Here is a 114472-nt window from a genome sequence, read left to right as displayed (position 1 = left end):
AATTGTATGACTATGCGACCTCAGCGAAGGTCACACAGTCTGCTGTATATTTTGACTTCATTCAAGGCAGCCTAATCTTTTCATTGAAGCAGCTGAGTCAAATAGAAACTGAAAGCAGTGGACACGTCGGAAAAATAAATGAAAATTCCGTTCCAGTACCAGAAGAAACTTGCATGCCACAATTGCAACAGTGAAGCTTAAAACAAAATGTACTAAATGCTCTGTTAAAATTTATACCTAATGTTAAAAACAGCAGTATTTATAGGCCAATGAATGATTCAAATATATCAAACATACAGACAAATGTATACAAAATCATTTTATTGCCTTGTCAGGCTTAAAGCACTTCATTCAATTCATTAAAGTAAATTAAATTTGTTACAGTAAAAAAAAGCAAATATCCCATAGGGAGCACCATACATTCCTTCCACGTGAATGAAAATCAGCACAACTGAGAAAAACAACCCATACAAAAGTACGTAAAGAAGCAACATAAAGCAAATATGACGTGTGCATAGTAAATGATACATACAGAGAAAGATGACTTTGAAATATAAACTACTATGACATATCAGCATTTGGCAAAATATAAAAAACACGTTTCTTCCTCCCCTACTTGTTTTACTTGTTCTTCAAAGAACAACAAGGATTTGCTAAAGACAGTTCCCACAGGGAGTTGTACAAAAGTATAATGCAAAGATGCATATTTCACAGTGTGTTATGTACACAATTCAATCTGGTGACCAGTACTCCTTAAAACCGTCTCAAGAAAGTCCGATCAACACACACAACTTAGTTATGTCTACATACAAACAGGTTGAAATCTTCAGCCTTATATCAGTGTTTGAGTGGTTTTCGCAGTGAAGAACCTTGCATTAGTAACTCCATGATACCTTTCAACTCTTCACACTTCATTCCCCTCAACTGTGGCTGGCACATAGATGATGTTCTGCAGAAAAAAATTAAAGAAAAGGGGGAAATATTAAAGTGTTTTTTCTCTCTGGCAAAAAAAATAAACATGAGTCAAAAACAGGACCTTGTGCCCTGAGGCTGTGCTCTGAAAATACATTAAAACTGTAAACACGCGCTGCAGTCATGTACACAAAAGGATGTCTTACTTCAATAAGGGTCATCACAGAAATATAGAAATTTCAGGAAGGGATTAGTTTCAATAAACATAGGTGGAATTCAATGGAAATATTTTGGCAAAGCTAAAATATAAGTCTTTGAATGACTACTATTTTAGGTTTTTGTTATTTCTCTTCATTAAACTTGCTTATTAAACAGGTTTTTATTTTTTCTATATAGTATATGTGCTGTGAAATTCACATCCATCACGGTTTAATCAAAGAAAAGGTTGAAACATTATTTAAAAAATGTAATTATATTATAAAAATATAAATGTTTCTGCGACGACAATGTCAACGTTATGTGGCCCAAAATTGACTTCCAGTTGACATCCGCAAAGAATCAATAACTGTTGAAACGTTTGAATTTAATACAACAATAAAATATTGCTAGTTAATATTAATATAAATATAAATTGAACGTAAAATAAATTGTTCTATTATAACGTAACACAGACTAGAAGTTAAATTTGGCCCAGACACGTGCGTGTCTGTGTCTACGATTTTTTTTACCTGTCTTTGTTTTCGTCTTCTAAGCACTCTAGAAGTTACAAGCAGGCCAGCAGCCAGTATTATCACCACTGCCAGTATGGGAATACCAATATGAACAGATATATCTGGATGTTGAGATGATTTTTCTTGTGGTTGGGTTTCATGTACAGTCACTGCAAGGGAAAAAAAGACCATGTTTGAGAAATTATATATAAAAATAAATAGCGTTTTGGACCCACTACTCTCTCTACCGAGGAGACCAGCATATGTTTTAAAAAATCTAAATTTTGTCATCATTTATTCACCCCTTTGTCATTTCAAACCTGTATGTCTTTCTATCATCTGCAGAATACAAAAGAAAATATTTTTTAAATGTTGATAACGGCACCCATTCACTTGCATTGGTTTTGTGTCCACACAATAGAATCAAATGGGTTCCGGCACTGTTCATTTACCAACTTTCTTCAAAATATCTGCTTTTGTGTTCTGTGGAAGTCATACAGATTTGAAATGACGACAGAATTTTTGTTTTCGAACTATCACTTTAAAAGCAGGTTCTCTTCATTGAATTAAATGATCAAGGTCAGCCAGCTACAATAGAGAGGGGATCAAGCTGGTTGACCAGCTTTACCAGATGGACCACCACTCAACCAGTATTACCCAAACATGACCAGAAGGGAAATGTTTAGGCATGTCCACATATATAACTAACATTAACATGTTTTTTTCAACACAGATATTCAATTTTAGTTCTGTATTGAAGTTCTAGTACAATTTATTAGAGAAGAGATTTCAATTACATGTGAGAACAGAATGATTCTAATCTTGTGATAAGTTATTTTCTGAATGTCTTTAGCCGTTACTTTCAGTTCCGCTACACTGGCACCAAAATCAATTTCCTTTGGTTGTCATTACTGTTCTGCTTTTAGCTGCTAGTTTCCAATTCAGTGGCTCCCACATACGTCATAAACTGAAGCAATCATTTTATACTATAGCTAACAAAATAAGCGCTTTCTTGGTTAGGGCCTGCCAAACAAAAAAGGAAGCAGACCTATATTGTACAACAACAGGAAGCTTCCTTTCTAGTTTTGCACCACTGATCGGCTGGTAACATTTTAGTATCAATTTGTGAATACTAAAGTAATACAGAAAGATAAAGATAAAGTTCTGGATAGATTTTATTGAGAACAATAGTCTTACCTGTAAGATTAACTTCCAAAGATTTCTTTGAAGTGATTCCCTCAACAACCTTGGTTAAAACATGACAGGTGTACACGCCTGAATCCACAAAAGACACATTATGGAGCAGCAGGGAGCAATTGCTCTTCTCCTTATGCAGAAATAACTCCGTCCTGTTTATGTAGTGTTCATCTATTGGACTCTTGTAATTCTCGTTTTGGGTATAAAAGCTCACTACTCTTTCGCCAATCTGCCATACTAGTGACGTAGGCAGGACAGAACATGCACAAGGTAAAAGCACGTCGTCTCGAACTTTGGCATTTTCAGTATATTGCACATCTGTAGATTCTCCCGCTGCAAGAGCCCCTACAATTGTAAAATAAAGAATAATTAAAAACAGTGAGTAAATGAAACAACAGTCATGGTACCAAAATTAAAATGTAAAAATGCTGTTTGTTCAATTTGACCTTTTAGAAAACAAAATGGAACAAGGAGAAGAAAAAGTGCTATGCATTGTCATGCATTATCATCCTAATGCTTTGACTTAATAAATGAAATTGATATTGAACTTTTCATATTTAGTAAATTGGTTGATTAAAAAATGAAAAGAATAATTTAATACAAATCTGAATATAACCATGTACAAGTAAAAATTATTAAATAACATTTTATCTTGAGACTTATAGCTTCTTTTTTGGCCCATAGACATGTGATTGTAAAACCATAAACCAACTCAAGCAGTGAAGTATCCTTAACATTCACAAAAACAAGTTGAAATGACTAACATGGATGACATATTTACTACAGGGACAATCCCCTGGAGCTGGTTAAATTCTTTCTCAAGAGTACATTGGTTTGGTTCCTTGTGGCTCTCAGAACCTTCTTAAATGTATCCCTTACATATAGCCACCAAGACAACAACAAATTGATTGAAGGTTTGTTTGCTATTTCTACAAATTTTACATTGCAAACTACATGTTTTACAAAAGGTCCCAAATCGATCCTCTTCACTGTCTAAATAAGATTACCCTGCAGAAAGTTTGCCAAAGTATGTCTGCGTGCGATTGCTCCGCCAAATAGTTTGCTGTTATCTATTACACCATCATTTAGCTTTGTATCAAAATAGGTTAAAACATTCAAGAACACTCACATGAGACGAGCAGAACTATCAATGTCATGTTCTCCATGTCAGTCCTGGAGGAAAGAAAATGACGTTTTTTCAGTGCGCTTTGCAGAAGTACCCAAGTTCTTAAACTATAAATGAGGTTTAAAGTGCAAGCTTAGCCTATATCTGAGACGTGACTATATCAACACGCCTTTGACAAGCAACACATTATCATTGGTCAGTGAAATAAGTCAGAGAACTTTATAAGTTCCTTTCGTTCACGTCACATGAGAAAACGAGACCACATAACTTTCCATTGCGATGTGCGATCTAATCATGCACACTTCAAGGTTTTCATTTTAATATTGTATCAAAACAAACACACATTGGTGAATCCATTGAGTCCTACTAATAAATGCATAGCCTACATATAAAAACATTTAATAACATAAACTTAAACCTAATTTAAAACAAACGTCGAGGTAGTAAAGGGGTACTAATTCAAATAGTCATACGAATAGTAACCACTGCTTACCATTTTATTTTATTTTTTGCAGTAAAACCAAATGTACTATGGTCCCATCGCAAATAGCATAGTTATAGCAAAACTATGGCAATACAAATGGTAATCAATCTTCCAAAAACATGGTTACTATACATCCATTATAATAAAATCACAATTTCATACGAATAGAATAGAAAACAAGCAATACTCTACTTTTCTATGTCTCTACTCTCTAATCTACCTACCTTTATATTTCCGCTTTGCAGAAGATGTTCGCCCAAGCGATGGCCCGGTACTGAATGAAGAGATGAACAGCGTAACTTACGTGTTAAACACACGCCTACGAGGTTTCACACAAAGTGTTTCTTCGGGCGTGACTCGATCTTTGTTTTTTCTTATAAAGGGTTTAACGGGTGGTAGCAAACGTGACGATATTGGCAGACATGCAAATTTATTTGCGCTTGACCTTTTCTTTATATAAGAGTGAAAGTAGTGAAAGTGAACTGCAGGAGAGTCAACAAACCGCAAGTAAAAGCACTGCTGCATTCATTCCACTAGATGGCGCACGAACACTTTAAGAGCCGTAATGTTGTTGCTGTTTGTGAGAGACTGTCCACGAGACACCACTGCCAACTAGCCCCAGTCCCCACTACATACTTTTGTACTTTGTAAGGTTTGTTTTAAGAACAGTTTTGTCTGATGGTTTCCTTTACAAATTTACAATTATAGACATAGCTATTTGAACCTTATTTAGTCTATTGGTTCTCATCCGAGACAACATTCACCAATAGAAGTAAGCACAAAAAGACCCAATAGAGACCCCCTTAGAAAGAACATCATACAATTCCCTAAACTATTAAATTAATTAGAGTTAGATTTTTTTTTTTTCAAAAAGCTTCATCCTCAAAATGAAATGTCTCTCACCATTTACTCACTCTGGTCTTTTGTCATTTCAAACCTGCGTCATTTTCTTTCTTCTGCAGCACAAAATAATATATCTTGAAGAATGTTAGTTACCAGACATCTTTTTTTGACAGCTTTTGTATGGAGACAAAACCAAGTTTATTAGTTTAACCAGGTTATAAGTGCCCTACAAAATATAATAGGAACTTCTTCATAGATTCACATGTGTATAGATGGGTTTATTGGGCTTACAGGCTGTGTTTGGTTATAATGAAACCAGTTAGGCCAATTTTATGTTGATATTTTGTTGTATATTGTATTAATGAATTTAAGATGACTCGACTGTTCTTAATTTTTTGCGGAGATCTATCAGAAGTAAAGTTTGGGCCACATAACATTTGTTTATGTTCTTGATGCTAAAACGGTCTAAACTGCACTCTAAAAAATACTGTGTTCTCTTCAACCCAACCATTGTAAATTAACCTATGCTGAGTTGTTTCAACCTGTTATTGAATCAAATATAAAGTTCCTTTTTGACCAACGCTGGGTTGAAAATAAGCATTTTTAAGGTGTGAAACACTTGTCTGTAGTAACACCTAAGCATTACTTAATGTGAATATGTAGGTCAGGGTAGAGAGATAGTCTCTAGTTAGACAGTGATCTTTAGTCCCTTTGCTCAAACACAGACAAGCTAACAGAAGATTTAACCCATAACAGGTCTGGAATGTGCCCTACACAGAGTCCTGTTATTTCTCAACAGGTTGACTGAGGGTGCTAATTTCAAAAGGGGATAGAAATTTCCATTTCGTTCATTTAATAAGCTGTTAACGCATGTAGTGGGATTTTCTGCATCTGTCGTTTTAAGAATATTATGTCCTTAAAAACTGTGTTTAGAGGTGAACATAAAAGTCCCTGAAACAATGGCAGGTTTAAATACATTTGAAAACAGATTGATGGTTTTGCAATAATCCATCCAGTTCCCCTGGACTTTCAATTGATGTAGTGGTTTCCTCTTCGGTCACTTTCAATCTGGATCTCTGTCCTCCTCCTCTGTCTCCAGACGTCTGGTCAGCTGACTTTCGCTGGAGCAGCTGTGTGCAGTCAGTCGCTCTCCGTCTATCGCGCATTCTCATAAAGCAAACCAGCACAGACGACAGGGGATCGGAGCCGAAAATCCCGACGCAAAACCCTGATCCGCTCAGGACATTCATCCATCAGAAAACGCGACCATGGATCGTACGGTATTCCCGCTGTTAATGCTGACGACGTTAGCGCTCGCCATCGAGGTAAGAATCGCGAACCTGTAAATGAGAAGGTTGGTTCTCCTCTTGGTTTAAAGGACGGCCTGGGAGCTAGAAAAAACCGCAAACCGAGATATGCAGACAGACATTTTGAGCGCTGCGTGATTTAGCGGCTCCATCAGTTTTCTCTGTGATGTGGTGTCTACAGCCCAATGGTTTTTATTTAGCAATAAAGGTTTAGAAAGCAATTTTATTAAGCGTTGGGTGGGGGCTTCTGGTGCAGCATTGATGCCTTGGTTTAGCCTATGTAATGGGCATAAGGGACGAACTGTACAGTGAATGGATTCATACGCAGAAAACGAAGCATCATTCTTGCTTTTTTTATGCCACATATGCAAAGAAAGGGAATTGCAAATGTCCAAATGCTCTACAGAAAAACACTGTAGCCTCACATTACAGATAGATACGTGGCGTATCTTTGTAAAGATTGCACGATGGAAGTGATCTGGTGATGCTATGCGCCTGCACAGTATGTTCTTTAGATAATCTAAATATGGACCACAGGAATATCAACGACGTTTGCCTGAGATGCAGATGCGGATGAAAGCATGTAAACATTAGTGACTGACAGCTCTTGAAATGTGGCAAGGGGTGCTTTGTTAAACAACGCAATGCTTCACAACAAGCCAGTATACAGATATGTTCAATGCACAAAGGAAGGAATTATAAACCTTTGGTCGACCTGCAACATTGCGATCCATGTTGGGTGAATAAATGCTGTGGCAGCAATCCACCGACGACCCTATTGAACCTTAGCATCAGAAGAAAAACTCGTTCCTCTGAGATGCCTTTTGCGTAACTGATATGCATACACGTGTTTTATAAAGAAATCTGTTGTTTTAAATCGACCTTGCTAATGAAACGTAACGTGGGGATGGTTGGATGCTGAGGGGTTTTAGTGAGGAGTGTTAAAAAAGATGTTGGTTGACAGAAGCAAGATGGCGTCAGCTAACTGCGGCGTTTCCATTTTTTGGATCCAAACGCCAATGCACTTTATACCGCTGCCATCAAAAACGGGCTATGAAGCGCGTAATAGGTGCCCCTTCAAACAAATGCTCGGTGAAAGGATGCTTAATCTGTGGAAAAGCCCATCGTTAACCACACAATGTCAAAATAGTGTTTGACTATATGAGAAATTTGCAATTTGTAACCCACTTATTTAACCTACTGATTTTTGTCGTTTGTGTTGCAATGAAGCATACACCCTAAATAAATAGCCAAATAATAAATAGTAATAAAATGGGATAGTGCTGCTTAGATATAAGGACCAGAAGTTGGTTATTAGTTTAGTTGTTAATAATTTCATACAAAAGCTTAGAGAACAGGGGGTTATCAATGCAATAGCTGATAAACTTGACATTTGACAGCATCAGGGCTCAAATATTTCCTGGTAACAAAGCTGTAATGTTTTTATGATTAGTGTCAGGAGGAGTAAATAAAATATGGCAAGTAAAGGGCCTTTTGGTGCCGCGTTAAGCTTGATGGTGTCTCCCGTTTTTATGCACGTTTGTGTATGAGCAGTTATGATGTTTAAAATGGTTTTAAAAATTATGTGTAGCCCTTTTTCTTTTCATATTAAAGTCTTTTCATGTCATGCTATTAACTCTTTAGTAACACCTTATACTTATTGTTCGCACAGATGTTTGTTTATTCATAGGATGTTATTCTATTACCTTTAAGGGGTGTTTTTAAAGTGTGGCCCCCTTAAAGCAAGGGGCTAAAAACGTCCATATACGGTATAAGGTTTATGATAATAATGTCAATAGGGACATAAGGCCCTCAGTAGATATTCATTAAATGTGTCACTTGTATGTTGTGTGCCAAAATAAGCTTCGTGTGTTTGTGTTATCACCTCTTTATAGTCACCATAACCATGAACAAGCTGTCCTACTGAATGGTCTCATGCTCGGTTTAGCTATAACGGGTAAATCTGCTTTCTGTCAGCCTCCAACTGTAAAGAGCTCCCTCTGTTTGAAATGGAAATGCCAGTGGAACAAGTAAACACTGTTAACGTTTTAAATGACATCTTCTAAGAAGTGCAAAATAACTACCTTCTTAAAAGTTTTAAGGGATACTTTACTACCCAATCAAAATTTGTCCATGTTTTACTCACCTTCAAGTTATTCTAACTGCATATGGTTTTCTTCTTGAAGAAAAATGCTGTCGGAGTTATAATACCACGTATCATTTTACTTCCAAGCGGTAGAATGGGAGTGAATGGGTGTTGACTTTTTGAAGCTCTCAAAAGTGCATCCATCGATTAAAGAACTGCTCGCCACGGCTCCGTAGTCTTAACAAAGGTCTTCTGAAGCGAATCAATGTGTTTGTTTAAGAGAAAAATCCATGTTGACAGCGCTATTAACGTTGATTTCGTTGTCTAGCTTCCGTCATCTCGCGAATGTGGGTGAGCCAGAGGCTTGTTTTTCCGGCAAAAGACTGTGATGAAAGCTTCCACCAGAGTAGACGCTATTCTCTTAGGACAAAGCGAAAAATGCAGCTTTCATCACCGGAACTACCTTTACTATTTTAAATCTGACTGCATTATTCCTCAAGAAGAAAACCATATTCAGTTATGATGCCTTGAAGATGAGTAAAACATGGAGAAATTTTGATTTGGTTAATTTAGGCCACAGTAAATGGCTGTTTGCACTGCAGGATGTTTCAATAGATCTAATGTTGATCTTGAGCTGTTGTGACACTGTTTTGGGAATTGATATTCGCAAATGGTTAGCTTTCACAAATGTCAATGTTAAAGCATTTTATTAGGTGAATATAGAGGGTCTGAGCTGAAGAATCCCATTTTTATGTACCATTGTAGGTTTACATTATTGATTTAAAGTTTTGAAAGGATTATCTTGTTTTGAACATGTTTGTTATGAAGAACTTACTTTTCATTTACAGTTTTCTGTCTAAAAGGACCAACATAGAGATGTTATTTATTCCACTAACCACCAAGTTATGTGTTAAAAGCTTAGTCCAAATAAATGTATAAATTCTAAACAAATGAACAATTCATCATTAATTCGTCCCTTTATCCATGTAATGGGGAATATTCCAGACAGCTTTTTATAGCAGCACTTCCACTGATTGTTAGCGGGACAAAAGAGGGAAAACACATCAGTCCCATAATTCCTCACCCTGAATTCAACAGAGTGGGTGGGTCGTGTAGTAGGGAATCTTTTGTGACAGTCAGGGTCGAGGCCAGGCCAAAGAAACACAAGGGAGGACCGCCATTATTATGTCTCTCTCTCTCTCTCTCTTTTAAATATCAATGTTTCATCTCATCTCAAAATGTCATTTTTGATTCTCTTTCATTCATTTCTATCACTTTTTAGTATCTCTTTTCATTTTCATTTCCACTTCACTTCAAGAGATTAGATTGTATTTAAGGCTTTACGACTTATCTGAATATGACTGAATTCATATTTATTACATAACAGACATTGTGGCTCTTTAGCTGATTGATGTTCGTGCATCACTTGGATTTTCAAAAGTACCATGAAGTTTGTTAACATTCAGTTTTATTGAATTTGAGGTGCCAGTGTGTTTCTGACAGTGTGGCAGAATAAGTCACGTGGTTTTGATCATCTGTGTTTTATACAAGTGGAGATACACTGAATATCCATAAGCAACCAACCAACTGCTTTAATTCATTTCAGACACAAAAGATGGATTTTATCATACTGATTTTGAAAGCAACTATTCAATAGTTCAAAAGACAAAACTCGACAGCATGTTTCAATTATCTCCATAAATTGCTTGTTTTTCGGTCAAAATCAAACACAGTTGGCCTTGAATGATGGAAGGCCATTCTCAGATACTTGGCTTAAAGATTTGTTTGGATTTGTTACCAGTGGTCTGCTAATTAAAGCCCAGAATATAACAGATTCATCATACATTAATCCAGACGCATTATAAGATATTATCTTTCTCATGGACGTCAGTGTGTTGCATGATTGGTTCCTCATGTTGCTCGATGATTGTGCTGTTGGCAGGTGCCGTCGGATGACTCAGTGGGCTTGTTGGCGGAGCCCCAGGTGGCCATGTTCTGTGGGAAACTCAACATGCACATCAACGTCCAGAGTGGCAAGTGGGAACCAGATCTGACTGGCACCAAGAGCTGCATTGGCACCAAAGAGGGCATCCTTCATTACTGCCAAGAGGTAATGATATAAAAAAGACATATACAAAGAAGACAAATTCATTTTAATGGGTTCCGCTGTGGTATGTGTGGTGGCTGTCAATAGCTGACACAGATTAGAAAACATTGCATTCGATTACTGTAGGAATTACAGGTCAGTTGTATAATGGCAGTTGATGTATTTATCAAACAAGGTGCTTCTGGATTATACAAAACATTTTAAGTTTATTGAAATACAAAGTGGTGTATACCTGTTTTAATGTTGATATGATATTTTAATGAGATTTGGTTGATAGGGTTTGCAAACAGCATATAACCGGTGATCTTGCATGATACCCATAGGTTTACCCAGACTTGCAGATTACAAATGTAGTGGAGGCCAACATGCCTGTCAGCATCCAGAACTGGTGTAAAATGGGTCGACGCCAATGCCGCAGTCACACGCACATTGTGGTTCCCTACCGCTGCTTGGGTATGTGTGTCTGTAAATGTATGTGTGTGTGTATCTTTTGCCAGTCTTCTAGGACATTAGAGTAATGTATTTATAATGCCTGATTTTGTTCCACTTTTCTCCATCAGATAAGATGAGATTTATTCAAAAAGAATAATGCTATCTACATTGTCTCAGGTTTTTTTTCCCCATTAAAGATGCATATCGGCTGAGATGTTTTTGAGCACCTAGTGAACGCATGAGTAAGCATCGCGCATGTTTGTGTGTTTGTATTAGTTGGAGAGTTTGTAAGCGACGCCCTGCTCGTCCCAGATAAGTGCAAGTTCCTGCACCAGGAGCGCATGGACATGTGCGAGAGTCACCTGCATTGGCACACAGTGGCCAAAGAGGTCAGAGGTCACCATGCATGACACTTCCTTACACCCATCTTTTCACATTTTTACACATATTTTCAAATTTCATTGCAGTCTCACTACAAGTGAATAGAATGTGTAATTATTTTGGATTTCACTTATAACTCTGTGCTGTATAAATCTTTCTCCTCTCTCGCTTTCTGGCTCTTTTGTTCCCCGTGGCTGTGCCTCTGCAGTCCTGTGGCGATCGCTCCATGAATCTTCACGACTACGGTATGCTTCTGCCATGTGGCATCGACCGTTTCCGTGGCGTCGAGTTTGTTTGCTGTCCTATGGAGGAGCAGAAGGAGACGGACAGCGAGGAGCCGGAGGAGGGCAACTCGGATGTATGGTGGGGCGGCGCGGGGGCCGAGAACTCTGACAGCAGGTTAACAAACGTGATTTTTTCTAGCGGGCATGGTTACGGAAATTTCTTTCAGTTTCGTTTGAGAACAAAGAGAGATTTGACTACGTCATCCGTAGCCTCTCGTGGGAATGGCCGGTTGCCGCTGAGGTCTTTTGTTAAATGTTGTGTTTCCACGGTAACAGGTAATTCTCTGATTGGTGGATCTCTGCTCAGGATTATGGGTAGAGGCTTTTTTCTCAAACATGATTTTAAAAAGCTCTTATGTTGCACAAGTTAGTTTTGTACATTGTAGCCTGCAAGCAAATATTTTGGAACCTAAATAGTGCATTGTAAGTCTTGATACGTTTTGATTTATGTTGCAATATCTTTATTATCCCAGTGTGCTGAGAGAGCAAGCCACAACCAAGCCTGAGCCTGCCATGACCGAGGATGATGAGGATATGAATAATGAGGAAGAGGAGGCCTGGGACAACGATGAGGATGGTGACGGCGAAGACGATGAAGATGATGAAGATGAGGAAGATGACAATAACGAAGACACCACAGAAGAACAAGACACCAGCGAGCAGACCTCCAACGTTGCCATGACGACCACCACCACTACCACAACAGAGTCTATAGAGGAGGTAGTGCGAGGTGAGATTTGTTTGAGCTGTTTCATTTTACAGGAAGATCTCATTCAAGTACATGTTTTGTATTTACAGTACACATAGTGGACATGTATATTCTCACAAGCTTTTCTCAAAGGAAACTGAAACACATACAGTACGTGTTTATGTACTAAAACCCTTGCATCACTTGTGAATAGCAATGAGATCACACTGCATCTAAAGATGTGTTAAGCGTCACAACACAGTTCCTGAAAACACACAGATTTTATCTTCATTGGAGCAGGTACATTTGCTTTACAGTAAACAAACTGTGAAACATGATCATCTGACCATGTTAATAAATCCACTGAGTGTCTCTCCCTATCAGCGGTGTGCTGGGCCCCGGCTCGGACGGGGCCGTGCCTTGCCAAGCTTCCCCGTTGGTATTTTGTGGCGGAGACAGGCCGATGCACCCCCTTCACCTTCGGGGGCTGCGGGGGAAACCGTAATAACTTTGAATCAGAGGAGTACTGCATGTCTGTCTGCAGCAGCAGTGTCTGTAAGTGCAGGCGTCTCCCGATAGAACGTTCATCTTTCCGCTAACCAGCACGTCCTCTTATTCTTGCCCACGCTGCTTTAATTGTGCTAAACTAGCAAGATCACCTCAGCAGATGGCTGGATGCTTTAGCCCGCATGGATTATAGGTCCTGTGAGGTGATCATGCCGACAGTTTATCTAGTTTGTTCAGTTTTACTTTCTGGAAGCTTTACAGAACACACTGGAACTTTTCCACAACTCTCTGTCAGTGTTTTTCTTTCACTGCGCTATTACTGCATCAATGCTCATAAATGAAATACGCCATCTCGAGTTGAAATATGAAATCGCATGTTACTTTTCGTGGTTACTCTATGTGGATTGCAGCTGAATGAAGTAAAACTGGCATTTCCAGTCAAATCGAACGAATATCTTAAATTACAGGATATTATTATAAGTTTACCATTTTTAATTGATAACTGTGACATAGTTTGGTTTTTTGTAATTTACCTCTTGATATTTGATATCTGATTCACGTATTGAAATGAACCAAAAATAATGATATGTGTCCCTGGACAACAAAACCAGTCTTGTAGGTCAATTTTTCGAAATTTAGATGTTTGCATAATCTGAAAGCGGAATAAATAAGATTTCTGCTGATGTATTGAAGTTGTTCAAATAGGACAATATCTGGCTGAGATACAACCTTTTAAAACTCTGGAATTTGAGAGTTCGAAAAAATCGAAATATTGAGAAAATTGCCTTTAAAGTTGTTAATCAGGGGCACTGTGGCAGGCCATCCACTCACAAAAATATATTTTTTATACATTTAGGGTAGGAAATTTACAAAATATCTTCATGGAGCTTCATGATCTTTACTTGGCATAAAAGAAAAATCGATAATTTTGACCAATACAATGTATTTTTGTATTTTACTTAAAAAGTTCTCATGCTACTTAAGACTACTAAAAGTTCTCATGCTACTTGGTTTTGTGATCCAGGCTAACATATATGTGAAACTGGACCACAAAACCAGTAAGTTTTTGTAATAGCCAAATGACATTGTATGGGTCAAAATCGTACATATTTTCTTTTATGCCAAAGATCATTAGGATATTAAGGAAAGAGAAGAGATTTTGTAACTTTTCTACCGTAATTAGATTAAATTGAGTTTTTATTAGTGAAATGTTATGCTGATGAAATTTTTCCAATCAGATTCCAGATTTTCAAATAGTTGAATCTCGGCCAAATAACATATCCTAACAAACCATACATCAATGAAAGGTTTTCAGACTGGTTTTGTTGTCCAGGGTCACATATGAATAAATAATGAGAATGATGAAAATGAGTTTTTGAGATTATCACTTAAAGATTAAGAATTGCATTTACAATTTACAAACACTGCTTTTCATTCTGTAGTTCTGTCAGTTTATGGTGTTGGTGAACAATTTGAGATTTTGAGGAGACACTGACTAGTATGATGGCAAAAATGTTTGCTTGTGTCTGTTTTTTGTCTGTCATTTCTGACCTTCCGAGAGTACCTGCATTTGAGGAAGTTCACTTCTTAACTTGCTGAATACTGCAGTACTGTATGTACCTCCCCCGCTCTCTCTCTAACTCCATTTCTCTGTTTATCTCTGTGTGTGGGTTAGTAATCCGCAATGTAGTCGTCTCCGTTCAGTCCAGTCTGTGGCAGTGGTTCAGTGGGCAGCTTCTGCTCGGTTAAGCACAATGCTGGGCTCTGTGGGAAAGTGACAAGCAGAGCAGCCCTCATCCTGACAGGGCATATTCCTCACAGCCATCCTGGCTGTTCCCGCATGCTGGCTGTCAGACGCTGTAACGGCAGCCTTGCTCAAAACAACCCCCATAAACTCACAGAAACAAATTTATTTAGACGCCTATGTGAAAATGTTATGACAGTCTTTAGGTTTCTACATCATGAGTATCAAACCAACTGGCTTTTATTTTTCAGTAAAATGGCACAAGCTTTTCAAACATTTCATGAAGAATGTAAATGAGGTTTAAAATGTTAAAACAATAAATATTATAAACTGTTTAAAAACTTGAAATATATCTGTAGTTGGTAAGCATAAAAACAGAATTGCTCAAACACATAGCATTGTAATACATGAAGCATTTGTTTGTAAAAATTTGATTCATTTTATTTTTTTTAATGCAGTGATAGTTATGCAGCATTAAGTGGGGCTGGTGTCCAAATACTTTTTCTAAAGTCACTTTGTATAAACAGAAACCAAACAACCAGTGTTCATAGATGGTCCTCAAGCATGACGTCTTTCAACTCTCAGTGCACAACCTTTGGCAAAAGCATTCTCAAACACCATTCTCTCTTTGCTAACCTACTTTAGCACCCAAACTAACTATTCTTTCCTGAAGGAAATTTATCTCTTTATCATACGGGATATTTTAAGTCATTATGATGCCCCCTCTCTCCAGTGCCCACCATGGCCCCGAGCCCTGCTGATGCTGTTGATCGCTACCTGGAAGCTCCGGGAGATGTGAATGAGCACACCCACTTCCAGAAAGCAAAGGAGAGCCTGGAGGCTAAACATAGAGAGAAGATGTCAGAGGTGGGATCATGGGTGTTTTAATGTAGTGCTATATTTGCACTGGTGGGACAGAAATATTCTTTATGCAAATGTCCGAAAAAAGTATTGTTATTTCAGTAACTTTCAGGTTGTATTTAGGCATTTATGCATCGTATTTTATTTATCTCATGGTACTTTTCTGTTCATTAGGTAATAAGATTCCAATTTTTTTATGTAAGAAGTTAAAGCCATGCTTTCCAGCTTTTACAACTGTATTTTTGTACTTTTTACAAGAATATTGTAAAAAAGGAATGCACATACTGACCATTTTTAAGAATTTTTTGTTTTTCAGAATTTTATTTTTATAGGTATGTGTTAAGGTAATATGATCATTTTTGTTTAATTATGTGAAATACTAAAAATATTTCTACCAACTTTCAACATAAGAAAAAATGCATTTGAATTTATATGCAGAAAATGAAAACTAGTGAAACAGTTCAAAATAACAAAATAATTACTGGAAAAGATGCTCTGTATGTATTCAGACCTTAGATTTTGCAAAGAAAACAAGTTCATATTCACTATTAAATGAAATATTTGTACATGCATTTAGGAAAAGTTAAAAAAAAAAAGTGTATATGTGATAACCTGGACTATATCATAGTGTTTAGTGTTTATAATTCAATTGTTGATCCATTTCTTTTTTAGGTGATGAGAGAATGGGAGGAGGCAGAGAGGCAGGCCAAAAATCTTCCTCGTGCTGATAAGAAAACTATAATTCAGGTGAGCCGTCAGCTGTTGTGATCGATGGGAATAAAATATGTCAGATGCATAACAGGTTTTATTGTTATGTCAGATGCTGACTCATAACAGGTTTCATTATTAATATCACGTAGTGGTTTCTGACATGGTTATACAAAAACACTTAACATGGGCTGAGGTTTAAGTGCATTTAAGTGTAGAGGTAAAGTATACAGTTAGAATTAAATTGGGGATTGTGGTTTATTCTTTCGTGCATGTGTGCCTGTTTCTATAGCGCTTCCAGGAGAGGGTGGAGGCTTTGGAGAAGGAGGCGGCTAGTGAGAGACAGCAGCTGGTGGAGACTCATATGGCACGAGTGGAAGCTCTCCTGAATGACCGCCGCCGCCAGGCCCTGGAAAGCTACCTTAGCGCTCTGCAATCTGATCAGCCACGGGTATACACACACTAATACACAGGCATTGTCATTATAATCCGTGCACATATTTCAGGTGTGTGGTTTTTATTTAGCCCCGCCAGATCCTCAGTCTGTTGAAGAAGTACATACGGGCGGAGCAAAAAGACAGACAGCACACCCTCAAACACTTCGAGCATGTGCGGGAGGTGGATCCCAAGAAGGCATCCCAGATTCGCCCCTTCGTAAGCTTCTCTGTTTTTTTGCTAAAATTATAGATTATGTGACAGAAAATGTACATAAATTCAATTTGACCCCCGGTGGTTACAGGTGATGACCCACTTGCGTGTCATCGAAGAGCGTATGAACCAATCCTTGAGCTATCTCTACAAGGTTCCACAAGTGGCTAGTGAAATTCAGGACCAAGTGGGTGAGTCCAGAATGGTTTGTTTTATTTTAAACCCATACAATTTCTTTATTTTGCAAAACACAAAAGAAGATATTTGGAAGAATATTGGTAACTGAATAACGGCGGTACCCATTCACATCTATTGTATGGACACAAAACCAATGCAAGTGAATGGGTACCTCCGTTGTTCAGTGGTCTTCTTTTGTGTTCTGCAGAGAAAAAAGTCACACAGGTATGATATTAGGGTGAGTAAATGATGACAGAATTCATTCAATTTAATTTTGGGGTAAACTATCCCTTTAAATTGGCTTGACAAATTAGTAACCACAAATACATAGAAGCTCATACAGGGCTCTAGACTAACCAAGTTATTCAGTTGGTGGCATGATGGATGGGTGAGGTAAGAAAAAAGAATCGCTAAAACTTAATTGAAATATATTTAATACATTAATAAACAATTAGAAATTAACACAAATCATTGTTTTTTAATTGAATTATTTGTATTGTATATGCTAACTCTCTTTCAACACTTTAGCATATTTAAAGCACATCTTTCTTAAAGCTTTCTGAACTCCCATAAGAGAAGACAATTCCGTTAATATCAGTGAGTGTTTTGGGGCTCATCCTTTGTTGTTTGATGAACATTATAAACAGAGATCACAGTATATTGGAACACACATGTTTTGTTTCCCAACTGTTTGGTCATAAAACTGAATACCTTTACAAGGTTTCTTGTTAATATGGGGATTTTGACGTTATTTTGTGTTTATATGGCGTGAAAGAGAACCCGTTTAGTATTTTGTGCTCTGACTATCTGGGCGTGTGCATTTCTCAAACAACTCTCGAGACCTGAAGGCTTTTAGTGATTATAGGCCCTTTTCACATGACGTCACTCATCTTCCACTCTGCCGTGAAGCCGTGTATCGTTACTTCCGCGAGCTCCTCAGAATGGTGTTTACCAACTCCCATGCACAGTTGCCACAAGATGTACAACTTCTTCCAGACAAATTTTCACTTATGACAAGATCAAAGCTAGTTAAAGGATACAAATACTATGTTGAACAGTATCTGTTTGATTATGAAGGTAAGTGTTTTTGTTTGCAAAACGGAAGTTCTTCTTCTTCTTGTTTGTTGCAAGACAGATGTCATGATACACTGCTTTGCGAGAATGCAGAAGTTAAGTGACGTCATTGTGAAAATGGCCTATTCTTCATGAAAGCTGCATTGATACACGTTTGGCTTCTATCAATAGCGACTTACAAATAAATAGTATTTAGCGTGATGTATAATGTTTTGTATATTTTGCAGTATTGTTAGAGCGCTAATATACAATAGTTTAGTGCTTAACGTTTAAACACATGTTTCCTGCATTAGCGCTTCACATGCATACAATACTCGCTACACATTTCGTTATGTTGCTGTTTTGTACCTTAGCAGGGGAAATTCTTGTATTTTGCATATTTATTTCAGTTGCATGCTTTACTCATCTACTCTTTCAGTCCTTCGCCTCTTACCCGCGAGGGGAGACGAATATCTGTTACTGAATGCGCCGCTTACTTAATATAACATCTCTGCCCTTTAATTTTATAATACGCAAAAATGATATATTGATCAGTTTGGCAGTCGCACCGGTGTGACCATTGAGAAAAACTTGTCGAACTGGTAGGAAAAATCGTTGCAAAATACGACCATTTAGTCGCAGTCTAGAGCCCTGTCATGACATCCTAGAAATGTTTTGCCAATTACCCAGAACACTAAATCAACTCTAGCATCCATTTAAAACCTATAATTTATGGGATACTACGGTCTCTTTCTCCAGCACTGCTGGTGCAGCGTGACCAGGCAGAAGTCACCCAGCAGCTCTCCTCCCTCCAGAGTAAGATGAGGGTAAGCTATGGGAACGACGCCCTGATGCCGGACCTGCCTGATAGCACCACTCCCCTGGACAACCTGCCACCAGGGCAAGATGGCCTGGGCTTCATACATCCCGAAAGCTTCAACCAGGCCAACACTGACAACCATGGTAAACATTTACTATCAAAACTGGAGATCACAAAAGCTTAAAGATGGTCATGATGACCACAAACCGATACTGAGCATGATATGAAGCTACCCTGATGGAGCTTATTTTGGTATTTTGACTAGCTCACTGTACATTATCCCAAATACCACTCACTAAAGGCAGCAGGCTACTTCAAAAATGTACGTTAATTGATTGTAAGTCAAATAATTACAAAAATAATTGATTTGTTGTGATTTAATTTCTGGAGAAATGCTAGAAATGTGTAGCTGTGTGGAGATTTGTTGTCTTGAACAACACACATTTATTCAGTTTAGAGGTCATCATATAAAACAATTTGTGATCAGTCATTCTGTGGTCAGTTAAGTACTCTAGAGACCCATACAATCCATATGTAAAATAAAGATTTATGCTTTGGACTGACGGTAGACTAAACAGCTTTTATCTTGTTTAGTTGAACCCGTAGATGCTCGTCCAATTCCAGATAGGGGTCTACCCACAAGACCTGGTAAGCTTGTGCTTTTCATTTTCTGCCTGTTGTTTTCTGTTCTCATATATCTCATAAATCTTTTCACATGTCTGTGTTTTCAGAGATTCCAAAAGTGCGTCTGGACATTGAAGAAAGACACAATGCTGGTTATGACGTCCGTGATAAGAGACTGGTACATTCACACATCCTTTATACAATGCACATGTGCTCTCCCATGTTCACCCCCCTCCCCCCAAAAAAATCTGTCATCCATTATTCACCCTCATGTTCAAAGCCTGTATTTGACTTTTTCATCTTTGAAACACAAAATAAAATATTTTGATTGTTTCGGTGTTCTGCAGCTTTGGAATGACATAAGGGGGTATAAATGATAAGAGTATTCATTTTTGGGTGACCAATCCCTTTAAATACAGACAAAATATCAAGATATATTATAGACGTTTTATGTATCTAATGCATTTGTCAGTGTTATTTTAATCACTTTTTGTATACCATAAACAATTTGGCACAGTTGGTGTTGCTTTCTGTTGAAACCAATGCAGAGACACTGATTGTACATATTCCACAATGTTGAAGAGAAACTAATTACTATATTTGTGCTCAAGCAGATGTTCCTTTCGGAAGACATGGGCTCTAACAAGGGAGCTATCATTGGACTGATGGTGGGCGGAGTTGTGATCGCTACTGTCATTGTCATCACCCTTGTTATGCTAAGGAAGAAGCAGTACACCTCCATTCATCATGGGGTCATTGAGGTGAGACCGACCACATGTACATCCGTTATCTAATAGTTTGGTTTTACGTACGCTTTAAATTACCTTGTATTTTTATTTCAGGTGGATGCGGCAGTGACTCCCGAGGAGCGTCACCTCACTAAGATGCAGCAGAATGGCTATGAGAACCCCACCTACAAGTTCTTTGAGCAGATGCAGAACTAAAGCACCACTTCAGTATCCTGCACTCCCACCAACACCATCACCCAAATGCATCAGGACAGACAACACAGACTGATCCCTCACCTGCATCATTGGTCAGCTCTGTCACCATGGAGATACGAGTGGCTTCCATCACCTGATCGTTTCATCCTTCTGAATGAGCGTTGGTCTGCACAGAAAATTGATGTGTCAAGTGTTGCCCATCCAGCCATATGTCAGTCTGATGGTCCATCTGTGCTCTCCCATGCCGTGACATGCTCGCTTCTGTCCATCACAGAACTGTCCGGTGAATCAGTTCGGTGTCTTCTGCTATCTTTATTTTGCTGTTTTCATCTATTCTATTCATATTCCTTGGTACTTGCCATCTTCATTCCTTGTCTGTTTTTGACTCCATATGTATTTTTAATACACTTTTTAGTTATTTTTTCCTCCTCTTTCCTGGGCACTCAGAAGATGCAGTGCTGTTATTGGCTGTATAAAACGAACCCAACAACCACGTCCAGAATAACATTGTCATCGTTAAACTTTCCATTTCAGGAGAAATGCGTCATTCCACGTTTTTCTGTATAAAAGCAAAAACGAAAAAAAATCTAAAATGTACAAAACACTTATGGAGATAAGAAATGAATGTCCGTTTTTATTTTGTGTGTAATATGTATTGAACTAAGGCGAAAACTAGCTGTACCTATGTAGTGCATGGCAATTATAACAGAGAGGGATCCAGACACAAACTTTGACCTCTCTCTCATGTAGAGATTTTAGCTGGATTGTACATTTAAGTGTCTTCTTGTGCTCACATAATTTGAAATAAGTGAAAAATATGCTTGGCTTCATGATCAGAGACATGCTTTAATTGAAGTTTTTTGGACCATGCCAGACACACTTGAATGGTTGCATGGGGCTGCAAAAGATGTATGTATTGTATTATGATGTGTAATATTAGCCCACATTTTAGCATCCTTCACTTTGCATTTTTAAGGGGTTCGCACCCTCAGGAAGTTTTATTCCATGTCAGGATTTGGTAAGGGGCTGGAAATCGAGAAGGGAAAGTGTGATGCGGTGGGATTTTGCTTTAGAAATATCACAATTTTGGATTGTTATCCACGTTCCCCTTTGTATTCCCCAGTGTCTGTGATATTCACGAACACATTTTGGGACAGAACCACCTTATTCCTCTGTTGTATTGTTTCACTTAAGTAATTCATCGCACCTTAAAGGCAAGATCAGGTGACCCACAGGAAGAATGTCAGTGTGGACAATAGGTGTGAAATATTAGCTAAAGCAGTTCAGCCTGCATTTGTTTGAAAGAATCTCTAAAAATGTATGAAGGAGGAAACAGAAGAAAACTGTTGTAAAATACATTAAGATAGCCATTAGATGATTCAAATGTTATGCAGTTAGTCCGAAGTGCACACTGCTCATTATTTTCCTGTATAGAATTATAATATAAATCTGGTGTTGTGCTGATTAGTGGATACTCTTAAGGTGAGTGTCTGTGGTCAGTTGGGAACAGAGAAAGCTCTTTCTGTAACCTTTTCCTTAAGTATCTATTCAAATAATTGGCTTAAAAGGGGGGAAGCTTTCTAAACTGTAACCCGTGAATAAAGTTTTGAATGTACATACAAAATCCTTGTGATGTGGTGTTTAATAGCCAAAGTGTGTTAACATTTCACTTCATGATAAAATCTTTGCATAAAGAAATTCAAAAACCAACTGTCTCTTTATTGCCCTCCGGTGGCCAGTAAAAAGTACCTCACCTTGAGGGAATCAGACACTCCAAATAAAAAAGAAAAGATCTTTTACAAAGGGAAAATATCAAAATACACTGCCCACGTGGCTATCAAAAAGAGAGTATATACAATGGAAATATAGTCAATGCTACCCTGCAGTCAGAGAACAAGCATACAAAAACTGAAAGCTCATACATAGTCATCTATACTTTTTCTCTCTCATGCAATCATTCACTCAAAGCATTTTAAGGACACACAAACATACATACACAAGCGCACATCTGCTTACAAACCCGCTTTCTCCCACCCTGCCCAAAGTCAAATCTTTAACCCGGTTTCCTCCCGTCTTAACCCTTTCTCCCGATTGGCTGGGAGCAACAAGCCACGCCTCAACAACAGTCTTTCTCTAAAGACGCTGCAGCCAAAGTGACTGTTGTGACAGGCTGCCCCGTGGCGGTGGACAGTGTGACTGTGTTGACGGATTGGCCGAGGCCGTGCAGTTGTACCCGGGCTAGTTTCTTCTGTTCGCACTCGGTCACCAGGTTGTTGAGCTCTGCCGCGCTGTATCCAATCAGAGTCCTCAGGTCACACACAAACTTGTAGACAAAGCGCTTGCCCTGCACTTTGCTGATCATGTCGCCATCATAGTAGTACCTATAATAAGGAAGTAGTCAGTGAAAGGATAAACAGATGAGTTCTCTTTTTTTATGTCAACTTTTCTTATACATTGAAATATAAATTGGTTAACAATGGTTTTAAATTATTGCTACAGATAATGAAAGCATAGATGCATTATTTACTGTCCAATAATAACATTTTATAATAACATTTTAGTGATTACATCATGTTCAAACAAATTATTTTCATAGTGAACTGGCTATTTAAGTTTAGAAATTCTTCTGACTTGTGAATACAAATAAAATATCAGTTACATGCATGTGGATGTAGTATAACATCGAATTGATAGAGCTCTTTGAAAAGCAAGAAAAGATTAGGTATATCGCTTCAAAATCCTATAATTTTGCTGGAAATCTCAATGGGTGGTAACAGGAGATGATGTACTCTCACCTGAGAGCTCTGCTTAGCTTCTCGTAGTTCATGGTGGGCTTGTTCTTGCGCTGACCCCATTTTTGAGCTACCAGCTCAGGCTGATTGAGTTTGAACTCGCCTTCTTCTCCCACCCAGGAAATACAGTCCCGGGAGTCTTTATCCGTAAGAAGCTCCAAGAGAAACTGCCACAACTGGATTTGGCCGTTATTACCTAAGGAAACAAAACACAATAATACAAAAACGTTTTTTAGACAAAAGTTGTGTTTAAGTGAGGGTTGGCCACAATTAAAAATGTAAAAGGTGACTTTTCTGTTGAGTTTGTGAATCAGAAGTTAATTAAATTATTTATATATTTTTTGTGTGTTTTTGGAAACACCCAATAAAGTGTGTGATAAAAAACATGTTTATGAGAAACTTATGAAGTTTATTCAATTTAATTCTACATAAGCTATTCATATTGTACTTTAAAATATAAATCTGCAATATCAATGTGTGTTGCAATGACAATGTTTGTGTACTGTGTACCTGTGCGGTTGCCAGGAGAGCTGCGCTCCTCTCCAGAGATACGGGGGGCTCGGGGAGTTTTGTTGTGCTTCAGAACCTTAATAGCTGTGGGCGTGGCCTGTTGCACAGGAGCAGGAATGATCTGCATAGCTGGAAATTAGCAAGAAACTGTTAATCACAAGACAAACACATAGCTCTTTTTATGAAAAACTGAAATAAAAGCAAGTGTCCCCTGGAGACATAAAAGCCTTCTGAGCAGCAGTCATGTGTAGAACTCGTTATCAAAAAACGGTTTTAATTGATGATACTTGAAAAAGTATAATCATTGGAAAAACAGATAAAATGCAAGATCCACTCACGTTGATCAATGGTGACTGTAGCGTCCTGATCCTGACTCGCAAGTACATCTGCACACAACATTAGAGAGATGGTGTATAACGGCTAAACAAATTTAGTATTAAAGATGGTTCATTGAAAACTACTAGTGCTGTCAATCGTTTAAAAAAATCGGATTAACACATATTTCTTTTGTGATTAATCGTGATTAATCGCACATAACATGAATGTTTTAAATATACTTTTACACTCTAATAATTTCACATTTGATCTACAAATTAAAGTAGAAACATTCGATTTCTTTAAAAACATTATTTTATGAATGAAAGCCAACATTCTGATATCAGAACTGCACCATTAAATCAATTATTCTTTTTTTTATTTTAAGAGCACATCTGCGTACAAACCTCCTGTCTCCCATCCTGCCCCAAGTCAAATCTTTAACCCAGTTTCCTCCAATCGTACATGTGCGCTTACTAACATCAATTATAGCCGTTCAACATTGAAGTTCAGAATAATTCAGAGCTTACAGCTATACAGGAATTGAATTTAGTTCTCAAACAGTTCAGTCTTTAATGCTTTATTCTGAATTAAATACAGAATTAAAGCTACCAAACACATTGATTTCCTCTTTTCTTTTGTTCTTTGATTAACATTAGTGACAGGAGTCACAGCAGCATGTTTAAAAATACGGCCCCTTTTAGCTGCCGCTCTAGGCAGAACTGACGCACTTTCTCATGTTCACTACTCTCTGCGTTCATTAAGGATTTTATTTAGCACATTGAAATCTGTGCTTACGAACATACTAGATAAAAAGCAGGCTGGTGCGCTGTCTAGAAGATTCTGACAGAGATTCACTGACGCAGCTTTTAGCCTGTGACTGTATACACCAGACTGGAAAGGGCTGTGACGGTGGCAGTTTTTTACCACTGCGGTGGTAATAGACAATCAACCGCGGTGGTGCGTTGGTTGAGAAATATATATTATTTATACAAATCATATTCATATTATTATATTTGCGTGTAGCAACCACATGACGAATGGAAGAGAAATACATAACTTATTTAAATACTTGAAATTGTTAAATACTTGAAATAGAAATTTGAAATCTGAAATAAATGAGGATGAAACATCCGTCAATGTCTAACGTGCAAATCCATCAGTGAAACGGCACATCACGGCATATAAAACATTTAAATAAACATCCGTTAATAATGAAAACTCAAATGATATAAGAAAGCTAATAAAAAAGCTCTTGTTGCAGTGAATACTTCATTCAGTTAGGTAACCCTTAAAGTCCTTAACAATTCCATTTGAAACAAACGGTTTAAACCTACCTTGGCTTTCCTATTCAGATTGCCATAAAAACTAAAAATTTTCCAATTCGTTGATGGGAAATTTACATGTGGACATTGTCCAGATAAATATGTACAGCTGCACTAAATCCGCATTCAGAATATGTGCACAGGAGCACAAATGAATAGATAGATGTCTCTCCGCAACCCGGCAAAACCTGCGCGCGCTCCGACACTAAGCAAGCGGCTCATAGCCAGTTTTTATGTATCTGTTCATTTAACAACAAGATCCATTGGAAAATGCGCAGAATAACATTGGTTTTGCCGTGAAGGCCCGCGCTCGAACGCACCAACGGAAACGTATGCCAATAATTTCTGTTATTGTAAGACCTTTTAAGTAAAACCATCCACAACTGAAAGGCTACAATTAGCAATCGTTGTGGCATCTGTCATATTTATTACACCTATAGTTGTCAGAGTGATGTGCACTACCGCCGGTGGCAGTTCACCACAGTCATGGCACTTTACCACCACGGTGGGCTGGCTGACCCAGGCCACCGTCACAGCCGTAGATTGGACCGCTGTCGCGTTGCATTGTGCTGCATCCGACATCTAGAAGCTGTCTATCTACACATCAAGGTAACTATTTCAAATCACGCGTAAGTGGTTCAAAAGCCTTTACATGAATAATAGTGTGATTATATAATGTAAGGCTAGACAAAGGATGACAAAATAAACGGATGTTGCCTTAATTTCTTTAACGCGTAAATCTGAAATAAAACGTATCGCAAGCGTTAACGTTGACAGCACAACACATTCAACTCATTCTTTGTATCCTCTCTGAAACTTACACTTGCGTAGCAACTCCAGGTGGCTCCACAGTATCTCTCCGCTGGGCACTCTCTGGAGGAACTCATCCTGGCTGAAAGCACAGAGCTGGCGACCGGGAATATGAATACCTCCCACCTCCATTTCCTCAATCCCAAACTCTTTCATCACCCAGACTGCCCAGTGGATCACCTGATCTGCTGTCCACTGCACCGGGTCTGACAAACAGATATCCAACAGAGCTGGTTACATAGCTAAACACTCTTAGTTGCTAAGAATGTAAAATAGGAATTGATCTAACAATAAAATCAATATTTACAGAACTTTAAACTCGATTATAATTAGAAATACACACCATAGGGGATGCTCAGTCGAACCTGCTCCTTGCGGTAGCCTTCCAGTGCTGCTGCCCAGCGGGTCACCTGTTCTGAGGTCTCATCTGCCATGGCAGCTCGCTCCACAGCGATCACCTGCCCATCCTCTACTAGGTGGCCCTCTTCCCCTGCAGCCGCATCTGGATCGATCACAACCTCCACGGTCTCCACTGGTTTCACGATCTCAAGAATATTTAATTTCTCTTCCCCTAAAACAAAGCAAAGGTGCACCAGTAAGTTGGATTTGCAAATACTTCTATTGCTGTAAATACTAATGTTTATCTAAAAGCCACTAGTTGATATTTATCCAATTGCAATACTATTCACAATTATAAAATGTTACCCTGTTTCGTAACAATCTGCACACTGAGCTGTACTGTGCCATCTGTCTTCACTCCTTGATCGAACAGGCTGTGGTCAGGATGTAACTAAATGAGGAAACGAAAGAGAGCAGGAGAGAATACTTTAAACAATGAATAGACACGTGCCTTTAGTGTACTATAGAGATTTCTGCTGGTGCAGATGATAATCACAGCCCAAGGAAAACTGAAAGTTGTGTAATGAATGCAGAGCCTAAGAAAATAAGTGTAGGGCCTACTGTATAAGGATTAAAATACTACAAAATCACATACTAGAATATCTTGCAAGCATATGTCATATCCATCCAGTTGGACCTGAAGACGAGGCTCCAGTAACTTCTTCAGGTTACCGATCGGTTCATTGATGTCTATATCTTGTGTAATCAGTTCAGCTGCTGAAATGGTTTGCTCCTCAACTCTTAAGACAACAAACACACAAATAAACTAAAGGTTTAGATACAACATTGACACAACATTTATACTAAAATATTGATAGAAGACAACAGAGACTAAAGAAGAGAAAAATGAATTTACCCCTCCTCTAGACACTCCTGTTTCTCCTGTCCATCAATCTCAATTTCAATCATCTCCTCTGTCTCACTTTTTGACATCCCTTCAACTCCTTAAACACCTAAAACAAAATGCATTAAGAACACGTGAAAAATACATTTATTTAATCATCAGTATAAAAGAGCAAAATCTATATTTCAAAATAAAACTTTATTTGTTGAAACTATTTTAGCGTTTAAATAGATGCAAAATTATAAATTATATCAAAGGCCGTCGCAAACATAGCAAATGTTCACGTAAACACATTCAGTACAGTAGTTCCTTGTACTTTAGTGGACTGAATATGAAGTCTCTAAACTCTGCAACTCTCACGCAACACCGAGGCTTTGCCTCCGAATAGGCCCATCATAACATCTTTCCCATACTGTCGCTGATAATAAACACAAAACGCACTTATTTATTAAATATGCATTTCTTTTGGTCTGTCCACTATCTATATAAAGAGTGCCTTGATTTAAACTCAACATTTTAATAATATAATTTCCACCAACGACTAGGTGGGAAGACGACTCGCGAATCGATACAAACGCAGTTGCCATGTTGGAGTGGTTTTGGATTTCGTAATATAACCGCAAAGATCGAAGTAAAAAGCAGCTTTTCAAAACTTTTGAAACTTTTCGGGGATAGCTACATATCAAGACTTTTGATTCTGGAAAGTTAAAACGGAAATGGAAGAAACGGAAACAAAACAAGAGAAGGGCAGATGTAAAAGCAGCCGGAAATCCTGGCCGAAGTCACGGCGGCTGACAGACTTCCGAAAACAGTCGCGCGACCGAAGAAACGAACGGAAACAACACGGAGTTAAAATATAAGATTCGTGAATGGTGTAATTTCCACGACAGGTACAATCATTTCAGTCATCGAACGTGTTTAACTGTAAATATATATGTATACCTGGCCTCTGTTAGCTGCCTAGCTTACGCTGTCGAGAGAGAGAGACACGCCTGAATGAACGGATTATCTACTACTCCCTCAAATAAACTCACGGGTTTATTGCCATTGATTTTACGTTTACGTGGGCTCTCTGTTAAATAGCTACAATGTTAAATAGACCAGCCTAAAGTACACAAAAGTTTTGCACGTTACCTACTTTTTGTCGAATGTGAGAGGGCTGGGTTATTGTCAGTAGTGTTAGCACTCCGGCTAGCTCAGTTCCCCCTCAGGATGCTAAAAACTAGCTTAGCTAGCGTCTCTCCGCCAGAAAGCGGGAAAACTGACACGCTTATAAACTCGCATATATGTAACGATGGATTCTGTACACATTAAGTGCATAAACAATAAAATCACTGCCCACGTACCTCTTTATCGCGATCGGTAAGGTTGCGTTAGAGATTTTGAGGAATAAAGCTGGGTGTCTGTAGTTTAGTGTGTGCTAATAAGTTGAGTGAATGTTCATACTGGTTTTTGGTCAACATTGCATTGGGGGCGGGGATGAGCAGGAGGCCTTGCTGCCCACTGACAGCAACATTACATACAATATGTCTAATGCAGTTTAGACAAATACTGTATTGTGGTGTTATTTTGTGTAACGTTAAAATAATAGCAAGCGGCAGACAAGTAACGTTAACTTAGGGTGTTGTGCTTCGGTGTATTGGCTGGAGCTTTAAAAGGGCAATGCTAACATCATTGTTTCGAAACTCGTTACTCGGACATTGCTGTCAGTTTTAGTATAACATTTCGAGCATTACAAACTTACTAATAAAATTATTTAGTCAGAGTTATAATGCTTGGACCCCTTTTGTATAAGGTTACATAAGACATCCTGATCGCAGGACCCATTTACGTACTTGTGACTATATCATATTTATGGCGTGTTTATATCAAGACCTAGACTAAAAGGTATATTAGAATAGTTTCGTTTAAGGATGCATGTATTTAAAATGTTGTTTTAGTGCAGTGGTTGATTGACAGGTAGGCGGTCCTTCGCTGCTTAAAATGTTTAGGATGTGGCAGACAAAACACTGCATGTTTCTACATTTTCCTGCAGCTTAAAGTGTGTGACTTTGTTTACAGTTTCTTTATGGATGATGTTTTACACCTGGTTGATGGTGAAAGAGGCCAGACGGGCACTAAGCGATGGGCACAAGCGTCTGCAACACTGAACAATACAGACAATGAAGCAAATCACCGAGCAGCTGTTGAAGAAGTCTCTGCGGAAGCGGGCCCTCTAGACGTGAATTACCAGTCCAAAGATGGGAGCTTATTATGGAGTCCATCTTCTATCCAAACTGCAGGGACGTTACCGATTGACTGTGCCATCAAAAAGACTCCTGGGCCAACCAAGTTTTCATGTTCTCGTGCTGAGGACATAAAATCAACATTTGATTTATTTTTTTCAGAGTCTATGAGGAAGATTTTGATCACCTTGACCAATCTAGAGGCACAACGTGTGTTGGGTAAAGGCTGGAGAAAGCTGGACTGGATAGACATACAGGGATATATTGGCCTTATGATTCTGGCAGGCGTGTATCGATCCCACCATGAGCCTTTAGCAAGTTTATGGCAAGGCGAGACAGGAAGGCCAATTTTTTGTGCTACCATGCGAAAGGGCAGGTTTATGACTTTATCAAGGATCATCTGCTTTAGCAACATGGACAAAAGACGGAAAAAGCGTGACAAGATGGCGGAAATTAGAGATTTCTGGGAGAAGTGGGTTAAATGCCTTCGACTCGTGTTTAATCCAGGTCCAGATGTTACTGTGGGTGATTGTCTGGTCCGTTTTAGAGGTCGCTGTCCCTTCAGAAATTACATGCCCAAAAAACTGGGCAGATATGGAATTAAACTCTGGGCAGCATGTGATGCCAGGACAAGCTATGTGTGGAACATGCAGGTCTACACTGGTAGTACTGATGATGGACAGCCAGTAAAGAATCAGGCGAAGCGTGTGGTCCTAGACATGACGTCTGGTCTCCAGGGACACACAATCACATGTAACTGTTTTTTCACCTCGTATGCTCTTGGTCAGGAGCTGCTCAAAAAGAACCTGACCATGATTGGACCAGTAAGGAAAAATAACACCGAACTCCCACTTGCATTTCTTTCATACAATAAAAGGGCTAAATACTCTTTGAGTTTGCCTTCACGGACACACATACTGTTGTGTCTTATTTTTCTGAAAGAAAAAAAATGCTTTTCATGAGCACGCATCACAAGGATGCCACAGTAAGCATTAGGGACAACCATATGCCCAAAATAATCTCGGACTACAACCGGACCAAAGATAGCGTTTCTAACCTTGATAGGGTATTTTTACTACTTTGGTGTAACTTTGTGTTATTGGCACACTTCATTATTTTCATATATAAAAAGAGTATTGTTCATTGTTACAACTGATAAGCCTAATGTTATGTTTTTATATGTCATTTTTTAGGTTCTTGGCAAATACTCCTGCAAAAAAACATCATCACGCTGGTCCATGGTACTTTTTTACCACATGTTGGATGTCTCTGCCTACAATGCATTTGTTTTGTGGACAGAAATAAATCCTTCATGGAGCAGAGGGATGGGCAACAGGAGGCGGCATTTTCTGGAAGAGCTAGGGAATGCTCTGGTGTTCCCATTAATGGAAAGACGACAGTATATTCCCCGCACACCAGCCTCCCTCTATTTGCTGAAGGAAGCACAACATTTGAAAGGAGATGACGCCGCCACCGCACCTAACCATAGCAAAAGGAAAAGGTGTCGAGCATGTGGCAAAAAAAACAGAAAAACTAGCATGATGTGCCAAAAATGCAAAATGCCCATTTGCAAGGAACACGCGGTCATAACGGTCTACTGTCTAGTGTGTGCAAATGCATGAAGAGAATTTTGTTTACATTTCCCCATTATTTTACTGTTATGGTTACCATTTGTTTATTAATGGTAATTAGTAAGGCTCACTTCACTGAATTAAATTTTGTGAAGTTTGTGGCTAGAAAATGTTTACGCAAGTATTTTATTTGTACACAGATTGAATTATCACTACGTATACCTGTTGCTTGCTCATTATTGCTGTATTGTCTCTTGACCTTTTTACAGGTTTATTTAATTAAGTTATTGAATTTATGTATTTTTGTATAGAATTTGTTTCAAATGCTCAGTAATACCAGGGTCATGTTTTTTGCAATCATTGCAAAAATGTACATTTCAAACTTAAATGCAAAGTTAAAAAATATGTTCGTATACAATAGTATATTGAATAAAGATATATATTTTTACAGTCCTTTGAAGCTAATGAATAAAATACCATATAGAAAAACAAGCTTATTGTGTTTTCTTTATTTAAAAAATTGATCGTGGTGCAGTAGCTACAGTCATTTAATCTACAAAAAATATATACCAAAAAAGTTGTTGCTGTGAATTTTGCATTGAGCTAATTTATCTTATACAGTATACAGTATGATCATACAACAACTTTGTCAGCTTTTGCTGCTCGCCTACATTATGTTTTTTGCAAGTGAACAACAGCTTTTGCAGAGATTTTTGGCTCACTCACTGTATGCTTTTGATTAAATTATAAACATCCAGAGACCATTCAATTCTGTTACCTCACAAATCAATAGGACCAATACATTTGTATTACTATAATGGCCTTTATATTTAATGTCTTGTTGATTCCAAAAACAAAAATACTCAAAAGCATTCATTTTGGAAAATGCAATAGTGCAATATTTGTACAGTACTTTCTATAACCTCAAGGTCATCCAAAACACAAGGAAATTATAATGCTACACAATTTTTATAAAACATAAATGAAACCTTTTACACAAGTTTAAGTGGATCAAAACTGAAATCACCTTTAATTCTGATCTTAACACCCAACTAAGGAACAGATAATGCACTTGATGTAAGATCAAATTCTAAGTGTCACAACCATCAGTTGTGTTGATGCATAAGAACTGCTCCAATAACTATCATTTCAGAGACATTTTACCTTTCACTGTATGAAACAGAAAGCAGCAAAGAGGGTCATCAAGGTGCTTTGCGAATATACAAACTCTTAATCATTCTTCACAGGTGTTTGTGTGTCCACAGTCTTCAAAGCACAAAGGATTGTGTGTGTCTGTAATGTCTGGGCTGAGGAGACAAATGATCAATGGTCATTGTATAAGTTTTTTTTAACCTCTACATAATAAATGTGATGTGTGTCGTTTTTTCACTGTTTAAATATTTTCTCCTAACTCCTGTTTTTCACCTATTTAATTAGCGAAGAGGTTGATTTCCATAAACTAAATGTAAACAGTGTCGCTGCTGTGTTTGTATGAGCTTCACCAGTCTGACACATGAACAATGGTTCAATCAATGGTGTGGAGCTGGAGGGATCTGTTTGGCTGACCAATGGAAGACAAAGGGAAACTAAGAAAGACAGTGAAAACTATCACACACATCACATTTAATATTAATTTGATTAACAAAGTTAACTTGAATAAGCCTAGTGAACGAAGTATAAAAATGTAAAAAATGTCAGGACTTACATCTGTTGGAGGGTTACAGCTGGTCTCAGCTCTGAAATGTAATAACCATCTTGTTTAGTCCATAATATATATTTTTGTTTTATATGTTAAAAGGCTAGGTTTGCATTTTAAGTGCATTATAAAAGATACCTTTGCTTTTTGTCTCCTTCACTCTCTGTTGGCAAATGCAAGAATTTCAATAGAGTATCAAGATACGAAAGTGGAATATAAAGTTTCTCATCAATCTGTATGGTTTTGACTGAAGTTGAACTCACTCTGACGACAGCAACAACAGCATCCTCTCTTGCAGCAGAGACAGAGGGCTAGAATGAAAGAGAGAAGAAGCAAGAAGGCTCCCACTCCTACAGCTATAACCAAAGTCAGGTTTAACTCAACTGAAACAGGGCAAGACAAAAACATTTGTTGTTAACCTTGAATGTTAAGTTGTCAGGTTATTTCTCAATATTTATATTTTTGAAAATGCCCACAAAATACTGGTTAATATCTTTATACAAATAAATGTGAGTATGGACTACTTTATTTCAAAAGATCGAAATAATATTTGAGCTGTCATTATATTATCAATCTGTGCTTTACTTACATTCTGTTATCATCATATGCTGACCGGCACAACTTTTTGGTGCTCCCACCCCATTGGATGCTTCACATCGATACTGTCCCTCATCAGATTTGGAGACACTCTTGAACTTCTTTTCACAAGCAAGGAAGGAAACAGCAGATGTAAAACAAACATGTCATGTAATGAAGGTATCAAAGCCAAACTATAATCAGTGTTGTCTTTACATGTCAACCATCAGCGGAAAAGGTTGCCGGAAGTTTATTTTGTTTTATTCTATAACATGGTCCAGAGGGTTGCCCACTTGGGTCCTCTGTGATACTTATTGTGGCCAAGTTAGAGAAAGAGATTGAAACTAACCAGAGTCCCTGTTTTGGGGTCCAGGCTGTAGTTGATTTCAGGGGCTGTATTCAATAGTTTGTTGTCTTTGTACCAGCTGTAGGTGGCAGGGGGAACACTCAGTTTGTCTTTGCAGTGCATCTCGACGGAATAACCTCTCACAACTGTTTCTGGGACGTCACATGACGGTGCATGTGGGGGCACTGTTGGCGTAAGATGCATTAGCCCTACATCATTTTTAATGCTTAATGGTAAAAACAATGCGTTCAAAACAAAATGATAAAAAAACCTCTCACCAAGCACACTGAGAGTGACCATGACTTCCCCTAGGTTGATTTTGTCATGGCGGGCTGTGACCTCACATTGATACACGCCTGAGTCTTTCTGTGTAACACCACGAAGGGTCACCGTTGCTCCGTCAATGGATGCACGTCCTTTAAATGAATCTGGTTATGGTATGTAAAGAAAATTAAGATTTGCTTAAGACAAAGACTTATTCTGCAAGAACTATCATTGATGTGATTGACAACTAATGGGTAAAAAATGTGTAAGTGTCTACTAGTGAGCAAAACAATAACACACCTGTAAATTCACCATCAAAATAAACATACGATACATCTTTGGCCCTCTTCTTCCATTCAACACGAGGGTTTGTTTCTCTCTCTGTTCTGAACTCACAAGACAGTATGGCATCTTTTGCAACAACAAATAAAAAGTCAGCTTATATGGTCTAAGAGCTCTTATACTGTATAACTCAACACTGAACTAAGTGTAATCAACTTACTTGTGTTTTCATGGACCTCCAATTTCGGTTTTCTGGTTGTCACGGTAACAGAAGCTGAAATAGAAACTGCAGAAGACAAGAGATGCTAGATTTATGCAACACTCCACATTATTTCATATCATGATTTACAGTGGAAGGTACAGAGCATGCAGTTATATTCTTATTAACTTAAAGGGCACTTTTATTTATTAAAATTATCACTTTTATTATAAAAACTTTTATGCAGACGCTTTTATCACTTTTATTACTTCAATTTTATTACTTTTCTTACATAATTCTGATCAGCTGGTTTTCAAGACCTGGACAAAATGAATATGCAGACGTTTATGCATGCACGCACACTCCCTGCTTCAATCACCTTTTTTCTCTGGTTTCTAAAAAAATGTGTATAACAACTTTTTCAGTTTTAGAGCTTTTAAGTTTTCGTTTAATTGTGTAAAGTGATTCATATAACACAAAACATAACTTAAACTAATTACTGCTCTGGCTGTGCCAGGAGCAGGGATGTATAGGAATGTCTGTAATGGATGTTCTGACAAACTCCAGCTTTGGATAGTGGGGGTGGTAGAGCAGCCCTGATAACCTCCTAAAACACAGAAACCTTCTCATGCATTTCTGGAGAAAAGTGTGAGAAAATGTCTTTTGTTTTCTAGATGGTTCGTTTTTTTACCCAAAACCAGGCAAAGAAAAAAAAACATACTTATACCACAACCTAATGCAAAAGGTAAAATCTTTCATTTTTAGCTGCCACAGTATTTTTCAGAAAATAATAATACAATCTTTATAGGACAAATGACCATTGCCAATAAAGTATTACATAGGCCTAATTTGCACAAATTTGTAACAGTAATATACACTGTAAAGATTATAGGGTGGGATCGAGATTTTCTCATGGCATGCTCAGCATGCTGTCTTGGTAATCACGATAATGACCAGTACACATGATTCAGTCAAAGGGCATCTACAACAAGAAAGAGTCTCTGCCACATCAGAGTGATGTGGACAACATCTTCACGGACATTTAATCACCCTCAGAATCTCATGTGTTCAAATGCTGCTTAAGAAGTTTGTTTGCGTCTTACAGGACCCCCACCCACCCTATCCAGACCCTCAAAGCATTCATCTAACTTTCAAACAACCCCCACACACGGTGAAAAAATAATTGTATTGCAAGAAAGACCTAAATGAACGAGATATAAAATTGAAGGAAACCTTTTGGTAAAATGTAAATAATTCAAATGATGAATGAAAGTTATTACTAAGTGTTTTTTCTACTCACTCTTTGTAATAATATAGCGTTCTAGTTGCGGACAAAATTTTATGTTTTTTTAAAACGCATCCAGAATATCATGCAACATTTCAAACGCAAGTATTCTTACCGTAGAGTAGAAACAGAAGAGCAGGGAAAGTTGATATCTGTGTTATGGTCATCCTCAGGTTGTCCGACTACTTTGGGAGCGCGTGGAAACTGGTGCGAGATACTTCGCGCTGTTCAGAAGTTATTGACGACGGGTGCGCGCTCCCATCAAAGAGCAGAGAACTGCGCAGGCACAGCGCAGATGCAATTCATATTGTCATTACTTTGGTAGGCTACAATTAAAATATTTTGTATATTTCCTCTCAAAACGGAGGATCAGAAGCGCATACGAAACAAGTTATGAAGACAATTAAATAGGCCTTCAAAAGAATTTGCGAAAAAGGACAAACAAGTTTATCAAAAAGTTTATCAATAACTTTAGCTTAAGTAGGCCAGATGTGATATAAATATGAAGTATATATTAAGAACATACATTGTTTCTTCACGTTTACACAAGTTTAACATGCAGGTTACTATAAAGCAAATAACCGACTTTGTGATTAATCCACACATAGGCCTGTGATATTCACCCAGTACTGATGATTTACCACTCGTGTAATAATTTGACATTTCTGAAGAGAACCATATAAATAAATCATCTTTTTCATAATCACATCCATGTTATTATAATTTTTAAGAGACAACTACGTTAATGTGATGTAAACATATATAAGAATAACGATATATTTCCTTTTTCTCAGCCATAACCAAGAGTTTTTCCAACCTACCTGTTTTATTGACTTTTTTGTTTTGCGCTTTTATCATTTACAGTTTTTGAGGCCTTTCATTGAACTACACATATGATGTGAAACATGATTTCTAATGTTCTTCGATTGTTCTCATGATTCTTTATTTAATCATCTCTTAATAAATCAGAAAAGCAGCCTTCTTGGGATATGTTTGGCAAATGGATGCATTACTCTTACTGGTTCTCAGCGTAACAGGTATAATCCAGCTGTGACCATCATTAAAACACTGTCTACTGTATGTGTATAAACAGGTCACTAAATGGCTATAATCTTTGTTGTAGACACAGCTAAGATTAACTTAATTAATATTGATCTTATCTCATGTACAGATTTATAATTTAAATTTTGTCTCATTTTCTATCTTGGCTGAATGAAGATAATGTTTGGAGGAATTTGCTTTTGATTTTCTTCTTTTTGTTATGTATTCTTTTTAAACTGGAGAGTAACACCTAGCGCATGCTTTACATTTTATATTTTTATATTTATGGTTGGGTCCTCATCAGTAGAATACTTTAACTATTATGCTTAATACCTTTATCTTAGGTTTTACATACATAATTATTAATTACTGATTGTGGCAAGGGGGCGTGGTTTAGCACGGTCTGCGGCAGAGGGGCGTGTCGGGAGAACGACGGTGAGTAAGCAGATCAACGCTATATTGAAAACACCTGCTTCTCGTTCTAGTAATTGGCGAGGAGACGCATTTAAGGCACGAAGGAGGAAGCAGACAGAGAGAGAGAAACAGGCTGGGAAACGATGGTACTCGGGAGATACAGAGACGGTGCGTCCAGGATATACCCGAGCAGAAAGATTCATCAACAGAAGAGTTGTAGAACGGACAGAGAGAACGGGTCTTTGAACCCGGAAGTGTTATTATTATATGTGGAATTAAATTTACGTGTTTCCCAGCCACGCCGACCCCGCCTCCTTTCTGCCTTCGTATCGAACATTGTTACTCTGGTGCCGAAACCCGGGAAGAGAGGAGGCGGGGTCGTTTCTCTCTCTCTGTCTGCTCTCTCTGTCCTCCTTCGTGCCTTAAATGCGTCTCATCGCCAATTACTACAACGAGAAGCAGGTGTTTTCAGTATAGCGTTGATCTGCTTACTCACCGTCGTTCTCCCAACACGCCCCTCTGCCGCAGACCGTGCTAAACCACGCCCCCCTTGCCACACTGATCATAATTGTTCTCTGTAGCTTCAGTCAATCCATCACCACAGGATGAAGACTCACTGCTTATAGCTCAGCTTTTTAATCATGTGACAAATAAATATGCTTTCCCAGTAGTTATTATTGAGCCTATATTACAGCAGCAAGAATCAGAGAAAACCCGTCTGACTGATGAATCAGATAAGGTGAATCCTGATGTCGTATCTGGAACCAGAGAAAGAATATGGACCCGAGTAGCAGTAAAGGCAGAAATATTCGAAGAACGTGTTCTGAATGCAAACTTGATGAAAGAGATCCCAGAGACACTGCTTGAGCCTAAATCCGAAATATGTACCTGTACCTGTAGAAAAAAACAAAAAAACATAATATACATGTGGAAGAGCAAGAGCCTGAAATAGTAAAACATGTAAGGCAGAGAATTTAATTGAGGATGCCAATAACGTTGGAAGATCCAGAATTGTTGTGATGTACATTTTAGATGTTTTATCTGACACAAATTGTTCAGCAATTGAGCCTTAACCGAGACATCCAAAATATAGGGATGATACTCTAAATTTTACTAAACATGAACAGAAATAAAGTCATGTAACATTTTTATGGTGTTAGCTTATTAGTTATGGTTTAAGCATTCATTTAGTATATTCATTTAAAATATTTGTTGTTGCTTAATTAAAACGAGCTGACACTCACTTCTTGACTATTTATTAAAAAGTTACAATTACACGTTTAAGTTTCTCATTAACTTTTAATACTTATTCTTTCATGTTATTTTCATTTCATCATAATTAAATTCATTGTACAGTAATAATATATTCAATATTTTACCTTTATGCATTTTGAAAGTCATCAATTTTCATAATTCATATTCTCATTATACAATGCAATTGAAGTTTTCAAGACCTTTATCACTCATAAGACATTGGAACTGAGAGGAGTTGAGGGTGGGATCGGGTGGAGGAGAATCCTCCTCATACAGCAGAGGCTTAGAAGTAATAAGCAGTGAGAGGGACACAACACCCGGATAGTTTATTTTTAATTGTTGATAACCAAATATTTGAAAAATAGAGCAGTTTGCAGTGAGATATGACTAAACTAGCTGTGTGGTTAAAACTTGACTGACCTTGAACAAGTTGGGTCCATACCAGCATCTGAAGCTGCTTGTGGAGACTCTGGATATAGTACAGTAACAGAACTGACTGGCTCATCACTATAGATCTCTGAAGGTCACGCGAGCATTAAATGCATGGATTTCAAAAATGGAATGATGATTTTCAAAAGCTCAGTAAAATCACATACTAAATTAATAACATTAAATAACCAGGCGGTAGACGCAAAGTGATGAAGTAGCGCAGTTATGCAAAGTGGGCGTGTTTTGAAGCTTAAAAACTGAGTGTACCTGTTTTTATCTGAAGTGATCGAGTTTTCCCTCTAACCTTTTTAAGTCAACTGAATAAACTTGTGAAGAAATACAGACTGTTCTCTTATTTTTTGTCTCTTTTTACATTTATAAAAGAACCTTAACATTACACTTTAAACGATTTGAAAACTATCAGTTGTGCATAAAGGGAAAGTTCAAGATTTGCATTAATGAGTACTCAAAATGTGAACTGATTAACACCTCTAGACATCTAATCATCAATTCACTTCTTTTCAAAAGAAATAAGCCTAGCAAGGAATGTTTCAGCTTATAGTCCATTTAAGCCCACATCAGAAAATAGAGAATAGATAAAAAATTAGCTGTTACTAATTTAACCCCAGATCATGTTGATTGCTTCTTGCATTGTTTAATAAAGACACATTACTAGTGGTGTATATAAGTCACATTTTTATTTTAACAAAAATCAACAAAAACTCCTGACAAAAACGTATTAACATATTCTTTTTCTGTTACACATATTCTTTTTCTGTTACACATATTCTCTTTCTGTTGCACATATTCTTTTTCTGTTGCACATATTCTTTTTCTGTTACACATATTCTCTTTCTGTTGCACATATTCTTTTTCTGTTGCACATAATCTTTTTCTGTTACACATAATCTTTTCTGTTACACATAATCTTTTCTGTTACACATAATCTTTTCTGTTACACATATTCTTTTTCTGTTGCACATATTCTTTTTCTGTTGCACATAATCTTTTCTGTTACACAATGTTTTTCTGTTACACATAAATCTTTTCCTGTTACACAAAATCTTTTTCTGTCACACATAATCTTTTTCTGTTACACATAATCTTTTTCTGTTGCACATATTCCTCTTTCTGTTGCACAAAAACTTAATTGGATTCCGCTTCATTTGGCATAATATCTATGGAAACCCGGGCTCTTCTTAACAAAAAGCCCATAGTCCATGCCTGTCTGCAGAGACAAATATGAAAAAGATATTAATCACTGTAACTGTCGCTGTTATAGCACTGAAAACATGAACCATCACATTCAGATCTAAAACCTCAGAGACAAACTGAAATCAAATGTAACATTGATAGTGACATGTGCAGGTGTTTTGGCAACTAGAGGCACATACTTCAGTCCTGACGGGTCTCCTCGGCGCTGCCGTTGGTGGACGCGGCTGGAGAGGTCTGGATGGTGGAAAACATGGTAGAAGTGGACGTGATCCTGCAAACAAGCCAGAACAAGACAATTAAATAAAATATGCATTTGCAGCAAGTGGGCATTAGACTTCTAAACAGTCCATGAAGACTTGAGGTGAAGACTTAAGATCATTTAAGGTTCTGTGATGTAAACGGTTTAGTGATCCTCGTATCTCTCCTACAATATGTGAAGCTCACTCACCTCCGGGGGTCTCCAGGCCTGCAAGAAGCAGCCGAGGGCGCAAAGGCTCAAGCTGAGGGCGCCCTCTATTGAGCAGTTGTGGAAGCGTCAACTGCAGAAGCAAAATGCTTACTGCAGACACTGTGTCCCTCGCAGGCATTTTACAATTTGTTATTAAGTTTAGAACTATATTAAAATGACCTTTATGGTTACCATTAGCCTGTTAAAGCATTGAATCAGTCGCTAATAACTTTACAGTGACTGTTTATTCATTCATTACCTTTCGCGCGGCCTGTTTCCTCTTCCACAGGTCCACCGCAGAGAGAGGAATGATCTCTTCTCTCTTAGCTAAGTCCATAACGATAAATCAGTCAATAAGACTTTCTGATGCAAAGATGATTGAAGGCATGCACACACAAAATCTATAACAAACACTTACGTGGACTTCTGTGGATTGGAGGCAGTCGCACTTCATCGCAAAATGAGCGTCTGAAAGTAGAGTAAAAAGATTAAAATAGAGACTCTTTCATGTATGTTGTTAATTATGTCTAGAATGATACTTTACCTCGACTCGTCCACCTGGTACGGGCGAGGATATCTCCGCCTGAAATCCATCTCTACAATTAATCAAGGACACGAAACTCATCAAATGACTATAAAAACTGATCAAGCCTATAGAGTGAGTTGTACAGCGACAATGTTTGTATAATTTAAAAAATACCGTAACCGTGGTAACCAGAGCCGTCGAAAGATGCCAGGTGTTCTACCGCACAGGGCATCGAGCACCAAAAGGCCTCGCTCCTGAACTGAATTTTTTTTACTATTTCTCACCCAGCAAAATAAAATGTTTGATCTGTCTGCGTCTATCTATGATTTCATAATACATTAATAAATTTATAACATTATTTTGTTAATTTCGATAAGTCCTAATGTACGTGCTGCGTGCTCGCTCCATGTCGTGCACGTTCTATGTACGTATCTGCTGACTCTGAGGAAGAATTAAAAATGGCGGCTGCAGCACGAGAGCTTGATCGATTTCATCGACACGAGTCATGCGGCGAAAAAAAGAAAAGAGAGAAGAATTCCAGAATAAATCTAAGAGGATTATTCATTAAATTTGTGAAACTAAACGTTAGCCACCATGAAGATGCCACTATCAACACTTCTGCTGTTACTACCGTCGAGCCCCGAGAAGACATAACTTTAGTTCAGGGTGAGTAATAAATGTCCGTTGAAAACATTTATAAAAAGGTTTGACATTTTTCGTTACATTGAACCAAGCTTTTTTTCTTCAAACTTTGTAAGGCGGCAGTTTATAATAAGTTATTTTTCTAAAACGGTTTTAAATAAAAATAACTGTCAATAGGTTCCACATTTTGTCACTGTCAAATGTGTGAACGTCTAAATAATAATATACATGAGTATAGCCTAAAAAAGTTCAGGGAGTTGTAAGGAATCGCACTTCAACATGTCAAAATAAAGTGAAAGCTGACTTGAGCCGCGAGGTATTGATTTACTGTTAATGTGTTAATCCATCTGATTTGTCCAATTCAGTGTACAGTTAATGTGAATGATAAAGTTTCCATGTTAAATTATGCTGTTAAATTTACTTAACGAAGAGCCGCGAAGGCATTACTGATCAAATAAGAGCCCATCTGGATATATCATATGGATGTGTACAGTAATGGTTTACCCTCTTTAATCTAATGCTGTTAAATTGCTGAAATATCCACAGCAACAAAGAGGCCGGATGATCTGTCCTTCAAATGCGTGTGAAAGTTGCGAACGTTGGAATAACGATAAACTCACTGCAAATTTGTTTTGGAAAATCGTCTTAAAACTTTCTAAAAAACATTATTTCCTCCAGGGGGCCTCGCACAGCAAGTTCGCACAGGGCATCGCGACATTTGCATTTAATCATTTAGCAGACGCTTTATCCAAAGCAATTTACAAATGAAAGAGAATTTTTCATTTTCTCGGTGAGCTATAAACAATAATTTTTGACAAAAATTTTGATCATTTTTGAAGTAGCTGATGAAGTGGCTGATATTCGTTTCTTGCATGACTGCATGAGAGAAGTAAATCGGAAAAGATAATTTGGCACAAACTATAACTGATAGAATTTTTTTAAACTACAATACTGATTTCTTGTTATTAATTCAATGAAAAGTTGTAAATAGAAAAATTAGAACTTTATTTAAACAAAAACTGCTCTAGCTGCTTTCTTGGCCGCCATTTTGTCTTTTTAACTCGACCTTGCTCAACCAATCACATCTCCCCCGTGAGCACATGCATAGAATTGTGGGACATTGAAGGCAGCGAAAGATACTTCTACGCTTACTTCAAAAATCGACCTGATGGAGGTATCTCAGGAGACAGCAAAGCAAACATTTGATTCAGACGTTCCTTGATGCCTTCCTACCTTGAAATGCTGCCTCCAAAGGCAGCCTTTTAGAGCTTTCAGACGCAGCCAATGTTAAATCCTCACAAAGCTTACAGCTGAAGTCTCACAAAGGCTTTAAACAGGCGTTGATACGCTAATAGTTCTCATCACTATAAGCCTTACATGGAGACTTTTTTCCATTCCATCATCTGTCCAGGAATGCCAGGATTTCCATGTTTCAATGCATCATCCAGAGGATAAAGAGAGATAGAGAGACAGTCTGGGCTGACGGATTGGTCGAACGTTTGTAGTGAGGCCAGAAGCAGCCCAGTGGCCCAGTGACCCCACTCACTGCATGTGCCTCTGAATCTACAAAAATGAATCTCTTCTCTTCGGAGCACTTGGTCTTAAAGTCTATACAGAGGATGCAGGAGAATAAAACAAAGAGAATACTTTGTGAATCAGATGCAAAGAGAATTACAATCCAGAGATTTTTGTGAATGCTTCAAATATTACCATCAGAAAATCTAAAGCCTAACGCCCCCTTCATTACACAGATATGGGGATATGGGGTTGCATATGGGGAAGACATGTTGTTCTTCGTGGTTGAGTCAGTTTACAATTTTACCCCAGCAGCTGTGTTTTGCTACCGAGTGTCGATGAAAGATTTGCGGTGACTACCGGTAATCCAAAAAACACTCATATCATTGTAGTCACAAATGAATGCTTACAGTCTCTGCACTGCTTGTTTTCACACATTACCAAATGAGCATGCTCTGAAGCAATGATCTTAGATATTTTTAAGGGGTCATTTCACAAAAACCATACGTTGTCCATGTTTACGTGCTAAAATAGATTCTCTGGTGTATCTGCCAACTCAGAAAACATGAAAAATGACAACTTCTTTTATGTCAGCCTCTATCTCTGCAAACCTGTGAGAAAACGAGCGGTTCAGATTTCGCTCACTTTCTTACATAGGCATTAGTTCTTATTATAATATTTCCGCCCCTTTTATGAACGTATCCATTCATGGCGCTGCCGCCATTTTTGTTTATGCGTGTCTGAAGTTCTAACACCATGGCAAAAGTAAGCAGAGCAAATCATGCTAACTCTTTTACTGTTGGCTGCACAGACCAACAGAGACCACTGTTCCTAGCCTTACAGTAAACAAGAGAGCAATGGATTTATTTTGTTTTCAATGGAAATACTCCACACTGAACTGAAAGCTCCAAAAAAAAGACATTGTAAGTACTGATATTTTTATAGTAAGAACTCATGGAGGTGTGGCAACATAAAAATAGATGAAATGTCACTTCGACACGTTTGTCCGTTCCCTTTTTGAATATTTATTAAGAGGTTACAATTACACGTTTAAATTTCTCAGATTTCTGACTTGTATTTCTACCGTCTCTGTAAGTCGCTTTGGTTAAAAGCGTCTGCTAAATGACAAAATGTAAATGTCCCTTATGTTGTTTATATTTTCTAAAAATGTTTGACTGCATTTACATTACATTTACATTTAGTCATTTAGCAGACGCTTTTATCCAAAGCGACTTACAAGTGGGGTAGATAATGGAAGCAATTAGGACAGCATAAGTACAACAAAAGCATAAGTGCAATCAAAAAGAAGACTAGTCTCATATAGCCTAACACCGTATACGGAGCCATTCATTTTTTTTTATTTTTTATATAAGAGTAGAGAAGAAAAGAGTCAGAACAGATCAGTCAGATGTTGGCGGAAGAGATGTGTTTTCAGGCGTTTCTTAAAGATGGCTACAGAATCTGCAGATCTTGTAGCAGTGGGCAGATCATTCCACATAGGTGGAACAGATCCGGAGAAGATGCGCGAGAGAGATTTTTTACCTTTATGGGATGGCACCACAAGACGTCGTTCGTTTGCAGAGCGTAGGGATCTGGCGGGTACATATCTCCGCATTAGCGATTTAAGATAAGGTGGTGCCGAACCAGTAGTGGTCTTGTAGGCCAGGAGCAGAGTCTTGAATTTGATGCGAGCGACTACGGGAAGCCAATGTAGCCAATGACTGTTACAATTTTGTCATGGTGTGCATTTAAATTCCTCAAATGTTTATATATATCCTGTACATACTGTATATGGGTAGCTAACGAATAAATCTTACATTTGTCCAATAGTATCACTAAAGCAAAGATGCTGAAGATAAGCTCATTGTAACTGGTGTAAATTGTGCTTGAACGTACTTGCATTTGTATTGTTTGTTTGTTGTATATGTAATTGTGCTTAAGTCTCTGTAATGTTTTATTTACTGTCAGACAGCCTGCTTTAAGAATTATGAACTAAAGTGTTTTCAATTGTTTTCTAGACGGACCAGTATAACTGTTACCTATCGGTAAAACGGCTGACTGCCTTAGTTCATGCTGCTGCTATGTCTTCTGTAATTATATATTACAAGTGAGTTTGCACAATATTTAATTCAGTATTATGTCATGTATAATATTGCTGTTTTCTGATGTTCACATTGTTTGAATTGTTCGGCTTTAGCGGTTATTTGCGGATGTGATTGCCGCAATTTTTCTGCTGAGTCATCAGACATATAGCGCTACATGTAGCCATCACGAACAGGTTTATACTTAATTACTTGTAGATGTATATTATTAAATCATGTTCACTGTATTAGTGTTCATATTGCAATCATAAGGAAAGACATTTGTTATATATTTGTAGGCCTACTAAGCATATTTGCATGACGAGTGCTATTGTTCTTATGTTAATATTATCAGCTGTGGTTGTTGATCATTTGTAAATTGTAATTATTTCTCTTGTTTCTTTGTAGAACACATTTAAACTCATATTGGATACGTGCATAAATTGGATGATTAATAAATGCCTCAAAGACTTCCTTCCTTCACTCTTGATTCTCTGACCGGAATCTGGTTCATACTTTGCCGCCTCAACCAGTTAAATTTTGATAGCAACATAAAGCCAGTATGGACCCAGCAGTAAGTGATGCAGAGACAACAGAAAGACCTTGCAGCAGGACAAATCTGCCACCTCACCTGGATGAATATGAGGTTGGATACCAGGGGACCCTCCTCCTAAAGCTTCTACCTCCTGTCCTAGCCAGCATGGAAGCAGTTCGAGGAAGACGTCTCATAGCGACACCATCTCTCATTCCAGGACCAGCAGGCATTCAGTTACCTCATCAGGCATTTATCTTCCACCAGAGCTCTCTAGTTTCCAGACTGCTGCTTTGGAGGAAGGATTAAGCAGAGGCAGTTTGACAGTCTCAGGCAACAGGTAGAGGAAGATTCACTTGCAGACGGGGAATATCAGTGGCTGCAGACACAAGTTAAAGAAGCTCAGTACATCCAGGAGGAGGCTCTCACAGCAAAGGAGACTTTGTCCAAACGTCTAGAAAGACACAAAAGCTGCAAGAAGCCGAGACTGAGCTAGAGGTAGCGAAGCTTGTATCATACATGCTTACTACAGACTCTGGCTCATCCACTCATCCAATCCCTTCAGGCTCACCAGTTGGCTCTTTGGATCGAACTCTACTCATTCATAGCAGTCCAGCTGCGTGTCCACAGTCTTCCTCCTTGCATCAGCAGCTCTCCTCCCAATTCCCAGTGGTGCCACTGCAGCCCATCACAGCCACACTTAAAAGTCCATATGTGATACAACAGGCATTATTCCCTCCCATGACACCGCATGCTCATCCAGTGCAGCCTCCAGTTACCGGCCGACGGATATCAGCCCTGCCACCTCAGGCTCCAAGCTTTACTCAACCATCCTCATTCGTGCACCTCCCCCACACTGGGCATTCTGGACAGCCGGGTACAGAGCTACTGTTCGCCTCGGCTTATGGCATCCCACAACCTAAGCTCCCAGTGTTTGAAAGTGGTAATGAGAGTGACTTCGCCTTGTTCAAATTGGCATTGGACAATTTGTTGAGTAACCACAGCTATCTTAGTGAGCAATACAAATACCATGTCTTGTTAAGACATTTGAAACTTCCCAGTGCTCAGCAGCTATCTAAAGCCTACATGTATGTGAAAGTGACTAATTTGTCAGTTATGGTGACCCATATCCGAGATATACCTCTGCTTTTAACCCATCCAGAGAGTAGTGAACACACGCACAGCAAGTGGTGAACACACATACACCCAGAGCAGTGGGCAGCTATCGCTGCAGCGCCAGGGGAGCAAGTAGGGGTTAGGTGCCTTGCTCAAGGACACCTCAGTCGTTACGCGCCTGACCTGAGGATCGAACCGGCAACCTTCTGGTCACGAGTCCAACCCTCTAACCATTAGGCCACGACTGCCCCCACGACTGTACCATCCGCATCCATACTCGGCTGCCCTGCAGGCACTTCAAGATAAGTACGGGCAGCCACAACAACTTGTGCAATCAGAGCTGGGCTCCATCATAAACAGTCCGTCACTTAAACTGGGTGATGCAAATGCCTTTGATTCCTTTGCACTTTCTATACAATCATTAGTTGGCATGCTGAGGACTCTTGAAGGCCAGAATGGTTACAAGCTCATGTGTGGCTCTCATGTGGATCGTCTACTAGGCAAGTTGCCACCTGCCTACTGGGAGGGCTTTGTTCAATACTGCCTCAGCAAGAGAATTCTGCAGTTGTATCAGTGACACCCTGCAGAACAATCTACGCTCTGTTGAGATCCTTGAGCCTACCATGAGGAACATGTACAACACTTTGACATGTCAGTATAGTTCATTATCCCATTCACAACAAGAGCCAAAGTCATTATCCAAGACCTCTGGAAGCACAACCTTGGTGAGCATAACCTCATCTGTACAACACATGCGGTTGCAATTATGAAGTAAAATGTAATGAACAAGAGGTTTCATCTCAACATAACTTTCTTTTTTAACGTTAAAAATTTTCACGATCAGTGTGATTTTATTTACTTTTTATTTCTTTAAAATTTATTTCCACACCAGGTATGTGTGTGTGTGTGTGTGTAGCTAATTAATTTGTAATATAGTTTTTTTATACCACTACACCGAACCAGCAGACGGTTTAACAAAAAAAGTTGTCCAATTTACCCTTTTTTTGTAACCACAGGATATTGTTCAGTTTGCAAGAGTGTAGTTCTGAAAACACCCTCGCGTGTGGTTCCCGCCGGTCATTTTGCTCCCTCTCGGTAATCCACTACAGTATGTCGCCCCATTATATATTTCATTCAGAATTTGTTTGTATGGATGTCTTTTTATGCATAAAGCCCACAAAATGTGGTGATCAAATTTTGTCAGAACAACTGGCAGTTGTTTGAAACTTGCACAGGTATTTCTTATACAGATATTATAATTTCGATACAGAAGAGCTGCGATAACGCGTGAAAGTCTGCGCATCTTCAGACTCGGTTTAGCTGACAGTGCAAACTGCCACCTGCCAGTTGTTATGAAAGCCAGCGCTTTTTCTGGCTCTGTTAAGCTGTGAAGTGCCGGGTAGGGGTGGGCGATCTAGAAAAAAATTCAAATCACGATTTTTTCCAGATAGATCACGATTTACGATTTTATCGCGGTTCTTCTTCAAGTTGGTTTTAAGACTATTTTGCAAATTAAAGGGGCTTCAATACAGCCAAACTAAGTCCCCATATAAAAATATACTCTTTACCATTTATATTATGAAGAATATTTTAATCAGGTTAATATTTAATGCAAGTGCAAGACCATAAATCAGCTGTTAGCAAAAAACTTTACATTTTGAATTTTGTTTTTCATCTTGTTGCGGCACTCGGAGTAAAGCTGTGGAATGGGCGTGGAGGATAAATATTTTTGGCTGGGTATTTCGTAACATGGATCTACGACTTTGAGCAGTTTTTTAAAGCCCTCATTTTCCACAGTCTTTATGGGAATCATAAAGAGTTCCTTTCTCAAATGGTTCTTTCGCTAAAGTCGTTGTTTAAGCCTTTTAGTTTCCGTATGCTTGGTTGTACCTGATTTACTCGCGTGGGATCCCTTTATAATTTGACTGTCGGCATTCTCTTTCAGTCCCTTTTATTTTGAGATGGTTAAAAAGGTTCGTTGTGTTGCCTTACGACGCTCGAATCTTATCATTGCCACATTTGCAAATAACTGTTGTTTGGGCCGTGTCAGTTGGGGAAAACCCAAACCATTTCATTATTACTGATGTAGAATTTTTTAGGGACCAAGTCCTCCGTGTTTCCCTCCATCTTCACTGACCGCGTCACTTAATCTTACTGAATTCACAAGCAACGTATACGAGCTTGTTAACATGGCGCAATCTATCGCAAGTATGTTGACGAATTCTATAGAACACTACTATATAGGACGATTTAACGATTTTCCCGAAAAAGTGGATCGTGCAGTCATTTTAATCGTTCACGATCTAATATCGTCATATCGCACACCCCTAGTGCCGGGTCACATGACCTGCCAGTGCCAGGAGTGCCGGGTCATGTGACCCGCCAGTGCCAGGAGTGCTGGGTCACGTGACCTGCCAGCGGCAGCTCCTGCCAGCAAAGCTGAAGATTGAACCCCTATAGGTTATTTGGTGTGAGTTTAATTTGGGCACAGTAGGAGCTTGTAAACGAGTCTCATGTGTGGGACGATCTGTAGTACGCATTTGGGTGCACGTCTCATATTCGTGTACATGCATGCTTTTCAAGTGGTGAAAGAGATTGCTGGTGTTTCCACCTTTGGCTGCAACAACACGGCGACATAGGTCGATGTCGGAGATTTTTAACCCAAACCAGTTCCATACGACAGAGGAGCCCCCCCTTTTTTTTCACTAATTCCTCCTGGTGCTGTAAAACAATCTCATTTTCTGGGCATTCGCTCATCTTTTTCACTCAAATCTCATGTTCAATCTCATGAATTCGCGAACGCAAGCTGCAGTTTCTTATGCACACTTGAATGTTGCTGTGGCGTGTTTGAGTAACGTTCGGCGTGTTGTGCTATAGGCTAACTTGGACTGTTACGGCGCTCTCTGTTTGATTATTAATGCCTGTGTAGCGAGGAGTTGGACATAGAGGACAAAAGATTAAACGTTCAAACTCGACATATCTTCATTAGCAGTGTAAACGGATGACAAATTGAACAAAACGTTGTAAATGCAAAATTAGATTTCACGAATATATAACGTATGCATGATATAGCAAAATTCATATCATGGCGCAAAATATTACAGGTTGTCACGTACATACCGGTATATCGCCCAGTCCTATTACACATATTCTTTTTCTGTTGCACAAAATATATTTGTGTTGCACATATTTCCCTTTCTATTGCACATTAAACTAGTTGGATCCTACTTCATCTGGCAAAATATCCTGGGAAACCCGGGCTGTTCTTTATAAAAAGCCCAAAATCCATTCCAGTCTGCAGAGACAAATATGAAAAAGATATTAATCACTGTAACATTCGCTGTTATAGCATTGAAAACATGAACCATCACATTCAGATCTAAAACTTCAGATACAAACTGAATCAAATGTAACATTGATAGTGACATGTGCAGGTGTTTTGGCAACTAGAGGCACATACTTCAGTCCTGAGGGTTGAACAGGTCTGGATGGTGGGAAACTTGGGAGAAGTGGACGTGATCCTGCAAACAAGCCAGAACAAGACAATTAAATAAAATATGCATTTGCACCAAGTGGGCATTAGACTTCTAAACAGTCCATGAAGACATGAGGTGAAGACTTAAGATCATTTAAGGTTCTGTGATGTAAACGGTTTAGTGATCCTCGTATCTCTCCTACAATATGTGAAGCTCACTCACCTCCGCGGGTCTCCAGGCCTGAAATGCTCAAGCTGAGGGCGCAAAGGCTCAAGCTGAGGGCGCCCTCTATTGAGCACTTAAGGGAGCGTCAACTGCAGAAGCAAAATGCTTACTGCAGACACTGTGTCCTTCGCAGGCACTTATGTGGGTTAAAATACATTCATTTATTACCTTTCGCGCTGCCTGTTTCCTCCTCCACAGGTCCACCGCAGACAGAGGAATGATCTCTTCTCTCTTAGCTAAGTCCATAACGATAAATCAGTCAATAAGACTTTCTGATGCAAAGATGATTGAAGGCATGCACACACAAAATCTATAACAAACACTTACGTGGACTTCTGTGGATGGGAGGAAGTCGCACTTGATCACAAAATAAGCGTCTGAAAGTAGAGTAAAAAGATTAAAATAGAGACTCTTTCATGTATGTTGTTAATTATGTCTAGAATGATACTTTACCTCGACTCGTCCACCTGGTACGGGCGAAGATATCTCTGCCTGTAGTCCATAATAAACGAAGGAAATTAAACTCATGTAATTGCTACAAAACTGATCGTAGTAAAGCGACAATGTTTGTATAATTTAAAAAATACCGTAACCGTGGTAACCAGAGCCGTCGAAAGATGCCAGGTGTTCTACCGCACAGGGCATCGAGCACCAAAAGGCCTCGTGCCTGAACTGAATTTTTTTACTATTTCTCACCCAGCAAAATAAAATGTTTGATGTGTCTGCGTCTATCTATAATTTCATAATACATTCACAAATGTAGAACATTATTTTGTCAATTTCGATAAGTCATAATGTACGTGCTGCGTGCTCGCTACAGGTCGTGCACGTTCTATGTACGTATCTGCTGACTCTGAGGAAGAATTAAAAATGGCGGCTGCAGCACGAGAGCTTGATCGATTTTGTCGACACGACATAAATGAGAAGACATAAATGTCATTTGGTCAATGTCAAATGTTTGAACATCTAAATAATAATATACATGAGTATAGCCTAATTTTGTTTATTGAATGTTGAAGTTCAGCGAGTTGTAAGGAATCGTACTTCAACATGTCAAAATAAAGTGAATGTTGACTCGAGCCAGGAGGCATTGATTTACTGTTAATGTGTTAATCCGTCTGATATGTCCAATTCAGTGTACAGTTCATTTGAATGATAAAGTTTCCATTTTAAATGAGGCTGTTAAATGTACTTAACGAAGAGACGCGAAGGCATTACTGATCAAATAAGAGGCCATCCCTCCCCGATCTGAATATATCTAATGTAGTGGCTGCCGGTCAATAGGGGGCGCTGGGGCGCCTCCCCCTTAAAGTTTGCCAAAAAAGAAAGCTACTTTAATATGGCAACAATAAGTTAAATATATATCGCAAATTAATAACGAAATAAAATATTTTCGTCGAACTATTTAACTGTTAGTCGTATTATCATTTATTAAAAAATAACGAGTGTTTATTTAGGTGCGTTAATTTTTTGGAAGCATGTGATTTGAGGCTGAGTTCTAATTGGCTTGTTTCAACCCTCCCACTTTTGTTGTAAGCGAATCAATATTGTTTTTATATTTTTGGCCTCATGTGATTGGACCGTTCTCAACACTTCTCATTACCGCTCAGCATCAGGTTGCCATTTGACTGACAGCAGGTACTGATTAATGTGGAAGCAAGCGAAATTATCTCGAGATGACAGAAAATTCGGTTTTAACTTTACAAGAATACCCGTTCAAAAGACGTTCGGATGAAGAAAAAAAACGCCTCAAGGAGTTTGGATAACCGCGGGATGTTCCGTGGCTTGGTCGACTTTGCTTTACTTGATGGAGTTTTGAAAGAGCACCTAGAGAATGCCACTGTGTTTAAGGGAACTTCGAAAACCGTGCAGAACGAGCTGTTGGACTGTATGTTGTCTGTTATGAGGGAACACGTAATCCAAGAAGCACAAAGCAGTGGTTTTCTTTCAATCCAGGCCGACGAGACCACTGATATTGCCACACAGTGCCAATTTGTGCTGCGCTACATTGATGCCAAACGTAACTACAGAAGAGTTTTTTTTGCTTATATACCTCGATAGTGCCACCTTGCTTCAAGCAGACAGGTTTGAACAGTACACAGTGGCGTTTCCTCCAGATGCACTGAGTGGGACTTTGAAGGCCTATCCAGTGCTCAATGGGAGTAAGCTAAAGACAAGTCTTTTCAGAGTCTGTCACTCTCCTAAAGATCCTCATCACCACACCCATGACCACAGAAGAGGCTGAGAGGTGTTTCTCAACTTTGAAAAGAGCTAAGACTTTTCTGAGAAATAGCATGACCCAGGATAGGTTAAATGCATTGGCCATACTGTCAGTGGAGAAGAGAAAGGTGACTGAGATAATTGACTTTAACAAGAAGGTCATTGAGAAATTTTCCAGAAAGTCAGAAAGAAAGGAGAGCAAAATTTATTTTCAAATAGTGTTACTGGCCAATGATTAGGTAAATGTTTTTTTTTTAATGGTTTCCTTGATTACTTCATTACTGATAATAAACCCACATTCAATCAAATTCACTGATTCATTGTACATTTATTTAAATGCATAAACATTGACTGACTGTAATAATGATAAATCACCTGATTAATGGCTTTATATATATTAATGGCTTTATAATCTGACAGTTGGATTTTCAGTTTGTTTGCGCCCCCTCAATTTTTTTGCATCAGCCTCCACACTGTAAAAAATTTAAAGTTGACATAACTTAAAATTGTAAGGCAACTTGCTGCACGGCTTTTTTGAGTTTACTCAACTTTTAAACAAAGTAGTTCACTTAACTTAATTCACTGAGTAAAGTCACATGTTTACCAATCTAAAATCTTTTGTTCAGCTGATTGAGTTTTTATAGTTAAAAAAACTTACAAAATTATACAATTTCAACTTTTAATGTTATTTTCACTTGACTTAATAAAGTATGTTCAGTTGACTAAAAATGTTGATTACAAGGTAAAAAAATTAAGATACTACAGGCTTGATATTTTGGTCCAGGTTTTATTTTAAACCAGCAGCAACACTTTGGTGTGGAAATGGAAAAAACAAACATGTTTACCACTTTAGCCATACTCCTTATCATTAAAAAAGAAATAAAAAAAAAAGAGTAGGCAGAAGAATAAAACATTTTTTTTAAAGAGTACTTTTACATTCAAAGTGTTTAGATTCCACTGGTCATAAATACTTAAAATGTTCTATCTTTTAAATGTTTTACATTTTAAATTGTAAACACTGAATATGTTACAACTGAGCAGCTTTATACCATAAGCAAGTTAACGTTTGTGCTGTAAGTGCTGAAACAGTGGCACCAATGTTTATCACAACCTCAAGTTAACAGTTTAAACAAAAATGAGTCAAACAAAATGCAAGCAAATTGCAAAAAAAAAAAACTATCTACTTGCATCTTAAATGTAAGATACAAACATCTCACAAATGCATCTCACAGTAATAGCTTAGTTTTGAGGGTCTGTACCCTGGCAGAGCAATGAGTGCCCATCTCCATAAACACTTTCTCAATAACCTCAAAAGTGTATTTCAGTTGCTTTGGGTACTCAAAGTCCAAGGCAAACAGAAGGCCAAACAGGTATGCAAGTGCAGACTGCAAGTCTGGAGCATCTCTCAGTACAATACCTCCTCCAACACAACAGCAAATTTTGTGACACTGGGCAGTGTGCTGGGGGGGGCATCATCTTCAATTACAATAAGGATTCCCACCTTCATCCCTCTGGTCTGTCTGTCCTCTGGAGTCTTGTCCTTATAATAAAAAGAATAAATCAATATCACTTGACACCAACAAACAATAACAACAAAAATGAACTATAAAGTATCCTATACCAATGTGCTCTTAGGTATGCATCCCATTTGCAGAATCAGCAAGATGTTTATCATTTTATATAGTAAATACACAAATTACAATTGGCTCTTTTTTGATTTAGTACTACCCTGAATAAGCTATATCACAAAAAAGCAATTATAACAACTAAGATGGTATATTTTCAGTCATTATTCAGTTTCATTGCAAAATCTACCACAAAATATAAGTGATTGGTGACTGAGGCTGTCATGTTAACTGTAATAAATTTCATACCCAATCATTGACCAAATTCATGTTGTATTTGAAAAAATATACTTTGAATCAAAAATGATTCAATGAATCATCAAAACAATTTGTTTGCTGTTAACACAAAAATTCTCATTCCTATTAATCACTCATGGTCATGTGGCAAGATGTTGTATATCTGTTGAAGTAATGAAACATACTCACCAGGCATGTTTTAAAAAGTACAGAGGAATCTTGTCATAGAAACATGGGGAGACCTTCCAGGACGGTTTGCATTCTGTGAGTCACAATATTTGTGGTCTAAAAAAATGGGTACAAAACAACAACAAACAAAAAAATATTGTAATGCACTGTTATTAATTTAAACTTTTTATGAGTTTGCATGTATGTTTGAAGTCATAAAGCCTCTGCTAATGAGCCAATGAATAAAATTAGATGGGTTAAATAGGAAATCAGTATTGTATGCAGTATACTAAGTTCAGAACCAAAATCAGTCTAATCAGCTAGTGAACACTTGACATACATTGTCATATTCCTTCAAAAATATCTTCCAAAAATGTTCTTTATAGAAAATAAAATAGCAAATGGCTCTGATTAATCTGTTTTTAAAATTATCTATCTATTGGTAACTTTGACATTAACAAGTTACCTGCTGATCAAGATTGTTGAGAAGATCTTCCATTTCTGTTCCAAATGCCCCCTTTCTTGCTCTGTATGGCTTGAAGAGTTGCGGAGTGTGCTCGTGTATTGATGCTCTGAATGTCTCAAGGAGGTCCACACTAGTGATGTTTGAACTCATTACATAACTGGTGATAGAAATAAAACAGGTCTTGGTTGTAACATTGTTTAGCCTTTCCTCCTCCAGAGAATCATCAGACTGGCGTTTAGGATGATCTGCAAATAGAGACATGTTTGTATTAATGTATCACAATTTGTGGTAATAATAATAATTCATTACATTTATATGGCGCTTTTCTATGTACTCAAAGCGCTTTACATGGAAGGGGGAATCTCCTCTGGTACTTTGAATTCGATCAAGACACAAGTTTAAATGCATATTTTTGGATAGCAAAATACATTTGCAAATCAGTTCAAATTCATTGATTTTTGCACATGTATTTGTTAATAATATTAAATCTAAATCAACTCTATAAAATGATACTTACTTTAAATGAGACGATTGCAGTCTTGTCGACACCGTCGAGTAGTCTGCAAAACACGTGAGAGCCTAGCCAGGCTTCGAAGGACACAGGATTTTTTTTTGCAGATGTTTATTGCCTGTGATCTCAGTCTGAAACGTTAAAATTCTAATATTAGGCCACTGTAGCGTGTGTGAATTTAAATTTAAGATAAAGAGTCGACTTTAAAATATTTCTTTATATTTGTGTACTGCAAAAAATGCCAAATTAAATAGTAAATGTGTCAGTGCAATAACGTCAAAGTTACTTTGAAATAAACAAACTTGTTCTTAACTTAACTTACCACGATTGCATCAGGTTCTATTCTAAAATTTGTACATGCTATATGCTGAAGTTGGGAGACTTGTTAAAAGTTAAGCATCCTCGCGGCAAAAAAAATATACAGTGCATAACTAGCCGTAACCACGGCTCTGCGATCAAGCAGATACATGCTACTTTTACACAATACTTCAATGCATATAGCCTACTTATTACTTACATAAAACGATGGCTTTGAGTAGAAACACGTTGGCTGTGAGTAGATCCATTAGTCTCGCACGCAGATGCTAAAATGTCTCCTTCGTCCAGTCTCTGTCCGTTGGCGCGCGCTTCATTGCACATGCGCCAACCTCGTGATCGTTACAATGCGCATGCTCCAACCTCCAACCCAACTTCTATGGTTGTTAACTTGCATTTATTAATCGAATTTACAAGTAATAATATGTTAGTCCAACGGTTGTTGAACCACCTTCTTTTCACTGGTTAAGTCAACTTTTTTGCATTTATTTGTCCAGTTAACTAAAAGATAATCATTAGTCTAACTTTTTGTGAGTTGGATTTTTTACAGTGCACTGATCATATGGATGTGTACAGTAATGGTTTACACTCTTTAATCTAATATTGTTAAATTGCTGGAATATCCACAGCATTAACAACAAAGAGGCCGGATTATCTGTCCATCAAATGCATGTTAAAGTTGAGATCGTTGGAATAACGATAAACTCACTGCAAGTTTTTTTTTATAGAAAATCGTCCTAAATCTTCCAAAAAAAACATTCTTTCCTCCAGGGGGCCTCTCAGAGCAAGTTCGCACAGTAGGCCCTGATTGAGATTACAAGATTTTTTTGACATTTGCATTTAAGCATTTAGCAGACGCTTTATCCAAAGCAATTTTCTCCTTTTCAATAAATGTCTCATATTTCTGACGTGTATTTCTACCTTTTCTGTAAGTCACTTTGGATAAAAGTGTCTGCTATATGACTAAATGTAAATGTACCTTTATATTGTTTATATTTTCTAAAAATGTTTGACTGTTGCATATTTTGTCATGGTGTGCATTTAAATTCCACAAATGTTTATATCTGTCCTGTACATACTGTGTATGGGTAGCTAACGAATAAATCTTACATTTGTCCAAAATTATCACTAAAGGGAAGATGCTGAAGATAAGCTCATTGTAACTGGTGTAAATTGTGCTTTAACGTATTTGCATTTGTATTGTTTGTTTGTGATATATGTAATTGTGTGTGAATTTATTCACAATCAAGTCATTCAAAACATGTTGGAGTTTCTGTACAACACAAAAGATGTTTTGAGTGGTTTTGTGGACAGACAAAGGAATCCAAAGGGTCAAAAGTTTTTTGGTTACCAACGTTTTTTAAAACATATTCTGTGTTCTGCAGAGGTCACAAAAAATCATACAGGTATTGAATGTCATGATTGTGTGAAGAACGGACAATGATTTAAATTTTTGAATGAACTGTTCCTTTAAAATGGGGGTTTTGCTTTTTCCCAACTGCAACTACAAGTCATCACATGACAACAGTGTAAAAACACCACAGACATATTAAAGACACCCTTATTTTAATACTTATACTTTCATGTCATTATCATCCATCATAATTAAACTCATTGTACATCAAAAAAGTATTCAATAGTTTACCTTTATGCATTCTGATAGTCATCAATTTTCATAATTCATATTTTAATTATACAATGCAATTGAAATTTTCATGACCTTTATCTCTCAAAAGACATTGGAACTGAGAGGAGTTGAGGGTGGGATCGGGTGGAGGAGAATCCTCCTCATACAGCAGAGGCTTGGAACTAATAAGCAATGAGAGGGACACAACACCCGAATAGTTTATTTTTCTTCCATGGGCAGTTTGAGTTATTTGCCAATTGTTGATAACCAAATATTTGAAAAATAGAGCAGTTCGGAGTGAGATATGACTAAACCAGCTGTGTTGTTAAAACTTGACTGACCTTGCACAAGTTGGGTCCATACCAGCCTCTGAAGCTGCTTGTGGAGACTCTGGATATAGTACAGTAACAGAACTGACTGGCTCATCACTATAGACATCTGAAGGTCACGCGAGCATTAAATGCATGGATTTCAAAAATGGAATGATGATTTTCAAAAGCTCAGTAAAATCACATACTAAATTAATATCATTAAATAACCAGGCGGTAGACGCAAAGTGATGAAGTAGCGCAGTAATGCAAAGTGGGCGTGTTTTGAAGCTTAAAAACTGAGTGTACCTGTTTTTATCTGAAGTGATCGAGTTTTCCCTCTAACCTTTTTAAGTCAACTGAATAAACTTGTGAAGAAATACAGACTGTTCTCTTATTTTTTGTCTCTTTTTACATTTATAAAAGAATCTTAACATTACACTTTAAACGATTTGAAAACTATCAGTTGTGCATAAAGGGAAAGTTTAAGATTTGCATTAATGAGTACACAAAATGTGAACTGATTAACACCTCTAGACATCTAATCATCAATTCACTTCTTTTCAAAAGAAATAAGACTAGCAAGGAATGTTTCAGCTTATAGTCCATTTAAGCCCACATCAGAAAATAGAGAATAGACAAAAAATTAGCTGTTACTAATTTAACCCCAGATCATGTTGATTGCTTCTTGCATTGTTTAATAAAGACACATTACTAGTGCTGTATATAAGTCACATTTTTATTTTAACAAAAATCAACAAAAACTCCTGACAAAAACGTATTAACATATTCTTTTTCTGTTACACATAATCTTTTTCTGTTGCACATATTCTTTTTCTGTTACACATAATCTTTTTCTGTTGCACATATTCTTTTTCTGTTGCACATAATCCATTTCTGTTACACATAATCTTTTCTGTTACACAATCTTTTTCTGTTACACATAATCTTTTCTGTTACACAATCTTTTTCTGTTACACAAAATCTTTTTCTGTCACACATAATCTTTTTCTGTTGCACATATTCCTCTTTCTGTTGCACATTAATTTAATTGGATTCCGCTTCATCTGGCATAATATCTATGGAAACCCGGGCTCTTCTCAACAAAAAGCCCATAGTCCATGCCTGTCTGCAGAGACAAATATGAAAAAGATATTAATCACTGTAACTGTCGCTGTTATAGCACTGAAAACATGAACCATCACATTCAGATCTAAAACCTCAGAGACAAACTGAAATCAAATGTAACATTGATAGTGACTGTGCAGGTGTTTTGGCAACTAGAGGCACATACTTCAGTCCTGACGGGTCTCCTCGGCGCTGCCGTTGGTGGACGCGGCTGGAGAGGTCTGGATGGTGGAAAACATGGGAGAAGTGGACGTGATCCTGCAAACAAGCCAGAACAAGACAATTAAATAAAATATGCATTTGCAGCAAGTGGGCATTAGACTTCTAAACAGTCCATGAAGACTTGAGGTGAAGACTTAAGATCATTTGACGTTGTGATGTAAACGGTTTAGTGATCCTAGTCTCTCTCCTACAATATGTGAAGCTCACTCACCTCCGGGGGTCTCCAGGCCTGCAAGAAGCAGCCGAGGGCGCAAAGGCTCAAGCTGAGGGCGTCCTCTATTCAGCAGTTGTGGAAGCGTCAACTGCAGAAGCAAAATGCTTACTGCAGACACTGCGTCCCTCGCAGGCATTTTACAATTTGTTATTAAGTTTAGAACTATATTAAAATGACCTTTATGGTTACCATTAGCCTGTTAAAGCATTGAATCAGTCGCTAATAACTTTACAGTGACTGTTTATTCATTTATTACCTTTCGCGCGGCCTGTTTCCTCTTCCACAGGTCCACCGCAGAGAGAGGTATGATCTCTTCTCTCTTAGCTAAGTCCATAACGATAAATCAGTCAATAAGAGTTTCTGATGCAAAGATGATTGAAGGCATGCACACACAAAATCTATAACAAACACTTACGTGGACTTCTGTGGATGGGAGGAAGTCGCACTTCATCGCAAAATGAGCGTCTGAAAGTAGAGTAAAAAGATTAAAATAGAGACTCTTTCATGTATGTTGTTAATTATGTCTAGAATGATACTTTACCTCGACTCGTCCACCTGGTACGGGCGAGGATATCTCCGCCTGAAATCCATCTGTTAAATTAATCAAGGACACGAAACTCATCAAATGACTATAAAAACTGATCAAGCCTATAGAGTGAGTTGTACAGCGACAATGTTTGTATAATTTAAAAAATACCGTAACCGTGGTAACCAGAGCCGTCGAAAGATGCCAGGTGTTCTACCGCACAGGGCATCGAGCACCAAAAGGCCTCGCGCTTGAACTGAATTTTTTTACTATTTCTCACCCAGCAAAATAAAATGTTTGATGTGTCTGCGTCTATCTATAATTTCATAATACATTAATAATTTTATAACATTATTTTGTTAATTTCGATAAGTCCTAATGTACGTGCTGCGTGCTCGCTCCATGTCGTGCACGTTCTATGTACGTATCTGCTCACTCTGAGGAAGAATTAAATATGGCGGCTGCAGCTCGAGAGCTTGATCGATTTCATCGACACGAGTCATGCGGCGAAAAAATGAAAAGAAAGAAGAATTCCAGAATAAATCTAAGAGGATTATTCATTAAATTTGTGAAACCAAACGTTAGCCACCATGAAGATGCCACTATCAACACTTCTGCTGTTACTACCGTCGAGCCCCGAGAAGACATAACTTTAGTTCAGGGTGAGTAATAAATGTCCGTTGAAAACATTTATAAAAAGGTTTGACATTTTTCGTTACATTGAACCAAGCTTTTTTTCTTCAAACTTTGTAAGGCGGCAGTTTATAATAAGTTATTTTTCTATAACTGTTTTAAATAAAAATAACTGTCAATAGGTTCCACATTTTGTCACTGTCAAATGTATGAACATCTAAATAATAATATACATGAGTATAGCCTAAAAAATTAAATTGTTAATTGAAGTTCAGGGAGTTGTAAGGAATCGCACTTCAACATGTCAAAATAAAGTGAGAGCTGACTTGAGCCGCGAGGTATTGATTTACTGTTGATGTGTTAATCCATCTGATTTGTCCAATTCAGTGTACAGTTAATGTGAATGATAAAGTTTCCATTTTAAATTATGCTGTTAAATTTACTTAACGAAGAGACGCGAAGGCATTACTGATCAAATAAGAGCCCATCTGGATACATCATATGGATGTGAACAGTAATGGTTTACCCTCTTTAATCTAATGCTGTTAAATTGCTGAAATATCCACAGCAACAAAGAGGCCGGATGATCTGTCCTTCAAATGCGTGTGAAAGTTGCGAACGTTGGAATAACGATAAACTCACTGCAAATTTGTTTTGGAAAATCGTCTTAAAACTTTCTAAAAAACATTATTTCCTCCAGGGGGCATCGCGACATTTGTATTTAATCATTTAGCAGACGCTTTATCCAAAGCAATTTACAAATGAAAGAGAATTTTTCATTTTCTCGGTGAGCTATAAACAATAATTTTTGACAAAAATTTTGATCATTTTTGAAGTAGCTGATGAAGTGGCTGATATTCGTTTCTTGCATGACTGCATGAGAGAAGTAAATCGGAAAAGATAATTTGGCACAAACTATAACTGATAGAATTTTTTAAAACTACAATACTGATTTCTTGTTATTAATTCAATGAAAAGTTGTAAATAGAAAAATTAGAACTTTATTTAAACAAAAACTGCTCTAGCTGCTTTCTTGGCCGCCATTTTGTTTTTTTAACTCGATCTTGCTCAACCAATCACATCTCCCCCTGGGTTGACAGATTGGTCGAACGTTTGTAGTGAGGCCAGCAGCAGCCCAGTGGCCCAGTGACCCCACTCACTGCATGTGCCTCTGAATCTAAAAAATGAATCTCTTCTCTTCGGAGCACTTGGTCTTAAAGTCTATACAGAGGATGCAGGAGAATAAAACAAAGAGAATACTTTGTGAATCAGATGCAAAGAGAATTACAATCCAGAGATTTTTGTGAATGCTTCAAATATTACCATCAGAAAATCTAAAGCCTAACGCCCCCTTCATTACACAGATATGGGGATATGGGGTTGCATATGGGGAAGACATGTTGTTCTTCGTGGTTGAGTCAGTTTTCAATTTTACCCCAGCAGCTGTGTTTTTGCTACTGAGTGTCGGTGAAAGATTTGCAGTGACTACCGGTAATCCAAAAACCACTCATATCATTGTAGTCACATATGAATGCTTACAGGCTCTGCACTGCTTGTTTTCACACATTACCAAATGAGCATGCTCTGAAGCAATGATCTTTGATAATTTTAAGGGGTCATTTCACAAAAACCATACGTTGTCCATGTTTACGTGCTAAAATAGATTCTCTGGTGCATCTGCCAACTCAGAAAAATGACAACTTCTTTTATGTCAGCCTCTATCTCTGCAAACCTGTGAGAAACGAGCGGTTCAGATTTCGCTCACTTTCTTACATAGGCATTAGTTCTTATTATAATATTTCCGCCCCTTTTATGAACGTGTCCATTCATGGCGCTGCCGCCATTTTTGTTTATGCGTGTCTGAAGTTCTAACACCATGGCAAAAGTAAGCAGAGCAAATCATGCTAACTCTTTTACTGTTGGCTGCACAGACCAACAGAGACCACTGTTCCTAGCCTTACAGTAAACAAGAGAGCAATGGATTTATTTTGTTTTCAATGGAAATACTCCACACTGAACGAGGCAAAGCTCCAAAAAAAGACATTGTAAGTACCGGTATTTTTATAGTAAGAACTCATGGAGGTGTGGCAACATAAAAATAGATGAAATGTCACTTCGACACGTTTGTCCGTTCCCTTTTAGAATATTTATTAAGAGGTTACAATTACACGTTTAAATTTCTCAGATTTCTGACTTGTATTTCTACCTTCTCTGTAAGTCGCTTTGGTTAAAAGCGTCTGCTAAATGACAAAATGTAAATGTTCCTTATATTGTTTATATTTTCTAAAAATGTTTGACTGTTACATATTTTGTCATGGTGTGCATTTAAATTCCTCAAATGTTTATATATATCCTGTACATACTGTATATGGGTAGCTAACGAATAAATCTTACATTTGTCCAATAGTATCACTAAAGCGAAGATGCTGAAGATAAACTCATTGTAACTGGTGTAAATTGTGCTTGAACGTACTTGCATTTGTATTGTTTGTTTGTTGTATATGTAATTGTGCTTAAATCTCTGTAATGTTTTATTTACTGTCAGACAGCCTGCCTTAAGAAATATGAACTAAAGTGTTTTCAATTGTTTTCTAGACGGACCAGTATTACTGTTACCTATCGGTAAAACGGCTGACTGCCTTAGTTCATGCTGCTGCTATGTCTTCTGTAATTATATATTACAAGTGAGTTTGCACAATATTTAATTCAGTATTATGTCATGTATAATATTGCTGTTTTCTGATGTTCACATTGTTTGAATTGTTCGGCTTTAGCGGTTATTTGCGGACGTGATTGCCGCAATTTTTCTGCTGAGTCATCAGACATATAGCGCTACATGTAGCCATCACGAACAGGTTTATACTTAATTACTTGTAGAAGTATATTATTAAATCATGTTCACTGTATTAGTGTTCATATTGCAGTCATAAGGAAAGACATTTGTTATATATTTGTAGGCCTACTAAGCATATTTGCATGACGAGTGCTATTGTTCTTATGTTAATATTATCAGCTGTGGTTGTTGATCATTTGTAAATTGTAATTATTTCTCTTGTTTCTTTGTAGAACACATTTAAACTCATATTGGATACGTGCATAAATTGGATGATTAATAAATGCCTCAAAGACTTCCTTCCTTCACTCTTGGTTCTCTAACCGGAATCTGGTTCATACTTTGCCGCCTCAACCAGTTAAATTTTGAGAGCAACATAAAGCCAGAATGGACCCAGCAGTAAGTGATGCAGAGACAACAGAAAGACCTTGCAGCAGGACAAATCTGCCACCTCAGCTGGATGAATATGAGGTTGGATACCAGGGGACCCTCCTCCTAAAGCTTCTACCTCCTGTCCTAGCCAGCATGGAAGCAGTTCCAGGAAGACGTCTCATAGCGACACCATCTCTCATTCCAGGACCAGCAGGCGTTCAGTTACCTCATGAGGCCTTTACCTACAGAGCTCTCTATGTTCCAGACTGCTGCTTTGGAGTAAGAATTTAGCAGAGGCAGTTTGACAGTCTCAGGCAACAGGTAGAGGAAGATTCACTTGCAGACAGGGAATATCAGTGGCTGCAGAAACAAGTTAAAGAAGCTCAGTGCATCCAGGAGGAGGCTCTCACAGCAAAGGAGACTTTGTCCAAACATCTAGAAAGACAAAAAAGCTGCAAGAAGCAGAGACTGAGCTAGAGGTAGCGAAGCTCGTATCATACATGCTTACTTTAGACTCTGGCTCATCCACTCATCCAATCCCTTCAGGCTCACCAGTTGGCTCTTTGGATCCCACTCAACTTATTCATAGCAGCCCAGCTGTGTGTCCACAGTCTTCCTCCTTGCATCAGCAGCTCTCCTCCCAATTCCTAGTGTTGGCACTGCAGCCCATCACAGCCACACTTACAAGTCCATATGTGATACAACAGGCATTATTCCCTCCAGTGACACCGCGTGCTCATCCAGTGCAGCCTCCAGTTACCGGCCAGCGGATATCAGCCCTGTCACCTCATGCTCCAAGCTTTACTCAACCATCCTCATTCGTGCACCTCCCCCACACTGGGCATTCTGCATACCCGGGTACAGAGCTACTGTTCGCCTCGGCTTATGGCATCCCACAACCTAAGCTCCCAGTGTTTGAAAGTGGTAATGAGAGTGACTTCGCCTTGTTCAAATTGGTATTGGACAATTTGTTGAGTAACCACAGCTATCTTAGTGAGCAATACAAATACCATGTCTTGTTAAGACATTTGAAACATCCCAGTGCTCAGCAGCAATCTAAATCCTACATGTACCATCCGCATCCATACTCTGCTGCCCTGCAGGCACTTCAAGATAAGTACGGGCAGACACAACAACTTGTGCAATCAGAGCTGGGCTCCATCATGAACAGTCCGTCACTTAAACTGGGTGATGCAAATGCCTTTGATTCCTTTGCACTTTCTATACAATCATTAGTTGGCATGCTGAGGACTCTGAACAATCTACGCTCTGTTGAGATCCTTGAGCCTACCATGAGGAACATTTACAAAACTTTGACATGTCAGTACGACCCCTTGGGGTTCATTATCCCATTCACAACAAGAGCCAAAGTCATTATCCAAGACCTCTGGAAGCACAACCTTGGTTGGGATGACCCCATAGAGCCATTACCTTTAAGAGAGAAGTGGCTCGCTTGGGTAGCCGAACTTCCAACTTCCTCAGCTGCAGTTCTCTCGAGCATACACCCCAGCCTCTGCGGACAATCCTTCAGCCATTCGAGAGCTTCATGCCTTTAACTATGCCACGGAAAGAGCCTATGGTTCTGTTGCTTACTTTCGCACCACAGTTGAGCAAGGACAAGTTATTGTAAACTTTGTCTTGGCCAGATCAAGAGTGGCTCCTCGTAATTTTTTGTCTATGCCTCGTTGGATGCCCAGTTGGCCAAGGTGATCCGAGCGGAGTTGACCTTACCTATCCACAGGGTCACTTTTTGGTACGACTCTACCACTGTGTTAAAATGGCTGACATCGGAGCCCTGCCGATACAAAGTGTTTGTGGGGATACACATGGCAGAGATACAGACTCTAACAAAGATGGCTGAATGGAGATACAGTATGTGGATATGGGTCATAACCAAAAGTTGGCAAGCCCTCATCAGTGGAGTTTAGGACCAGCCTTTATGATTCAGCCACCCGACCATTGGCCATCCATGCCTAAAACTGAAGAAAAACCTGATTGCAGTGAAATAAAGAAGTCTGCCTTTATTGGAAATGTTTCAGTACCTAGCAATCCTCTTCCTGATCCAGTTCAATTCCACAAATGGCAAGAGCTTGTCCAGTCCACTGTTAGATCCCTGCATGGGGTGGCTGCAACAAACACTGACCATCCTAAGGAGGTCTTCGATTACATTAAGGTGGAGAAGCTTCTTCTGGCACGGGCTCAAATGGATTCATTTCTTACTGAGGTCATGGCTTTAAAGACTGGACATCCTATTCCACATAAGTCGTTTTGTCTCACTTGCCCCTGAGTATGATGATGCCACTGGTCTTAATAGAGTGGGTGGAAGGCTACGGCATGCCAGTGACCTCGACCTAGAGGCCATAAACCCAATTGTGTTAGACCCTAGGTGCTAGACCCTAGGAGCCACCAAGCTGCTAATTAAAGACACTGATCAGCGACTCCTTCACCCTGGCTCAGAACGGGTTCTAGCTGAACTGCGGCGCCAGTATTGGGTACTCGGAGGCAGAGAAGCAGTTCGTAAACACAGACTTTAATCTTTTTACTCCACTTTCAGAGACTTATTTTGTGTGGGAGTGTGACTTCCTCCTATTCACAGAAGTCCATGTAAGTGTTTGTTATAGATTTTGTGTGTGTATGCCTTCAATCATCTTTGCATCTGAAACACTTTTTATTGATTGATTTATCGTTATGGACTTGGCTAAGAGAGAAGACATATTTTATTTAATTGTCTTGTTCTGGCTTGTTTGCAGTGTCACTTCCACTTCTGCCAAGTTTCCCACCATCAAGACGTGTTCAACCGCGTCCCCCAAAGGCAGTGCCGAGGAGACCCCTCAGGACTAAAGTATGTGCCTCTAGTTGCCAAAACACCTGCACATGTCACAATGTTTCATTTGATTTTAGTTTGTCTCTGAGGTTTTAGATCTGAATGTGATGGATGGTTCATGTTTTCACTGCTGGCACTGGCAAAAATATCTCTCCCTGTAATTCATTTCTTCAATTAAACTCTTATTAAAGTTATTAAATTTCAGTTATCTATGCCTTAAAGAAGACAAACAAACTACAACAGTATTTTTTACTAGCCTATTTGTAGCCTACTGCATTTGAAAGAAAAATCCTTAATTTAATGACAGAACATGGAAAATAACAAAACAGATTTCAACAGTACTTTTATACTTTTAAATGTTCTTTTATTTCGAGAAATGTTTTTTGTGCTTGAATCTGTGGAACCCCTCTGTCTTCCTGGGAATTAGAATGGTTATCTGTAAACAAGTGAAAAACATTTTTTTTATTCTTAATACAATTTAAGAAACATTGTGCCTTGTGCAAGTCATTTTTAAATGACAAGAGTACAAATGTTTTCATTTGTATTAATACGAGCTGTGGGAAAGACAGCGCTTTTTCTGGCTCTGTTAAGCTGTGAAGTGCCGGGTCACGTGACCTTCCAGCCGCAGCTCATGCCAGCAAAACTGAAGATTGAACCCCTACAGGTTATATGGTGTGAGTTTCATTTGGGCAGAGTAGGAGCTTGTAAACGAGTCTCATGTGTGGGACGATCTGTTGTACGCATTTGGGTGCACGTCTCATATTCGTGTACATGTATGCTTTTCAAGTGGTGAAAGAGATTGCTGGTGTTTCCACCTTTGGCTGCAACAACACGGCGACACAGGTCGATGTCGGAGATTTTGAACCCAAACCAGTTCCATACGACAGAGGAGCTCCCCCCCCTTTTTTTAACTAATTCCTACTCGTGCTTTTCAACAATCTCATTTCCTGTGCATTCGCTCATCTTTTTCACTCAAATCTCACTTTCACTCTCATGAATTCGCCAACGCAAGCTGCATTTTCTTGTGCACACTTGATTGTTGCTGTGGCGTGTTTGAGTAACGTTCGGCGTGTTGTGCTATTGGCTAACTTGGACTGTTACGGCGCTCTCTATTTCATTACTAATGCCTGTGTAGAGAGAAGTTGGACATAGAGGACAAAAGATTAAACGTTCAAACTCGACATATCTTCATTAGCAGTGTAAACGGATGACAAATTTAACAAAATGTTATAAATGCAAAATTAGACTTCACGAATATGTAACGTATGCACGATATAGCAAAATTCATATCATGGTGCAAAATAATACCGGTTGTCACGTACATAACGGTATATCGCCCAGTCCTATTACACATATTCTTTTTCTGTTGCACATAATCATTTTCTGTTACACATATTTCTCTTTCTGTTGCACATTAACTTAGTTGGATCCTACTTCATCTGGCATAATATCTTGTGGAACCCGGGCTGTTCTTTATAGAAAGCCCGAAATCCATGCCAGTCTGCAGAGACAAATATGAAAAGCTATGAATCACTGTAACTGTCGCTGTTATAGCAGTGAAAACATGAACCATCACATTCAGATCTAAAACTTCAGAGACAAACTGAAATCAAATGTAACATTGATAGTGACATGTGCAGGTGTTTTGGCAACTAGAGGCACATACTTCAGTCCTGACGGGTCTCCTCGGCGATGCCGTTGGGGGACACGGTTGAACAGGTCTGGATGGTGGGAAACTTGGCAGAAGTGGACGTGACCCTGCAAACAAGCCAGAACAAGACAATTAATTTAAATATGCATTCGCAACAACTGGGCATTAGACTTCTAAACAGCCCATGAAGACATGAGGTAAAGACTTAAACGGTATAGTGATCCTAGTATCTCTCCTATCTGAACTTCACTCACCTCCGGGGTTCTCCAGACCTGAAAGAATCAGCCGAGGGAGCAAAGGCTCAAACTGAGGGTGCCCTCTATTGAGAATCAAAATGCTTACTGCATACACTGTGTCCCTCGCAGGCATTTTACAATTTTGTTAAGTTTAGAACTATATTAAAATGACCTTTATGGTTCCCTTTATCCTGTTAAAGCATCGAATCAGTCGCTAATAACTTTACAGTGACTGTAAAGTGTGACTGTTTAACATCCTCATGTGCGTTAAAATATATTCATTTATTACCTTTCGCGCGGCCTGTTTCCTCCTCCACAGGTCCACCACAGACAGAGGAATGATCTCTTCTCTTTTAGCTAAGTCCATAACGATAAATCAATCAATCAATAAGAGTTTCTGATGCAAAGATGATTGAAGGCATGCACACACAAAATCTATAACACTTACGTGGACTTCTGTGGATTGGAGGAAGTCGCACTTCATCACAAAATGAGCGTCTGAAAGTAGAGTAAAAAGATTAAAATAGAGACTCTTTCATGTATGTTGTTAATTATGTCTAGAATGATACTTTACCTCGACTCGTCCACCTGGTATGGGCAAGAATATTTCCGCCTGAAATCCATCTGTTAAATTAATCAAGGACACGAAACTCATCAAATGACTATAAAAACTGATCAAGCCTATAGATTGAGTTGTACAGCGACAATGTTTGTATAATTTAAAAAATACCGTAACCGTGGTAACCAGAGCCGTCGAAAGATGCCAGGTGTTCTACCGCACAGGGCATCGAGCACCAAAAGGCCTCGCGCTTGAACTGAATTTTTTTACTATTTCTCACCCAGCAAAATAAAATGTTTGATGTGTCTGCTTCTATATATAATTTCATAATACATTAACAAATTTATAACATTATTTTGTTCATTTCGATCAATCCTAATGTACGTGCTGCGTGCACGCTCCATGTCGTGCACGTTCTATGTACGTATCTGCTCACTCTGAGGAAGAATAAAAAATGTCGGCTGCAGCACGAGAGCTTGATCGATTTCGTCGACACGAGTCATGCGGCGAAAAAATGAAAAGAAAGAATTCCAGAATAAATCTAAGAGGATTATTCATTAAATTTGTGAAACCAAACGTTAGCCACCATGAAGATGCCACTATCAACACTTCTGCTGTTACTACTGATAGATCTGGATGGAAACATACACTTGTTTCTTGTTTATTTTATTATTCTATTTCCTTTATCCCATTTATTAAAATATTCATCATATGTATACATTCCTTTATTTTATTATTCACTTCTATTCTTATTATTTGTTCCTTACTTTCCTGTTGTTTAACCTCATTGAGAGTTGTATTGTGTCTTATAATGATATGAGTATCCGTTGGTCTCCATCTCAAGGTCCATAATAATGTCATGAGACAATGTTTTGATACTGTAATCTTGAATGGTTAAAATCACATATTGAATCTGTTTCTAGTCAGACGAAGTTTGGCAGAGCTTGACTAAGCATCTACGCACATCTGAGATTATTTAATAAATCATTTGTCTGTCTATATAACATCACTTCGTCTCCTGCCTGATGTTCTTCCCTTCAGCTCTATATCTCTCTGGTGGTTGGGTTAAAGGATTGACTCACAACGGAGTTGATATCTCCAGGTGTAATTTGTTCCTGATGTAGAGAGATGTAGTGAAACTGGACTCAAAGTTTAGATCTACAAGCCATATCTCATAGTTGGATCTATCACTACCGTCGAGCCGCGAGAAGACATAACTTTAGTTCTGGGTGATTAATAAGTGTTCGTTGAAAACATTTATAAAAAGGTTTGACATTTTTCGTGACATTGAAACAAGCATTTATTCTTCAAACTTTAGAATGCGACTGTTCCTAATACGTTTTCTGTCTTAAAAGGTTTTAAATAAAAAAACTGTGAATAAATGTCATTTTGTCAATGTCAAATGTTTGAACATCTAAATAATAATATACATGAATATAGCCTAATTTTGTTTATTGTTTATTGAAGTTCAGGGAGTTGTAAGGAATCGCACTTCAACATGTCAAAATAAAGTGAAAGCTGACTTGAACCGCGAGGTATTGATTTACTGTTAATGTGTTAATCCATCTGATTTGTCCAATTCAGTGTACAGTTCATTTGAATGATAAAGTTTCCATTTTAAATTATGCTGTTAAATTTACTTAACGAAGGGACGCGAAGGCATTACTGATCAAATAAGAGCCCATCCCTCCCCGATCTGAATACATCAAATGTAGTGGCGGTCGGTCAATAGGGGGCCGCCCCCTTAAAGTTTGCCAGAGAAGAAAGCTATACTTTAATATTGCAAAAATAAGTTAAATATATATCGCAAAATAATAACGAAATAAAATATTTTATTTGAACTAATAGTTAGTCATATTATCATTTATTTAAAAATAAAAAAATAACGAGTGTTTATTTAGGTTCGTTCATTTTGAAAGCATGTGATTTGAGGCTAAGTTCTAATTGGCTTGTTTCAAATCGTCCTTGGGGCGCAGCTCTCTGCGCCCTAAACCCTCCCACTTTTGTTGTAAACGAATTAATATTGTTTATATATTTTTGGCCTCATGTGATTGGACCGTTCTCAGCGCTTCTCATTACCGCTCAGCATCAGGTTGCCATTTGACTGACAGCAGGTACTGATTAATGTGGAAGCAAGCGAAATTATCTCGAGATGACAGAAAATTCGGTTTTATCTTTACAAGAATACCCGTTCTTATATCCGTGATTTCCTTGATTACTTCATTACTGATAATAAACCCACATTCAATCAAATTCACTGATTCATTGTACATTTATTTGCATGTATATAAACTTCTAAGTAATAATCTGTAATAATGATACATCACCAGATTAATGGCTATATATATATTAATGGCTTTATAGTCTGACAGTTTGTTTACATGGCTCCTTAATGGTTTACACTCTTTAATCTATTGCTGTTAAATTGCTGAAATATCCACAGCATTAACAACAAAGAGGCCGGATTATCTGTCCTTCAAATGCGTGTGACAGTTGCAATCCTTGCAATAACGATAAACTCACTGCAAGTTTTTTTTAGAAAATCGTCCTAAATCTTCCAAATAAAACATTCTTTCCTCCAGGGGTCCTCTCAGAGCAAGTTCGCACAGTGGGCCCTGATTGAGATTACAAGATTTTTCGTTTTGACATTTGCATTTAAGCATTTAGCAGACGCTTTATCCAAAGCAATTTTCTCCTTTTCAATAAATGTCTCATATTTCTGACGTGTATTTCTACCTTCTCTGTAAGTTGCTTTGGATAAAAGCGTCTACTAAATAACTTAATGTAAATTTACCTTATATTGTTTATATTTTCTAAAAATGTTTGACTGTTACAGATTTTGTCATGGTGTGCATTTAAATTCCACAAATGTTTATATCTGTCCTGTACATCCTGTGTATGGGTAGCTAACGAATAAATCTTACATTTGTCCAATATACATTTGTCAAATATTATGACTAAAGGGAAGATGTTGAAGATAAGCTCATTGTAATTGGTCTAAATTGTGCTTTAACGTATTTGCATTTGTATTGTTTGTTTGTGATATTTGTAATTGGGTGTGAATTTATTCACAATCAAGTCATTCAAAACATGTTGGGGTTTCTGTATAACGCAAAAAATGTTTTGAGTGGTTTTGTGGACAGACAATGGAAGTGAACAGGGTCAAGAGTTGTTTGGTTACCAACGTTCTTTAAAACACTCTTTAACTTTTTTCTGTTGGAAGTTGGAACTTGTACATTTCAAGTTTTTTTTTACAAATCTCAATACAAACATGTATGCCACAGCACACTACAAATATTACACAAATTATTTAGTGTTCATACAGCCTTTAAAAAAAAGGAACATAAAGAACAAATTTAATATTTAAAGAACATTTAAACAAAAATTGTAAATAAAAATAATTTAAAATGAGAGGGTCTTAATCTAACATTAAAAGCATATCCAAAATATAAAAAAAAAATTACAGGCACTTTTCATAAACCTGAGAGACTTTACTTGTATCCTTAGATCATTGAACAAGGAATTAAAGTTGGAACTTGGTAAACAGACAATATTGGCCCTCATTGACTTCCAGTGTATGAACCCACCGAGAAATTTATCGAAATTTGGGGGTCCTTATTTTTGCCTTGTTGTTTTTTGCCATATTATGTGCTCAGTTTAAGATTTGCATTAATGAGCGCACAAAATGTGAACTTTGATTAACGCCTCTAGACCTCTAATCATCAATTCACTTCTTTTCAAAAGAAATAAGCCTAGCAAGGAATGTTTAAAGTTATAGTCCACTAGAGGCCAGATCAGAAAGTAGAGAATTCAGTAGACAAAAATTAGCTGTTACTAATTTAACCCCAGATCATGTTGATTGCTTGCATTGTTTAATAAAGACACATTACTAGTGCTGTATGTAAGTAACATTTTTATTTTGAAAAAATCAACAAAAACAACTGACAAAAACATATCAACATATTCTTTTCTGTTGCACATAATCTTTTTCTGATGTACATACTTCTATTTCTGTTGCACATAATCTTTTCTGTTACACATAATCTTTTCTGTTACACATATTCTTTTTCTGTTACACATATTTCTTTTTCTGTTGCACATAATCTTTTTCTGTTGCACATATTCTTTTTCCGTTGCACATCATCTTTTTCCGCTACACATATTTCTTTTTCTTTTGCACATTAAACTAGTTGGATTCTATTTTATCTGGCACCATATCTTGGGTAACCCGGGCTGTTCTTTATGTAAAGCCCAAAGTCCATGCCTGTCTGCAGAGACAAATATGAAAAAAATTATATTAATCACTGTAACTGTCGCTGTTATAGCAGTGAAAACATGAACCATCACATTCAGATCTAAAACCTCAGAGACAAACTGAAATCAAATGTAACATTGATAGTGACATGTGCAGGTGTTTTGGCAACTAGAGGCACATACTTCAGTCCTGACGGGTCTCCTCGGCGCTGCCGTTGGTGGACGCGGCTGGAGAGGTCTGGATGGTGGAAAACATGGGGGAAGTGGACGTGATCCTGCAAACAAGCCAGAACAAGACAATTAAATAAAATATGCATTTGCAGCAAGTGGGCATTAGACTTCTAAACAGTTCATGAAGACTTGAGGTGAAGACTTAAGATCATTTGAGGTTCTTTGATGTAAACGGTTTAGTGATCCTCGTCTCTCTCCTATAATATGTGAAGCTCACTCACCTCCGGGGGTCTCCAGGCCTGCAAGAAGCAGCCGAGGGCGCAAAGGCTCAAGCTGAGGGCGCCCTCTATTGAGCAGTTGTGGAAGCGTCAACTGCAGAAGCAAAATGCTTACTGCAGACACTGTGTCCCTCGCAGGCATTTTACAATTTGTTATTAAGTTTAGAACTATATTAAAATGACCTTTATGGTTACCATTAGCCTATTAAAGCATCGAATCAGTCGCTAATAACTTTACAGTGACTGTTTATTCATTTATTACCTTTCGCGCGGCCTGTTTCCTCTTCCACAGGTCCACCGCAGACAGAGGTATGATCTCTTCTCTCTTAGCTAAGTCCATAACGATAAATCAGTCAATAAGAGTTTCTGATGCAAAGATGATTGAAGGCATGCACACACAAAATCTATAACAAACACTTACGTGGACTTCTGTGGATGGGAGGAAGTCGCACTTCATCACAAAATGAGCGTCTGAAAGGAGAGTAAAAAGATTAAAATAGAGACTCTTTCATGTATGTTGTTAATTATGTCTAGAATGATACTTTACCTCGACTCGTCCAGCTGGTACGGGCGAGGATATCTCCGCCTGAAATCCATTTGTTAAATTAATCAAGGACACGAAACTCATCAAATGACTATAAAAACTGATCAAGCCTATAGAGTGAGTTGTACAGCGACAATGTTTGTATAATTTAAAAAATACCGTAACCGTGGTAACCAGAGCCGTCGAAAGATGCCAGGTGTTCTACCGCACAGGGCATCGAGCACCAAAAGGCTTCGCGCTTGAACTGAATTTTTTTACTATTTCTCACCCAGCAAAATAAAATGTTTGATGTGTCTGCGTCTACCTATAATTTCAAAATACATTAATAATTTTATAACATTATTTTGTTAATTTCGATAAGTCCTAATGTACGTGCTGCGTGCTCGCTCCATGTCGTGCACGTTCTATGTACGTATCTGCTGACTCTGAGGAAGAATTAAAAATGGCGGCTGCAGCACGAGAGCTTGATCGATTTCATCGACACGAGTCATGCGGCGAAAAAATGAAAAGAAAGAAGAATTCCAGAATAAATCTCAGAGGATTATTCATTAAATTTGTGAAACCAAACGTTAGCCACCATGAAGATGCCACTATCAACACTTCTGCTGTTACTACCGTCGAGCCCCGAGAAGACATAACTTTAGTTCAGGGTGAGTAATAAATGTCCGTTGAAAACATTTATAAAAAGGTTTGACATTTTTCGTTACATTGAACCAAGCTTTTTTTCTTCAAACTTTGTAAGGCGGCAGTTTATAATAAGTTATTTTTCTATAACTGTTTTAAATAAAAATAACTGTCAATAGGTTCCACATTTTGTCACTGTCAAATGTATGAACATCTAAATAATAATATACACGAGTATAGCCTAAAAAATTCAATTGTTCATTGAAGTTCAGGGAGTTGTAAGGAATCGCACTTCAACATGTCAAAATAAAGTGAGAGCTGACTTGAGCCGCGAGGTATTGATTTACTGTTGATGTGTTAATCCATCTGATTTGTCCAATTCAGTGTACAGTTAATGTGAATGATAAAGTTTCCATTTTAAATTATGCTGTTAAATTTACTTAACGAAGAGACGCGAAGGCATTACTGATCAAATAAGAGCCCATCTGGATACATCATATGGATGTGTACAGTAATGGTTTACCCTCTTTAATCTAATGCTGTTAAATTGCTGAAATATCCACAGCAACAAAGAGGCCGGATGATCTGTCCTTCAAATGCGTGTGAAAGTTGCGAACGTTGGAATAACGATAAACTCACTGCAAATTTGTTTTGGAAAATCGTCTTAAAACTTTCTAAAAAACATTATTTCCTCCAGGGGGCCTCGCACAGCAAGTTCGCACAGGGCATCGCGACATTTGTATTTAATCATTTAGCAGACGCTTTATCCAAAGCAATTTACAAATGAAAGAGAATTTTTCATTTTCTCGGTGAGCTATAAACAATAATTTTTGACAAAAATTTTGATCATTTTTGAAGTAGCTGATGAAGTGGCTGATATTCGTTTCTTGCATGACTGCATGAGAGAAGTAAATCGGAAAAGATAATTTGGCACAAACTATAACTGATAGAATTTTTTAAAACTACAATACTGATTTCTTGTTATTAATTCAATGAAAAGTTGTAAATAGAAAAATTAGAACTTTATTTAAACAAAAACTGCTCTAGCTGCTTTCTTGGCCGCCATTTTGTTTTTTTAACTCGACCTTGCTCAACCAATCACATCTCCCCCGTGAGAATTGTGGGACATTGAAGGCAGCGAAAGATACTTCTATGCTTACTTCAAAAATCGACCTGATGGAGGTATCTCAGGAGACAGCAAAGCAAACATTTGATTCAGACGTTCCTTGATGCCTTCCTAACTTGAAATGCTGCCTCCAAAGGCAGCCTTTTAGAGCTTTCAGACGCAGCCAATGTTAAATCCTCACAAAGCTTACAGCTGAAGTCTCACAAAGGCTTTAAACAGGCGTTGATACGCTAATAGTTCTCATCACTATAAGCCTTACATGGAGACTTTTTTCCATCCCATCATCTGACCAGAATGCCAGGATTTCCATGTTTCAATGCATCATCCAGAGGATAAAGAGAGAGAGACAGTCTGGGTTGACAGATTGGTCGAACGTTTGTAGTGAGGCCAGCAGCAGCCCAGTGGCCCAGTGACCCCACTCACTGCATGTCAGCCTCTATCTCTGCAAACCTGTGAGAAAACGAGCGGTTCAGATTTCGCTCACTTTCTTACATAGGCATTAGTTCTTATTATAATATTTCCGCCCCTTTTATGAACGTGTCCATTCATGGCGCTGCCGCCATTTTTGTTTATGCGTGTCTGAAGTTCTAACACCATTGCAAAAGTAAGCAGAGCAAATCATGCTAACTCTTTTACTGTTGGCTGCACAGACCAACAGAGACCACTGTTCCTAGCCTTACAGTAAACAAGAGAGCAATGGATTTATTTTGTTTTCAATGGAAATACTCCACACTGAACGAGGCAAAGCTCCAAAAAAAGACATTGTAAGTACCGGTATTTTTATAGTAAGAACTCATGGAGGTGTGGCAACATAAAAATAGATGAAATGTCACTTCGACACGTTTGTCCGTTCCCTTTTAGAATATTTATTAAGAGGTTACAATTACACGTTTAAATTTCTCAGATTTCTGACTTGTATTTCTGCCTTCTCTGTAAGTCGCTTTGGTTAAAAGCGTCTGCTAAATGACAAAATGTAAATGTTCCTTATATTGTTTATATTTTCTAAAAATGTTTGACTGTTACATATTTTGTCATGGTGTGCATTTAAATTCCTCAAATGTTTATATATATCCTGTACATACTGTATATGGGTAGCTAACGAATAAATCTTACATTTGTCCAATAGTATCACTAAAGCGAAGATGCTGAAGATAAACTCATTGTAACTGGTGTAAATTGTGCTTGAACGTACTTGCATTTGTATTGTTTGTTTGTTGTATATGTAATTGTGCTTAAATCTCTGTAATGTTTTATTTACTGTCAGACAGCCTGCTTTAAGAAATATGAAATAAAGTGTTTTCAATTGTTTTCTAGACGGACCAGTATTACTGTTACCTATCGGTAAAACGGCTGACTGCCTTAGTTCATGCTGCTGCTATGTCTTCTGTAATTATATATTACAAGTGAGTTTGCACAATATTTAATTCAGTATTATGTCATGTATAATATTGCTGTTTTCTGATGTTCACATTGTTTGAATTGTTCGGCTTTAGCTGTTATTTGCGGACGTGATTGCCGCAATTTTTCTGCTGAGTCATCAGACATATAGCGCTACATGTAGCCATCACGAACAGGTTTATACTTAATTACTTGTAGAAGTATATTATTAAATCATGTTCACTGTATTAGTGTTCATATTGCAGTCATAAGGAAAGACATTTGTTATATATTTGTAGGCCTACTAAGCAAATTTCCATGACGAGTGCTATTGTTCTTATGTTAATATTATCAGCTGTGGTTGTTGATCATTCGTAAATTGTAATTATTTCTCTTGTTTCTTTGTAGAACACATTTAAACTCATATTGGATACGTGCATAAATTGGATTATTAATAAATGCCTCAAAGACTTCCTTCCTTCACTCTTGGTTCTCTGACCGGAATCTGGTTCATACTTTGCCGCCTCAACCAGTTAAATTTTGAGAGCAACATAAAGCCAGAATGGACCCAGCAGTAAGTGATGCAGAGACAACAGAAAGACCTTGCAGCAGGACAAATCTGCCACCTCAGCTGGATGAATATGAGGTTGGATACCAGGGGACCCTCCTCCTAAAGCTTCTACCTCCTGTCCTAGCCAGCATGGAAGCAGTTCCAGGAAGACGTCTCATAGCGACACCATCTCTCATTCCAGGACCAGCAGGCGTTCAGTTACCTCATGAGGCCTTTACCTACAGAGCTCTCTATGTTCCAGACTGCTGCTTTGGAGTAAGAATTTAGCAGAGGCAGTTTGACAGTCTCAGGCAACAGGTAGAGGAAGATTCACTTGCAGACAGGGAATATCAGTGGCTGCAGAAACAAGTTAAAGAAGCTCAGTGCATCCAGGAGGAGGCTCTCACAGCAAAGGAGACTTTGTCCAAACGTCTAGAAAGACACAAAAGCTGCAAGAAGCAGAGACTGAGCTAGAGGTAGCGAAGCTCGTATCATACATGCTTACTACAGACTCTGGCTCATCCACTCATCCAATCCCTTCAGGCTCACCAGTTGGCTCTTTGGATCCCACTCAACTTATTCATAGCAGCCCAGCTGTGTGTCCACAGTCTTCCTCCTTGCATCAGCAGCTCTCCTCCCAATTCCTAGTGTTGGCACTGCAGCCCATCACAGCCACACTTACAAGTCCATATGTGATACAACAGGCATTATTCCCTCCAGTGACACCGCATGCTCATCCAGTGCAGCCTCCAGTTACCGGCCAGCGGATATCAGCCCTGTCACCTCATGCTCCAAGCTTTACTCAACCATCCTCATTCGTGCACCTCCCCCACACTGGGCATTCTGCATACCCGGGTACAGAGCTACTGTTCGCCTCGGCTTATGGCATCCCACAACCTAAGCTCCCAGTGTTTGAAAGTGGTAATGAGAGTGACTTCGCCTTGTTCAAATTGGTATTGGACAATTTGTTGAGTAACCACAGCTATCTTAGTGAGCAATACAAATAACATGTCTTGTTAAGACATTTGAAACATCCCAGTGCTCAGCAGCAATCTAAATCCTACATGTACCATCCGCATCCATACTCTGCTGCCCTGCAGGCACTTCAAGATAAGTACGGGCAGACACAACAACTTGTGCAATCAGAGCTGGGCTCCATCATGAACAGTCCGTCACTTAAACTGGGTGATGCAAATGCCTTTGATTCCTTTGCACTTTCTATACAATCATTAGTTGGCATGCTGAGGACTCTTAAAGGCCAGAATGGTTACAAGGTCATGTGTGGCTCTCATGTGGATCATCTACTAGGCAAGTTGAAGGGCTTCGTTGAATACTGCCTCAGCAAGAGAATTCTGCAATTGTATCAGTGATACCCTGCAGAACAATCTACGCTCTGTTGAGATCCTTGAGCCTACCATGAGGAACATTTACAAAACTTTGACATGTCAGTACGACCCCTTGGGGTTCATTATCCCATTCACAACAAGAGCCAAAGTCATTATCCAAGACCTCTGGAAGCACAACCTTGGTTGGGATGACCCCATAGAGCCATTACCTTTAAGAGAGAAGTGGCTCGCTTGGGTAGCCGAACTTCCAACACTTCCTCAGCTGCAGTTCTCTCGAGCATACACCCCAGCCTCTGCGGACAATCCTTCAGCCATTCGAGAGCTTCATGCCTTTAACTATGCCACGGAAAGAGCCTATGGTTCTGTTGCTTACTTTCGCACCACAGTTGAGCAAGGACAAGTTATCGTAAACTTTGTCTTGGCCAGATCAAGAGTGGCTCCTCGTAATTTTTTGTCTATGCCTCGTTGGATGCCCAGTTGGCCAAGGTGATCCGAGCGGAGTTGACCTTACCTATCCACAGGGTCACTTTTTGGTCTGACTCTGCCACTGTGTTAAAATGGCTGACATCGGAGCCCTGCCGATACAAAGTGTTTGTGGGGATACACATGGCAGAGATACAGACTCTAACAAAGATGGCTGAATGGAGATACAGTATGTGGATATGGGTCATAACCAAAAGTTGGCAAGCCCTCATCAGTGGAGTTTAGGACCAGCCTTTATGATTCAGCCACCCGACCATTGGCCATCCATGCCTAAAACTGAAGAAAAACCTGATTGCAGTGAAATAAAGAAGTCTGCCTTTATTGGAAATGTTTCAGCACCTAGCAATCCTCTTCCTGATCCAGTTCAATTCCACAAATGGCAAGAGCTTGTCCAGTCCACTGTTAGATCCCTGCATGGGGTGGCTGCAACAAACACTGACCTTCCTAAGGAGGTCTTCGATTACATTAAGGTGGAGAAGCTTCTTCTGGCACGGGCTCAAATGGATTCATTTCTTACTGAGGTCATGGCTTTAAAGTCGTTTTGTCTCACTTGCCCCTGAGTATGATGATGCCACTGGTCTTAATAGAGTGGGTGGAAGGCTACGGCATGCCAGTGACCTCGACCTAGAGGCCATAAACCCAATTGTGTTAGACCCTAGGTGCTAGACCCTAGGAGCCACCAAGCTGCTAATTAAAGACACTGATCAGCGACTCCTTCACCCTGGCTCAGAACGGGTTCTAGCTGAACTGCGGCGCCAGTATTGGGTACTCGGAGGCAGAGAAGCAGTTCGTAAACACAGACTTTAATCTTTTTACTCCACTTTCAGAGACTTATTTTGTGTGGGAGTGTGACTTCCTTCTATTCACAGAAGTCCATGTAAGTGTTTGTTATAGATTTTGTGTGTGTATGCCTTCAATCATCTTTGCATCTGAAACACTTTTTATTGATTGATTTATCGTTATGGACTTGGCTAAGAGAGAAGACATATTTTATTTAATTGTCTTGTTCTGGCTTGTTTGCAGTGTCACTTCCACTTCTGCCAAGTTTCCCACCATCAAGACGTGTTCAACCGCGTCCCCCAAAGGCAGTGCCGAGGAGACCCCTCAGGACTAAAGTATGTGCCTCTAGTTGCCAAAACACCTGCACATGTCACAATGTTTCATTTGATTTTAGTTTGTCTCTGAGGTTTTAGATCTGAATGTGATGGATGGTTCATGTTTTCACTGCTGGCACTGGCAAAAATATCTCTCCCTGTAATTCATTTCTTCAATTAAACTCTTATTAAAGTTATTTAATTTCAGTTATCTATGCCTTAAAGAAGACAAACAAACTACAACAGTATTTTTTACTAGCCTATTTGTAGCCTACTGCATTTGAAAGAAAAATCCTTAATTTAATGACAGAACATGGAAAATAAAACAGATTTCAACAGTACTTTTATACTTTTAAATGTTCTTTTATTTCGAGAAATGTTTTTTGTGCTTGAATCTGTGGAACCCCTCTGTCTTCCTGAGAATTAGAATGGTTGTTGTACGCATTTGGGTGCACGTCTCATATTCGTGTACATGTATGCTTTTCAAGTGGTGAAAGAGATTGCTGGTGTTTCCACCTTTGGCTGCAACAACACGGCGACATAGGTCGATGTCGGAGATTTTGAACCCAAACCAGTTCCATATACGACAGAGGAGCTCCCCCCCTTTTTTTTAACTAATTCCTACTCGTGCTTTTCAACAATCTCATTTTCTGTGCATTCGCTCATCTTTTTCACTCAAATCTCACTTTCATTCTCATGAATTCGCCAACGCAAGCTGCATTTTCTTGTGCACACTTGATTGTTGCTGTGGCGTGTTTGAGTAACGTTCGGCGTGTTGTGCTATTGGCTAACTTAGACTGTTACGGCGCTCTCTATTTCATTACTAATGCCTGTGTAGAGAGGAGTTGGACATAGAGGACAAAAGATTAAACGTTCAAACTCGACATTAGCAGTGTAAACGGATGACAAATTTAACAAAATGTTATAAATGCAAAATTAGACTTCACGAATATGTAACGTATGCACGATATAGCAAAATTCATATCATGGTGCAAAATAATACCGGTTGTCACGTACATAACGGTATATCGCCCAGTCCTATTACACATATTCTTTTTCTGTTGCACATAATCATTTTCTGTTACACATATTTCTCTTTCTGTTGCACATTAACTTAGTTGGATCCTACTTCATCTGGCATAATATCTTGTGGAACCCGGGCTGTTCTTTATAGAAAGCCCGAAATCCATGCCAGTCTGCAGAGACAAATATGAAAAGCTATGAATCACTGTAACTGTCGCTGTTATAGCAGTGAAAACATGAACCATCACATTCAGATCTAAAACCTCAGAGACAAACTGAAATCAAATGTAACATTGATAGTGACATGTGCAGGTGTTTTGGCAACTAGAGGCACATACTTCAGTCCTGACGGGTCTCCTCGGCGATGCCGTTGGGGGACACGGTTGAACAGGTCTGGATGGTGGGAAACTTGGCAGAAGTGGACGTGACCCTGCAAACAAGCCAGAACAAGACAATTATTTTAAATATGCATTCGCAACAACTGGGCATTAGACTTCTAAACAGTCCATGAAGACATGAGGTAAAGACTTAAACGGTATAGTGATCCTAGTATCTCTCCTATCTGAACTTCACTCACCTCCGGGGTTCTCCAGACCTGAAAGAATCAGCCGAGGGAGCAAAGGCTCAAACTGAGGGCGCCCTCTATTGAGAATCAAAATGCTTACTGCATACACTGTGTCCCTCGCAGGCATTTTACAATTTTGTTAAGTTTAGAACTATATTAAAATGACCTTTATGGTTCCCTTTAGCCTGTTAAAGCATCGAATCAGTCGCTAATAACTTTACAGTGACTGTAAAGTACTGTTTAACATCCTCATGTGCGTTAAAATATATTCATTTATTACCTTTCGCGCGGCCTGTTTCCTCCACCACAGGTCCACCACAGACAGAGGAATGATCTCTTCTCTTTTAGCTAAGTCCATAACGATAAATCAATCAATCAATAAGAGTTTCTGATGCAAAGATGATTGAAGGCATGCACACACAAAATCTATAACACTTACGTGGACTGTGGATTGGAGGAAGTCGCACTTCATCACAAAATGAGCGTCTGAAAGTAGAGTAAAAAGATTAAAATAGAGACTCTTTCATGTATGTTGTTAATTATGTCTAGAATGATACTTTACCTCGACTCGTCCACCTGGTATGGGCAAGAATATTTCCGCCTGAAATCCATCTGTTAAATTAATCAAGGACACGAAACTCATCAAATGACTATAAAAACTGATCAAGCCTATAGATTGAGTTGTACAGCGACAATGTTTGTATAATTTAAAAAATACCGTAACCGTGGTAACCAGAGCCGTCGAAAGATGCCAGGTTCTACCGCACAGGGCATCGAGCACCAAAAGGCCTCGCACCTGACCTGAATTTTTTTACTATTTCTCACCCAGCAAAATAAAATTCATTATTCATTAAATTTGTGAAACCAAACGTTAGCCACCATGAAGATGCCACTATCAACACTTCTGCTGTTACTACTGATAGATCTGGATAGAAACATACATTTGTTTCTTGTTTATTTTATTTTATTATTCTATTTCCTTTATCCCATTTATTAAAATATTCATCATATGTATACATTCCTTTATTTTATTATTCACTTCTATTCTTATTATTTGTTCCTTACTTTCCTGTTGTTTAACCTCATTGAGAGTTGTATTGTGTCTTATAATGATATGAGTATCCGTTGGTCTCCATCTCAAGGTCCATAATAATGTCATGAGACAATGTTTTGATACTGTAATCTTGAATGGTTAAAATCACATATTGAATCTGTTTCTAGTCAGACGAAGTTTGGCAGAGCTTGACTAAGCATCTACGCACATCTGAGATTATTTAATAAATCATTTGTCTGTCTATATAACATCACTTCGTCTCCTGCCTGATGTTCTTCCCTTCAGCTCTATATCTCTCTGGTGGTTGGGTTAAAGGATTGACTCACAACGGAGTTGATATCTCCAGGTGTAATTTGTTCCTGATGTAGAGAGATGTAGTGAAACTGGACTCAAAGTTTAGATCTACAAGCCATATCTCATAGTTGGATCTATCACTACCGTCGAGCCGCGAGAAGACATAACTTTAGTTCTGTGTGATTAATAAGTGTTCGTTGAAAACATTTATAAAAAGGTTTGACATTTTTCGTTACATTGAAACAAGCATTTATTCTTCAAACTTTATAATGCGACTGTTCCTAATACGTTTTCTGTCTTAAAAGGTTTTAAATAAAAAAACTGTGAATAAATGTCATTTTGTCAATGTCAAAAGTTTGAACATCTAAATAATAATATACATGAATATAGCCTAATTTTGTTTATTGTTTATTGAAGTTCAGGGAGTTGTAAGGAATCGCACTTCAACATGTCAAAATAAAGTGAATGTTGACTCGAGCCAGGAGGCATTGATTTACTGTTAATGTGTTAATCCATCTGATTTGTCCAATTCAGTGTACAGTTCATTTGAATGATAAAGTTTCCATTTTAATTATGCTGTTAAATTTACTTAACGAAGAGACGCGAAGGCATTACTGATCAAATAAGAGCCCATCCCTCCCCGATCTGAATACATCAAATGTAGTGGCGGTCGGTCAATAGGGGGCCGCCCCCTTAAAGTTTGCCAGAGAAGAAAGCTATACTTTAATATTGCAACAATAAGTTAAATATATATCGCAAAATAATAACGAAATAAAATATTTTAGTTGAACTAATAGTTAGTCATATTATCATTTATTTAAAAATAAAAAAATAACGAGTGTTTATTTAGGTTCGTTCATTTTGAAAGCATGTGATTTGAGGCTAAGTTCTAATTGGCTTGTTTCAAATCGTCCTTGGGGCGCAAGTCTCTGCGCCCTAAACCCTCCCACTTTTGTTGTAAACGAATTAATATTGTTTATATATTTTTGGCCTCATGTGATTGGACCGTTCTCAGCGCTTCTCATTACCGCTCAGCATCAGGTTGCCATTTGAGTGACAGCAGGTACTGATTAATGTGGAAGCAAGCGAAATTATCTCGAGATGACAGAAAATTCTGTTTTATCTTTACAAGAATACCCGTTCTTATATCCGTGATTTTCTTGATTACTTCATTACTGATAATAAACCCACATTCAATCAAATTCACTGATTCATTGTACATTTATTTGCATGTATATAAACTTCTAAGTAATAATCTGTAATAATGATACATCACCAGATTAATGGCTATATATATATTAATGGCTTTATAGTCTGACAGTTTGTTTACATGGCTCCTTAATGGTTTACACTCTTTAATCTATTGCTGTTAAATTGCTGAAATATCCACAGCATTAACAACAAAGAGGCCGGATTATCTGTCCTTCAAATGCGTGTGACAGTTGCAATCCTTGGAATAACGTTAAACTCACTGCAAGTTTTTTTTAGAAAATCGTCCTAAATCTTCCAAATAAAACATTCTTTCCTCCAGGGGGCCTCTCAGAGCAAGTTCGCACAGTGGGCCCTGATTGAGATTACAAGATTTTTCGTTTTGAAATTTGCATTTAAGCATTTAGCAGACGCTTTATCCAAAGCAATTTTCTCCTTTTCAATAAATGTCTCATATTTCTGCCTTGTATTTCTACCTTCTCTGTAAGTCGCTTTGGATAAAAGCGTCTGCTAAATAGCTTAATGTAAATGTACCTTATATTGTTTATATTTTCTAAAAATGTTTGACTGTTACAGATTTTGTCATGGTGTGCATTTAAATTCCACAAATGTTTATATCTGTCCTGTACATCCTGTGTATGGGTAGCTAAGGAATAAATCTTACATTTGTCCAATATACATTTGTCAAATATTATGACTAAAGGGAAGATGTTGAAGATAAGCTCATTGTAACTGGTCTAAATTGTGCTTTAACGTATTTGCATTTGTATTGTTTGTTTGTGATATTTGTAATTGTGTGTGAATTTATTCACAATCAAGCCATTCAAAACATGTTGGGGTTTCTGTATAACGCAAAAAATGTTTTGAGTGGTTTTGTGGACAGACAATGGAAGTGAACAGGGTCAAGAGTTGTTTGGTTACCAACGTTCTTTAAAACACTCTTTAACTTTTTTCTGTTGGAAGTTGGAACTTGTACATTTCAAGTTTTTTTTACAAATCTCAATACAAACATGTATGCCACAGCACACTACAAATATTACACAAATTATTTAGTGTTCATACAGCCTTTAAAAAAAAGGAACATAAAGAACAAATTTAATATTTAAAGAACATTTAAACAAAAATTGTAAATAAAAATAATTTAAAATGAGAGGGTCTTAATCTAACATTAAAAGCATATCCAAAATATTTAAAAAAAATTACAGGCACTTTTACTTTTCATAAACCTGAGAGACTTTACTTGTATCCTTAGATCATTGAACAAGGCATTAAAGTTGGAACTTGGTAAACAGACATAATTGGCCCTCATTGACTTCCAGTGTATGAACCCACCGAGAAATTTATCGAAATTTGGGGGTCCTTATTTTTGCCTTGTTGTTTTTTGCCATATTATGTGCTCAGTTTAAGATTTGCATTAATGAGCGCACAAAATGTGAACTTTGATTAACGCCTCTAGACCTCTAATCATCAATTCACTTCTTTTCAAAAGAAATAAGCCTAGCAAGGAATGTTTAAAGTTATAGTCCACTAGAGGCCAGATCAGAAAGTAGAGAATTCAGTAGACAAAAATTAGCTGTTACTAATTTAACCCCAGATCATGTTGATTGCTTGCATTGTTTAATAAAGACACATTACTAGTGCTGTATGTAAGTAACATTTTTATTTTGAAAAAATCAACAAAAACAACTGACAAAAACATATCAACATATTCTTTTCTGTTGCACATAATCTTTTTCTGATGTACATACTTCTATTTCTGTTGCACATAATCTTTTCTGTTACACATAATCTTTTCTGTTACACATATTCTTTTTCTGTTACACATATTTCTTTTTCTGTTGCACATAATCTTTTTCTGCTGCACATAATCTTTTTCTGTTGCACATATTCTTTTTCCGTTGCACATAATCTTTTTCCATTGCACATCATCTTTTTCCGTTACACATATTTCTTTTTCTTTTGCACATTAAACTAGTTGGATTCTATTTTATCTGGCACCATATCTTGGGTAACCCGGGCTGTTCTTTATGTAAAGCCCAAAGTCCATGCCTGTCTGCAGAGACAAATATGAAAAAAATTATATTAATCACTGTAACTGTCGCTGTTATAGCAGTGAAAACATGAACCATCACATTCAGATCTAAAACCTCAGAGACAAACTGAAATCAAATGTAACATTGATAGTGACATGTGCAGGTGTATTTTGTCAACTAGAGGCACATACTTCAGTCCTGACGGGTCTCCTCGGCGCTGCCGTTGGTGGACGCGGCTGGAGAGGTCTGGATGGTGGAAAACATGGGAGAAGTGGACGTGATCCTGCAAACAAGCCAGAACAAGACAATTAAATAAAATATGCATTTGCAGCAAGTGGGCATTAGACTTCTAAACAGTTCATGAAGACTTGAGGTGAAGACTTAAGATCATTTGAGGTTCTGTGATGTAAACGGTTTAGTGATCCTAGTCTCTCTCCTACAATATGTGAAGCTCACTCACCTCCGGGGGTCTCCAGGCCTGCAAGAAGCAGCCGAGGGCGCAAAGGCTCAAGCTGAGGGCGCCCTCTATTCAGCAGTTGTGGAAGCGTCAACTGCAGAAGCAAAATGCTTACTGCAGACACTGTGTCCCTCGCAGGCATTTTACAATTTGTTATTAAGTTTAGAACTATATTAAAATGACCTTTATGGTTACCATTAGCCTATTAAAGCATCGAATCAGTCGCTAATAACTTTACAGTGACTGTTTATTCATTTATTACCTTTCGCGCGGCCTGTTTCCTCTTCCACAGGTCCACCGCAGAGAGAGGTATGATCTCTTCTCTCTTAGCTAAGTACATAACGATAAATCAGTCAATATGACTTTCTGATGCAAAGATGATTGAAGGCATGCACACACAAAATCTATAACAAACACTTACGTGGACTTCTGTGGATGGGAGGAAGTCGCACTTCATCACAAAATGAGCGTCTGAAAGTAGAGTAAAAAGATTAAAATAGAGACTCTTTCATGTATGTTGTTAATTATGTCTAGAATGATACTTTACCTCGACTCGTCCACCTGGTACGGGCGAGGATATCTCCGCCTGAAATCCATCTCTACAATTAATCAAGGACACGAAACTCATCAAATGACTATAAAAACTGATCAAGCCTATAGAGTGAGTTGTACAGCGACAATGTTTGTATAATTTAAAAAATACCGTAACCGTGGTAACCAGAGCCGTCGAAAGATGCCAGGTGTTCTACCGCACAGGGCATCGAGCACCAAAAGGCCTCGCGCTTGAACTGAATTTTTTTACTATTTCTCACCCAGCAAAATAAAATGTTTGATGTGTCTGCGTCTATCTATAATTTCATAATACATTAATAATTTTATAACATTATTTTGTTAATTTCGATAAGTCCTAATGTACGTGCTGCGTGCTCGCTCCATGTCGTGCACGTTCTATGTACGTATCTGCTCACTCTGAGGAAGAATTAAATATGGCGGCTGCAGCTCGAGAGCTTGATCGATTTCATCGACACGAGTCATGCGGCGAAAAAATGAAAAGAAAGAAGAATTCCAGAATAAATCTAAGAGGATTATTCATTAAATTTGTGAAACCAAACGTTAGCCACCATGAAGATGCCACTATCAACACTTCTGCTGTTACTACCGTCGAGCCCCGAGAAGACATAACTTTAGTTCAGGGTGAGTAATAAATGTCCGTTGAAAACATTTATAAAAAGGTTTGACATTTTTCGTTACATTGAACCAAGCTTTTTTTCTTCAAACTTTGTAAGGCGGCAGTTTATAATAAGTTATTTTTCTATAACTGTTTTAAATAAAAATAACTGTCAATAGGTTCCACATTTTGTCACTGTCAAATGTATGAACATCTAAATAATAATATACATGAGTATAGCCTAAAAAATTAAATTGTTAATTGAAGTTCAGGGAGTTGTAAGGAATCGCACTTCAACATGTCAAAATAAAGTGAGAGCTGACTTGAGCCGCGAGGTATTGATTTACTGTTGATGTGTTAATCCATCTGATTTGTCCAATTCAGTGTACAGTTAATGTGAATGATAAAGTTTCCATTTTAAATTATGCTGTTAAATTTACTTAACGAAGAGACGCGAAGGCATTACTGATCAAATAAGAGCCCATCTGGATACATCATATGGATGTGTACAGTAATGGTTTACCCTCTTTAATCTAATGCTGTTAAATTGCTGAAATATCCACAGCAACAAAGAGGCCGGATGATCTGTCCTTCAAATGCGTGTGAAAGTTGCGAACGTTGGAATAACGATAAACTCACTGCAAATTTGTTTTGGAAAATCGTCTTAAAACTTTCTAAAAAACATTATTTCCTCCAGGGGGCCTCGCACAGCAAGTTCGCACAGGGCATCGCGACATTTGTATTTAATCATTTAGCAGACGCTTTATCCAAAGCAATTTACAAATGAAAGAGAATTTTTCATTTTCTCGGTGAGCTATAAACAATAATTTTTGACAAAAATTTTGATCATTTTTGAAGTAGCTGATGAAGTGGCTGATATTCGTTTCTTGCATGACTGCATGAGAGAAGTAAATCGGAAAAGATAATTTGGCACAAACTATAACTGATAGAATTTTTTAAAACTACAATACTGATTTCTTGTTATTAATTCAATGAAAAGTTGTAAATAGAAAAATTAGAACTTTATTTAAACAAAAACTGCTCTAGCTGCTTTCTTGGCCGCCATTTTGTTTTTTTAACTCGATCTTGCTCAACCAATCACATCTCCCCCGTGAGCACGCATAGAATTGTGGGACATTGAAGGCAGCGAAAGATACTTCTATGCTTACTTCAAAAATCGACCTGATGGAGGTATCTCAGGAGACAGCAAAGCAAACATTTGATTCAGACGTTCCTTGATGCCTTCCTAACTTGAAATGCTGCCTCCAAAGGCAGCCTTTTAGAGCTTTCAGACGCAGCCAATGTTAAATCCTCACAAAGCTTACAGCTGAAGTCTCACAAAGGCTTTAAACAGGCGTTGATACGCTAATAGTTCTCATCACTATAAGCCTTACATGGAGACTTTTTTCCATCCCATCATCTGACCAGAATGCCAGGATTTCCATGTTTCAATGCATCATCCAGAGGATAAAGAGAGAGAGACAGTCTGGGTTGACAGATTGGTCGAACGTTTGTAGTGAGGCCAGCAGCAGCCCAGTGGCCCAGTGACCCCACTCACTGCATGTGCCTCTGAATCTAAAAAATGAATCTCTTCTCTTCGGAGCACTTGGTCTTAAAGTCTATACAGAGGATGCAGGAGAATAAAACAAAGAGAATACTTTGTGAATCAGATGCAAAGAGAATTACAATCCAGAGATTTTTGTGAATGCTTCAAATATTACCATCAGAAAATCTAAAGCCTAACGCCCCCTTCATTACGCAGATATGGGGATATGGGGTTGCATATGGGGAAGACATGTTGTTCTTCGTGGTTGAGTCAGTTTTCAATTTTACCCCAGCAGCTGTGTTTTTGCTACTGAGTGTCGGTGAAAGATTTGCAGTGACTACCGGTAATCCAAAAACCACTCATATCATTGTAGTCACATATGAATGCTTACAGGCTCTGCACTGCTTGTTTTCACACATTACCAAATGAGCATGCTCTGAAGCAATGATCTTTGATAATTTTAAGGGGTCATTTCACAAAAACCATACGTTGTCCATGTTTACGTGCTAAAATAGATTCTCTGGTGCATCTGCCAACTCAGAAAAATGACAACTTCTTTTATGTCAGCCTCTATCTCTGCAAACCTGTGAGAAACGAGCGGTTCAGATTTCGCTCACTTTCTTACATAGGCATTAGTTCTTATTATAATATTTCCGCCCCTTTTATGAACGTGTCCATTCATGGCGCTGCCGCCATTTTTGTTTATGCGTGTCTGAAGTTCTAACACCATGGCAAAAGTAAGCAGAGCAAATCATGCTAACTCTTTTACTGTTGGCTGCACAGACCAACAGAGACCACTGTTCCTAGCCTTACAGTAAACAAGAGAGCAATGGATTTATTTTGTTTTCAATGGAAATACTCCACACTGAACGAGGCAAAGCTCCAAAAAAAGACATTGTAAGTACCGGTATTTTTATAGTAAGAACTCATGGAGGTGTGGCAACATAAAAATAGATGAAATGTCACTTCGACACGTTTGTCCGTTCCCTTTTAGAATATTTATTAAGAGGTTACAATTACACGTTTAAATTTCTCAGATTTCTGACTTGTATTTCTACCTTCTCTGTAAGTCGCTTTGGTTAAAAGCGTCTGCTAAATGACAAAATGTAAATGTTCCTTATATTGTTTATATTTTCTAAAAATGTTTGACTGTTACATATTTTGTCATGGTGTGCATTTAAATTCCTCAAATGTTTATATATATCCTGTACATACTGTATATGGGTAGCTAACGAATAAATCTTACATTTGTCCAATAGTATCACTAAAGCGAAGATGCTGAAGATAAACTCATTGTAACTGGTGTAAATTGTGCTTGAACGTACTTGCATTTGTATTGTTTGTTTGTTGTATATGTAATTGTGCTTAAATCTCTGTAATGTTTTATTTACTGTCAGACAGCCTGCCTTAAGAAATATGAACTAAAGTGTTTTCAATTGTTTTCTAGACGGACCAGTATTACTGTTACCTATCGGTAAAACGGCTGACTGCCTTAGTTCATGCTGCTGCTATGTCTTCTGTAATTATATATTACAAGTGAGTTTGCACAATATTTAATTCAGTATTATGTCATGTATAATATTGCTGTTTTCTGATGTTCACATTGTTTGAATTGTTCGGCTTTAGCGGTTATTTGCGGACGTGATTGCCGCAATTTTTCTGCTGAGTCATCAGACATATAGCGCTACATGTAGCCATCACGAACAGGTTTATACTTAATTACTTGTAGAAGTATATTATTAAATCATGTTCACTGTATTAGTGTTCATATTGCAGTCATAAGGAAAGACATTTGTTATATATTTGTAGGCCTACTAAGCATATTTGCATGACGAGTGCTATTGTTCTTATGTTAATATTATCAGCTGTGGTTGTTGATCATTTGTAAGTTGTAATTATTTCTCTTGTTTCTTTGTAGAACACATTTAAACTCATATTGGATACGTGCATAAATTGGATGATTAATAAATGCCTCAAAGACTTCCTTCCTTCACTCTTGGTTCTCTAACCGGAATCTGGTTCATACTTTGCCGCCTCAACCAGTTAAATTTTGAGAGCAACATAAAGCCAGAATGGACCCAGCAGTAAGTGATGCAGAGACAACAGAAAGACCTTGCAGCAGGACAAATCTGCCACCTCAGCTGGATGAATATGAGGTTGGATACCAGGGGACCCTCCTCCTAAAGCTTCTACCTCCTGTCCTAGCCAGCATGGAAGCAGTTCCAGGAAGACGTCTCATAGCGACACCATCTCTCATTCCAGGACCAGCAGGCGTTCAGTTACCTCATGAGGCCTTTACCTACAGAGCTCTCTATGTTCCAGACTGCTGCTTTGGAGTAAGAATTTAGCAGAGGCAGTTTGACAGTCTCAGGCAACAGGTAGAGGAAGATTCACTTGCAGACAGGGAATATCAGTGGCTGCAGAAACAAGTTAAAGAAGCTCAGTGCATCCAGGAGGAGGCTCTCACAGCAAAGGAGACTTTGTCCAAACGTCTAGAAAGACACAAAAGCTGCAAGAAGCAGAGACTGAGCTAGAGGTAGCGAAGCTCGTATCATACATGCTTACTACAGACTCTGGCTCATCCACTCATCCAATCCCTTCAGGCTCACCAGTTGGCTCTTTGGATCCCACTCAACTTATTCATAGCAGCCCAGCTGTGTGTCCACAGTCTTCCTCCTTGCATCAGCAGCTCTCCTCCCAATTCCTAGTGTTGGCACTGCAGCCCATCACAGCCACACTTACAAGTCCATATGTGATACAACAGGCATTATTCCCTCCAGTGACACCGCGTGCTCATCCAGTGCAGCCTCCAGTTACCGGCCAGCGGATATCAGCCCTGTCACCTCATGCTCCAAGCTTTACTCAACCATCCTCATTCGTGCACCTCCCCCACACTGGGCATTCTGCATACCCGGGTACAGAGCTACTGTTCGCCTCGGCTTATGGCATCCCACAACCTAAGCTCCCAGTGTTTGAAAGTGGTAATGAGAGTGACTTCGCCTTGTTCAAATTGGTATTGGACAATTTGTTGAGTAACCACAGCTATCTTAGTGAGCAATACAAATACCATGTCTTGTTAAGACATTTGAAACATCCCAGTGCTCAGCAGCAATCTAAATCCTACATGTACCATCCGCATCCATACTCTGCTGCCCTGCAGGCACTTCAAGATAAGTACGGGTAGACACAACAACTTGTGCAATCAGAGCTGGGCTCCATCATGAACAGTCCGTCACTTAAACTGGGTGATGCAAATGCCTTTGATTCCTTTGCACTTTCTATACAATCATTAGTTGGCATGCTGAGGACTCTTAAAGGCCAGAATGGTTACGAGCTCATATGTGGCTCTCATGTGGATCGTCTACTAGGCAAGTTGCCACCTGCCTACCGGGAGGGCTTCGTTGAATACTGCCTCAGCAAGAGAATTCTGCAATTGTATCAGTGACACCCTGCAGAACAATCTACGCTCTGTTGAGATCCTTGAGCCTACCATGAGGAACATGTACAAAACCTTGACATGTCATTACGACCCTTTGGGGTTCATTATCCCATTCACAACAAGAGCCAAAGTCATTATCCAAGACCTCTGGAAGCACAACCTTGGTTAGGATGACCCCATAGAGCCATTACCTTTAAGAGAGAAGTGGCTCGCTTGGGTAGCCGAACTTCCAACACTTCCTCAGCTGCAGTTCTCTCGAGCATACACCCCAGCCTCTGCAGACAATCCTTCAGCCCTTCGACAGCTTCATGTCTTTAGCGATGCAACGGAAAGAGCCTATGGTTCTGTTGCTTACTTTCACACCACAGTTGAGCAAGGACAAGTTATCGTAAACTTTGTCTTGGCCAGATCAAGATCCTCCTCGTAAAGGCTTGTCTATGCCTCGTTGGGTGCCCAGTTGGCCAAGGTGATCCAAGCTGAGTTGACCTTACCTATCCACAGGGTCACTTTTTGGTACGACTCTACCACTGTGTTAAAATGGTTGACATCGGAGCCCTGCCGATACAAAGTGTTTGTGGGGACACGCATGGCAGAGATACAGACTCTAATAAAGATGGCTGAATGGAGATACAGTATGTGGATATGGGTCATAACCAAAAGTTGGCAAGCCCTCATCAGTGGAGTTTAGGACCAGCCTTTCTGATTCAGCCACCCGACCATTGGCCATCCATGCCTAAAACTGAAGATAAACCTGATTGCAGTGAAATAACGAAGTCTGCCTTTATTGGAAATGTTTCAGTACCTAGCAATCCTCTTCCTGATCCAGTTCAATTCCACAAATGGCAAGAGCTTGTCCAGTCCACTGTTAGATCCCTGCATGGGGTGGCTGCCACAAGCACTGACCTTCCTAAGGAGGTCTTCGATTACATTAAGGTGGTGAAGCTTCTTCTGGCACGGGCTCAAATGGATTCATTTCTTACTGAGGTCATGGCTTTAAAGACTGGACATCCTATTCCACATAAGTCGTTTTGTCTCACTTGCCCCCGAGTATGATGATGCCACTGGTCTTAATAGAGTGGGTGGAAGGCTACGGCATCCCAGTGACCTCGACCTAGAGGCCATAAACCCAATTGTGTTAGACCCTAGGTGCTAGACCCTAGGAGCCACCAAGCTGCTAATTAAAGACCCCGATCAGCGACTCCTTCACACTGGCTCAGAACGGGTTCTAGCTGAACTGCGCTGCCAGTATTGGGAACTCAGAGGCAGAGAAGCAGTTCGTAAACACCAGCATACCTGCCGAGACTTTAATCTTTTTACTCCACTTTCAGAGACTTATTTTGTGTGGGAGTGTGACTTCCTCCTATTCACAGAAGTCCACGTAAGTGTTTGTTATAGATTTTGTGTGTGCATGCCTTCAATCATCTTTGGATCTGAAACACTTTTTATTGATTGATTTATCGTTATGGACTTGGCTAAGAGAGAAGACATATTTTATTTAATTGTCTTGTTCTGGCTTGTTTGCAGTGTCACTTCCACTTCTGCCAAGTTTCCCACCATCAAGACGTGTTCAACCGCGTCCCCCAAAGGCAGTGCCGAGGAGACCCCTCAGGACTAAAGTATGTGCCTCTAGTTGCCAAAACACCTGCACATGTCACAATGTTTCATTTGATTTTAGTTTGTCTCTGAGGTTTTAGATCTGAATGTGATGGATGGTTCATGTTTTCACTGCTGGCAATGGCAAAAATAACTCTCCCTGTAATCCATTTCTTCAATTAAACTCTTATTAAAGTTATTAAATTTCAGTTATCTATGCCTTAAAGAAGACAAACAAACTACAACAGTATTTTTTACTAGCCTATTTGTAGCCTACTGCATTTAAAAGAAAAATCCTTAATTTAATGACAGAACATGGAAAATAACAAAACAGATTTCAACAGTACTTTTATACTTTTAAATGTTCTTTTATTTCGAGAAATGTTTTTTCATCTCGGAATCTGTGGAACCCCTCTGTCTTCCTGAGAATTAGAATGGTTATCTGTAAACAAGTTGAAAAATATTTTTTTTAATCTTAACACAATTTAAGAAACATTGTGCCTTGTGCAAGTCATTTTTAAATGACAAGAGTAATTTTTTTTTAATTTTTATTTATAAGAGCTGTGGGAAAGACAGCGCTTTTTCTGGCTCTGTTAAGCTGTGAAGTGCCGGGTCACGTGACCTTCCAGCCGCAGCTCATGCCAGCAATACTGAAGATTGAACCCCTACAGGTTATTTGGTGTGAGTTTCATTTGGGCAGAGTAGGAGCTTGTAAACGAGTCTCATGTGTGGGACGATCTGTTGTACGCATTTGGGTGCACGTCTCATATTCGTGTACATGTATGCTTTTCAAGTGGTGAAAGAGATTGCTGGTGTTTCCACCTTTGGCTGCAACAACACTGCGACACAGGTCGATGTCAGAGATTTTGAACCCAAACCAGTTCCATACGACAGAGGAGCCCCCCCCCCTTTTTTTAAACTAATTCCTACTCGTGCTGTTCAACAATCTCATTTTCTGTGCATTCGCTCATCTTTTTCACTCAAATCTCACTTTCAATCTCATGAATTCGCGAACGCAAGCTGCAGTTTCTTATGCACACTTGATTGTTGCTGTGGCGAGTTTGAGTAACGTTCGGCGGGTTGTGCTATAGGCTAACTTGGACTGTTACGGCGCTCTCTGTTTCATTACTAATGCCTGTGTAGAGAGAAGTTGGACATAGAGGACAAAAGATTAAACGTTCAAACTCGACATATCTTCATTAGCAGTGTAAACGGATGACAAATTGAACAAAATGTTATAAATGCAAAATTAGAGTTCACGAATGCACGATATAGCAAAATTCATATCATGGCGCAAAATAATACCGGTTGTCACGTACATAACGGTATATTGCCCAGTCCTATTACACATAATCTTTTTCTGTTACACATATTTCTCTTTCTGTTGCACATTAACTTAGTTGGATGGATCCTACTTAATCTGGCATAATATCTTGTGAAACCCGGGCTGTTCTTTATAAAAAGCCCAAAATCCATGCCAGTCTGCAGAGACAAATATGAAAAAGATATTAATCACTGTAACTTTCGCTGTTATAGCAGTGAAAACATGAACCATCACATTCAGATCTGAAACTTCAGAGACAAACTGAAATCAAATTTGGTCTCCAAATGGTCTCCTCGGCGCTGCCGTTGGGGGACACGGTTGAACAGGTCTGGATGGTGGGAAACTTGGCAGAAGTGGAAGTGACCCTGCAAACAAGCCAGAACAAGACAATTAATTTAAATATGCATTTGCAACAATTGGGCATTAGACGTTTAAACAGTCCATGAAGACATGAGGTAAAGACTTAAGATCATTTGAGGTTCTGTGATGTAAACGGTTTAGTGATCCTCGTATCTCTCCTACAATATGTGAAGCTCACTCACCTCCGGGGGTCTCCAGGCCTGAAAGAAGCAGCCGAGGGCGCAAAGGCTCAAGCTGAGGGCGCCCTCTATTGAGCAGTTGAGGCAGTGTCAACTGCAGAAGCAAAATGCTTACTGCAGACACTGTGTCCCTCGCAGGCATTTTACAATTTTGTTATTAAGTTTAGAACTATATTAAAATGACCTTTATGGTTACCATTAGCCTGTTAAAGCATTGAATCAGTCGCTAATAACTTTACAGTGACTGTTTATTTATTACCTTTCACGCGGCCTGTTTCCTCCTCCACAGGTCCACCGCAGACAGAGGTATGATCTCTTCTCTTTTAGCTAAATCCATAACGATAAATCAGTCAATAAGAGTTTCTGATGCAAAGATGATTGAAGGCATGGACACACAAAATCTTAACAAACACTTACGTGGACTTCTGTGGATGGGAGGAAGTCGCACTTCATCACAAAATGAGCGTCTGAAAGTAGAGTAAAAAGATTAAAATAGAGACTCTTTCATGAATGTTGTTAATTATGTCTAGAATGATACTTTACCTCGACTCGTCCAGCTGGTACGGGCGAGGATACTTCCGCCTGAAATCCATCTCTACAATTAATTAATGAAACGAAACTTATCAAATTACTGTAAAAACCGATCAAGCCTATGGAGTATAAAATCGCTATTGAGAAAAAGATTCAGATCTTATGATCTGAATCTGGATTTTTTTCTTTTTTTCAGAAGTAGACCTTAGCAACGCATATTACTAATGATGGGAAATAAATGAAACTTACACCATTGATTTACCACAACTTAAACATTATACACACCAAATTTCATAAAAATAATTTACCAGGAACATATAAAATTTTACACTTGACTTTTTCACATTTCCTCATATTTCATTCATTTGCTATAAATTAGGGATGCACCGAAAGGAAAATTCTTGGCCGAAACCGAAAAAGAGGAAACCAAGGCCGAAAACCGAAACACCGAAAGAAATTTGGCCAATTATTAGTACCCTTGCATTTATGGCTATTACTGTGTACTAACTTTACTAAAATCAAGGCATTGCAATTGCATAATTAAAGTTTCAAAGAATAAATCAATTACAAATTATGCAAATATTTATTTAGCACATTGCAACAATGCACACAGTATAAAATAAAATTCAACTAAGATGTTTAACTTGACCCCACTCATGTGTATATTAAATAATAATGTACAGGGTACTGGCCTGCTGAAAAGTTGTACAATTAAATGTTCTCTCATGAAAACAAAGTGCATTTAGGTCAAGTGCATTTTACATTTTTCTCTGTAGGACTACTACAAGAAAGTCTATTCAGAACAAGTGCAACTGCTTAAAGATACAACAATATTTTCTCTGTAGGCCTTCAACATAATAGTGTATATTTTGTATATTTTGACTTAAAAATGTGGATGAGTAACAATTTTTTACTACTAAACTCGGACAAAACAGAAGTGTTACTCACTGGACCGAAAACTGCTATGCGTAACAACCAAGAATACTGCTTAACGATTGACGGATGCTCCATAAAATCCTCGTCATCAGCTAAGAATCTTGGCGTTGTATTTGACAGTACTCTCTCATTTGAAAGCCATGTCGCAAACACCTGTAAAATTGCATTTTTCCATCTTAAGAATATATCTAAATTACGTCATATGCTGTCACTGTCAGATGCAGAGAAATTAATTCATGCATTCATGACATCAAGACTAGATTACTGTAATGCACTTCTAGGTGGTTGCCCTGCGGGCCTATTACAAAAACTGCAACTGGTTCAAAACGCGGCAGCTCGAGTTCTTACACGTACAAAAAAGTATGAGCATATAACCCCGGTTCTGTCAACCTTGCACTGGTTACCTATAAAGCATCGCATTAACTTTAAGATCTTGCTTATTACCTATAAAGCCCTACATGGTCTAGCGCCGCAGTATTTGAATGAACTTCTATTGTATTACAGACCTCCACGTACATTACGCTCTAAGGGGTCCTGTCAGTTGGTAATACCTAGAATTTCAAAATCAAGTGCAGGTGGTAGATCCTTTTCTTATCTAGCGCCTAAACTTTGGAATATTCTTCCCTGCACGGTCCGGGGGGCAGACACACTCTGTCAGTTTAAATCTAGACTAAAGACTCATCTTTTTAATCTTGCATACACTACACCTCCATAATATTAATCCTCAGAGGATTTAGGCTGCATTATTTAGATCAACCGGAACCAGGAACACATCCAACAACAAATGATGTACTTGTTGCATCAAAGAGTGCAGAACAGTACTCTACTCTCAGCCAGTCTTGTCTCTTTGTTCCAAGGTTACCGCAGGATGCAGTTCATGCCCAGACCTGATGGCAGAGCTGAGAATGGGAAGCGGTGACCTGACAAGTGCTAAGAGGATAGAGCTGGATAAAGGACGCGACAACTTTGTTTTTTCTACAACATTTCAAATGCTATTAGATTGTTAATGATAATCTTTAATTTTTATATTTTTATTAAGCCTTGTTGTGCAAGCACTGATGAGCTTGTGCAGAGGCAGCAGCTTTTGCCAGAGGGGAACTGGAATCCCCTGGTTGGGCCTGGGTTCCCCTGAGGTTTTTTTTCTCGATGGGAGTTTTGGGTTCCTCACCACCGTTTGCATATTGTTTTGCACTATCTGCCTGGCCGGGGGGGCTGCTTTAGAATTCATACTTGTATTAAATGTGTCTCATGTACAGCTGCTTTGTAACAATGAAAATTGTAAAAAGCGCTATATAAATAAAGTTGAGTTGAGTTGAGTATCCAAACAAAGACTCCCATAGCCCATATGTTAACTGTAGAACTTTAACAACAACAAATGCACCAAGAATTGCAGATGTGCAAAGTTGATAATAAGTAGCGTAAGAATAGAATAACCTACTTATTGTCGTCTGAAGCGCTATGATGTTCAGGAACGGAATTTGGAGAAAAACGTGTTTAAAGTTAAGTTACGAAAATAAAAGCCCAACAGTCCAATATCACAAGTAAAATCACTTTACAGTGGTAAAAGACTTACTCTAATAAAAATTTAGTAAAAAAACATTTCCTAGTGTTGAAGTCTATAAAAATACTGTACAAAACCGTTGGAATAAAACGAAAGTAAGGAAAATGGTGCAGCGCACATTTAAAGAACGAGAGCTCTGCCATTATCACTACACGAGGAAACATTACGGACAACAACTAATAAGCAGTGAAGCAAGTTTTAAGTTGTTTATCATGTGCATAGTGTCTGGACTTTTGATCATCTCTCGTATATTTTGCGATCGCGGTCCGGCTCGCGTGAGCATTGGAGCGGGCATAACTCCTGGGGCCCGTTTCAGAAAGCAGGGTAAGTGCAAACTCAGAGTAAGTCAACCCCAGAAAACGGAATACTCAGGGTTTTTGGTTTCAGAACGCGAGGTATGTCAGACCCGCGACCGCGGAGTAAGTCAAGCCCATTTCAGAAATCGAGGTATCTTATACTCCGAGTGAGTAACCAGAGTAACCTACTCCGTGAACCTAACCTGGTCGGGAGCAGGTTTTATTCCGCAAACCCAGGGTTTGTTACAATCTCCGCCTCCTTTTCGAAGCGCGAGCGGTGTTGAAATTACATACATCATTTGTTTATTGATTCATGTTCCTTATCGCGCTCTATTTAGTCACACAGAACTTAAAATAGCATGTTCGTTTATTCAGGAACCCATAGAAGAGGAAGCTGCATTAATTCGCAGAGAATTATATTCATGTCGGGAGAGAATTGTGAGGCCCCGTTTGGACGTTTTATCTTAACTTTTAAGGCCAGTTTAAGAAGTACATTTAACATTTCCCAATCAGACATCCTACTAGCAAGAGCATTTTATTTCTTTAAACTTTCCTGAATGAATGATATTATTGTATTTCTACCATGGCGTTTTAGTGCCACGTTAAAAATAACATAAATTCAAGATTACGAGAATAAAGTCGAAATGTTACGAGAATAAAGTCGAAATGTTACGAGAATAAAGTCAAAATGTTACGAGAATAAAGTCGAAATGTTACGAGATTAAAGTCGAAATGTTACGAGAATAAAGTCGAAATGTTACGAGATTAAAGTCGAAATATTACGAGAATAAAGTCGAAATGTTACGAGATTAAAGTCGAAATATTACGAGAATAAAGTCTAAATGTTACGAGATTAAAGTCGAAATGTTACGAGAATAAAGTCAAAATGTTACGAGAATAAAGTCGAAATGTTACGAGAATAAAGTCGAAATGTTACGAGATTAAAGTCGAAATATTACGAGAATAAAGTCGAAATGTTACGAGATTAAAGTCGAAATATTACGAGAATAAAGTCTAAATGTTACGAGATTAAAGTCGAAATATTACGAGAATAAAGTCTAATTGTTACGAGATTAAAGTCGAAATGTTACGAGAATAAAGTCAAAATGTTACGAGAATAAAGTCGAAATGTTACGAGATTAAAGTCGAAATATTACGAGAATAAACTCGTCGTAATTTTATTTTCGTGAAGGTTGTAGTTTAAGAGTTGAAGTTATGTTTAAGCACGTCATCTGAATCAGTGAGTTAATTCGTAGTTCGTGTCAGATTTTTTCTTCTGAATAAATTCAGTTTCCTACATGATCGCTGCAGTGTTCTTTTACTAATTATAACTCCGTGATGATGCGCCAAAAGACAAAGAATTTCATTATTGCTAAATCATAATCTAAAGTAGGATTCAACGAAATCCTCCACAGCCATTGTTTCTAGCAATTCTGTGATTTTTCTCAAAATATTTCGACTTTATTCTCGGAACATTTCGACTTTATTCTCGAAATCTTTTTTTTTTTCTACGACACCGTCGTATATTTCATATTCTGCTGCTGCTAAGATCTTTTTATTGCAGAAGGAAAGCACCTACATGAGAGCGAGAGAGTTAAATATAATTCGCATTTTCACAGTTTCAACAAGATAAATATAAAAGTTATTGACAAACTTGCGCATTAACACGTGAAGCAATTTTCTCCCACGCCAACTCTCTTTCTTTTGCTTCTGCGGCTGTGTTGCATTTTTTTCTAAATATGAGCTCATATTCACTGTACGCTTGTAACAGTACCTTCAATTCGATTGGCTAGAAATGAACAGAGCGCTTTTTGTCATGTGACGTTGCCATGGTGAATCGTGCTATCTTCACTCAATTGATTATGGCTTTTCATCGCCATGCTGCACGCGCGTAACCTAGAGTGAACTTACTCAGGGTTGATTGAACTAAATCAAATCAGCTGCTCTGAAACTGAAAACTCAGAGTAGCGATTCTCTGAGTAAATCAACTCAGAGTTCAGATTTTAACTCAGTGTTGGTTGAACTTCCTTATTGAAACGGGCCCCTGGTGCGGTAGACTGAGAGCTCTGTCATCTCACGAAAACATTGTATAAAAAACTTTGCATCCCATAGTTTACACAGGCCGGAAATGTGCATTAATACTTCTTCATTCTTCATGTTATGTGGTTTACTTTGATAGGTGAACTGTCTTTCCCACGTCCCAGCGTGACATCCGACGGGTTTTCCCAAATCGCATCACATGTCTAGTCAGTTAAATGACAACGACACGCAGATCGCTTCACGAGCATATCCTGCTGAAGGGAAACGGGTGTTTACAAATTGCCCTCATTGTAATCTGCCAGAATGACGGCGTCACTGGTAAAAAAATCTGTCAATGACAAAGAATCTTTTGGATTACGCGACCTCTGGTTCACACACGTAAAGGAATATTGGTCGCACTCCATAGCCCTGAGGGTGAAAGCAGTTTAGGAGACGCTTTAGTGCTGCGATTAAAGGTATAACGTCCGCTACAGATGCATCAAAGGAGAGGTATCTGTTTGTGTCATCACAACATTTCGGCCGTATTGTTTCGGTGATAAAAGTCTTTCGGCCGAAAATTTTCGGTGGCCGAATATTCGGTGCATCCCTACTATTAATACGTTATTATTTTCATATCTGATTTTATGATGCATAATTTGTCAGGAACCTTACAGCTCTTTGTACATCTTCAAATTCGAATGATCGTGTATTGCTTTTCCTCCCACCAGACTTATTTTCCTTTGCCTCAATTCCATGCTCTTTATAATGTGAAAGCAGACGTGTGAGGCGATCTTGGCGTAGCCTGGATAAAAAAAGAAAATTCGCATTCAGATTAACACAACTGATTTTCAATAACTTCGGCACACATATTGTCTTTGTACATCCCAGGAAAGCAAATTTTAAGTATCTATTACATTTTTCAACACCCCTTTGCTTCAAAAGCACTGTAAAAACTGTGAGTATCAGTGTGAGCAAGACATGCCTGTATAGGAGTGTTGAGCAGGTGTGAGTTCCCGACCACTAAATTACTGCATGTGTGTGCGTGCGTGTGCGTACGTGCTTGTCTGTTTGTGTGTGTGGAGGGGAGGTCTGGGGGGGTAGAGATTGAAAGCAACATTTAACTTTTTGTCACAAAACTGTTAGCGGTGGGTCATCTCTAGTTTTCTTACATGTGCAGGAATTTGAATGTATCTCAGCATAACTGCTCTCTTTCCAGCCAGTAGAAGGTGCGTTGTTGCTGACGGGGAGTTTGTTTCTGCCTTTTTGATGAGTTTGTGGTCTCAGAGTTGTTAATTGAACACAAAATCTTGCCCAGAAAGATAAGCATTTGATCCCCTAAAATAAAACAGCAACTTTGAAATGAGCTGGACAGTGACGATAAATCTATTCTGTTCTGTTCTATTCTATATTCCTGACATTTTGCTTGTTAATGAAGGAACAGTTAGAAAACCGACTAAACTGTTTGAAATCTTAGCAAGCAAGAGGTGATAATTTATAAATTTGTAATGGCAGGGACCTATCTGTCCAATTATCATGAGTATACATTTAACTCCTGCCCTACTAACTGTTGTTAAGTCTCTCATGGCTGCTCTCATGCATCATATCATCAGGAGAGAAAAGGCGATGACATGGCTGCCCATCATTGTACTGCCAATTACAGCTGGAAACAAAACAGTGTCACTTTGTTGAATAAAGGAGCTGGCAACGAATCATCATTAGCAAACCTACATGCTAAGATGATGTTTTGTTTACATTTTTTCAGAGCAAAATTGGCATAAATGTGACATAAACAACCCATGAAAACCACTACTTTGTAAAGAAGGCATTTAAGAATGTTTGTGACTGATTCACCTGAACTTTGAGGAATTTTCCCACTCAAGCTGGTCGAATTCTGAGTCCGCAGTGAACACTTTGTATTCCTTAATGGCGTCATTTTCCATAACGGAGTCGAAGTGATCCAAACATTGATTGAATCGTTGTCATCCGGAGCATCCTCTTTTGTCAAGCCGGTCTCAAAAAAATCATTTACTAGGTTCGGTTAAATTATTGCTGTCATTAGCGTTTAGATTGAGCACACGCGTTATCTCAGAGTCCATGTTTTCAACCGCGATCATTACGGAAAAAGTTTGGTGGAACATGATCTTTACTTAATATACTTATGATTTTTGCATAAAAACTGATCATTTTGACCCAAACAATGTATTTTCGTCTTTTGCCAGAAATATACCCGTGCGATTTACGACTGGTTTTGTAGTCCAGGGTCACATATGATCTGTCCTTCAAATGCGTGTGAAAGTTGCGATCATTGACATAACGATAAACTCACTGCAAGTTTATTTTATAAAATCATCTTAAAACTTCCGAAAAAAACGTTCTTTCCTCCAAGGGGGCCTCGCACAGCAAGTTCGCACAGGGCCTAACGACATTTGCATTTAATCATTTAGCAGACGCTTTATCCAAAGCAAATAACAACTGAAAGAGCATTTTACCTTTTTTCGGCGAACTACACACAATAATTTTATACAAAATCTTTTATCATTTTTGTTGGGATTTACTTATTATGAAATGAAGTAGCGGGTATTAATTTATTACATGACTGCATGAGGAAAGTTAGTCTTCAAAAAAGTGTTTTATGGTGTTTTATTTTGTCAAACAAATAATAAATGGTATCAAGGATTTACTGTATGTATAACTTCTGAAAAGATAATTTGGCACAAACTATAACTGATCGAATATTTTAAAACTACAATAGTCATTTTTCCTTAGAAATTCAATCAACAGTTGTAAAAAGAAAAAAAATTACTTTATTTAACCAAAAACTGCTCTAGCCACTGTGGACGCCATTTTGTTTTATAACTCAACCTTTCTCGACCAATCACATCAACCCGCAAACAAATGCATAGAATTGTGGGACATTGAAGGCAGCAAAGGATACTTCTATGCTAACTTCAAAAATCGACCTGATGGAGGTATCTCGGGAGACAGTAAAGCAAATATTTTATTCAGACGTTCCTTGATGCCTTCCTACCTTGAAATGCTGCCTCCAAAGGCAGCCTATTAGAGCTTTCAGACGCAGCCAATGTTAAATCCTCACAAAGCTTACAGCTGAAGTCTCACAAAGGCTTTAAACAGGCGTTGATACGCTAATAGTTCTCATCACTATGAGTCTTACATGGAGACTTTTTTCCATCCCATCATCTGACCAGAATGCCAGGAATTCCATGTTTCAATGCATCATCCAGAGGATAAAGAGAGAGATACAGTCTGGTCTGACAGATTGGTAGAACATTTGTCATGAGGCAACAGCAGCCCAGTGACCCCATTGCATGTGCATCTGAATCTGGAAAAATCTCTTCGGAGCACTTGGTCTTAAAGTCTATACAGAGGATGCAGGAGAATACAACAAAGAGAATACTTTGTGAATCAGATGCAAAGAGAATTACAATCCAGAGATTTTTGTGAATGCTTCAAATATTACCATCAGAAAATCTAAAGCCCCTTCATTACACGGATATGGGGTTGCATATCACTTTGGCATGGAAGACATGTTGTTCTTCATGGTTGAGTCAGTTTTCAATTTTACCCCAGCAGCTGTGTTTTCACTACCAAGTGTCAGTGGAGGATTTGCATTGACTAATCCAAAAACAACTCCTATCATTGTAGTCACAAATGAATGCTTACAGTTTTTTGCACTGCTTGTTTTCACACATAACCAAATGAGCATCTCTGAAGCAATATGGTCTTAGTTTTTTTTTTAAGGCGTCATTTCACGAAAACCACTTTGTTTATGGCAGCAGTTCTTATTATAACATTTCTGTCCCTTTTTTGAACGTGTCCACCCATGGCGCTGCCGCCATTTTTGCAACATAAACGTTACTGCACATATGTGTTTGTGGACTGACCTTAACTTCTGTTATACAATCGCAAACAATAGAGTGCCTGTAGATTATTTCTGATAACAAGAAAAAGAGACTGAGAAGGACCGTTATTTGGCTAAATTTGTCTCTCCATTGTTTTGATTTTAGACTGCGATACCAAGCTCAGCAAGTCACATGTTTTAAAAGGTCTTCACATAGTAGCCCTTTTTGTTGTTTGCTTTAAGAATGGGATAAACTCTGAGCATCCCTGGATTGGCCGTAATCCACAACAACAGTATTGAACAATGGTCACTACTTCTTTTCAACTACAGTTTTTTTATAATCCTGTGAAATAAAACTAAATGTATTTTACTATGAACTATGTGTCATGCTGTGTTGTGTTCAGAAATGTGTGACAATAAAGAGATCACGCAAGGGTTTCAGAGTTATGTTGCCTTTATGGCTCGCCAAAATACCATGCAGTAAAGATCACCACTAAAACACAGCAACCTGGTTAAAGAAAGGAGATAGCCTGACAATGTGCTGTTATATAATCATAGTTATTTTTGGCACCTGGATAAATTAACTTTGAGTTCTCTATTTTCAAAATGAGATCACTGCAATGAAATGTGGCAATAAGCTTTTGGGGCTATATGGTGGTCCCATTAGCTCACATATCCCACAGGAAGAATGGCATGAGGTTTTAGTAAAATCTAATGACCTTTAGATAATCTCTGCTATGTAGGTCAGCATAGGACCATCAGGGTGGCCCATATAGTTGGGGGTGTGGAAAGAGCCAGAGTAGTTGGTACAGGGGCAGAACTGGTATGTCGCCCATAAACATCCCAATTAGGCTTTATTATTTAGTAGTTATTAACTGTGGTGAAAAGAGTACTGGAAATTTGTACTCAAATACTAGTACTGTTGCGATGCTGAACTTGTTCTCAATTACAATTAAAAGTACTGGTGTTAAAAAAGTAATTGAGTAAAAGTAAAAGTTACTCTTCTCAAAAACTATTCGGTGTACTAGTTACTTGTTTCTTTTAGGCGGTCTTATTTAATGAATTAAGAATAATTATTAATAATCAAATTTGGAGATTTATACAGGAAATAGCTACTTTTAACAAAGCACATCTTTACCTAATTTATAAAGCATATAACAGTATATAACATACAAAATAACCATTCAATGTGTTGTTCTGTCTGTCTGTCTATTATAAGATCAGTCTTCCAGTTAAAACCATGTATGCACTTCCAACACTGTTCAATCATGTGTACTAGGCCCCAAAATGCAGAAATTAATAAATAAGAGCCCCAAATACTGCATGTAAAAAATGTAAAACATTTGTAATTTAAATTGCATTGGATTAGCATTAACAGTCATATTTGAAGAGGAGCTGACTGATTATTTACTCAACCTCAAGCCATCAAATATGTATGTGACATTATTTCTTAGGTAGAACAAGAGTTGTGGTCCATGGTTTTTCATGGTTCATGTCTTTTAAAGTTCAAAATACAGAGAGGCAACATAAAAGTAATCCTTGCGGCTTCTTTCGATGTAATGACTATGGAAGCCCGTTTCAGCCAGGGTTGGATTTTTTTTTTAGAATGAGTAACTCATAGTAATGACTTAGTATGTCATAATAATGACTTCTTATCTCATAATAATTAGAAACTAAGACGAAATTTCTATTTAGTAACTCGTAATAATGACTTAGTATCTAATAATAATGACTTAGTATCTCATAATAAGTCATTATTATGACTAACTTAATCGAAATTTCAACTTAGTTTCTCCTTATTTTGAGATACTCAAGTCATTATAATTAGAAAGTTTCAACTTAGTAAGCCATAATAATGACTTAGTATCTCTGTAATGACATTATGATGAGATACTAAGTCATTATTTTGACTTAATGAGTTACTAAATCAAAATGTTGACCTAGTTTCCCATTATTATGAGTAACTAAGTCATTATTATGAGATACTAAGTCGTTATTATGAGATACTAAGTCGTTATTATGAGATACTAAGTCGTTATTATGAGATACTAAGTCGTTATTATGAGATACTTAGTCGTTATTATGAGATACTAAGTCATTATTATGAGATACTAAGTCATTATTATGAGTTACTTTGTAATTATTATGAGTTACTTTGTCATTATAATGAGATACTAAGTCATTATTATGAGATACTAAGTCATTATTATGAGATACTAAGTCATTATTATGAGATACTAAGTCATTATTATGAGATACTATGTCATTATTATGAGATACTAAGTCATTATTATGAGATACTATGTCATTATTATGAGATACTATGTCATTATTATGAGATACTAAGTCATTATTATGAGATACTAAGTCATTATTATGAGATACTAAGTCATTATTATGAGATACTAAGTCATTATTATGAGATACTAAGTCATTATTATGAGTTACTTTGTAATTATTATGAGTTACTTTGTAATTATTATGAGTTACTTTGTCATTATAATGAGATACTAAGTCATTATTATGAGATACTAAGTCATTATTATGAGTTACTAAGTCATTATTATGAGATACTAAGTCATTATTATGAGATACTAAGTCATTATTATGAGTTACTTTGTAATTATTATGAGTTACTTTGTAATTATTATGAGTTACTTTGTCATTATAATGAGATACTAAGTCATTATTATGAGATACTAAGTCATTATTATGAGTTACTAAGTCATTATTATGAGATACTAAGTCATTATTATGAGATACTAAGTCATTATTATGAGATACTAAGTCATTATTATGAGATACTAAGTCATTATTATGAGATACTAAGTCATTATTATGAGATACTATGTCATTATTATGAGATACTAAGTCATTATTATGAGATACTATGTCATTATTATGAGATACTAAGTCATTATTATGAGATACTAAGTCATTATTATGAGATACTATGTCATTATTATGAGATACTAAGTCATTATTATGAGATACTATGTCATTATTATGAGATACTAAATCATTATTATGAGATACTATGTCATTATTATGAGATACTAAATCATTATTATGAGTTACTAAGTCATTATTATGAGATACTAATTCTAAAAAAAAAATGGCGGAAACGGGCTTCCATAGGCTTCCGTACATTCGTCTTCCTCCATGATTAAACTAAATTGGTGGAAGATGTCTTTAAATCTGTGTGAAGCAAGTTTTCTTTGCACGATTTGAGTGGACGGGGTCACGTGACTGATTATTCTCCTTAGCCAATCGCATGAAAGCAAAGCATAATAAGTAGCGACAATAATGTGAGGAAAAATAGCTTAGTAAAAGTACCGATACAGCATTAAAAATGTACTCGAATAAAAGCACACTGTTTTTTAAAGTACAATTGCTGAAATAAACAACTCCATTACATTAATTTGAGTATTTGTAATTCGTTACTTTCCACCGCTGGTTATTAGATAACTAGAGATAACTAGTCTTCGGGTGACCCCAAAAAACATACAATGGATGTCCGTAATGGCCAAAGACATATCTCAAAATATATTTTGAGTCATATACAAATTTGAACGAAATTAAGGGGAAGAAATGCTTAAAGGATTTCTATTTTTGGATAAACACAGTTAATCATGTATATGCAGCCTCTTGTTGATTTGTTAGACATACACATGTTTTCATGACAATAGTCCAGTCTCAGATTTTCCCAATGTCTTATTCCATCCCGGCAATTAAACTGACGGCTAGTTCATGCTACCCCAAACAGTAAAAATACTCCTAATGGGTTTGAGAAACCTCTAGGCCTTCATTTACCATCTGTGTCTGTAGAGGAGAGACGAGAAGATAGACATCTCTATAAATTCTGTAAAGGGGCTTTTAAAGGACTCCAGTTTGAGCTTCCACAGGACACTAAAAAGTTTTTCAACAAACTGTCACACAGACTGCAACATATCAGTCTTTGCCAAGTTGAAAGTAAAGAGCTAAGCCTCTTGGCTGCCACATTAAATGTATGCATAGACCTAAACATTCTGGAACCAGAACCAGCAGGGACAAACAATCCCAGAGGACAGGGTTTTGCTCAAAGCTGTGGAATTAAGTGGCTTTGCCCACTGCTTTAACATACTCACACATGCAACTTTCTCTCCCACTTGCTGTACCTGTCTGTAAATTTAGCTCAGTGGTTCAATGGGTGGAGCAAAAGGATGCTTCGGGTTTATAAATGTCCTACAACTGCACTAAGGATATCCATTTTCAAGCTACAGGTCTGTTTTGTGTGTACTCTTTTAATTGCATGTCTGTGGGTGCATCCTTGCATAAATAAAGCATGATGCGTGAGACAAAACATTAATATTTATAAACAAAATAGATAGATAATAAATCAAAAAATCAAAAAATGTAAACTGGAAGTTTACTTAACACAATAAATTTTAAGCATGCGCTTTTGAAACTTTCGACATAACAGCTGAGATATCAGGACTTCATATCATGATGGAGATAGAAGAACAAAAAGGCACAGAAAATGCAGTAAAAGATGAAAGTGTGAAGCAGCCAGGGTCTGTCAAACCACCACCAAACATCATAGAGGAAGGTAAGAGTCTGGTCCAAAGTCTGAGACCAGAAACAAAATGCTTCTCTTTTGCTTTTCTATTTTAATACAGAAGTTTCATTACAAAGCTTAATTTGTTTTAATGATGTGTACCCAAAACCTTTTATGCAAATGTTATCACAGTTTGAAAACACTGTAAAGAGCATCTTGTGCACACCATCTTGTGCACAACTTGCTTGTAGTTGCTTTAGAATTAAATGTATAGTATAATGCAATGTAAGTGGCTTTGGATAGAAGCATCTGCCAAATGTGTAAATGTAATTTTTTGTATATTTCTGGGATTAATAAAAAAGTTGAATATTAAAGGAATAGTTAATTTAAAAAAATGAAAATTCTGTCATTTTTTACACGGCTTCTTGTCATTTCAAACCTGTATGACTTTCTTTCTTCTGCAGAACACAAAGAAAATATTTTGAAGAATGTTGGTAACAGAAAACCGTGTTTTACCATTGACTTGTATTGGTTTTGTGTCCATATTGACAGTAGAAGTCAATGGGTACCAACAGTTTTTGGTTACCAACATTTTCAAAAAAACATTTATTTTATTTAAAAAATATATATTTTCCTTTGATAAATTGCAGATTTTTTATGTGGTCTGGTGCGGTTGTATGGGTTCAGGCGCAAGGTGTTGAACAAATAGTTAATTTTTAAAGGCAATAGGACTCTTTGACAGATAGTTTTTTCCCCCAGAGGACCCAGATAAACACATGGAGAGAGAGGCACTAAACAGGAGGAATGCTTGGGAGCCCAGCACCTTCTATTCCCTTGGGAAAGAAACCTTTTTCTTCACTGGCCAGGAGATCAGCATCCGGGAATCACTCGACTCTTATGGTGCCGTCATCTGGCCGGGCGTGAGAAATTTAGTTTGTAATTCATAGTTGTTTAGAAAATGTAAAGAACTTATTTGGCCTATTTACAGATTTTCTGAATTTACACAGGCTGTGGCTCTTTGCAAGTATTTGGAGAAGAACCGGGAACAGATTGATCTGATGGATAAGGCAGTACTTGAACTTGGAGCAGGAACAGGCTTGGTGTCTATTGTGACAAGTTTACTGGGTAGGTATTGTCGTTTCTGGACAGTCTTCTTTACTAATATTTTTTTTTTAAGTTTCTTCTATCCTATTTTACATCAAGGTGCCTGGGTCACAGCCACTGATCTCCCTGAGGTCCTGAACAACCTGAACTTCAACCTTTCTCGAAACACCCGAGGCCGTTGCAGGTACACACCTCAGACAGCTGCTCTGAACTGGGGTCAGGATGTCACGCGTCACTTTCCAACCACTGTGTACCGTTACGACTACGTGCTGTGTGCAGACGTGGTCTATCACCATGACTTTCTGGATAATCTACTTATCACTATGAAGCACTTCTGCAAGCCAGGCACCATACTATTGTGGGCGAATAAGGTCAGACTCCATACGAGGACAGAACACATACAAATATAAATCATATCAAACATATAAATCACAGATGCATTTCCTTGTAAACCGATATGACCATGTCTTGGCCATGTTATTGCAATCAACCTATATTTTTAGCATTTTAACTTCATGAGGACTGACTAGCCTCTGGTTTTACGACAAACTACAAGTCAAAAATCATGAACATGCATGAATAAATTCAGATCTAAATGCTTTAGTTCTTTAGATATAAACTGTTGTCACAGCGTATAAAGCTGTAATCTATCAACCAATTAGGAGTCGACGTCGCTGTTACGTCACTACCAGCTGCCCGCACATACTGGTTGCTGAAAAACAGTTGAAACCAAGCAGCAACGAGTAAAACGGAGGAGACAATTCCTTCAAAAATGTGTTTTTGAATGTCAGACTAGGAATGGCAAAAATGATGGTATTATTTCCTATGAAATACCGTCGTTCAATTAGCCATAAGTCATTAAACGAACAGGCTGGACTGACTAAATCATCTGGATCTGTTTTTATTTTATCTAAGGTAAGGTTTTATATAATCTTTCTAAGTCTAACTATTTTGGATAACATATCCGTGTAATTCTCTAGTCGTTATAAAGGCTACCTCTTCCGGCTTTATCTGCAACAAAGATGCACGATCATCCCGAATGTTTTCTAAACTTATAATTAGCCTATATGCAAAGGATGATAACTATGGGAAGAAAACGTGTTTTAAACATTTTCCATGCTCAAGATGACGTTTATCACTCTAAATAATCAAATATAACAAAAAAATGTCACAAAGGGTGTGTTCAAATATCTGACTGGTATGTTTGTTTGCAACAGGTAAGATTCCAGTCAGACCTGTGCTTTACAGAAACCTTCAAAAATGCTTTTAACACCACATTGCTTGAAGAGATCCCACATGAGGAGGTATGGATCTACCAGGCTACAGCAAAGAAGTGAACAAAGCAAGAAAGAAGAGACAGAACTGTGTACTGTTGGGTCCATATATTATAAAACAATGGGCCCAGCAACATTAAAGGGAGAGTGCGCCACCTGTTGGCTGGGATGCAGAATCACAAGGAATGAAGCTGACTGCTGTGAAACTGACAACAGGATCCTAAGCCCGGGATTTAATATACACTGTCCATCCAAAAAAAAAAAAATCAAACACTATTTCTTTGGACCACCTTTAGCTTTGATTACGGCATGCATTCGCGATGCCATTGTTTCGTTAAGCTTCTGCAATGTCAAAACATTTATTCGCGTTCAGAGTTGCATTCATTTTTTGCCAAGATCTTGTTTTGATGATGGGAGAGTCGGACAGCTGCACAAAGTCTTCTCCAGCACATCCCAAAGATTCTGAATGGGGTTAAGGTCTGGCCAATCCATGTGTACAAATAATGTAACCACTCTCAATTTGAGCCCAATGAATCCTGGTATTGTCATCTTGAAATATACCCATGCCATCAGGGAAGAAAAAAAAACCATGG

The 114472-nt window shown here is 38.2% G+C and overlaps 7 protein-coding genes and 5 long non-coding RNA genes across 17 annotated transcripts; 8 read left to right on the top strand and 4 right to left on the bottom strand.

Moving 5' to 3' along the window:
- Positions 1–304: 304 nt before the first annotated feature.
- si:dkey-192g7.3 (uncharacterized) lies at positions 305–4897 on the bottom strand. The gene is made up of 5 exons (XM_056755063.1): positions 4654–4897; positions 3949–3992; positions 2820–3164; positions 1641–1792; positions 305–949 (listed from the first exon to the last, which is right to left on the bottom strand). Exons 2-5 carry the CDS (start codon positions 3983–3985, stop codon positions 905–907), a joined length of 579 nt encoding a protein of 192 aa, XP_056611041.1. The 5' UTR covers positions 3986–3992; positions 4654–4897; the 3' UTR covers positions 305–904.
- A 1481-nt stretch (positions 4898–6378) lies between these two features.
- On the top strand, positions 6379–22267 carry appb (amyloid beta (A4) precursor protein b). 2 transcript variants are annotated; one of them, XM_056755858.1, is made up of 17 exons: positions 6379–6597; positions 10608–10775; positions 11096–11225; positions 11481–11593; positions 11794–11984; positions 12343–12599; positions 12942–13112; positions 15542–15675; positions 16342–16416; positions 16670–16828; positions 16903–17031; positions 17117–17216; positions 19015–19218; positions 19670–19723; positions 19807–19877; positions 20314–20460; positions 20542–22267. In XM_056755858.1, exons 1-17 carry the CDS (start codon positions 6541–6543, stop codon positions 20641–20643), a joined length of 2262 nt encoding a protein of 753 aa, XP_056611836.1. In that variant the 5' UTR covers positions 6379–6540; the 3' UTR covers positions 20644–22267. The 2 variants fall into 2 exon arrangements, with proteins under 2 accessions (XP_056611836.1, XP_056611837.1); XM_056755859.1 differs by lacking the exon at positions 12942–13112 and having other exon boundaries at positions 6382–6597.
- Positions 22268–22341: 74 nt separating this feature from the next.
- On the bottom strand, positions 22342–29637 carry gabpa (GA binding protein transcription factor subunit alpha). Of its 3 annotated transcripts, none has more exons than XM_056755861.1 (10): positions 28985–29637; positions 27651–27747; positions 27390–27534; positions 27101–27185; positions 26739–26966; positions 26407–26601; positions 24284–24331; positions 23946–24074; positions 23439–23631; positions 22342–23024 (listed from the first exon to the last, which is right to left on the bottom strand). In XM_056755861.1, the coding sequence occupies exons 2-10, from the start codon at positions 27725–27727 to the stop codon at positions 22760–22762; spliced, it is 1365 nt and encodes a 454-aa protein (XP_056611839.1). In that variant the 5' UTR covers positions 27728–27747; positions 28985–29637; the 3' UTR covers positions 22342–22759. The 3 variants fall into 3 exon arrangements, with proteins under 3 accessions (XP_056611839.1, XP_056611840.1, XP_056611841.1); XM_056755862.1 differs by lacking the exon at positions 28985–29637 and adding an exon at positions 28777–28926; XM_056755863.1 differs by lacking the exon at positions 28985–29637 and adding an exon at positions 28152–28339.
- LOC130428035 (piggyBac transposable element-derived protein 4-like) lies at positions 28374–31887 on the top strand. Its single transcript, XM_056755860.1, has 3 exons — positions 28374–28528; positions 29700–30687; positions 31057–31887. The coding sequence occupies exons 2-3, from the start codon at positions 29707–29709 to the stop codon at positions 31483–31485; spliced, it is 1410 nt and encodes a 469-aa protein (XP_056611838.1). The 5' UTR covers positions 28374–28528; positions 29700–29706; the 3' UTR covers positions 31486–31887.
- A 614-nt stretch (positions 31888–32501) lies between these two features.
- On the bottom strand, positions 32502–39296 carry jam2b (junctional adhesion molecule 2b). The gene is made up of 11 exons (XM_056754153.1): positions 39212–39296; positions 38426–38431; positions 34819–34884; positions 34617–34727; positions 34331–34480; positions 34056–34237; positions 33720–33828; positions 33394–33513; positions 33269–33293; positions 33140–33170; positions 32502–32741 (listed from the first exon to the last, which is right to left on the bottom strand). The coding sequence occupies exons 1-11, from the start codon at positions 39294–39296 to the stop codon at positions 32703–32705; spliced, it is 924 nt and encodes a 307-aa protein (XP_056610131.1). The 3' UTR covers positions 32502–32702.
- Positions 39297–41832: 2536 nt separating this feature from the next.
- LOC130428031 (uncharacterized) lies at positions 41833–53524 on the top strand. The gene is made up of 3 exons (XR_008907384.1): positions 41833–42075; positions 45585–45673; positions 46056–53524. It is a non-coding gene; the product is annotated as an uncharacterized LOC130428031 (long non-coding RNA).
- A 459-nt stretch (positions 53525–53983) lies between these two features.
- Positions 53984–56826, bottom strand: LOC130427888 (uncharacterized). Its single transcript, XR_008907365.1, has 5 exons — positions 56741–56826; positions 56230–56354; positions 55713–55957; positions 55268–55363; positions 53984–54756 (listed from the first exon to the last, which is right to left on the bottom strand). It is a non-coding gene; the product is annotated as an uncharacterized LOC130427888 (long non-coding RNA).
- Positions 56827–61084: 4258 nt separating this feature from the next.
- LOC130427939 (uncharacterized) lies at positions 61085–67171 on the top strand. 2 transcript variants are annotated; one of them, XM_056755703.1, is made up of 4 exons: positions 61085–61225; positions 63792–63880; positions 63971–64051; positions 64263–67171. In XM_056755703.1, exon 4 carries the CDS (start codon positions 64902–64904, stop codon positions 65955–65957), a length of 1056 nt encoding a protein of 351 aa, XP_056611681.1. In that variant the 5' UTR covers positions 61085–61225; positions 63792–63880; positions 63971–64051; positions 64263–64901; the 3' UTR covers positions 65958–67171. The 2 variants fall into 2 exon arrangements, with proteins under 2 accessions (XP_056611681.1, XP_056611679.1); XM_056755701.1 differs by lacking the exon at positions 63971–64051.
- An 8022-nt stretch (positions 67172–75193) lies between these two features.
- On the top strand, positions 75194–81467 carry LOC130427940 (uncharacterized). The gene is made up of 3 exons (XR_008907377.1): positions 75194–75568; positions 77983–78071; positions 78454–81467. It is a non-coding gene; the product is annotated as an uncharacterized LOC130427940 (long non-coding RNA).
- A 7739-nt stretch (positions 81468–89206) lies between these two features.
- On the top strand, positions 89207–92852 carry LOC130428027 (uncharacterized). 2 transcript variants are annotated; one of them, XR_008907382.1, is made up of 4 exons: positions 89207–89347; positions 92315–92403; positions 92494–92574; positions 92786–92852. It is a non-coding gene; the product is annotated as an uncharacterized LOC130428027 (long non-coding RNA). The 2 variants fall into 2 exon arrangements; XR_008907381.1 differs by lacking the exon at positions 92494–92574.
- Positions 92853–95885: 3033 nt separating this feature from the next.
- LOC130428028 (uncharacterized) lies at positions 95886–100548 on the top strand. The gene is made up of 2 exons (XR_008907383.1): positions 95886–98068; positions 100087–100548. It is a non-coding gene; the product is annotated as an uncharacterized LOC130428028 (long non-coding RNA).
- A 10904-nt stretch (positions 100549–111452) lies between these two features.
- mettl21cb (methyltransferase 21C, AARS1 lysine b) lies at positions 111453–114137 on the top strand. Its single transcript, XM_056754151.1, has 5 exons — positions 111453–111552; positions 112261–112421; positions 112509–112626; positions 112705–112976; positions 113823–114137. Exons 1-5 carry the CDS (start codon positions 111453–111455, stop codon positions 113940–113942), a joined length of 771 nt encoding a protein of 256 aa, XP_056610129.1. The 3' UTR covers positions 113943–114137.
- The last annotated feature ends 335 nt before the right edge of the window (positions 114138–114472 follow it).

This window comes from Triplophysa dalaica, chromosome 8 (genome assembly GCF_015846415.1).
Source record: "Triplophysa dalaica isolate WHDGS20190420 chromosome 8, ASM1584641v1, whole genome shotgun sequence".
NCBI classification, from domain to species: Eukaryota; Metazoa; Chordata; class Actinopteri; order Cypriniformes; family Nemacheilidae; genus Triplophysa; species Triplophysa dalaica.
The sequence above is the reverse complement of the archived record's forward strand: the minus strand, read 5'-3'. Positions and strand labels throughout refer to the sequence as shown.

Coding starts and splice junctions, on each gene's coding strand:
- LOC130427939 (XM_056755701.1), top strand. CDS start 64,902: ATGCTTACTTTAGACTCTGGCTCATCCACTCATCCAATCCCTTCAGGC.
- jam2b (XM_056754153.1), bottom strand. CDS start 39,296: ATGAGCCAGTCAGTTCTGTTACTGTACTATATCCAGAGTCTCCACAAG. Junction 33,514..33,719: donor GCATATGATGATAACAGAAT/GTAAGTAAAGCA, acceptor GCCCTGTTTCAG/TTGAGTTAAACCTGACTTTG. Junction 33,171..33,268: donor GAAGGAGACAAAAAGCAAAG/GTATCTTTTATA, acceptor ATTACATTTCAG/AGCTGAGACCAGCTGTAACC.
- si:dkey-192g7.3 (XM_056755063.1), bottom strand. CDS start 3,985: ATGGAGAACATGACATTGATAGTTCTGCTCGTCTCAT. Junction 3,165..3,948: donor GATAGTTCTGCTCGTCTCAT/GTGAGTGTTCTT, acceptor TTACAATTGTAG/GGGCTCTTGCAGCGGGAGAA. Junction 1,793..2,819: donor TTTGGAAGTTAATCTTACAG/GTAAGACTATTG, acceptor TTTCCCTTGCAG/TGACTGTACATGAAACCCAA.
- mettl21cb (XM_056754151.1), top strand. CDS start 111,453: ATGGAGATAGAAGAACAAAAAGGCACAGAAAATGCAGTAAAAGATGAA. Junction 111,553..112,260: donor ACCAAACATCATAGAGGAAG/GTAAGAGTCTGG, acceptor TTTTTCCCCCAG/AGGACCCAGATAAACACATG. Junction 112,977..113,822: donor TACTATTGTGGGCGAATAAG/GTCAGACTCCAT, acceptor TGTTTGCAACAG/GTAAGATTCCAGTCAGACCT.
- gabpa (XM_056755861.1), bottom strand. CDS start 27,727: ATGTCAAAAAGTGAGACAGAGGAGATGATTGAAATTGAGATTGATGGA. Junction 27,186..27,389: donor TATGCTTGCAAGATATTCTA/GTATGTGATTTT, acceptor TTCCTCATTTAG/TTACATCCTGACCACAGCCT. Junction 23,025..23,438: donor AAGCTAAGCAGAGCTCTCAG/GTGAGAGTACAT, acceptor TCCTTATTATAG/GTACTACTATGATGGCGACA.
- LOC130428035 (XM_056755860.1), top strand. CDS start 29,707: ATGGATGATGTTTTACACCTGGTTGATGGTGAAAGAGGCCAGACGGGC. Junction 30,688..31,056: donor ACCTGACCATGATTGGACCA/GTAAGGAAAAAT, acceptor GTCATTTTTTAG/GTTCTTGGCAAATACTCCTG.
- appb (XM_056755858.1), top strand. CDS start 6,541: ATGGATCGTACGGTATTCCCGCTGTTAATGCTGACGACGTTAGCGCTC. Junction 15,676..16,341: donor ATAGAGAGAAGATGTCAGAG/GTGGGATCATGG, acceptor TTTCTTTTTTAG/GTGATGAGAGAATGGGAGGA. Junction 19,878..20,313: donor ACGTCCGTGATAAGAGACTG/GTACATTCACAC, acceptor GTGCTCAAGCAG/ATGTTCCTTTCGGAAGACAT.